Source organism: Maylandia zebra, linkage group LG2 (genome assembly GCF_041146795.1).
Source record: "Maylandia zebra isolate NMK-2024a linkage group LG2, Mzebra_GT3a, whole genome shotgun sequence".
Lineage (NCBI taxonomy): Eukaryota > Metazoa > Chordata > Actinopteri > Cichliformes > Cichlidae > Maylandia > Maylandia zebra.
The window spans coordinates 27,871,365-28,014,571 of NC_135168.1; the positions used below are offsets into that span (position 1 = coordinate 27,871,365).

The window sequence follows — 143,207 nt, forward strand, 5'->3', positions numbered from 1 at the left end:
TTTTGTCCTCCAGATGATCCTTTGTCTCCAGATGTGAGCTCGTGTTCGTTAATCTCTGGGTTCAGGCTGGAAGGTGCAGCTCGGACATCTGGAAGGTCGGAGCATCAGCAGCAGGCCAATATCTGGTGTTTGCATCCCGGAGCCTTGCGCTGGTTGGAGCCCGGATGGTAGCTCGGAGATCGGGGCAGAATAGCTCGTTTTCAGCGGACTGCAGCCGCCTGCGGTTCCGTTAACAGTGACTGAGCCTCCGCCGTCTGCCGCCAGGTGCAAGCAGACACACCGGCGGGCTCCCGCTCGCCGCGCTCCCCCAGAGGTTCGATGAAATGCTCGTGAGAGGATTTGGCTCGTGCTCGGTGTTTTTTCCGGTTTGTCGCCGGTGAAAGCTGCGCGCTGCGGAGGATCGAGCCCCGTCTCCGTCTCTCCGATCAGCGAGAACTGCGCAGGCGCACACTGAGGGGCCCGGGCTTCATGTTTTGTAGCTGAGATTTGGATCAGCTGTCGCGATAGCTGCAGAGAGGCGGAGCTAATAGTAACAACGACGACGATATCGATCGCTTATTGATCACCGACAGGTTGTGGATGTCAGCTGTAGGGTCATTCCTACTATTCGGTGCCATTTCAGTGTGATCACTCTTCATCAAAAAATACAAAATTTTGAATTATTTTAACATTTCATCTAAAAGAGGGATTTTCAACCTATAAGAAAAATGTATTGGTCCAGCTAAGGATATTATATTATAATATTTTTTAAAATCAAAGTCTTTACCCATGACGTGCCAAATGTCCACCCTGTTACAGGACATTCAATTTTCTATTAATAACTGTTTTGAATACACAGTTATAGTAATATTTACATTTTCTAAAAGCTACAATGTCCCTTTTTAAAATCTGCAAGGAAATTTCAAGGAAGTATTTTAAACAAGCATTATATTGAAAGAAGACAGGTTCAGTTTTAAGACACAGTGTAATTTCAAAAGATTGTTTTTATATTCAAAGGGAATATAAAAAAAAAATTGGCTCCATTTTTAAGTAACTTAATTTTGCTGATTCATTCCCTCCCAATAACCAAAGAGACATGCATTATGTTTGTTGATTTGATTTAATTAACAAAAGAAACACACAGGTAACAGGGTGGACAGGAGGTAACAGGGTGGACATAACATCAGTGACAAAAAATACCACCTTAAAGAAACTTTGAACACCTTCACCATGCCCGTCCAACCAACACAGGTAGATACATGTCCACATTAAACAAGCAAATTTTCACTGTACACCCAACATAATGAACATTTTTCTCACACATTTTACCTATGCAACAGACCAGCAACTCCAGTTTTTTTCAAGGAAATCCCACACTTTCCTCTCCAGCTGAACTGACCTCTTATTCAAAGGTGTTGGTTCTTTCATCAGACACACAACCTGGTCATCCCTATACCAGGTTATGTCCTCACGTGGACTTGGCCAGTGGAACTTGTTGGTCCCGTTCTTGTGCATGCATTTCACTTTAACATCCTCTTCAACCTCCAGAATGATTCCTGGGTAGGGTTCACCATCGTAGTTGATAATGCACCACTGACCAATATGATCTTTTGTGATGTTCTCAGACCGGGTTGGTCCCTCAGTGCAATGTGGACTTGCCTCTTGACTAAGGCTTATCTCCTTCAGGCCATAGCATTCACAGTCTTTGTGCCAATCACAAAGACAGGAGGTAACAGGGTGCTTTCTTTTCCTTTCTCGCCACTGCTTTCTCTGTGCTCTCTTCTGTCGTTCACTGAGATCTGCCACTTTCTTTTTTTTCCCTTCCTCTCTGTCCTTTCTCCACTTCTCTTTCTCTTTATTGAGATATATCTGTCTTCTCTCAGGGTCAGCATCACGACGTGCTCGGTAGCGCCGCTGCTTCTCCGCAGCAGACATTGGTGCCATTCCCTGAAAAATGTATACTATTCAAAATCTTCTAAAAGTGTATATATATACAGGTTAATAATAATTACCAATACACACTTGTATAAATAACCCTAAACACTAAACTTCTATCATCTTACGTCACCCCTGTTACCATGTGTCCCCCCCTGTTACAGTACATAGCAATAACAGGGGTGACGGTAACAGGGGGGAGATTTTATGCTAAACTTAGCCATTACTACTAGTATGATGAACAACAAGCTAGTACATGGTGACCACTAAGAACCATTTTTAACATGTTTATTAGCCATATTATAAAAATTACAAAAAAAAAATTGTTTCCACTATTAATAAGCGTAACAGGTTGGACGTGTTATGCTTTGCCACATTACAAAATCTTGCTAAAACATTGAAAAAAGGGTTGATTAAAGAGTGGTACTTACTCGTCTTCTTCTTGAAAGTTTTCCCTCCAAAATATGTTACATCTGGGAGTGTCATGTGACTAAAAGAATAATCAGGTGATGTGTTCTATGGAATTCTTATCAGAGTAACAGGGGTGACAGTTGATTCAGGGACACAACATTTTTTAAAGATTTTAAGTATTAAACATGCATTAATAATAAAAAAGAACATTTGATGAGGAACATTAGAAATAAGCCAATCCAGAAATGATGAAAAATCTAGATTTTATTTTTTTTTTTTAAGTTATATTTGTAACTGAAGTCGAGCAAGCATGACTGGGGACATAGGACTTTAGTGACTTGTGCTAAAATAAAAGTAATTTACTTTTAATGTATTTATCCTGTGTATATATCAATGTGTTCTATGGTAGAGGGGGGTTAAACATACGAGAAAATGGTTTAGAAATAAGCATTAGACAAGTTTTACACTAAATATACCATATTATGTCATTAGGACTCAAATGGCACCGAATAGTAAGAATGACCCTGTAACAGTGCAACGTGAATGAGCAGCAGCAGGCGGTCAGACTGAGCCCCCTGCTGGACACCGTCAGTACATGCAGGTGGGCTCAGTCTGACCGACAGCAGCTCACAGGTGTGTGTGTGGCTTCAGGTAAATCAGACAGGTGGCGCTGCTGGTGCCCTGCTTTGGAGCAGACCTGCTGAAGCGTCATGAGTGTTTGTGATGAGATCAGTCGTCCTGAAATATCTCACTCCTGTATAAACTCTTACCTGTGCATGTAAATGCAGTACATGAGGTTGTTTTAGTGACCTGAGAGCCACTGATTCCTTTCAGAGCAGCTAAAGTCCAGTTTGCTCTTTTGCAGGTGACCTTTGACCCTTCTCAGGTTTTATTTTGTGCAGTGTTGTCGTCTTTTCTTCTTGCTCTGAATTTTTAATTTTCTTCAAGCTCCTGCTTTATGATTCCTTCCAGATGTTCCTGCTGTGCTCTGCAGGGCACACAGAGGCCATCTGAGCCTGAGCTCGTGTGGAGCATCAGACATGAACAACGCCCTAAACTTCTGCATCAGCCACAGACGGGAAGTCTGCTTATCAGCTGCTAACCGCTCGGGAAGATGGAGATAGTTTCTCACTAGTTAGTTTCTGAGGACTGAAGCAGAGCTGCACGTCTGAGTGTGACGTCAGTGTGAGGCCAGGTGAGAGCAGTGCAGGTAAGCCTCATCATGTTTTACAGGTTTTGTTGTTTATTCAGTTTTGTTTTTGATTTTCAGTTTTCAGAGTTTCTTGTTTCAGTTTTTTAATGTATTTTTTCTTTTCGCAGTAAAAGTGGAAAATGCTTCAGAGTAGAAACGCAGCTTGCCCCGCTGAGCTCTGATTGGGTGTGGGTTGTGGAGAGGATGGCGGGGAGGTAGTAGGAAGCAGGTACGTCAGGACTTCTATACTTCTGAGGACATAACAGTTTTTAAAAGTCTACAAACAAAACCAGCTAGCCTGAAGTGAGAAGAGGAAGACACGCACGGGTCCTCACAGAGGCACACATACCAGACACAGACACACACTTGGATTGCATCACCAGGGGAGGGGACAGCACAGCAGCTCTGAGATCAGACAGAACGCCTCAGACCACAGACGGGACTACTGCTGACAGCATTACTACCAATACTACCAGTACCGCTGATACTGGGAGAGAGTACTGTCAGTACTAGTCTGAGGTGAGCTGAAAAACATCTGCTGCAGCTGTGACTCAGTGAAGAAGAAGAAGAAAAACAATGAGGGGGCTCACTGGGACTCTCCTGCTCTTCGTCTGCCTGCTGGCGTTCGTCTGTAGCGTCTCTCCTCTTCTTCCTCACCCCACAGATGAATGTCCTTTTATGGCCATCCATGAGTCTTCTTCTCTTCTTCCCGTGAACGCGTAGGCAGGCTGACAGTTTTTACTGGCAGCTTTCTGAACCTGAGGGCATTTAAACAGAGTGAGGATGCACAGTGTTTACAGAGGGAAGCAGTGCCTCCTCCTCAGGGTCGATCATTTACTGACACTTTAGACAGCAGAGAAAAAACATGTACAAACTTAAAAGTCTGAAAATACTTTGTGTGCATTTGAAGACACTTTTATAAAATTCACATGTTTAATCAAACCTCTCAAATTAAACTGAATTAGAATACTTTATTGATCCCCAGGGGAGGTCATCAGACATGGAGAGACACCTGCTGTGTTTATTAAATGACCTTCAGTTAGGACCGGCTGTATATGTGTGTAATACCAATACCAATCAATGTCTGTGAAGGTTCTCAGTCATCCAGGTCATCGTAGTCAAAGGAGCTTGCAAAGAAAAGCGTCTGGACTTCTTTAAGTTACTTGAAGACGTTTCACCTCTCATCCGAGAAGCTTCTTCAGTTCTAAGGTCAAATGGTGGGGAGTCCCAGATTTAAACCTAGTGGGAGTAACCTCCCACAGAGGGACAAAAGGACCTCCTGATGATCCTCTAATCGCCTGAGCCAAGGTGTGAAACTGGGTGTGGGTCCCAATCAGCCAGAGTTTCGGGTGTGTTCATTGTGAAACCTGGCCCCACCTTATCATGCGAATTCCTGAGGTCAGATGGCCCAGGATGTGAGTGGGCGTTAAGGCGTCTGGGGAGGGAACTCAAAACTGGATTATAGATGGCATAGTTGGTGTCGTAAACCACCGCCTCTGTTCAATCAATGTAAACTTTATTTAAATAATTACTTTTTACAGACACAAGCTGTGCCCCAATTCCGAGGCCACATCCTCCTGAGGACCCAGCCTTCACGGTCTACGTGGGCCGGGTCCTCCGAACATCGAGAGCGCCGAAAGTGAGCGGCTGTGAAATGGGACAGTCTAGGTTTACGGCACCACTGCCTCGGAGGAGTTTAATAAACTCAGCCGTCTGCTCCTTGCTAGCTAAGATATAACAGGACACTGGAGTAAGGTCTTCTGTGATATCAGTTTTCTGTTTGACGTTTATTCAGCTGTGTGAAAACTATAACTTTAATCTCAGCCAAACCGATTTACTCAGGAACAAATAAAACACTGAAAAAAGTCAAACAATAACATTTTTAAGTCATCTGAGTGACTTGTATATCATATCATGTTTAACCTGAGTAGCCAAAGACTGCAGGGGTCTGAAAACGATGTGCCCTATGGAGCGGGTGGGTAACAGACGTCTCAGAAAACATCGGAGCACTTTTACAAATATGTGATATCTTGATAAACCGAGCAGATATTTGAAGTTTACACAGCTACATTCTCGCCTGGAAATATGTTAAAAGTTTATTTTGTGACCCAGAAAGAGTAATAAGAGTAATATTAAAACTAAGCTGAAAAACAGGAAAACTGGAATTGGCTGGGCCGCGCTATCAATTCTGGGATACACTGGGCCACGAAGGATACATCCAACAATCATTAATCAATAATCATATTGTAAATGTCTCTGAAGTTACAGGCTTGTCCAAGATCAATTATAGTCTGTCTGAACCTGCATGTGATCATGTGCTGATGCAGAACACGGTTCTATTTTGGTGATGAGTCTCTGGAAACACAGAACACACCTGAACACCTGTTCAACCAATCACATTGACTTTACTCTGACCTGATCTCCAGGTCTCCTTCATCAGCCTGTGGGACAGGAAGCTTTAACGTTCCCATGGATCCAGTTTAAAGTCTTACAGCTCTAATGTGGAAATAAACATTAGAAATAAACAGCAGCACTGAGCGCGCTCAGACACAAAATCATCCATTCAAATCGTGGTTTAACATTAATTACTGTTAGAGTTTTATGGTTTTTATAGATTTCATCTGACAACATCTCTGATTGGTTTGAGTAGCTGGAAGCTGTCCTGAACTTTGTTTGTGGTCACACCCCTCTGGTTTCTCTGTGACGGTGGGTTGTCTGGACTGCTGATCACAAGGCATCAACAACCCCCCCTCACTAGCCCTCTCTGTGCAAACACATCCACTTCCCCTTGACTGAAGCTTTGTGGAAACCTTTATGGAAAATGAATGTGCATGTAAAGTACCAACACAGTTCACTCATAACTTTTTGTGTCTTTGTACACTGTAATAACAAAATCCCACAGCTCACCATTTGGGATGTAAAAGGTTAGCGTTCATCCAAAGTAAAGTGGGTCTTTAACAGACAGGTGAGATACAGAGGTCTGCAGAGAGAAGGAAGTTCCTGCTGAACAGAAACACAGAGCACTCTGTTAGCTGTCCAGTTTTATCTCAAAGGAAGCAGGAAGTGCAGCTAACAGGACACGACAAGCTCCAAAAAGTCTTTTTAAAAGAGGTCTTGGCACTCGGCAGCCATCTTGGAATGAACTTGGGCAGTATGCCACCGTTCAGTGATGATGGTTCTCGCAGGAGCGACATGACCTTTCTGTGTAACATCGTTAAATCTTTGAGCACAAACAGAAAATCTGATACTGGTGCCCAGCCACGCTGGGCGAAGTTGCCGTAGATGATTCAGGCTGATCATGAAGTTTCCCAAAGTATGAACAACAACTCAGCAAGTCAGACAAACTCAGGGACCCAACACAGGAAGTTTAGCTTTTAGCCACAACTGACTCATACTCAAAGGAGCTTGGAAAGAAAAGCGTCTGGACTTCTTTAAGTTACTTGAAGACGTTTCACCTCTCATCCGAGAAGCTTCTTCAGTTCTAAGGTCAAATGGTGGAGAGTCCCAGATATAAACCTAGTGGGAGTATCCCCCCACAGGGGGACAAAAGGACCCCCTGATGATCCTCTAATCGCCTGAGCCAAGATGTGAAACTGGGTGTGGGTCCCAATCAGCCAGAGTTTCGGGTGAGTTCATTGTGAAACCTGGCCCCACCTTATCATGCATACCTTCGCATGATAGGTCCAGGGACACAAAGGCCAGACACCACATGGAGCCGTACATGTTGCCGTAAAAGATCGCCATGACAAAGCGGCAGAAGGGCTCGCCGAGCTCCCAGTTGTTCCCCCGGAAGTGGTAGACGATCCGAAATGGCAACGCCATGAGTAGCAGGCAGTCGGCCACCGTCAGATTGATGAGCAGCGTGGTGGACGGCAGCTGTTTGGTCCGGAACACCAGAACCCAGAGAGCCAGCAAGTTGGAGGGCAGACCGACCACAAAGGCGAACAGGTAGAGGATGGGCAGGTACAGGTTGGTGGCTGGAGCCTGGATCTCCTTCAGCTGCTTTTCCTTCAGAGTTGTCCCATTACAGGTAGGCCTGAGCCGGAAGGTCCGCAGACCTGCAGGGACACGACACACATCAGAGCGTAACAGGTCTCCCCTTAACCCGCTAAAACTGATGGGAGTGCGGGCACTCCCATTGGTTTTAGGTCAAACTTTAACCATTTAACCACTGGCTCAATTGCAAAATTCCAACTGTTCCTGAAAGCAGCAACTCTGCGCTTGCATTGCAAGTCGCAACATCCAAATCTTGGCAAATAACACAGAAAACAACAAAAACAAAACAATTTTAAAAAGATGGTAAAAAGAACTCAAGAACCCAGATGACTGATAAAATGTCTACAGCTCCATCACACTCACTCACTCTCTCTTCTCTCAGCCAACCTCTGTCTTTGCAGGGTTGCCTGAGGGTACCGTAATGACTCCAACTTTACTGAAAAAGCGAAGAGTCGCTGCTTTCAGGAACAGCTGGAATTCTTTCAATTGAGTTACAGATATTTAAAAAAAAAAAAACACCTGTCCGATGGCAGCGACAGGTTAGGCTTTGGAGCAGGAGTGGGGAAGCTTCTCGGATGAGAGGTGAAACATCTTCAAGTAACTTAAAGAAGTCCAGACGCTTTTCTTTGCAAGCTCCTTTGACTACGATGACCTGGATGACTGAGAAGCTTCACAGACAACTGACTCATAGCAGCGACTCTTCGCTTTTTCAGTAAAGTTGGAGTCATTACGGTACCCTCAGGCAACCCTGCAAAGACAGAGGTTGGCTGAGAGAAGAGAGAGTGAGTGAGTGTGATGGAGCTGTAGACATTTTATCAGTCATCTGGGTTCTTGAGTTCTTTTTACCATCTTTTTAAAATTGTTTTGTTTTTGTTGTTTTCTGTGTTATTTGCCAAGATTTGGATGTTGCGACTTGCAATGCAAGCGCAGAGTTGCTGCTTTCAGGAACAGTTGGAATTTTGCAATTGAGCCAGTGGCTAAATGGTTAAAGTTTGACCTAAAACCAATGGGAGTGCCCGCACTCCCATCAGTTTTAGCGGGTTAAGGGGAGACCTGTTACGCTCTGATGTGTGTCGTGTCCCCGCAGGTCTGCGGACCTTCCGGCTCAGGCCTACCTGTAATGGGACAACTCTGAAGGAAAAGCAGCTGAAGGAGATCCAGGCTCCAGCCACCAACCTGTACCTGCCCATCCTCTACCTGTTCGCCTTTGTGGTCGGTCTGCCCTCCAACTTGCTGGCTCTCTGGGTTCTGGTGTTCCGGACCAAACAGCTGCCGTCCACCACGCTGCTCATCAATCTGACGGTGGCCGACTGCCTGCTACTCATGGCGTTGCCATTTCGGATCGTCTACCACTTCCGGGGGAACAACTGGGAGCTCGGCGAGCCCTTCTGCCGCTTTGTCATGGCGATCTTTTACGGCAACATGTACGGCTCCATGTGGTGTCTGGCCTTTGTGTCCCTGGACCGATACATCGCTTTGGTCCACCCATTTCGCGCCAGGACTCTGCGCAGCCAGCAGGTGTCTCTGTGTATGTCACTGGTGGTGTGGACAGTGGTTCTGGTTGCCATGCTGCCACTGCTGCTGTCACGGCAGACCTACGAAGTCAGCACGCTGCAGATCACCACTTGCCACGATGCGCTTCCAGAGGATGAGCATGAGAACTACTTCTTGCCGTATTTCGCCACCCTGTTCGCCACCTGCTTCCTGCTACCCTTAGCCATCGTCCTGTACTGCCACAGCACTGTGTTGGCAACCTTGCTGGCCGGGGGAAAATTCTACGGTCACGCCATCCGGGTGACGGTACTGGTGCTGCTGGTCTTCATCGTGTTTCTGCTGCCGAGCAACATCCTCCTCCTCCTCACCTATGCTGACAGCTCACTGGACGGAGATGGAGAGGACCTCTACATGCCCTACAGTGGAGCAAAAAAGTATTTAGTCAGCCACCGATTGTGCAAGTTCCCCCACTTAAAATGATGACAGAGGTCAGTAATTTGCACCAGAGGTACACTTCAACTGTGAGAGACAGAATGTGAAAAAAAAAAATCCATGAATCCACATGGTAGGATTTGTAAAGAATTTATTCGTAAATTAGGGTGGAAAATAAGTATTTGGTCACCTCAAACAAGGAAAATCTCTGGCTCTCACAGACCTGTAACGAAGCTTTCGAAGGACACCAGGAAAAGTATTGTAGACCTGCACCAGACTGGGAAGAGTGAATCTACAATAGGCAAGCAGCTTGGTGTGAAAAAATCAACTGTGGGAGCAATCATCAGAAAATGGAAGACATACAAGACCACTGATAATCTCCCTCGATCTGGGGCTCCATGCAAGATCTCATCCCGTGGGGTCAAAATGATCATGAGAACGGTGAGCAAAGATCCCAGAACCACACGGGGGGACCTGGTGAATGACCTGCAGAGAGCTGGGACCAAAGTAACAAAGGTCACCATCAGTAACACACTACAACGGCAGGGAATCAAATCCCGCAGTGCCAGACGTGTTCCGCTGCTGAAGCCAGTGCATGTCCAGGCCCGTCTGAAGTTTGCCAGAGAGCACATGGATGATACAGCAGAGGATTGGGAGAATGTCATGTGGTCAGATGAAACCAAAGTAGAACTTTTTGGTATAAACTCAACTCGTCGTGTTTGGAGGACGAAGAATACTGAGTTGCATCCCAAGAACACCATACCTACTGTGAAGCATGGGGGTGGAAACATCATGCTATGGGGCTGTTTTTCTGCCAAGGGGACAGGACGACTGATCCGTGTTAAGGACAGAATGAATGGGGCCATGTATGGTGAGATTTTGAGCCAAAACCTCCTTCCATCAGTGAGAACTTTGAAGATGAAACGAGGCTGGGTCTTCCAACATGACAATGATCCAAAACACACCACCCGGGCAACAAAGGAGTGGCTCCGTAAGAAGCATTTGAAAGTCCTGGAGTGGCCTAGCCAGTCTCCAGACCTCAACCCCATAGAAAATCTGTGGCGGGAGTTGAAAGTCCGTGTTGCTCGGCGACAGCCCCAAAACATCACTGCTCTCGAGAAGATCTGCATGGAGGAATGGGCCAAAATACCAGCTACTGTGTGTGCAAACCTGGTAAAGACCTATAGTAAACGTTTGACCTCTGTTATTGCCAACAAAGGTTATGTTACAAAGTATTGAGTTGTATTTTTGTTATTGACCAAATACTTATTTTCCACCCTGATTTACGAATAAATTCTTTACAAATCCTACCATGTGGATTCATGGATTTTTTTTTTTCACATTCTGTCTCTCACAGTTGAAGTGTACCTCTGGTGCAAATTACTGACCTCTGTCATCATTTTAAGTGGGGGAACTTGCACAATCGGTGGCTGACTAAATACTTTTTTGCCCCACTGTACATGGTGAGCTTGGCGGTGAGCACCTTCAACAGCTGCATCGTCCCGTTCATTATCTACTACGTGTCCACGGAGTTCCGGCAAAAGGCCAACACAGCACTTTGTGCTGCCACTGCGATTCTGAGGATAAAACATACTCTCTGGTCAAGAATATGTCATCTTTATCATCAGGCCCAAGGTCAAAGGTCACCCTGCTGTCCATGTCCAGTCGACAGAGGCCACCTGAGATGCCATGCAGCTCCCAGGAGAACAGAGTAACGGACACCTGACTGCAGGCTGTCACGCAAATGTCTTCAAATTGTTGGACTGCTCATTTAAATGGGGAACTACGGTATATTGATCTCTTATTGGCTCTGATCATGTCAGATGATGTCACATGTTTAATGATTTTTTTTTTCACTAGGACCAATTCTGTTTACATTATACATGCTTCCCTTAGGCAGTATCATTAGAAGACATAGCATACATTTTCACTGCTATGCAGATGACACCCAGCTCTATCTGTCCATGAAGCCAGATAACACGCACCAATTAGTTAAACTGCAGGAATGCCTTAAAGACATAAAGACCTGGATGGCCGCTAACTTTCTGCTTCTTAATTTAGATCAAACTGAGGTTACTGTACTTGGCCCTGAAAATGTTAGAAATATGTTATCTAACCAGATTCTTACTCTGGATGGCATTACCTTGGCCTCCAGTAACACTGTGAGGAACCTTTGAGTCATTTTTGACCAGGACATGTCCTTCAATGCACATATTAAACAAATATGTAAGACTGCTTTCTTCAATTTGTGCAACATCTCTAAAATTAGAATTATCCTGTCTCAGAGTGATGCTGAAAAACTAGTTCATGCATTTATTACTTCCAGGCTGGATGACTGTAATTCATTATTATCAGGAAGTCCTAAAAACTCCCTGAAAATCCTTCAGTTAATCCAAAATGCTGCAGCAAGATAACCCTGATAACCCTCAGGTCAGTGGCTCCAAGTTTGAGATGAGATAGCCTTTATTTGTCAGTTGCAGGTCTTTTGCCCACAACCGAGATGACAGACCTTGCCGACCGTACATACAATACACAAACATCACATTGGGGAGACAGGTCAGGCTAGGTAGCAAGGGGGAAAAAAACATCGAAATGTGTAACACAAAAGAATAATACAGGAATGCACAGGTATCAACACACCATAACACAATAAACACGGACAAGCAACATGGGAAAGAGTTCCAGTGTGTACATCTGATCTGGGACTGCTGCAATCTTCGACTGCGCCTCCAGCTGACCCGATATCCACATCAGAGGGGAGGTAAGCGTTGGAGGTGGTGTTGGATCCGGGGTAGGGAGGGTGATGCGTCAGTGAGTGCTTATCAGTGTATATGTATGTGTGTGCGTGTCCATAGTTCAGCTGAGACAGTGTCCTTCACCCTGCCAGGCTAAGTAAACAGTCTTCCAGCCAACCCAGGTGGCCTTGCATGGAATGGGAAGGAACAGTCTAAACACAGTCATTATCAGGGAGTTTTTGTTCAGCTCCAGCCTTGAGCCCACGGCTGGCACCGAAGGGGTAGCTGGATTATGATAGTCATTTTTCTTTTGTGACAACTCATGAGAATTTCAAAGCTGTTCTTTAACACTCCGACACTGGTCTCTGAATCTTCCGTTGGAGAACTGCGAGCTTCCCCATGTTGGTATCAAACTTGCGCTCCGTGGTCTTGTCATTCTTTTGCTCAGAGACCCGATTCTGAGAACTCACGACCGCAGTCAGCTGTTCCACGATGTAATCAAACTTTCGCTCAAAGGTGTTATTCTGAGCAGGCCTCTCCTTGATGTAACCCAATATATGTTCAGAGGTGTTATTCTGAGTATTCACTGCAGCTGTAAGCGTCTCCAAGATCTTAATCATGCTGCCTTCAGTGAGCCTTTTCTGAGAAGTCGCGCCTTGTCCCATCGTTTCAATCCCAGCGGGCAGCCTTGTGGGGGTTTGAACAGCCGGTTCCGCTTTCTTAATTCTTCGATAAGCCAGGGCCAAGCCAGCTCCGATCAGCAAGAACCCTGTTAACATGGTTTTGAATAGGTGGATATCTTCAGCGTCCTCGATCGACAGTCCCGCCAGGCACACGATCCTCCATTTCTGCCACCCGTCCATCGTGTATCCGGCAGGGAAAGTCCCTGCAGGGCACTCTGGCTCTCCCGAGCCCAGACTTCTCGTTGAGAAAAGAGTGTCAATAGCATTCAGAGACCAGTTGATCAAATCCATAATTCTCTTTAGGTTTTAGAAACAGACAGTGTTCCAGGGAAAGTAATACAAAAAACACGAGACTAGACAAGGACATAAGAACTAAGCAGGGAAGATAAGGGAGAGGAGAGGAGAAAAAGTGCGTCCGCCTCCTCCGAGAACCAAAAGCAAAAATTTTATGGCCCGTATACATTTTTATTGGCTTGTGGAAAAAAAGCTTGTATTTTTTCATTTTTAAATGTTAATGCAATTTAATTACTACAATATTTTATATTATTTCACTTTCAATCTGGAAAATGTTATGAAGGCCGTGAAATAAACATGGTCTGGTACACCCCACGCCCCCCTTCAGAGTCACCTCTGTTTGTTGCAGATATGGCCTCCATGTAGAAAAGGACGTCAGAGTTTGTTGATCAGGTGTTTTGATGAAGGGCTCCTGCTCATACAAGTCAACCCTTCCAATTTTTCTGGGAGAATTTCAGTGCCCCTCCCGAAAATTTCCATTCTCCCGATTTTCCACCCGGACAACAAAATTGAAAAACCATATTGCAGAATTCATAGCGCGGCCCAGCCAATTTCGGTTTCCAACAATGGTGGCAGCTACTTAGTTTTAATATTACTCTTATTGCTCTTTCTGGGTCGCAAAATAAACTTTTAACATATTTTCAGGCAAGAATGTAACTGTGTAAACTTGCGAGAGGAACTGACCTGAAAAATAGGATCATGGCCAAGCTTGAAACCTGGATCCCCCGTAGCCGGTTACCAAGATTACGTGAAGTACCCTCAGAAGGTCTGCTCGATGATGTTAATGCAGCACTACGGGCAATACCTACAACCACGATTACTGACACTAACAAGCTGATCTACAATACGGCAGCACTGATCAGTGAGATGCTTGGCTACAAGTTGAACAGCCACAAGGGGCAGTACCCTCCATGGAGAAGGAGGCTAGAGGGCAAGATCAAAGTAGCACGGAGGGAGGTTAGCCAACTAACGGAGTTGCAGAAAGGTGCGACAAATAAGGTGCCTAAGAAATACAGCAAGTTGTCCATACCTGAGGCCTTGGAAACTGCCAAGCAAAGACTCACAGCCTTGGCCAGCCGCTTGAGGAGGTACACCAGAGAGATAGAAGGCAGGAGAATAAACCAGCTGTTCTCCACAGAACCAGCAAAGGTGTACTCTCAGTGGCAAGGGAACAATAAGAGAACAGCACCACCAAGGCTGGAGACGGAGCAATACTGGAAGAGCATATGGGAGAAGGATGCAACCCATAACGGCAATGCTCAGTGGCTAGAGGATCTGAGGGCAGACCACAGCGACCTCCCTGAACAGGGTCCAGTAACCATCACAGTAGCAGATATCCAAGAAAGGGTCTCCAGTATGAAGAGTTGGACAGCACCAGGGCCCGACATGGTTCACGCCTACTGGCTGAAGAAGCTGACTGCACTCCACGAGCGTCTGGCAGCACAAATCAACCAGCTGCTAGTTAACGAGAGACACCCGGAATGGCTAACTGAAGGCCGGACGGTCCTGATCCCCAAGGACCCCAAGAAGGGACCGGTCCCCTCCAACTACCGACCAATAACCTGCCTCAGTACTACATGGAAGCTCCTGTCAGGCATCATATCGGCTAAGATGAACAGGCACATGGGTCAATACATGAGCGGGACACAGAAAGGAATTGGCAAGAATACCAGAGGTGCAAAACACCAGCTACTGGTAGACAGAACAATCAGCCGAGACTGCAAGACCAGACTGACCAACCTGTGCACTGCCTGGATTGATTACAAGAAGGCCTATGACTCAATGCCCCACAGCTGGATACTGGAATGCCTAGAATTGTACAAGATCAATGGGACCCTAAGAGCCTTCATCAGGAACTCAATGGGGATGTGGCGTACAACACTAGAGGCCAACTCCAAGCCCATAGCACAAGTTACCATCAAGTGCGGGATCTACCAAGGAGATGCTCTGTCCCCACTGCTGTTCTGCATAGGCCTGAACCCCCTCAGTGAGATCATTAACAAGACTGGCTACGGATACCGACTACGGAACGGAGCAGTTGTCAGCCACCTCCTGTACATGGATGACATCAAGCTGTATGCCAAGAGTGAACGAGACATCGATTCACTGATCCACACTACCAGGCTATACAGCAATGACATTGGAATGTCGTTCGGACTGGAGAAGTGTAGTCGGATGGTAACAAAGAGAGGGAAGGTAGTCAGAACTGAGGGGATTGAACTACCAGAAGGCAACATTGCAGACATAGAGGACAGTTACAAGTACCTGGGGATCCCGCAGGCAAATGGGAACCATGAAGAGGCCGCTAGAAAGGCTGCAACCACCAAGTACCTGCAGAGGGTCAGGCAAGTCCTGAGGAGTCAGCTGAATGGTAAGAACAAGATCCGGGCCATCAACACATACGCCCTGCCCGTGATCAGGTACCCTGCTGGGGTAATAAGCTGGCCAAAGGAGGAGATAGAAGCCACTGACATAAAGACAAGAAAGCTCCTGACCATGCATGGAGGGTTTCACCCCAAGTCCAGCACCCTGAGGCTGTACGCTAAGCGGAAGGAAGGGGGCCGGGGACTGGTGAGTGTCAGCACCACAGTCCAGGATGAGACAAGGAACATCCAAGAATACATTGGGAAGATGGCCCCAACTGACCGAGTGCTCAGTGAATACCTCAGGCAGCAGAAACCCAAGAAAGAGGAGGGAGACGAGGAACCATCATGGAAGGACAGGCCCCTGCACGGTATGTACCACCGGCAGATAGAGGAGGTGGCTGATATCCAGAAATCCTACCAGTGGCTGGACAAAGCTGGACTGAAAGACAGCACAGAGGCACTAATCATGGCAGCACAAGAACAAGCTCTGAGTACAAGATCCATAGAGGCTGGGGTCTATCACACCAGGCAAGACCCCAGGTGCAGGCTGTGTAAAGATGCCCAAGAGACAATCCAGCACATAACAGCAGGGTGCAAGATGCTAGCAGGCAAGGCATACATGGAACGCCATAACCAAGTGGCCGGCATAGTGTACAGGAACATCTGTGCCGAGTATAACCTAGAAGTCCCGAGGTCAAAATGGGAGATGCCCCCAAGGGTGGTGGAGAATGACCGAGCTAAGATCCTGTGGGACTTCCAGATACAGACGGACAAAATGGTGGTGGCTAACCAACCGGACATAGTGGTGGTAGACAAACAGAAGAAGACGGCCGTAGTGATCGATGTAGCGGTTCCCAATGACAGCAATATCAGGAAGAAGGAACACGAGAAGCTGGAGAAATACCAAGGGCTCAGAGAAGAGCTCGAGAGGATGTGGAGGGTGAAGGTAACGGTGGTCCCCGTGGTAATCGGAGCACTAGGTGCGGTGACTCCCAAGCTAGGCGAGTGGCTCCAGCAGATCCCGGGAAAAACATCGGAGATCTCTGTCCAGAAGAGCGCAGTCCTGGGAACAGCTAAGATACTGCGCAGGACCCTCAAGCTCCCAGGCCTCTGGTAGAGGACCCGAGCTTGAAGGATAAACCGCCCGCAGGGGCGTGCTGGGTGTTTTTTTTTTTTTTTTATATGTATATATACCACCCCCCTGAGGTGTCCCCAGAGAGGTGGCGTCTGATACCCAGCCTGACATATAGACACAGACATACAGGCACACACAGACACAAACATCCATTCCCACCCTCATGCTCTCATATGCACTCACTCCACACTCAACCAACGTGGAGACAGACATAAAGAGACGCTGTACACACAATCACACTCCCCAAGCGTACTCTACAAACCGGGTCTAGGTACCCTTGCCCCTGGAGGGGGGAATTGCACCCAGACCCAGGTGGTGTTACCCTTTTCCCTGCGGTGGGGAGAGGCAGACCACCCCGACTCCGCAGCAGCAGGGAGGCCCCACACCCCAGACCGCAGTCGGACGGCCAACTCCTCCTACTAGCCCTCCCGCTCCAGCAGGCCGCAGAGAATGGGGGTGGGAGAAGACTCCAAACCTCCCTCCACCCGCTCATTGTAGTGTTGATGCATATGTGTTCTAAGGTGCAATTAAAACCCAGGAGGGCATGGAGCTACCTGCCAAGGAGCAGCAGGTAAGCGCATAGTCCCTCCTGCTAACCCTCAATGACTAAGTGTATTTAAAATTGAGAGGTGGGCAACGACGTCAGGGGTGAGGTATACACCCTGATGGTGATTTGGACTCCGTGATTGTGCCCACCCCCAAGATCCTATATGTATGTGTAATGAGAGTGTGAATAATGTGAATGTCTAAGTTGTGGGATAAAATTGAGGCAGAGGCAGCCAGAAGGGGACGGGGGGGGGGGGGGGGGGTAGCCTCCTCTGCACCCTGGTGACATACCCCCACTCCAAGGCCCTGCATGTGTGGGTGGTTGTGGAGGAGCGGGAAGAGGGAGGCAGCTGGAGATGGGGAGGGAAGGAAGGGAGGGGCAGGTAACCCCTCCCTGGGGCCAGCTCCCCCGCTGACCCCAGTAGGCACTCCCACCCTCCGCGACCCGCCAGGGAAGGGGGGCCCAGGCCCATCAGACCGGGGCCCAGTGCAGTAGCGCCCCCCGGCTCCACAGAGCCCTGGACAGTCCACCCAACCCCACCACAGAGAAAACTGCACCCACCCCACCAACCACACATCTTCCAGACTACATAAGACGGTAAACGCCCAGGCTGAGATCTTCCTCCACCTCTCCTGTATCTCCCCCTCCTGCAGAGAGTTCCTGAGAGAAGAAAGCTCCTGCAAGATGTGACCATCCCCCCCACCAGTTGAAGAGCCCCCCAGGCGGCTCGATGCACCGGCGGCACCCTGCTCCAGGGCCGGGCCCCCATGCACCCACCCGCCCACAACCCCGGCAACACACCAACCAGGACCCGAGCCCCCGAGGCCCGGCCCGGGCCCCAGCCCAGAGACGGAGCGCCCCCAAAACCTCACGCCCATCCCGGACCCACCCAGGGGCAGCCAGGTTGCCAGGTCAGTAACCCACGTCCGTCAGCACAGACCCTCCCCTAGCCCCGCTGCACGCAGCCGCGAGGAAACAGTCACCTGAGAGCCAACAGAGCCCTCAACCGGACGTGACCGCTACCCCGGGTTGAGCCCCCCAAGGAAGATGCCTCCGGGGAACCCCCCGACGCCCTAAGCCTGTCCCTACCCCCTCACCAATCACAACAGTGAAGGCGGGACCAAACTATGACCCCCCACCCCCACTAGGTGATGGAGCTGATAAAAGGGGCCCAGAGCAATTGATCTAATGTGGTAGCAGAGGCTGTATCAAGACTAATGTAATCTAATAGATAATTTCTATATTGGTTAGAATTAAGATTATTTTTATTTTTCCAGTTCATGAGGACTGTTTTCTTGGCTATGCATAGGGCAGTGAAGATCATATGGGCTATATTCTTTTCTGAAGTGACATTATCTAAGCTGCCCAACAAACACACTAAGGGGGAAGTTGGAATGTTACATTTCAGACATTTTGATAAGTCTTCACATATCTCGCGCCAAAACTTTTGCACTGGTGGACAGAACCAAAGAGCGTGGATGTAATTGTCTGGTGTATTGCCTTGACAGTGTGAGCAGTTGTTGGAAGATGTAAAGCCCATCTTGAACATCCGATGACCTGTATAGTGCACTCTATGAAGTATTTTGTATTGTATTAATTGCAGACTGGGATTTTTAATTAATTTAAAAGTTTTTAAGCAAATCTGAGACCAGAAGTTTTGGTCTAGGTTGACTGATAAATCTGCTTCCCACTTTGCAGTAGGAAGGGATATTGATTCATCTAATTTAGAAAGTGTTCTGTATATTTTAGATAATAATTTGGGGGATTTAAGAGTAAGAAAATGTGCCGCACTTAGTGGTGTTTGTAATTCAACTTGACTGAGGTTAAATTTCTTTTTTACTATGGATTTAATTTGTTGATATTCTAAAAACCTTGTCTTGTTGATCCCATATTGTTCAACTAGTCTGTCAAATGGAATAAATTCTGTTCCCTCTAATATATGTTCTAAGTATTTAATTCCTTTACAACTCCATTCTGGGAAATTAATCATATTATTGTTTTGTAATATGTCAGGGTTATTCCAGATAGGTGTACGTTTGCATGGGATTAATGAAGACTCCGTTATTTTTAGAAACTCCCACCATGCTGTTAGAGAAAAGCTGATGTTGATACTTTTAAAGCATTCATGTCTTTTGATGTTTGAGCTAATAAATGGTAGGTCTGAAATCTCTAGATCCTTGCATAGTGCCTGTTCAACATCTAGCCAGGGCTCAACTAAGAAGGTATGTTCTAACCATTCTGAGATGAACTGAAGCCTGTTGGCTAAGAAGTATTGGTGAAAATTAGGCAGATCTAATCCTCCTCTATCCTTGGTTCTTTGTAGCGTTTTTAAGCTGATACGCGGGGGTTTATCTTTCCAAAGGAATTTGGAAATATATGAATCCAGAGATCTGAACCAATCTTGTGATGGTTTGTTAGGGATCATCAAAAATAAGTAATTTATTTTTGGCAAGATCATCATTTTTATAGTGGCGACCCTTCCCATGAGTGATATGGGTAAAGATTTCCATCTAGTCAGATCGCCTTCTACTTTCTTTAGAAGTGGGATGTGGTTTAGTTTAGTTAAGTCTGAAAGCTTAGGAGAGATATTAATACCTAAATATTTAATATTTCCGGATTGCAGTGGGGCAGAGGAAGAATTATGGAAGGAGCAGTTAATGGGGAGAACTGTAGATTTTGGCCAGTTAATTGAATAATCTGAAACTCTTGAAAACCAGTTTATTAAAGTAATTACCTCAGAGAGGTTGGTTTGTGTGTTTTGCAGAAAAAGCAACACATCATCCGCATAGAGACTGATTTTATGTTCTATGTTCTTACATTTTATGCCCTTAATTGTTGTAGCCTGTCTAAATGCTGCTGCTAGAGGTTCGATAAAAATTGCAAAAAGTGAGGGGGAGAGTGGGCATCCCTGTCTGGTGCCCCTCAGGAGACAGAAGCTGGGGGATGTCTGGTCATTTGTTCATCTCTGGGGACACCTCAGGCCCTCCAAGGTTTGGAGGCCTATCTCCACCCACCACCACTTCCCCTGCCGGTGGCGGACTCCCTCAGGTGTCGGTGTGTTGGTGGTTCTTTGTGTCTGGGGGTGGGTGTCCGGGTGCACACCGGCTCACTCCTTGGCGGCCGCTTGTCGGGGCCTGGGGCCTGGGGCTCGCTCGGGCCCCTTTGGAGGTGGGGTGCCCCCGGCCTCTCGGCCTAGGGCTCGGTCACTCAGGCGCGGCTGGGGGCCGGCGGAGCTCGCGGGCGCGTCACTGCGGCTCCCCCTGACTTCTGCTCCGCGGCTGCTGGGCGGGCCCTCATCTGGGACTCTCCTCGGCTCTTGCTGGGACAGTGGTGCGGCTGCCCCTCTGTTGGTCTTCCGTGGTCTCTTGTGTTCTGGGGGCCTCTGGATGTCTGGAGTTTTGATCTCCTCCGTGCCCGCTTCACGCCCTGGAGGACGGGGCTGTGGCCCCCCCACGCTCCCTAGCAGATCATTACATGGAGAAACCTTTGGAATGCAGGCATGCTGATCCACACAGGTGTGCACACATGGGTATTCACAGACGCGGACTGGGGCTTTCTTGGCTGCTGCCTCAAAGCACACTGTGCGCTGTCTATCTTGCGTGCTGCACAATATCGTTTATTACTTGGTAAATACTGATATCTATGACTAGCTAGTTTATTGTGATGGTGCTTTGTTTTCTCTATTATTATGTTGCTCTTTGTTGTTTGCTGTCTCCTCTGTTTGTTTTTGTTTGTTTGTTTTTTTTTTTTTTCTCCATACAGGTGACCCAGGAGTTTTTTTTTTTTTCTCTCTCTTCCCCCCCTTCTCACCGTCTCTTCTCCCCTTTGGGTTTTCTTTCTTTCTCTCCCCCTCTCTCTCTCTCATTCATTCCCCCTGTCCTATTTATTAAAAAAAAAAAAAAAAAAAAAAAAAAAAATGACAAAGGATGAACTGAAGCTCTGCCATCACGTAATGTCGCATACTGCTGTTTCTGATGTCATTTAGGAAAAAAAAAATATATATATATATATATATATATATACCACCCCCCAGCAGCCCTTTTGAATGTCTCCCTAATTCTGAGGTCTCAAGGTTGGCAAGAATGCTCCTGCTTGCCTTTCCAGTAAAGGTTTTATTGGCGGTTAAAGGAACAGTGCACGAGTTCAAAGTCTCACTCATGGCTCCACCTCCTTCATGGTGTGTAAACAGACTGTTCATATACTGTGCGTAGCTTGTAGTTATAGCATATTCATAACATACCTTCATACCCTGTACACTGTAACATAGATCCATATTCTGTAATATATCTGTATTATTGCTGAAGCACTTTCTGGATGGATGCAAACTGCATTTGGTTGCCTTACTTGGACATGTGCAATGACAATAAAGCTGAATTCTATTCTGTTCTATTCAGACTTCGACTCCACGTTAACCTGTGCCAGTGTTTCAGGTTAAGGGTGTCTGTGTCTGTCTGCCAGAGTGTCAGGCGGTTTCACAAGACTGAAGACCTCAGCAAACAAAGTCTCCATCTGCAGCTCGCACAAATGCATGCACGTATTGACATTATCCTCACGAAACCACCGATCAGCTCGACGGACCCTCCGGTTTACCTGCATACATCCTGTTCACCTGTGAGCTGTTACTGATTCAGGAAACACGCACACCCTCCTCACAGCTGCTGGAGCTTGTGTTTCTCTACAGAGTGACGGACCAGGAGAGACGATGGACACTGAGATAACTACAGAGCTCTTTAAAAGCCAGCGGGTGGGATCATGGTCTTTGCTTCATGTACACATTAATAACTTGTCAGTTTAGAAGTGATAAAGTCTAAAAATTGGACGTAGCTTCCTGATCTTAAGAGTGAAGCCAACATGGAAGCGTGTTCCTTCTAAAATCCAGCAGGTGCCGAACCTTCTGATTGTGAAACAGAGGTCCGTGTGAAAACCGACCATCACTGACCCCTCCCTGTGATCAGTCAGCTGGTATTTTAGCTGACAAACCGATGCTATGGGTTCTCTGCGAGCTTCTGGATGGATCGCTAACAGTGCCGGCACAGTTATGACGTTCCTTTGGGAAATTTGTGTCTTTGTTAGGAAAGTCTGAATAAATAAAGTTGGATGTGATCTTTGTGTTCGAGTTTGCTCTCAGATCTGATTAATTCGGCTTCTTTGAGAGGCTGTCCACACTCTGACACGAGGACCCTTCCCTCGGAGGAAGCAGTTTCTCTGTAAGAAGACTTCCCTGCAGAATGTTTGAATACCTGCTGCTCGCTCTCTGCATCACATCCTGCCAAACCATCAAGAGGAAGCTTTTCAGAATAAGAGGAAATATTGGATAAGGCATGACAGCTCTGAACCAATCAATTTGCAGCAAACCAGCATTTTAATAACACATCCCAAATCTGTACAGGAACATGAGCACACAGAGGTTTCAGCAACACAAACCAGTGAGGCCAGTCTGGCCTCACCAGCAGCTTTACTGGAACACTGTGGCTACTGGGAAACACTCCCATAAATACACACGTGTGTGTTACTGCAGATATGTTTACAAGTGTCTTTATATGAATAACATGTCTATAAAAATGTTCATACAGCTTCCAAACGAATACAAAGTGATAACTGATGGAAGTACTGCAGTACTATGAACTCCAGCTGGATCATCACATGACTTTTATTATGAAATCCTCACAGGAAATGCAGCATTAGCACTGACAGAGCGACAGGAAGAACACGTTACACTGTCCCAGCAGGAGGCGCCAAACCAACGCATGACTTCCAGACAGCCAATTTAAGACTGAGGCAGGCGCCTCATTGGTCACTTTACACACAGACGTGTAGAACTGACCAATGAGGCGCCTGCGTTTAGATGTGACCAACTGTGTTCACAGTTTGATTTGTTCCACACGTTGCAGCTCGTTTACTTCAATTTAATCTTCACAGCTCCGCGTTTCCATGATGTCATCGTTTGTGTAATCTGATGTGTAATCCCAGAGTCGTCACTGAAGCTGGCTCTCTGTCACTTAGTCTCTTCTAACTTTATTTAAACACATCCGCAGGAACAGCGCTGTGGGTTACCTGTGACACCTTCCTCCTTTACCTGTGTGAGCTTCATCGAGTATTTGAACTGACAGGTTAGAGAAGGTTACTGATGTGAGATATCAGATTAGACTCGTTGGAAACATTAAAATATCATAAAAACATTTTTCACCGTTTGTGAGTCATTCACAATTAAACACGTGTGATCAAACTTCCTGTTACATAAAGAGAACACTCAGCTCTCAGTCTGTTAAGTACAAACTGATACAGCGCCCTCTCCTGGCTGCAGAGGACGCTGCACACACACAGGCTGAAAAAGTCAGAGAGCCGCTGATGTTAGTACAGCCCCGAACTGAGCTCCAATCACCTACAGGCGGCCGAATCACATGGCCCTCCTCAGCCGCAGCTTTTACAGTAAAGTCTGCCTGACGGGTCCTGTATGAGGTCATGTGATCGTTGTCTCTGTAACCTGAATGGCTACCTTGAGTCGACTGCTGGCGTGCTGTGAATGGAGGGAGATCATGTGACTCCACTGTTCGGTCCTCAGACATCGTAGGGCCTCTCCTCTTCCTCCCGCTCCTCCTCCGTGGTATTCTTGATGAAGGCGGAGGACAGCTCTTGCAGGAGCAGTTCCTGCGATGGCGTGCAGACTCCCATCAGCGTCTGCCTGCTTCTCACTGCAGGCTGGCTGGCAGCATCTGAATCTGGAGAGCCTGCATCTCCATCGCCTCCGCCGGCTCCTCCGCTACTGCTGCTGCTCTGCTCCAGAGTCTCCACGGAGCCTCTCGCCATCCGGACTACTTCCGGGATGATCATGTGATCCAAATCTCTGGACTCCACGGGAACCAACCTGAGTGGGGGGTGGTCTGGCACTTCCTGGGTCTCTGCGATGCTGCTGGACAGGAAGCTGGTCTCCAGAGACTTCAGGACCTGCAGGCCGAAGTCGCCGACCTCCTCATAGAGCGGCTCAGGCAGGTCAGGAGACTCCGAGCGTTCCTCGAACGAGTCCTGCTGGACCTTCATGGGCTGGAGACACACACGAGACCCAAGGTTAAACCCCGCCCCCCCAGCGTTTACTACAGGCTCACGAGTGAGACGAGAGGAAGTACAGAGTACTTACAAAGTACATGGAGAGAGTTCTCCGGTCGTGTAGTTTCCTCTGCAGGGGGAAGACAAAGTACAGATGACGGGTTTGTGCATTTGACCTGTGAGAGTTTACTGAGCATGTCTGAGAAACAGCAGAGATTTGGACCCTAACCAGCGTCTGATTGGCCGACAGCATGCTGCTATTGCTCTCGTCTCCTCTGATGGGGACGAGCGGCATCGTTCCGAACTTCTGCTTGGAGATGTCAGAGGAGGAGTGGCGGCGCAGCACTGGAGGACCCGGGTCATCGTTCTGCAACAGAAGCACATCCATGATGGCCAGCACAGGAGCGACGGCTGATCCCAGACCAGTGTGCAGGTAAACGTACCTGAGCTCTGAGAAGGCTCGTGATCCAATCCCACAGCTCGGCCTCACTGCTGCAGCACAGGTACCTGGTGGAGGGGAGGGGCAGATACTTTTGACTTCATGCAAAACTCAAACCCTCAGAGCTTTTATTTTAATGCACAACGTCCATGTGTGACTGAGTCAAACATCAGCTACAGGTGAGTGTGACGCTGAGGAGGACAGGTGAGCCCTGATACTTACAGCTGGTGTTTGTCTGACATCACTGTGAAGCCCCACCTGCACAGGAAACACACAAGCCATCAGCCTCTGACGCTCAGTGCTCAGTTCAGACTGCAGGAGTGTGTGTGTGTGTGTATGTGTGTGTCTATGTGCATGTGGGTGTGTGTCTGTGTGTGTGTGTTTGTGTGTACGGGTTCTTACTATACTGGTGGGGACCAACAGCCCAGGGTTGAGGCCATTTTTCACACTCAAAATGTGGTTTATGTGTGAAGCTACATTTGAGTTCGGTTTAGGTGTAGGGTCAGTGTTAGTCATTCATTTTTGATGGTTAGGGTAAGCAGCTAGGAAAAGCATTATGTCAATGGGAGGTCCCCACGAGGATAGCAAACCAGACTTGTGTGTGTTACCTGGTTGGAGCCTTCAGCTTCTTGCGGATGCCGATGTAGATCTTTAAGGACTTCAGAGCCCACTCCTTCTCAGGTTTGATGCTCTGCAGACACAGATGTTGAGACTTTTGTTTTTTACTATTGTCTTACTGAGATTTGCTGGTTTTCTGTTCTTATTTTGGTTTTTAATGTTTTCCCAGGTGTTACTCGTCTTCTTGTTCTCCAGTATTTTGTACACATTTCTCCTGTTTGTTAAGTATTCGGCCACAGTTGGTGTGGAGCGCCTACAGTTTTGTTGTCCATGTACAATGATATCTATTCTATTCTATTCTTTTTTAACTGTTTGTTTTACTGCTGTCTACTGTTCCCGACTACCTTCTTGTCTTTGAGCAGCAGCAGTTTGTGGTGTCGAATCTGGAACGTTCTCTCCTGGAACCTGGTCCCCTGAAGGAGCTTCGGAGGCTCCTCGCGACACCTCAGCAGACCCACCTTCATGATCTCGCTCTTATAGGCTGACAGGCACACACAGGTGGACACGTTAGCCATTAATGCAACATCAGAAGCTTATTATTGCACAGTTGTGTCCACCTACAGGTGAGGAGAGTGATGCCTTCTCCTTTAGGGACCCTCTTCACCACCAGGTAGGCGGAGCTCGGGTCGGCCATCTTACACCACTGCAGAGCTTGCTCCAGGACCTTCTCTTTGGGGTGTAACGGACGCTCTAGAAACATGACAACAACCAACATGTGAGACAGGTGACCTCTGACCTCCTGAGAGAGACAGGAGTGTTTGCTCACCCAGCTGACCGTCCTCGATGGCCTCAAACGTCATCCAGACGTCTTTGTCCCCAGCTGGGACGTTCCTCATGTACAGAACCTGATTGGTCAGCTCCTCAGCACACATGGTGGGAGACACCTGCACGGGTCAGAGGTCACACAGCTTTAGTAATTGTCATTATTGCTATCAATAAAAGTTCTGATTAACGATGCCCAGCCTTACTTTGAGAGTTATGCAGCAGTCGGGTATCTTCATCTCCAGATAGATTTCAATGATCAGATCACCGGCCTGAGAGAGCTGTACAGAATCAACCAATCAGGCGGCGGTTTCAGACACAGAGGCAAAATCAGCTAAACTTTAAAAGGAACCGCCGAGGACCGGCTGAGGGAACGCATCGCACAAAGGATGATGAAGATGGAGCTGCCAGGCAGGAGGAGAGGAGGAAGGCCTCAGAGGAGGTTCATGGGTGTAGTGAAGGAGGACATGCAGAGGGTGGGGCAACAGGATGCTGGGATAGAGACGGATGATCACGTTGGTCCCAGAGACCAGGACGCTGAATGAAACACTTAACACATGTTCTACGTTCTATGGTTCACCTGTGTGTCTGTGCAAGAGTGAGTTTGTGTACCTGAGTGTCCTTCCAGGTGGTGATGAGGCTGATTTCCAGCTCAATCTGGGTCTGATGCTCCTCATCGATCTGAAACACAAAACAGAACGTCACACACGGGACAACGTCACACACAGGGGAACATGACAAAGAGAGGAGAACGTCACACACAGGAGAACGACACTCAGGAGAACGTCACACACAGGACAACGTCACACACAGGAGAACATGACAAAGAGGAGAACGTCACACACAGGAGAACGTCACACTCAGGAGAACTTCACTCAGGAGAACGACACTCAGGAGAACGTCACACACAGGAGAACGTCACACACAGGAGAACGTCACACACGGGGGTACATGACACAGAGAGGAGAACGTCAAACACAGGAGAACGACACTCAGGAGAACGTCACACACAGGACAACGTCACACACAGGAGAACGTCGCACACAGGAAAACGTCACACACGAGGGAACATGAGACAGAGGACAACGTCACACACAGGAAAACGTCACACTCAGGAGAACGTCACACACAGGAGAACGTCACACTCAGGAGAACCTCACACTCAGGAGAACCTCACACACAGGAGAACGTCGCACACAGGAAAACGTCACACACGAGGGAACATGAGACAGGGAGGACAACGTCACACACGAGGGAACATGACACAGAGGACAACGTCACACACAGGAAAACGTCACACTCAGGAGAACGTCACACACAGGAGAACGTCACACTCAGGAGAACCTCACACACAGGAGAACCTCACACACAGGAGAACCTCACACAAAGGAGAACGTCGCACACAGGAAAACGTCACACACAGGAGAACCTCACACACAGGAGAACCTCACACACAGGAGAACCTCACACACAGGAGAACCTCACACTCAGGAGAACTTCACTCAGGAGAACGACACACACAGGAGAACCTCACACTCAGGAGAACTTCACTCAGGAGAACGACACACACAGGAGAACGTCACACTCAGGAGAACTTCACTCAGGAGAACGACACACACAGGAGAACGTCACACACAGGAGAACGACACACACAGGAGAACGACACTCAGGAGAACGTCACACACAGGAGAACGTCACACACGGGGGTACATGACACAGAGAGGAGAACGTCAAACACAGGAGAACGACACTCAGGAGAACATCACACACAGGACAACGTCACACACAGGAGAACGTCGCACACAGGAAAACGTCACACACGAGGGAACATGAGACAGGGAGGACAACGTCACACACGAGGGAACATGACACAGAGGACAACGTCACACACAGGAAAACGTCACACTCAGGAGAACGTCACACACAGGAGAACGTCACACTCAGGAGAACGTCACACACAGGAAAACGTCACACACGAGGGAACATGACACAGAGGACAACGTCACACACAGGAAAACGTCACACTCAGGAAAACGTCACACTCAGGAGAACCTCACACACAGGAGAACGTCACACACAGGAGAACGTCACACACAGGAGAACGTCGCACACAGGACAACATCACACACGAGGGAACATGACACAGAGGACAACGTCACACACAGGAAAACGTCACACTCAGGAGAACCTCACACACAGGAGAACGTCACACACAGGAGAACGTCACACACAGGAGAACCTCGCACACAGGAGAACGTCGCACACAGGACAACATCACACACGAGGGAACATGACACAGAGGACAACGTCACACACAGGAAAACGTCACACTCAGGAGAACCTCACACTCAGGAGAACCTCACACACAGGAGAACGTCACACACAGGAGAACCTCACACACAGGAGAACCTCACACTCAGGAGAACCTCACACTCAGGAGAACCTCACACTCAGGAGAACGTCACACACAGGAGAACGTCACACACAGGAGAACCTCACACACAGGAGAACGTCGCACACAGGAAAACGTCACACACGACGGAACATGAGACAGGGAGGACAACATCACACACGAGGGAACATGAGACACAGAGGACAACGTCACACACAGGAAAACGTCACACTCAGGAGAACCTCACACTCAGGAGAACCTCACACACAGGAGAACCTCACACACAGGAGAACGTCACACTCAGGAGAACCTCACACACAGGAGAACGTCACACGGGACAACGTCACACACGGGACAACGTCACACACGGGGGAACATGACAAAGAGAGGAGAACGTCACACACGGGAGAACGTCACACAGGAGAACCTCACACTCAGGAGAACCTCACACTCAGGAGAACGTCACACACAGGAGAACGTCACACACGGGAGAACGTCACACACAGGAGAACCTCACACACAGGAGAACGTCACACGGGACAACGTCACACACGGGACAACGTCACACACGGGGGAACATGACAAAGAGAGGAGAACGTCACACACAGGAGAACGACACACACAGGAGAACGTCACTCAAGAGAACGTCACACCCAGGACAACGTCACACACGGGGGAACATGACACAGAGAGGAGAACGTCACACACGGGAGAACGTCACACAGGAGAACCTCACACTCAGGAGAACGTCACACACAGGAGAACGTCACACACAGGAGAACGTCACACACGGGGGAACGTGTTGGTGTGCCCCTACGGCTTACTCACTTCAAAGACGTACAGGTAGTTGTCTATCAGGTCCTCCACGATCTTCACCTCATGCTCACCTTTCCCATCCGTCTGGAACAGACTTGGAGCGAAGAGCAGCGATAGGTTCTTGGTGCACATCTGGTTCAGATCTGCGCACTTCTGGACCCTAAAGAACCGCAGGTAACCTCTTTAGACTCATCGTTTGGCTCAGTGTCCTACACTCACCTGCTGTTTTCTACAAAAAGGCAAGTTCCTAAGCCCCACCCCCACCAGGTGTAACCAGTGCAGCTTCTTAGGGAGCTCACCTGTACAGGTGACTGATGAGAGCAGCCAGGGTGGTCCGGTTGACTCGGGGTAGAGTGCGGATGATGTCTTTGTAACGGTCCAGCCTCGCACGCCTCTGAGGGATTTCTGAGCATGAAGAACAAACTCGTTACAGACACCAATCACTCATTTAGACAAATTACAATCAGCTGAAGGTGTACCGCCGACCGTCCCTGAAATATAAGTAAAATCAGGTGATGTTCGGGTTGTGGTCTGGACCTGAACCCTGACAGCAGAAGCACCGCTCAGAAGAAAGGTGGACTCACTGGCAGCTTCCTGCCACAGTGGGTGGAGGTCGACCATGAAGATTGGGTCATCGATCTCTCTGAAGAACCTCTTCAGTACGTCGGTCACGTCCTCGATGAAGTGGTCCCCGATCCGCAGCTTGACGTTTCGAGCGTCTCTGCGGAACTCCTCCATCAGCAGCTTGATCCTGGATTTGGCTCCGTTCTTCCTGTAGATGCCTTCGTGACCCAGACCTGCACAGACCCAGAGCGGCTTCGGTCACACGGCTCTGTTATCCTGACATGAGAAACCAGGGGAACAGAGCTGCGTGCCTCTTTCATCACATCTGAGCACATCATTTATCAGCAGAAACAGTAAAATCACACATAAGCTGGTCTGCAGGGTTTTTCTTCTGGCTCTAAAACATCCTGCAGGGAAAAACACGCCAAGTTCAACCCGGCAGCAAGTCGTCCTGATGACAACGGCAGAAGAACCATGCAGTGAGGTTCAGTCTTCACAATGCATCTAACACACTGCTCCTCCTCCTCCTAAACTCAAGCAGCTCATCGGGGAGGAGCGCAGGTTTGCTTGGGTTAATCACCTGCTAGAAGCACCTTTTCTACCCAGCAGACGAGTATGGTAGAAAATTATAAAGGTATGTTATTTACCTTAAATATACTGACTAAAGTTTTACGGGTTTAATAATAGGGAAGCCCCAAAACATGTGCCAACGGCCCACCTAACCTCCAACAGTGTACCTGTGTCCAGATGAAAAAACACATCAGACATTTCCAGCTGGACATATACTGGAATTTGTACATTTCCACAAGGAGGAACATTCGTCCAACGATTCTTCATTTAATATTGAAATGTTTCCTTCATTTTCTTTATCACAGCCCGTAGAGTGAGGCTTCTTTGTCAAAACCCTCGCAGCCTTACCTGTTTCCACGAAGAAGGATCAGTATTGGATCATATAGATCAGTTCTGGTGACAATGTTCTGCTGGAAGTAGGTCCTCAATTGGAGATATCTAAAATAGTCTGAATTATTAAGATGATAATCAGTCTTTAAATGATCGTTTTCTCATGTGTGAGCGAATAAAAGGTCTTCACATCCTTTGAAATCCAGTGTTTACATGGTTAGGCCCCAGGGTCAAAAGGAAGTACGTGAACTGTATCGTCTAACTCAAACTCCAGTCCTCGAGGGCCGCTGTCCTGAAACTTTTCCATGTGTCCCTGCTGCAACACACCTGAATACAACTAGCAGGTCATTAGCAAGACTCTATAGAAGCTGCCTGCATGCTGAGGTGGCAATTCAGCCATTTGATTCATGTTGCAGCAGCTCACGAGTGAGTGAGCACGGTGCCATAAAAGTACTTCAGAAGTGCATTTTTCCAAATATTTTCATTTATTTAAAATGACCTGAGGAGGGTTAGAGGCTCTGTTCATCTCACTGTCCTGTCACCATTGAGACCTGAAGCTTCCTCCACCTCTTCAGTTCAGTTTAATCAGACGATCCTCCATCAGCAGCAGAGCCCACAGTGGCGTAGCTACAGTCTCCTAACCCCAACCCTTACCAACAAGGAAAGTCTGTCTGTCAGTCTTCCTCACCGTACTGTGTGATGAAGGCGATGCAGCTGTCCACGATGATGGGGATGTCGTTCCTGCTCATCTGCTGGTCTCTCAGAGCATTTCCTTTACCGCCGGCTGCTCGCTGAATGTCGGAGTACCACAGAGAGAAGTCTGCGCGACCGACGCCCTGCAGGTGGAGCGTTCTGACGGGAACACCGAACGCATGTGCGTCAAAATGTGAAGCAGACAACAAACTGAAGCCTAGACCAGACAAACACTCACCTTCCTTTTTCCACCAGGACCAGGATGTCTTTCTTCTCCTGGTTCTCCATCTCGGAGGTGATACCTGAACACAGAGCGCTCCGTCAATAACAATCAGACTCCATCAGAACTATTCACCAGGACCCGGACCGGGACCAGCACACATACTCAGCTCCTGCAGGCGGTTGAGGTTGATGATGTCCTCGGCGGCGCCGTCGTTGCGGGGACAGATGAACAGGTTGGACTTCTGCAGGACAAAGTAAGCCTCCTTCCACTGCTGAGGGTCCAGCATCGCCCGGTACCGTAGAAGCCCGACCCGTTCAAACTCTCGGGTCAGCAGGCAGTGACAGCTGAGCGGCGTGGCAGCCTGGTGACGGTCGCAGCACAAACATGGATCAGTTTTTTGTTCAAGGAAGTTTTTAGGGAAAATATTTTGTGTTAGAACAATTTTGTAACATTATTTATTTGATTGTTTGTAACATGAACAGCAGAACAAACGTGTTCAGCTGCTCTGTGAGGAGGATGCAGACGAAATGCGGCGCAGACCTTTCCGATGGCTTTGGTCCAGCTGTGCAGCTCGTCGGACGCTTCCAAGCCAAACTGAAAGAGTTTCTCCGACGTCAGATACAACTCGAAGGTGTAACGAAACCTGAGGGAGAAAAGTTTGAGTTTGACCAGGCTGACCATCTGAGCTTTCTGTTTAACCGTGGAGCTTGGCGAATAAAAACCTGTCAATGAATCCGTTGTTGTTGGAGGAGTCGGGTCGACTGACGCCCAAACACACGATGTCTTTAGCGCTGATCTGCAGGCTGGGATCAGCTGATCGATCTGACTCGTAGAAGACCAGAGACTGATCCACCGAGCACCAGAACTTCTGGAAGTCTGATGATGAGAACAGAGAATTTTACACGAGACTCAGCTATGAATGTTCGTTCCCCTCCTCTTCATCTGCAACATTAGTGCTGCTCACAGGCGGGCGGTGAAGCAAACTGTCAGTGCCATAAATGATTCTGCATACGTCGACAGCTACGTCACGATGCTACAGAGTGGCTGTAGTCTGCTCTGATTGTTATCGTATCAGCGTAGCCTCAAATTCCACAAGAATTCCCAGAATTCCTTTGTGTTTGCTGCCAGTGCGCACACGGCTCAGAGAATCTGATGGAGTTTGGAAGCTGCGCTTCAGCCGTCGGGACGAAACAAAACCACAATCTGAATAAACGTCTAAGGAGCAACTTTTACTTTGTCAGCACTGCTCAGAAATCAGATAATCCTTATGTTGTGGGAAACGAGATGTTTGAAAAGAGATGACGTTAAAAAACACCACATTTCAAGCTCGTGCTACAACGTCCTGGTCTGTGGTACCAAGCCAGCAGCCTTTGTGAGCTAACACAGCTAACATCCCGCCCTGTGCTCTGAGCCTGAACACTGAAGCAGAAACCTGCTGAAGACCTGAAAACGTCTCTGACAGTTTTTGGTTTGGGTGAATTTTGGCAGGTGTTGGAGGCGTTTACCGCCTCTTTGTTCTGATCTGAGGACTGTTTAAACCTTAAACCCTCTGACCCCGCCTCTTCCTACCTTCTCTGTTTTTTCTGGACATTGTTCCTCTGTTGGCAGAGCTCGACTTGTAGAGGTACCCAGAGTGAAGAATCGGCTGCATGATTTCATCGTAGACGCTGGGATCTGACCGATAAAAGCACAACATTATCAGATAAACACCGTCAGCCAATCACATCAACGAAAGAGAAATATTGCACAGCTGCGTCTGGAGCAAACTGACACTGACGCAGGTGTTCTTCTGCTGAGCCAACACTCGGAAAACTGCTCAGTGAAGCCGAGCGTGACAGTGAGAAAGCCTCCCTGCAGGACAGCACTGATAACGGAGCGGCTGACCTTCAGCGCCAACGCTGCTCCGCACCGAGCTCAGTCACCGACTTCACACGTTGAATTTAATCGGATCAAATACAACGCCCTGCTTCCTCGCAGCTCAACACTGCAGAGTGCATTAGAGTACAGCAGAGCACAGTAGAGTCCAACCTGATGTGCTGCAGTGATCCGCTAGGTGGGGGTGGCGGCCGTTGGAGTCGTTGGCGAGGTGAGCTGACTCCGCCTCTGAGAAAATCTGAGTCACCGTTTTCAGGAGAGTCTGCTCAGAGACGGCTGAACACAGAACCTGTTGGAGACACGAAGTATCATCGTCAACACCAGAACCATCTCTGCACACTATCACATCATCATCGTTGTTATTGCTGTTTGCTGCCATGGAAACCTCAGGCCCTGCGAACCCGGACACACAAACGCAGGAGCCATCTTCTGATGATGTCACAGATGTACTATAGACTGACAGTAACTCAGTGTGTGCGTGTCTGAGACAGACTCATGGCTGTGCTGCTGTGATTCTGTTTCGCGATTGTTTATTAAGGCTTTAAATGTTTGGATCAGCATGTCAGCTGATCAGGGTAACCTTTGACCTTTTGATGCAGAAGTTTCTTAGACGAAAGGTGTGAGTGAGTCGAAGCCTCCTGTTTTTATCTACCAGCTGCTTTTATCTTCGTCTCTGATGCTTTAAACATTTGGTCACTGAGCCCCAGTGCACTCAGGAAAAAGGCTCCCCCCACACAAAGAGCAGCTGCTTATGATTTGCTGCGGTCTGAGTCTGACCTCATCTACAACATTACGATCTATGAGGCTGACGTGCTCTCCCAGCACCACACCGCACACACCACATGTGTGCATTACAGCGTCCTAACTAGCTTCAGTTAGTTAAAGCTGCATGAAGCTATTTCACGCATGAACCTTTATGACCCGTCTTGTTGTGGCCCTTCTCACCCCAGCATGCCAACATTAAGTGTATTTATTTCATGAAAGCAGTCGGGCAAACCTTGAGCAGCTCCTCCTGGCTGCTGAACGCCGGGTGGGCAAGGCGGTATCGACCCTCGCGATACTTCTGGGCGATGAACTCTCTCCTCTGCTCAGCCGACGCATCGCAGTCCAACTCCTCAGAGACGGACAGACGGGCCGCCCAGAAGTCGTTGGCCCGGTCGTTCCCCAGCATGATGAAGAGCTGGCCCACAAACATACACACAGTATAAGCAAACAAACAAACACAACAGCACGGCTCTGCTTTCAGGCGTCTGTGAATGCTGGTTCTGAACCGGCTGCTCCGAGCTGGTACTTTAGAGCTTCTCTGTCACATTCTCAGTAGCTTCAGTGTCCTTTAATAAGCTTTTCCACCTTTACAGGTGAATACTTCATAAAAACAGGTGGATGTTAGACTACACCTGCCACTAACCCCCCCTACAGCTGAAAGCCTGTAACAGCAGAGAGCCGCACTGACACCAACCTCAGATCGAGAGGCCACCTGAAGCCGCTCTCACCTGAACGATCTCGTTGCTCCACACGCTTGTGTCCAGTTTCAGACTCTGAACCTTGGAGACCATCGTGCCCAGCCCTCTGTGCTGGCCTACACACACACACACACACACACACACACACACACACACACACACACACACACACACACACACACACACACACACACACACACACACACACACACAGTGGGAAACACAGCTGTGACACACACTGGTGTGTTTCATCACTGACTTCTCCAAACACTAGCACAATACCAATGTATCACCTGGTGACGATCTTGCAGTCTTAACAGACTTGTCTCCTAAGTGGCAGTTTCACCTGCAGTGATTCGTGTCTGCACAGGTAAACAGGCTCCTGTTTACCTGTGCAGGTGTGTTTATTGGCCTGATATTTTCAGTGAGCCACAGAAACAACCTCACCTTCAACATGTGGTGTTTTTCTTTCTGCTGCAGGTCTCCATGCTGACCTCCTGACTTCAGAGCAGCTTCCCTGGTGATCTGTGGGGAACCTGTGTGTGCGTGCGTGTGTGCGTGTTGTTAGGTTCTTACAGTTGTTGTTGGTTACATTTCTGCTTTGTTAGTTGCTGCTTGTTGGGAATGTTACTGGGCCACTGTTACCTGTTGTGACAGGTAAGAGATAACATCTGGCCTGCCTAACCAGATGTCCCAGATAACGTGAGTCAGTGTGCTTCTCTCTCTGTGATGACACAGACTGTAAATAAGAGATCGATGGGCGGATGAGATGAAATGTAGGCTTTTGCTGCAGGTTGTAAATGTGTTTCTGTCACGCTAGCTCATGTTAGCTGACAGCTGACCGCCGCCGTCATTAGATCAGAGCTAAACTGACAGCAGAGAAAGAGGACTCTGATTCTGGTATCAGTGAAGATGTCGAGCCTCGAGAGCAGGTCGTACCTGCGCAGTTCTTGCAGATGACCACACACAGGTTGATGGAGGCCCAATCGGGGTTCAGGGCCTTGCAGTCCGCGCACATCCTGTTGGAGCGGTTGGACCAGATTTTCTCGGCCACCTCGTAATCTGACAGAGTTTCTGCGATCGCCTCCTGCAGTGCCTCCATCCAGTCCCGTTTGTCCCGGTCTGAGTCTGCGGTGAAGCTGAGGAGGCGCAGCAAAGGTCATTTAACGACATCTACATTGTTTGTCTCAGCGTTCTCATTAAAACAGAATTACTCAGAACTCCAACTGTGTGGGACAATAAGAGATTTTTCTCATTCAGCGACCCGCTGCTGAGGGCAGGACTCAGTTTGATCTGCAGAGCAGGAAAGCCCAGAGACTCAAACCTGAGTCTTTCTCAAGAGTTTGATTGATGCAGCGTCAGCGAGGCTGGTAACTGCAGACAGTACTGACAAAATCAAGCAGCAGCTGAGCTGAGTTTCAACTCACCCACCTGAAAGTTTTATACGGCGTGATGAGGTCGAAGCTCTTGTGTTTTCCATCTCGGATCGTTGCTCCGCGAGCTTCGATCACCGTGATGCCGATGCCGTTACGGAAACACTGGAGAAACATGGGAAGTGAAATAGTCACAGGACCCTGAGAAAGTCACAGGAAGTCAACTGGTGGTGCCCTCACCTGCTCGCTCTTGTAGAGCCAGATCTGGTCCGTGTTGATGGCAGCGTACACTTTGGATTTTGTTCCTTTGAGTTCCAGGCCCCCATGTTTCTGGCAGTGAGCTCCAGGACCAAAACGCCGCCGTCCAAACACCAGCTGATCTCTGACGTGTTCCTGCAGCGTGGACACCCAGCACCGCCGCAGCACTGATGCACAGGAAACACATCAACTGCTTTGCCATCATCAAAAGCATCATCATCATCATTATGGTCAATACCACCATCATCATCGTCATGACCATCATCATCACCACAATCATCATCATCCTCATCATCATAACCATCATCATCTTCACGACCATCAGCATCATCACGACCAACATCATCATCACGACCATCATCATCATCATCGTCACGACCATCATCATCATCATCACAGCCATCATCAGCCTCATCATCATAACCATCATCATCTTCACGACCATCATCATCATCACGACCAACATCATCATCACGACCATCATCATCATCATCATCATCATCACTATCATCATCATCACAACCATCATCCTCATTATCCTCACAACCATCATCATCATCATCATCACGACCATCATCATCATCGTCATCACGACCATCAGCACGACCATCATCATCATCACTATCATGGTCGTGATGACGATGATGGTGGTCGTGATGACGATGATGATCATCATCATCTTTATCATCATCATCATCACTATCATACAGCATGAGATCAAAACAGTCGCCTTAAGGCGCTTTAATCATCATCATCTTCACATCACAACCATGTCATCACATATCATTACCACCATCATCGTCATCGCCATCATCACCATCACCCCCATCATCTACACCATTAAGATCATCATCACCAGCATCATCGTCATCGCCACCACCATCAGCATCATCCCCCCATCATCATCACCCCCACCATCATCACCCCCATCATCATCACCCCCACCATCATCACCCCCATCATCATCACCCCCACCATCATCATCAACACCATCATTATCATCAACCTTGAATTTTGTTGCATTTTGTGTTTTTATTGGGAAAACGTTTACAACAAGAAGAGAAAAATCAGAGAATCTGATGTCGTGTGTTTACCTTCGTTATCCGTCCTGAACACAAAGATCCGGTGACTCGTCACAATTTCAAATTTATTGTCTTTGGCTGGACGGGCCATCTGGATGGCAGCCAATGGGATGACTCCTTTTGGGTAGGCGTCCTGAAACAGAGAACAGGTCAGAGGAGATGAGTCCAAACTGTGCGGTCAGCAGGGCGACAAGCTCTGGTGATAGCAGTGTTTCCTCTTTTTTGTCTTTCCGCTGCTGGGATCAATAAAGCTCTGAAATGTTCAGGAGCTTAATGAGAGGATGCTAACAAGGGCCCACCCTCCTGAACCTGTCGGGGTGACTGTTACGTTAGGAACACGAAGCCTGACAGGCTGAACGCAGGGCGCAGAGTGACCCACGCCTCTGACCTGCAGGATGAGAAATTCTAAGCTCGTCCCACGAGGACGGCGGCAACATCATAAAGATCTGAGTACCTTCTCACTGCCAAAGTACATCAAGTTTTTGCCGTCAAACTTCACGAAGCGTTTCTGGAAAACATAGTTCCTGAAAAACACAAACACACACCAGGGTCACATTACCACTTACACAAGAGAGGAGACACATTTAGGTTTCATCCAATTCCACCACACTGAGTGACTTTCAGTAAGGGAAGGAAGGAAGCAGAGGAGAAAGGAAGGAAACACACCGAGTGTAGGAAGAGGAGGAAAGGACAGTGACGAGGCAGAGGCATGTCCTCAGGAGGAAGGAGACACAGGGAGGAGCAGACAGAAGGACACACAGCAGAACGGGCAGAGATGACCTCTCACCCCTGCCAACCACAAAGACAGAGAGAACAGGGTCAGACTTAGAGTCTCCTCCCACATCCAGGCCCCATCAGCTGTGTGAAACAAACGCACCCCTGCGGAGACAGCTTGTCCAGCCAGCCGCTAATGATGGGCGGGGCTCTCTCGGTCAGGGAGGTGTAACTGGCGTAGGGGGAGATGGTAAGGTCCTCGTCGGCCTCGCAGGGGAGGGCGTGGTGGGGCAGCGAAAGGCAGCGGAGGGAGGGTGGAGCTTCTCCCACAGTGCTGTAACCTGGCGAGTCCCCGGGGTGAAACGGCTGCGAAAAACGCTTCGTCCACGAGAACCTGTGACCCCTGAAAACACAAAAAACTTTATCAACGCACGTGAAGCAGACAGCGTGGGCATGACATCATCACGTCCATTAAAGTAATTCGTGCAAATGTTTCTGCATTTTGAATCGGTTCCAAGGCCATGTTTACGTCTCGTTTCATGAGGATGAGTAGCCGCCTTACCCATGATCCTCTGCGTGCTTCTCTTCTTTCCTCGCCTCCCTTCCTTCATGTCTGCTTCTCTCGCTCTGCACATAAATGATCAAAGCAGCACATTTTATCAGACCTGTGAAAGTCAGAAGAGCGTCTCTGTCAGTGAGGGGGAGGAGCGGTGGCGGTCTGACCTCAGCGGCAGGAGGATGTCTCCGGGTCTGGAAAACAGTCTCACAGTACGGGCTGATCTCGTCCTCGGGGTCGTCCGTGGAGGCTGCCAAACAGAAATGACCGGAGTTAGGATTCACCTGCGCCCCGTCCCTGTCCGTTCTGATTTGATAACGTCAAAGTTAAAATAAACTGTGACCAGTATGACAAAGCCGATCTGTGTAGCATGTTAACACTATTGGAAGTAAAAATAACTTGAACTCCAATTTTGAAAACACAACTTTCTTTTTTTCTTTCTTTTTTTAAATAAAGCTCTGACTTGTATTATGAGTCTGTGGTCTGGGAGAGAGTCTGTAACTCTGTCTGAATACAGTAAATAATGACCAATGCTGGGCAATTAATTATATAGTTACTTCTTCAAAAAAGTAACTGAGTTTTGCAAACAACAAAGTTTTTTGCAGCTGTTTACCTAAAAATGCAGCAAAGGCGTTTTTTAAATAAACATTTCAAACTATTTACAGAACAATCAGCTGTTCTGCATCAAATCTAATGCCACACAAATTATTTGTGCCGCTCCAAAAAATAATTTCTGTCCACTATAAGATAAAGGAGAACAACAGCCTGATACCTGCAGGCCTGACAGCAGCAGATGTATCACTGCTGTAACACCTGTAACATTCAGCAGTCGCCTCTTTGTTCTGACACACACAACAAAACTATTGACTACACTACACGCTAACTACACAAGATTTGTGCTAAACGCAAATCTCTCACATCTCAAACACCGCCGTCACTCCTAAAACTTCCCCCTTCCTAAACAACTAAATGCCATGTTGCCATATCATTTTTTGATTGGTCAACATGGTGCATTTTTCCACCAATAGGAAAGGGTGGGGGGTTTTTTTGGTGTTGTTTTTGCTCACAGGCAGAGAGCGCTTTCGAGCGTTTTCCTTATAAAACGCAGTTTTTATATAAAATATAAACAACGACAGTATTCAGGAAGAAAACCAAACATTGCAGATATTTTTATCATGACTCTGGTTTTACGTGGCCGATCAACACAATTTAAAAACTGGCATAAAGTCCACACTTTTTCTGTCAGTTGTTCCTTCTGTCCTGCTCACATCTCCAATGGTTGTACACGTTGTCATTAACGTGGCTTCACTCCACATCAGCCGCTTTGCTCGCTAAAACACCGGTGTCGGCACATAAGGACGCTGTCAGAGCCTGTCAACGTTGATTAGCTGCGTATATACGAATGTGAATCGCATTATTGGCTGGAGCGGCCAGTTGCCGGTCACTTACAAACTCACACTGTAAAACAGAATCAATTGTTAACGTATTTATTTTCATTGCAATTCAGGTTAGATTTTTTTTTGTGTGCAATGCAGATTTCCTGTGTGCGGACACCGTGACAGCAGTGCGCAATTGCGCGCGCGTGCAGCTTAGAGGGAACATTGTTCTCAAGTGTGCGTGCACTGTCTGGGAACTAGGAGTCTCACACACCAGTCACTAAATAGTTTTATGTTTCGATCAGGCTGACAGGAAACGAGTAATGACGTCTTCCTGTAGGCAGAGCTTACAGACAAGGCTCGACCTGCCTGGGTTTTAGGCTGTTCTGTGCGACTCAGAGCTCTGAACTCACCTCTGGCTGATCCTGAAGAGTTGTTACTTAAAGTGCTGCCACTGAAACAAACACAGTGAAAATGATGAATCATGTCAGGCCTGGGCCTTCACATAAAAACTGATTTTTAACAAACATATCATGGATCCTGGGGTACGCTTGAACACGCAAAAACTCCTTTTCCTAACCCATCCTCCTTGACCTCGATACAGGTGAAGGAAAGATGCTTTAATGCAAAAACATCCAGATGATCGCTTTTAGGAATGATCAGATGGTCTGTAGCTATGAATTGTGGGATGCTTTCATGAAGAACGTGTCTCCTCCGCTAAAGGAGGTGCAGACTTCAGACCGCTCGGACCGAGTCGCAAACCTTGCTAAATGAAACTGAGTATTGGAACGTACCCCGGTCCAAATACTGGTGCATCACGGTGACTAACCTGTTCCTCTCGCAGTTCCTCTCAGGTGTCTGTCTGGGTGGAGTGGGAGGAGCCGACTGCTGGCTGCAATAATTCCTCTTCCCACCGGGGGCAGCAGAGCTGTGTAACGTGCCCCAATATATCTCATTGGAGACCATCTCTAGGCCTCCTCCTCGGGGAGAAGCGGAGGGGGAGGATCCAGAGAACCTGCTGTTGTCATGACTACCCGTGCAGGAAATGAAGGACGGCGCCTGCAAATGCTCTGTGGGAACAGGGGAAGAAGAAGAAGCGCGAGGATTCCCCTGCATCGAGGCGGGGGGGACGATGCGGTTCAGCCTCGGGGGAACCGGCGGTAACCCTCCAGTGTCTGACAGAGACCTGCAGCGGCCATTCCCAGTTCTCTCCCCATGGCTCGACCTTCGGCTTGGTGACGGCGCCTTGTCACTGAGGTCAGAGGTCAAAGCACTGTCTGCTGTGGGCATGTCCGCTGAGCTCAGACTTTCCAGCACAGTGAGGCAGATGGACTCCTGGGAAAGCCTCCTGGGTAGGGGTGGAGCAGGGTCGGGTGTTGGGGTGAACTGGATGGGCGCGGTCCTGCGGCGATTGAAGACAGTTCTCGGTTTGGGGACCGGCTTCACTGTTGGCCTGCCGCCATCGGAGTTTGCCAGCATGGCGGCGAGATCGGGAGCAGAGCTGTTCCTGATCACCTCCTGACGGGGCGACTCGGTGCGACCGCGCTTCGAAGAACAAACTGACTGACAGCGGTCACGAGGGAGATCTGCGTTCTGATTGGCTCTTTGGCCTTCTGTCCTCTCGATGTAACCGACCAATCGTAGGATTCTCTTCCTGTGTCCTGTGGCAGTTATGCCCAGACTGACCAATGCATCGCTGTCGAGGTGTGTGAAGTCTCTAGCCAATAGGAGACCGGCTCGATGGAAGGTGTCCAGGTACCTGCAGGAAGACAGAAGCCTAAAGTAATTCTGATTGGCTAGATGGGAGCTGCCCTTTGATTGGTTGTCAGTTTCTGTGATAACGTGTTAAAAATCACATTTATTGACATGGACAGAAGTTCATTTTTAACTGTTACACGTGCACCCAGTTCTGTAGGCAGCTGAGCCCACTCAGTCACACTGAGGACCACGTGTTTTCATCTGTCTGCATTTCTGAAGTAGAAAAGCAGTCTGTGAGAATGACTGCAGTCAGCCTGAGGCTGTTCGCAGACAGGTTGTCTCCTGTGCGATCGCAGAACGGTGAGTGTGCAGCAGCAACAAGCGGCGAGCTAACCATGCATGGCAATCATAGACAACCTCACACTGTTTTTGTAGCTGTGAGGAGGATGCTGCCCTGATTTTCCTCGTGTGGCCGAGCCATCGGGTAGCTTTGGCGAGCTCAGTACGTATACATTATCTCTGGATGGCAGTGCAGGTAACGAGCCCTCCAGTATGTTCATTTCCATCCATCCAGCCGGAGCCTATCCCAGCTGTCTTAGGGCCAGAGGCAGGGTACAACCTGGACAGGCCACCAGTCTGTCACAGGGATGACACATAGGCACAGACAACCATTTGCACCTGTGGGCAATTTAGAGTTTCCAGTGAACCTAACCCCATTAACTGCATGTCTTTGGACTTTGGGAGGAAGCCAGAGTAGCCAGAGAGAACTCACGCACACACGGGGAGAACATGCAAACTCCACACAGAGAGGCCCCGGCTGTATTTTAACTTATTTAATAGAATATCAATATTTGGAGTCCCTGTATCGATACAACATTGCCACACAAACTATCTGATGATTGTGCCGTTTCGGTTTCCCCCCATTTCATGCTGCACTCCTCAATCCTGACCTCTCCAGATGAATCGCAGAAAGCAGCCTCTCAACCGGCGTGCTTCCATCCAGGGAGCCCATGATGACCAACACAGAGTCCGGACTGGGCTTCATCTCCTCCACCAGCAGGAAACACCTGGGCCATCGCTGACCTACAGCAGTGGCGGATGGCGGTCGTCCATCTGGTGGAGAAAGAGGTGAAAGATTGATCTGCTTTAGATATCATCAGAAACTGGTTTAAGTTCTGCTGCTTCACTAACCCCACACTGAAACCAGAAAACCAGAAACACTGGCTCACACACACACACACAACAGGAGCCAGCCTCTGTAACCATTCATTCCTCCAGCAGGGGGCGTTAAATGTTTCTTTGAACCGCATCCTCTAATTAAGATCAATTAACAAACTGCCTCCACACACCGTGTAGATTGCACCACTGTCACCTTTGACCTCTGGAGCTCACGAGCCCCTCTTTCTGAGAACTAAAACCACAAAAGAAGAAGAAAGTATGATGTCAGCAGGCAGACACAGCTGCACGATTGTCTCTCTGCGTCTGCAGCAGGCTGACCTTTGACCTCTGCACAGCAGCAGAGAATCAGACAGAGGGTCACTGTGGGGATAAAGGCTGAGGGTTCCTGCCATGAAACCCTGACACCCCTGCTGCTACAAGGAAAAACTCGGGGAACAAACTGTGGGCCCAAAACAGACCCACATCTGGATCATCTGCTGGATCAACAGCTGGAAGTCACACACAGCCAATGAGACAAGGAGAACTCTCCAGCTCGGAGCAGCACGCTTCACTTCAGCGGCTCCCTGCATCCTGCCAGTGTGTGTGTGTCTGTGTGTGTGTGGGTGGGTGTGTGTCTGTGTGTGTGAGTGTGTGTGTGTGGGTCTGTGTGTGTGTGTGTGAGTGTGTGTCACCTCTCTGTGATGTGTTCAGGAGATGTCAACTAAGAAGCAGATGCAGCTTCCTGTTGGACCTTTAACAATAAGAGCCTGTGAACACAGCAGATATACTGAAGTCCAGGTGTGACAGTAAAACTGCAGGTGTGATGGAGCTGGGGAGAGCTCTCTGTCAGCATCAGGACGTCACTCAGAGAAAGACAGAAGAGCATGTGTCTAACACCAAAGTAAAAATAACTCACTCACACACACACTCACACACACACGGCTGCAGCGTCTTGCAGGAAGACAAAGGCCGAGGAGGAAGTGAGTCACAGCAGCTTCCTCCAGCCGACCTTTTTCCTCCTCCTCCACTCTTCAGACAAAAGCTGCGTCTGTTCTGAGATCAGCCGCCACACAGCCAGGAAACACGTTACACAACAGCTGTGACACACAACATGATCAATGCTGTGTCAATGATGTGATCGTATCATAAATAACACAGTAATGCATGCTTCCGTGCAGTCACGTGACCACAGAGAGCCGCCGAGTGTCGTCAGCGCCAGCATCTCTCTGTCAGGACTTTGACGTCTCCTCAGACTGAAGCCGGCGACCAACAGGAGGAAAGAAAACGCAGGACAGCTGCAGCACCTCGTCTCAGAGCTGAAATCTGCAGCGTCCGTGGACTCGTCACAGCGCATGCTCACAGACTGAAGCTGGTTTTATTTTGAGAGACTCGATGCCTCGTGCTGACATGTGTGCTGGATCGTGCTCTATCTTTAAACCTTCCCTTTCACTGTCGCTGCCATCCTCGTGTCACAAATCCGCCCCGATACCCTCCTCCACAAACTCCACCCTACCTGGACTCTCCCGTCTCTGTGGATGGCTGACCCCAGGTATTTAGGCTCATCACCTTGACCCTCTGTACTCCTTACACATCCACCCTCTCATTCACACATGTATTCTGTCTTGCATCTCTTCAGAGCATGCCTCCACCTCTCCAGGCTCTCCTCCACCTGCTGCTTACTCTCACTACAGATCACAGTGTCGTCTGCAAACATCAGCGTCCACAGAGACTCCTCTCTGACCTCATCTGTCAGCCTGTCCATCAGCACTGCAAACAAGAAGGGGCTCGGAGCAGATCCCTGATGTATCCCACTCCCATCTTTAACCCATCTGTCACTCCACCTGCACACCACTGTCTCTGTCCCCACACACGTCCTGCACCACCCTCACAAACTTCCTCATGTTACTTTTTTCCAGGATAATAAAGGTAGAAACAGAGGAGAGTCATTTTAGGCACTTTGTAAAAGGGGAACAGGAGGTCGGTCGCTGCAGTCTAGTTTACTCACCGTTCACTCAGAGATGTTCACAGATGGTGGTGAATCAACACCAATCCACAGGAAACCACACTGAGTAATAATATCAACATGACTCCCGGCTGCAAACATTTCCACATGAGACCTTTTCATGTCTTGATACAAGCACATGCATCTGCTCGGTGGAAGAAACGTTTCATCATCATCATCATCATCAGGTGACTTCTTCAGTCTCAGCTGACTGCAGGTTTCCAGCCAGGACATTTACTCATGACTGAAAATGGGCTGCGAGGTCACATCTTTGTTAATGTGCAAACTGTCACGATCAGTGATCAGCGCTCTTTGATTAGTGGTTGTTGATCATTGATCATGACAATTTGCATATTAACAATGATGAAACTGATCTCATAGCTCATTGTCAGTCATTGTGTAAATGTCCTGTTTAAAGGTTGGGGAGACCTGCAGTCAGCTGAGACTGAAGAAGTCACCTGATGATGACGAAACGTTTCTCTGAAAACGTCCAGATGAACAGAATCAACTTTGTGGGAGACATTTTAATGTAAAACTGGAGAGTTTCTCAAATCCAGCAGGAGTAAAAAGCAGGAGCCTGAGAAAAACTGCAGTGACAGAAAACAGAAAGTCCGGTGTGAGAGGAAAAAGAGCGGCCGAGGAGGAAAAACGTTAAAGAACCAGGCAGGAAGTCAGTGAAGGCCACAGATAAAGACCGAGCCAAGGAAAAGCAGCCAGAGGATACAGACCCTCCCATCCGACTTCCACTTTTAAACACTGCAGCTGAGACAAGAGAGAGGAGGGCCGAGCGCAGGCTGACTGAAGCTACAGCTGGAGCTCATGTCTGAGGTTTGGGTGTAAAACCCAGTCAGAGTCAGGACATCGAAGGACGTTCATATTCTGACCACTGGATCCAACACATCTGTCCCTGTATTGATTTAATGTGTACTTAAAAATCTTTCACTGGCCCGGCCCACTAAACATCACAGTGGGTTATACGTGGCCCACGGTGTAAAATCAGTGAAACCATCAGCTCTGTCGGTGTCTCCAGCTGATGGTGCTGGTCCTCATGAGCGAGGGGTAGAAGGCACCAAAATCACATTTGTGGTGTGATCTACTCGAACCAGTTTCCCTCCACACACCAGCTGATTCAGGGTGCACAGTGCGGGGTCTGCAGGGGACTGACCCTCCATGTGATTGTGAAGAAGAATCCAATAAATGACAAGAGTCAAACCTGAGGTCAGAGAGTGGGCTTGGAAATGCATGCTGGGAGTCTAATTTATGATAGCTGCTTTAGTTCCGATGATATTGATCCAAAGTGGGGGTCTTTGACACGACTGGATGTTGATTACTGATTAGAACTAGGTCATCATTGACGCCGCGTGGCCCAAATAAAGTCACGCTGAACACAATGGGCCACAAACAGCAGACACCAGGTGTCAAACTCCTCGAACAGATTTTCACAGGAAACTTTACGAGTTCTTCATGGCGGCTGTTAAAAAGAGCCGATTCTGTCTGCTGGCTAAGTGTCAGCCGACCAAACTGCAAAGACACACAAGCTCACAGCTCCAACACACAAACAGGCAGTAACGCAGACGCACAGCTCTGTGCGGTCAGCACGACACCATCGCTAACAGCACGTGAGCAGCCGGCCCGGGTTTGAGTCTGACCCGCAGCCCCCCCGGCTGCTTTCCTGTCATTTCTTTACTGTACCTGTCAATAAAGGCCAAAAAAGTAAAATAATCTTACTTTATTATTGTTATGCAGGTTTGTGTGAGGCAGCATGGATTACTACAGCATGTCCATGTTCTGTTCAGATGTGACTACATCATGTGACTCTGATAACCCCTGAATGATGTGCGCAGGTCACCCTGTGTTTGTTCCTGAGGACACCCCGTGACACGCTGCAAGGATGGACGCGGGGATTTTCAGCAGCTGGTCGTACTACACACGTATCTGCACCAGTTTCCTTGTCACAGCTCAAACTTTGGCACTGACTATTTAAAAGAGTCCCTACAAACATCACTGTCTTCGCTGTTACTGAACCAAGAAAAACAGCAAAGACGTACAAAGGTGTTAAAGTGCTACAACATCAAGCTTGCATAACAACCCTGTTTACACTGTGCCAAATGTTAGGCTGTCTGAGACTTCCTCAGGAGGACTGAAGGCTCGCAGCCTGCAGCCTGAGAGACAAATCTGGTAAAAACGGTGAAAGTCTGTCCGGTGAAGTGCAGCTCTCATGGAGACCTGGTTGGCCTGGCTGAAGCGGTCCTGCTCTGACAGCTGAAATCAGACGCAGAAAAACGTCTTGGTTCAGACGCACCCGCGCTACCTCTGCCGTTCCCATTTCTCCCCAAACACCAAACACACCCTGTCCTCGTCCCATCCCTCCCTCTTCACCTCCCTGACATTGCTCCCATGCCGCCCGCCTCATCACTGGTGTTTCTGTATGTTAGCTGATTTTTCACATGATAAAGACCTGGGAGAGCGAAGCTGGAAGACAAAAAGCTGTCATCTAGGGCTGGGCGATATGGCCTAAAGTCCATATCGCGGTATAATTTGAAGCACGTGCGGTAACGATATATATCACGATATATTCTTTTCTTCTGTATAATGTATTTTCAACACTATAAGGCACACTTAAAATCCTTTAATTTTCTCAAAAATCGAGAGAGTGCCTTATGTATGAATTCTGGTTGTGCTTACTGACCTTGAACCGATTTGGGCGTGCAGAAATCTGTTAAAAAATGTTTTAGTACAACTTTGGTAAGCCGCACTGCTTAATGGATTGTCAGAGCATTACGGCTGCCGTAGTGAGGAGCTTCGCGGAGTAATCTGGGTCCAAAACTCCATCCACTTCAGGTCCCAAAGTCAAACGAACACTGAGAGTTAAAAACAGTCTAAATTCTTTCATCTTTAATAAAATCATCAGCGTTGCTGCTTTACCAGGTGTAACTATGAAGTTTAACATCCATGCATCCATGAAAACAGAATTTATTAAATTTAACGGAGTTAGAAGTTAACAGGAAGTTAGCTCGCTAGTTTCCACCTAAACATTTCATACCATGTTCTGACAGAGATTTTTGAAACTAATTCAAACGTACAGCTCTGCTATTACTTCCAACATAAATGAAGACAGAAAACTAAACAGCAGTGACGTTTGCAGGGTTACTGAAGTTGGACTACCTGGTATATAATGTTGTGCTACATGATTGCTAGCGACACAGCTATGTTAGCATAACATTAGCACAGTGAAGCTGGAGGATGAACGCCAACGTGTTTTCCACTCGATAAAAGTTAACGTGAGGGATTCTGGTGGTCAGGGACAAATGCAATCACATATCAGGATACTATACACGGGCCAAACTTCAGTCAGGAGAACAACTAAGATTAGTTACAAGGTTAGTTATTAATATACTGCAACAACATGGGAATAGAGCAGCTGCGAGAGAATTCAACATTAAGGAATCAATGTTACGAAAGTGGAGGAAGCGCAATTTTTGGCTTTCCCCATATTTCAAAAGTACTTCATCTCTTTGCTATGACTGCCGCCTGGCATAATTTGCAGACGATAATGGTTGTAGCCGCTGCGATGCTTTCTCTCTGGGTCTACAGGTTCTCTCTGGCCCTGCAGGTTCTCTCTCAGTCTACAGGTTCTCTGTGAGTCCACAGGTTCTCTCTGCAGGTTCTCTCTGCCTCTAGAGGTTCTCTCTGATTCTACAGGTTCTCTGTGAGTCCACAGGTTCTCTCTGCGGGTTGTCTCTGGCCCTGCAGGTTCTCTCTGCAGGTTCTCTCTGCCCCTACAGGTTCTCTCTGGCCCTGCAGGTTCTCTCTCAGTCTACAGGTTCTCTGTGAGTCCACAGGTTATCCCTGCAGGTTCTCTGTGAGTCTACAGGTTCTCTCTGCAGGTTCTCTCTGCCCCTACAGGTTCTCTCTGATTCTACAGGTTCTCTCTGCGGGTTGTCTCTGGCCCTGCAGGTTCTCTCTGCAGGTTCTCTCTGAGTCTACAGGTTCTCTCTGGCCCTGCAGGTTCTCTCTGCAGGTTCTCTCTGCAGGTTCTCTCTGGGTCTACAGGTTCTCTCTGGTCCTGCAGGTTCTCTCTGCAGGTTCTCTCTGGGTCTACAGGTTCTCTGTGAGCCTGCAGGTTTGTGCTTGCTGCAGATATGTCGGACCGAGGCGTTGCTCTGTAATGAGGAGGAGCAGCAGAGAGGAAGGCTGGGAGAGTGAGGGTGGGCGAATGAGGCAGTATAATAACAGTGAGCCTCTATTGTGTGAAACAGAGGGCTGATTGTTCCTGAGCTGTGACAGGAACCACACACTGACGCGCACTGGGAACACTGGGAACACTGGGTTATTATTGATTCTACACCTCTATAGATTTCCTCTGAGCTCTAAAGTCTGATTAATTCTTTATTTAAATAAAAGAAAACTGGTCAGCTGAGCAGTGAATGTCGTGATGCATTCAGTTTTACCTGCTGAGGTTTAAAAAGCCCTCTGCACACAGAGCGACCTCCTGTTTTACTGAGTGTGTGCAGAAACACACGCTTCTCTTACACTAAAAAACTATTTTACAGCTTCCCTGGAAATCAAAGCGAGCCATCAGGAGGTGATCAGATAAACAGGAGTTTCACAGTTCGAGCTTCTCAGGATAAATACATCACATGATCACAGAAAGGCAAAACTGAGCCAAACCTGAAATCCCCATTTAACCACAAACTCCACATGCAGGAGATCCCAAACATGCAGGATCACAGCAGAACTCAGTGAGCGAGTCTATGAAGACAGATGTCTGACTTTAAGAACTCAACCAGGAGCAGCCCTTCAGACCAACCGGCGGAGCAACATGTTCTCAGGGCAGAGCGGCGTGTTCAGGTGGAGCACAGGATTTATTCAGGTGTGTTTTACAGACAGGCTGATGTGAACCTGAACTCTGACCTGGAGCATCATCACTGACTGGACTGGATTAACAGTTAAAGTTTGTGGTGTACATTGTGTGAGGCTGCAGGTAACTATTAAAGCCCAAGGAACGCACATGACTACCTGTGGGCACCAGGTGGGACATTCACAGATGGCTCTAAAATCAGGAAACCTGCTTTCCTCTGTTGAAAACAAAGATTATTCTCTGACACTGATGGCTGTGGGGGGAACTGGGCTCCACCGACCTCTGACCCTGTTGTGTGTCACGTTCAGCATCATTCTGCCCCTGAACCTGTCTCAGGGCCCTGAAACAGTGAGACGAACGAGGAGACGCTTCACTCTGATCAGAGACCTGAGGTACGAATCAGCACAGAGCCAAAGATAACGGTCCAGGCTGAGGTCAGAGGTCAGATATAATCCCACAGGGTGATGATTTTACAAATATTCACACACAGAATTACGAAGCAGAGACATGCTGAGCAATAACCGGACAATAAAACACAAAAACATCCAATCAGAGGCCATGACACGTTGATAAACAGGATGTTACATCACAGGGAGTTTTCCCTTCCTGTTCTGTTCTTCTCAACACAAACACACACACACGGTGCTGCTCTGTGTGTGTGTAACACCTCAAACACTCGGCTGTAGAAATCAATCCTTTCATTGATTATCAGCTGATCAACTGAAATCAAAAAACAGGAAAAGGAACTGATGAATGACCAGCTGATGATGTCATGATGAAGTTGCTCAGAGGACAAGATCAGCTGTGATCATGATGTCAGCAATCACGATGTTGTCCTGCAGCCAGTGAAGGCAGAGACGGACTCCAACAACCCAGCACACACCCTAAAACCAGAACTAGAACCCTGAAACCAGATCATGCACCAAATACACCAGCATCACCTTAAAACCAGAACCAGGACCCTGAAACCAGAGCCAGGACCATAAAACCAGGACCAGGATAGCAAACCTAGACCTTCAAAACCTCAGAGATCCACTAACATCAGAAGCTCGAGTCAAATCAAATCACTTTTATTGTCACATCACATGTGCAGGTACGCTGGTACGGTACATGCGAGTGAAATTCTTGTGTGCGAGCTTCACAGCAACAGAGGTGTGTAAAAATACAATAACATAAGAGAAGTCCTGCTGTCCCTCACACTAATTTACTCTGACTCCAGTCTGGATCCCCTCAGACCCCTTGTGTGAATCCAGACCCTCAGAGACTCGAACCTGTGGCGGGGTCGGACCCGCGGACTGTGCGCGGCTCCGCGGCAGGAGGAGCCGCTTCCTGCGGGACTCTGAGAGACTGTTTAAGTAAAGTCTGAAGGACTGGGAGCGCCTTACCTGCGACCCGGTTCTGCCTGCCTCCTGCTCCGTGTTCCGGTCTCTGTGCTCGGTTCAGTCCGGTAAGTAGTGCGCGCGGCTCTCAGTGCGCCGGGAGGAGAAACTCTGAGCAGCTACGGTAAGCTACACGCGACCACTGCGGGCACAACCTCTGCTCACTTTCACAATAAAAGTCCCAAGGAAGTACAGCTTCCGGTCAGACTGTGTCTCCAGATCCACTTGCTGGCATTGATCCGTAAGTTCTCCAGATCATCAGTAAAGGTTCATGTTCATGTCTTCGTTCTTTTTAAACGTGCTTTAAGGCGTTTGCATTAAAAACCTGAGCAAAGTACAGCTGTTCTCACCTGCTCTGTTTAAACCTGTTATTATTATTATCATTATTATTCTGATTGTTTCTTATTATTAATTTCTTTATTTCTTAAAAATCGTTTAAATGTTCACTAATACATATAAAAAAGACAACAAAAGTAGTCAGGAACAATGCACATATTCATATAGCTATGTATTGCAAGAAGGTCAACGCTCAGTTCTCTCCAGCGCAGCTTTGATTTATGATCATCAGGAAAATGATTAAACTGCACATGCTCAGTTCATTCCACTTCTGATCATACAGAATTAACATGTTCGTGCTTCTGTAATGTAAAAGAAAACTGTGATATCATCTTTATGCATTTGTGATTTAAGAAAAAGCTCCTAAAATATAAAGAAGATGTTAAAGCTGTAAAATGAAGTTAATCAGGAGTTTTATCACAGACCCCTTCATGCTGGCCTCGGGCTTCAGTCGCTCAACAGCCTTTCTGCTATTTAACTGTAAAACGTGAGATGAGCAGGTAAATCAACCACTTGCATTAATTAGGTTTCACAGTTGCTCTGTGGGTTTCATGGCTTCATGTACACTCGTCTGCAGGTAAGTCAGTCACTTCACAACATGAGGGAGTTGTCCCGTGGGCGCTCAGAGGTCCTCGTGGACACTGTGTCCTGTCCTCTCAGCACTAAGGAGCTGGACAGCAGTGGAGTTTCCTCCTTGCTGCCCAAACAACAATCTGAGCAGAGCAGACAGGAAACAGGAAGTGCCTGAGACAATACAGCGCTGAGAGGATCCGGAGCCCAGCTGCATTTTTCTGCCTCTAAAGGAGGATGCAGTCCTCATGAAGCTTTCCTCATCAAGGCAGGAAGAGCGCGCTCAGCAGCACTCAAACAAAACCACACAGGAGGTCACCGGGCTGCACACGCCCTCTGACAGCAGGAGACCACACATACATGCACAGACACAGTGTAAGGAAGAGGACTCCCTTACTACATTTATTTATATTATCTGTATAGCACTTCAGAGCACACCTTTCACTTCATTAAAAGCACATTTTCAAGCACTTTATTTAGCATTGCACTTTAAGCATGGATTTGCACAGTAAAACATTTGCACACAAGAAGTTTAAATATTTATTGACTATTTATTGGGAATTTTAAAATCAGTTGGTAGGCTTGTTTCAGATCCTGCACAGCTGCTCCTCATCAAGGAATGTGGTGGTTGTCTGTCAGGAGAGAAGAAAGGTGACTGAGATTGAGGTTTACCAGTAAGGAAAACTAATGCAAATGTGTGTGTGTGTGTGTGTGTGTGTGTGTGTGTGTGTGTGTGTGTGTGAGAGAGAAATCTAGGAATAAAAGTGGTGCAAATAGGTGTTTGTACGATAATGATTACTCCCCTTTCTTGCCTGTGTCCTCTTCAAGGTGTTTGGGCAAATGTTTCCCTGGGGGTCCAGACACCATTTAAAGATTCCGGGAGAGACCATGGGTTAAGCGAGTGTGGTGAATCTTTTTGTGCTTGGGTTTTTATAATATTGAGTTTGGTGTAAAATTAAAGTGTGAAATATTTATTAATATAAAAATGTGAAATGTATTTATGCATTTATTTATTCAAACTGGTATATTGTATACTGTGGTGGAAGGTTGGGATTTAAGAATTTACCTGAGAGTGGAAGAATGGTTTAGTCTGTGACAGCTGAACATATTTAAGGCTGCCGGTTGTCATTAGAGGGTTAATTGTGCTGTGAAGAAGCTCGATTAGTGAATTGTTGTAAGGAGAGCTGTATGGCAAATAAATACTTTCTGTTCCACTACACTTCCCTCACTGTGTTTCCAGCCACTAAGGGCCGCCCTGTTATATACACACACACACACACACACCCCTACCTCTCCTGGGTTACCTGCATCGCCCCCAGCAGGCTTCATGAATCAGAAGACGCTTCATCTTTGCCACGGCCACCAGGTTGGACTGATTCAGATCACAAAGGTCGAAGGTCACCGCTGAATCAGTACTGTACCGCTGTAAGCTGAACATGTGCCACCTCCTGCAGTAACTTTAACTGTGATATTTTTAAAATCCCCACCGTGATCAGCCTCAGGTCGTCTCACCTGTCTCCTAGTGTGTTCTGGAGGGTTACCTCTACACCCCATAAAAGGATTTAAACACACTGATTCTGAACAGGAAGTTGTTCAGGTGGAGGCACTGCTTCACCTGAGCAGGGTTCCAGGTGAGCTGAGTCTTCATAACGTACCTGTAAATGTGACGGCAGGAAAGAGGTGTGTCCCTCTGGGGTCACCTGGATGAAGTGTGGGAGTTGAGCCTAGACAGGAGGAGGATGAAGAGCTTCAGTTCTTCTCATCAGAGGAGCTGTCCAGCTTCATTCCACCTGTTTGCACCAAAGACGAGCTGCAGAGACACCTCAGGCAGTGACTGTCTGTGGATTTGTGTCTGTGCCTCACTCACACACCTTAATGGGAAGCAGCTGGGCCAGAGATTTGGGCACACACTCTGCAGCTCAGACTGAGTCCACTCGGGGGCGCTGCAGCCTCACGCAGACAGAAGAAAACTGACACGGTTTCTTCCGTCTGTGCTGAGATTACCGAAGGGAAGTGTGAGGTTCAGACTTGGTGTTTCCTGCTCTGAACACAATCTTTGGTTTTCTGGATGATCGGAGGTAAGCGGACACTTTCAGCTTCCTGCAGACTCACTAACAAAAACCCAAACATGAGGTCTGACACAGACAGAAAGAGGCAGCTTGTTGTTGTCCTCGTCCTCACATCTTTAATTAATGGAATAAACACAGGGATCAGATTATTTTTTTTACATTTATAGTATATTCCAGGATGTAGGCACCGGTTGCAGGTTCGAGCCCCGGCTTGGACAGTCGTTGTGTCCTTGGGCAAGACACTTCACCTACCGCCTACTGGTGTTGGCCAGAGGGGCCGATGGTGCGATATGGCAACCTCGCTTCTGTCAGTCTGCCCCAGCTGTGGCTACACCTGTAGCTGCCTCCACCAGTGTGTGAATGTGAGAGTGAATGAATAGTGGAATTGTAAAGCACTTTGAAGGTCTCGAAAAGCACTATATAAACGCAATCCATTATTATTATTATTATTATTATTGTTGCTGTGATAACAAAAACCAACAATAGCATGATTTGAAAGAGCACTGAGACAAAGAAAGCTTGAATCAGGCAGAAAGGTGAGAGGTGTGCTGGTGGCTCAGGGTGTCATGTTGAGGAGAGCCAGGATGAAGGTCAAGGTCAAAGTCAAATTTATTTATATAGCACATTTCAAACAGCTGATGCTGCACAAAGTGCTTAACAATATAAAAATGGTATTAAAAAGCAACAATATAATACAATAATAACAGTAAAAAAACAATAATAGGACAGTAAAAGAATTAAAACAATAACTAAACTAATTCAAATAAGGCCAAAATGCTTGGGTCATAGTGTGTTAAAAGCCAGGGCATAGAAATGTGTCTTTAGTAATGATTTAAATTGCTCAAGTGTTTGTGCAGATCTGATATTTAAGGGGAGACTATTCCAAAGTCTGGAACCTGCCACAGAGAAGGATCTATCACCACAGGATTTGAGGTTAGTCCGTGGGATGGACAGCATTAGTTTTGAGCTAGACCTCGTGGTTTTTCCTGGAGCATAGGCAGAGAGGAGCTCAAACAGGTAAGGAGGGGCTCGGGCATTAAGTGACTTAAAAACAAAAAGTAGAAGTTTAAATTGGATCCTGTAGGAGACAGGAAGCCAGTGTAAAGAAGCTAAAACTGGGGTTATATGCTCTCTCCGTTTGGTACCAGTTAGCAGGTGACCAGCTGCATTTTGAACCATCTGAAGACGATGGATGATGGCCTGATCTAGACCATAATACAATGAATTGCAGTAGTCTAATCTGCAAGTAAGAAAAAGGTGAATAACACGCTCAAAGACGTTAGCCAGAAGGTATGGCTTTACCTTGGCTAGCTGTCTTAACTGAAAAAAACAGGACTGAACTACTGCACTCACCTGCTTAGTCAATTTAAAAGAACCATCAATGTAGACACCGAGGTTTTTTACATGTGTTTTACAATACGAGGAAAGGGTGCCCAGAGTGCACTGGTCAACGCCCTGTAGAGGTTTTCTGGCCTCTGTGAGGAGAAACCTAACTAACTGATGAGGTAATTTATGTTATGTGGGAATGCCTCGGGATCAGCAGAGATTTCTGGAACTGCCTCTGCGACCCGACACTAGAAAAAAAAAAAAAAAAAAAAAAAAAAGAGGCTGGTTGCAACTTTTCCATCAGCTGCCATTGTAAGAACATAGAAATTTGTAAAGATGGACTTGCAGTGAGCTGAAACATGTTCGCTCATCATCTGTTGACGTAGATCATGTGATCACACTGACTCACACACTGCAGAGCTGATTTAATGTGGTTTTATTGCTCAGGTTAAACATCCAGGAAAACAAATCTGAGAACCTGCAGAAGATTCATGTGGCTTCTGTCCCACACAGATTACAGACTTTAAATATTCAGCACAGAGCCCTGACAAAATCAACACATCATTACTATTATTATTTACACTCTGAACATCTACCAGGACACAGCGACCCTCTCAGAACCGTGGTTATAGTTTGGTTACTTTTTTACCCACATGATGAAAACAGAGCTTTCACCTTTCTGATCAACTCTTACAGACATCGCACAGTTGTTCGGTTAGAAACTCTCTATGAGTGGGGTAAATATTTAGAAATCCACACCCACCTGAACCAAACCCCTACCCGACCAGGAAGTGGATGTTGTTAGGAGGCTAACACTGATTGTCATTAGCTTCTAAACAGACTGCAGGAAGTAGATTCACAGACGAGTTTCTGCTGCACGCTCTTTGTCTCACTGCAACACAAATACAATTCAAGGAAAGATTAGATGAAACTCCAGCCACCTTCAATGTGAGCAGAGGCCATCGCGGAACACCTGGAAACAGCTGTGAGGGCGGTCTCATGTTTGTAGCTGCCATGAAACAGATTCCGTCCGATTACTGTGAGCTGACAGAAGGTTTTCAGAAAGTTGTGAAAAGGTTTGTGAGATCCAGCAAAGCGAGCGCAGCTGCATTCAGAAAGGTGTCCAGCATGAGTTTACCTGATCAAACAAACCAACAAACAGTAAACCAGACAGAGTCCGCCATCTTTACGGCTCCTCGTCGTCACTCTGCTGCGTCTTCTCCTCGCTCAAGCAGCTCTCATCGATGTTCTCCAGAGAGTCAGCTCGCTGCACCGTCAGCTCTGACACGCTGATGCACGGCAGCGTGTTCTGCTCTGGGAACATCCATGGCTTCAGGCCCGGGTTGTGTTTCCTCTTCCACTCCGGGTACTTTACAGAAGCCTTGTAGATCTTCCTCATAGCCTAAGATGACCAAAATGAGATGGGACAGAAACACATTCAGATGGGTCAGAGACACGTTCAGGACACGTTCAGATGGGACAGAGACACAGCCTGATGGGACAGAGACACAGCCTGATGGGAATAGAGGTCGTTTACCTTTGGAGCTACAAACTGGGACACCCTGTTCACCACCCACTTTGGTAAAGAACCTGCAGACAGAGACAATGGTGCCGAGGGTCAGGCTGAGTCAGTTCAGTTTAAACATGAAGCACAGATCGAGTTTACAGAGAGAACATTTGTACATAACACACACACACACACACACACACACACACACACACACACACACACACACACACACACACACACTGTATTTGGCCAGTAGAAGAGGTACTGTATTTAGTACTTCTTCCACTAGCCACAGGTCTCACCTCTGGGGTCCACCTGAGTCAGGTAGTAGAGGGTGGAGCTGGTGGCTCCGTTGGACTGGATCAGGTACCCCGTGAGCAGAGAGACGGCTCGGACGTAGTCCTTCTTTGGAGGATATTTCTGAGGTGGACAAAGGAGCAGTGAGTGATTGACTGCACTGTCCACTTGGCAGATATAACCTCACACATCACACCTCAGTGTGCATCTGTATACTGATGATACTGTGCTCTATTCTCTGGAGTGGTATTTACAATTAAAACTTTCACCTACTGATCTGAAGTCTGTGATTGATTGTGCAACCATGAATCTGCTGGGGTCTGACTGGGTCCTAGTGATAAAGCTCCCCTATGGAGTCTGCTCTTCTAATAAAATGTTTTTGTGTCTTTATGCTCCATATGTCACTAAATGAGTATAAAACCCACCAAGTCACAGTCAGAGCAGTGAAATACTGACCGGGTGTTTGACCGAGTAGTTGATGATCATGTAGTCGTTGCCGAGTGGAAGCCAAGATCTCATCGTCACAAAGTCTCTGTTTTTCAGCGGGCTCGGGCATTTCCCTTCAAACAGAACACAAACACATCCACAAAGGTTCAGACAGAATCAGATATTTGGCAACTAAAAACCAGCTAACCCTTTTGGACCAGCACAGACTCCGGCTCAACCTAACCTCAGTTTGATCTGAATTAAGAAGCAGAAAGTTAGAGGCCGCCCAGGTCCTTTAGACCTGAGTCTATTAGATAGATATGATACAAACCACTGCAGCGCAGTACCTGTAATACCTACAGCATGTTCTAATCGCTCTAATAGGATATTATGGTCGACAGTATCGAACGCTGCACTGAGGTCTAGCACTGCTATGCAGATGATACCGAGCTCTATCTGTCCATGAAGCCAGATAACACACGGCAATTAGTTAAACTGCAGGAATGTCTTAACCTCCTAAGACCCAAACTCTTCCACAGCATGCATTTTTAATTTCTCTTTGATATTTGGGCATATTGGGACCTGATGAATGTAAAAACAAAGTATTGCCTGATTTTTTTTTTTTTTTAAACCTGATTTTTGGGGTGGTTGGCCCGGAAAAGGCCCAACCACAAAAATGAGATCCACATGAGGATATTCATTTAAAATTTCAATAGAACAGTGGCAGTATGTCCTCATAAGTGGATATCAGGCCCATGTAGAGCAAAATTTTGTATTTCGGTCTAGACAACCCAAAATGTGATGTCCACATATGTGGACGCCAGGTCCTAGGGGGTTAAAGACATAAAGACCTGGATGGCCACTAACTTTCTGCTTCTTAATTCAGATCAAACTGAGGTTATTGTACTCGACCCCGAAAAGCCTAGAAATATGGTATCTAACCAGATTCTTACTCTGGATGGCATTACCTTGGCCTCCAGTAACACTGTGAGCAACCTTGGAGTCATTTTTGACCAGGACATGTCCTTCAATGCACATATTAAACAAATATGTAAGACTGCTTTCTCTCATTTGTGCAACATCTCTAAAGTTAGAAATATCCTGTCTCAGAGTGACGCTGAAAAACTAGTTCATGCATTTATTACTTCCAGGCTGGATGACTGTAATTCATTATTATCAGGAAGTCCTAAAAACTCCCTGAAAAGCCTGACAGACACAGTCTCTACTTTTAAGATTAGGCTTCAAACTTTCCTTAGTTATGCTGCAACAGGTGTAGGCTGCTGGGGGAGTCCCACGATGCACTGCGTTTCTTCTTCACTCACTATGTGTTAACAGTCCTCTCTGCGCTGAATCATACCTGTTATTAACCTCTGTCTCTCTTCCACAACATGTCTTTATCCTGTCTTCCTTCTCTCACCCCAACCAATCACAGCAGATGGCCCCGCCCCTCCCTGAGCCTGGTTCTGCCGGAGGTTTCTTCCTGTTAAAAGGGAGTTTTAACAGGAAGTGCTTGCTCATAGGGGTCATATGATTGTTGGGTTTTTCTCTGTATGTATTACTGTAGGGTCTACCTTACAATATAAAGCAACTTGAGGCGACTGTTCTTGTGATTTGGTGCTATATAAATAAAATTTAATTGAAATTGAATCAAATCTTTATTATTATTTATGTATTTATTTATCAGCAGCCACGGCGTAGCCACAGCGGGCTGGGGTGATGTGCCCACAGGCTCTGCCGGGAGCCAGCTGCGCCATAGCGGGCCGAGCCCAGGCCCAGAGGCCCAAGATCCCCCCCGTCCCCCCGGAAAAGGCCCAACCGGTTAGAGTATCTTTTATACCTGTCATTTGAGTGTCATGTTAAACCACATCACTGGGTCTCCCTACTTCCACAACATCGATTGCTACTTCCTCTTGTTCCCTTAGGTCTTTGTCCACCATTCACCTTATTGTTCCCTCTGCCTGTCTCACCATTCTGGTGCTGTGCTGAGGTGTTTTATGGCATGTATTACATCACCGCTCAGTAAAGGAACTAACAGGAGTAATATCCCACGTCTGCGTTGACCGTCAGCCTGCCGATGTCATACGTATCGATCATGTTGGTGTCCCACTTCTTCCGGTAGCTGGTGTCATGGAGGACGTCGTACAATGTCTCTGCTGTCACGTCCTTACAGACTATCCTCATCTGAGGCACAGAAAGAGAGAGGGAGAGAGTCAGGCAGAGGTTAGGACCAATCACTTCAAACTCTAACCACCAGTTTCCATGATGGTGTACTGTGACATTTAGATGTGCCATGGGATTTTATTACTTGAACTCTGCAACTGCATGAAATGTTAGAAACATACATATGTTGGGATTGTAGGAGGAAGACGGGGAACTCAGAGGGAACCCACAGTGATGACTCCTAAGAAAAAAAGTTCATGAATTTGAGTCACCTGGTGTCCAGGTTTTCCCTGGTAGTGCTAGGGTAAATAGATGCAACAGTGCAATAGACTCAATACTTGAAATGTGCAATTCACTTGTATTTTTATTTTTTATTCCTATTTATTCTATTTATCCCCTTTGTATATGTTATTTATATTTGTCTCTGTATTTATATATATGTGTGTGTGTGTGTGTGTGTGTGTGTGTGTGTGTGTGTGTGTACACACACACACACACACACACACACACACACACACACACACACATATATATATATATATATATATATATATATATATATAAAACAATTCTGTAACTGTAACTTCGGTCGTTGCTGTGCTTTTTGGAAGTCGAATTTCCCAGAGGAACCCACCCGAGGGATTAATAAAGTTCTATCTTATCTTATCTTATCTATCTTTAAGGGGAGGGTGTGATGACCCAGGAAACAGCAGGTGTGCTGTGTTCTACAGGAGCTGATTGGAGTGCTGCATGAGCTACATCCACACTGAGTTTCTTCAGTGGAACAGCCTGTCTTGGAGATTCTTTACACCCTTCAGTGCTTCCCAGCACAGGATTATCCCATACTCACAGGAGCACGCTGCTCATGATGAAGAAGGGAGGTCTAGCTCAGCTATTGAGGAAGCAAATATAATACAATCTTATTCCCTTGCCACCAATATTCATGGCTAATGTGCAGTCTGAGGAGTAAATGAACTGCATTTGAATGTCACACATTTATGTGACTTCAGGGATACATGTCTAATTGCATTCACAGATCTTTTAGCTGATAAACTTCTTAAACTGTTTAAACTTGATTTTAAACCTGTGGGTTAAATTTTAGACTCTTTAACTAACAGGTCTCCGTGTGTGAGAGTCAGCATCTGTTTTTCTAATCAGCTGAATTCTTCTATTGGGTCACCACAGGGATGTTGTCTCTCTCCGCTACCATATATTTTACACTAATGATTGTCGTAGTACACAGGCTAACAGGCATTGTAAGCCTCCTCCATGGTGAAGAGTACAGGGAGTGCAGAATTGTTAGGCAAGTTGTATTTTTGAGGAATAATTTTATTATTGAACAACAACCATGTTCTCAATGAACCCAAAAAACTCATTAATATCAAAGCTGAATGTTTTTGGAAGTAGTTTTTAGTTTTAGCTATTTTAGAGGGATATCTGTGTGTGCAGGTGACTATTACTGTGCATAATTATTAGGCAACTTAACAAAAAACAAATATATACCCATTTCAATTATTTATTTTTACCAGTGAAACCAATATAACATCTCCACATTCACAAATATACATTTCTGACATTCAAAAACAAATCAGCGACCAATATAGCCACCTTTCTTTGCAAGGACACTCAAAAGCCTGCCATCCATGGATTCTGTCAGTGTTTTGATCTGTTCACCATCAACATTGCGTGCAGCAGCCTCCCAGACACTGTTCAGAGAGGTGTACTGTTTTCCCTCCTTGTAAATCTCACATTTGATGATGGACCACAGGTTCTCAATGGGGTTCAGATCAGGTGAACAAGGAGGCCATGTCATTAGTTTTTCTTCTTTTATACCCTTTCTTGCCAGCCACGCTGTGGGGTACTGCTGTTTTATTTATCTGTATAATGGTCTATGTTCTGATTCTTTAGTTATCCTATTTTGAATATTATATTCTATGTTTCAGTTTATTCTGGTTTAGGGTTTTGTTCTCAGGTTTTGCATTCTTGTGTTTAATGTAGGTTTAGTTCAGTGTCAGTGTCTTCCAGAAACTGGCAGTAGGACTGGGAGTTGAGCTTGACTCCATCCTCAACCCGAAAAGGCCCCACAAGCTCATCTTTGATGATACCAGCCCAAACCAGTACTCCACCTCCACCTTGCTGGCGTCTGAGTCGGACTGGAGCTCTCTGCCCTTTACTAATCCAGCCACGGGCCCATCCATCTGGCCCATCAAGACTCACTCTCATTTCATCAGTCCATAAAACCTTAGAAAAACCAGTCTTGAGATATTTCTTGGCCCAGTCTTGACGTTTCAGCTTGTGTGTCTTGTTCAGTGGTGGTCGTCTTTCAGCCTTTCTTACCTTGGCCATGTCTCTGAGTATTGCACACCTTGTGCTTTTGGGCACTCCAGTGATGTTGCAGCTCTGAAATATGGCCAAACTGGTGGCAAGTGGCATCTTGGCAGCTGCACGCTTGACTTTTCTCAGTTCATGGGCAGTTATTTTGCGCCTTGGTTTTTCCACACGCTTCTTGCGACCCTGTTGACTATTTTGAATGAAACGCTTGATTGTTCGATGATCACGCTTCAGAAGCTTTGCAATTTTGAGACTGCTGCATCCCTCTGCAAGATATCTCACTATTTGTGACTTTTCTGAGCCTGTCAAGTCCTTTTGACCCATTTTGCCAAAGGAAAGGACGTTGCCTAATAATTATGCACACCTGATATAGGGTGTTGATGTCATTAGACCACACCCCTTCTCATTACAGAGATGCACATCACCTAATATGCTTAATTGGTAGTAGGCTTTCGAGCCTATACAGCTTGGAGTAGGACAACATGCATGAAGAGGATGATGTGGACAAAATACTCATTTGCCTAATAATTCTGCACTCCCTGTATTCCCATGGGCCGCCTCACCATCTTGCCCTGACAGTAGTAAAGGGTGCAGCCATTGATGGTGGTGGATATTCTGTATTTGGGGGGGGGGGGTGTTCTTGATAAGCCTCTGTCCTTTGAATCAACTTGTGCTGTTACAACAAAAAAGTTCCAACAATAATTGGACTTTTTCCTGAGGTTGAGAGTTTTTAACATTTCATTTGAAATGACCATTTATTAAAAAAAAAAAAGAAAAAAAAAAGAGGGGTTTTTTTAGTACCATTGCTTGGCTACAGTAATCTGTCCTTGACCAACCAGACTTGGTAACCTGGTTAGTAAGATTTCAGGGAGGTCTCAGGTCCAGTTTCTGGACAGGTGCTGAGGAAGGAAACATCTGTCATGTCTGAGAGGATGGTCTGAACATCCTCTCTTCAGGTCGTTGGTATAAAGTGCCTGCAGTGACGAGACCACAGTGTGTCTTTTATACCTGCTGCTGATATGATGGTTATTAAAGCTAACCTATAAGTGTTGTTGCCATCACTATTGCACTTTGTTACTGATAAAACTTGGGCTGTTCTTTAATTTTTTAAATGTTTGTGTTGTTTGATGTGTGGACATGTTTCCCATTGGGGACAATAAAGTTACCAATTAGTAGTCTGACAAACTGTCTTAAGACAATTGGCAAACGATTTTCTGCAGCTTAATGCAGACGAAACTGTTTCATTAAGCCCCAAATTAGACAACATCCTGGTTCTTTCTCATTGATGGTGAAAGATGCTGCTCAAAATCTTGATTTTTGATCTTTGACTTTTGATGCTCACATGAAGTCTGTGACCCACTCTTGCTTTTCCACTTAAGAAATATCAATCAGAGCTCCCTGACCTGCTGTCCATCTACACCAAGCAGTGCAAGTCCAAAGCTAGGAAGATTATGATGGACCTCTCCCATCCCAACAATGGACTCTTCTCACTGTTGAGGTCTGGGAAGCGCTTCCGCTCCCTTAAGGCCAAAACAGAGAGAATGAGGAGGAGCTTCTTCCCCCAGGCTATTCGGGCCCTGAACCAGGTGTAGGACACATCACCACACGCACCACCACACATTTCCTATAATCCCATAATTCCTAGAATTTATAATCTTTATAATCTCTTCTGCTATTTGCACAGTCTTTACTGTAAATTCCTAAGTTAATTTGTAAATTTTGTAGTAAACTGTAAATATTGTAAAACTTTTCTTCTGTCATTTAATGGTCGGGCATTGTACAGCTACAAGCATTTCACACCCATGTCATACTGTGTATGGTTGTGTGTGTGTGACAAATAAAATTTGAATTTGAATTTGAAATATCACTAAACTCAGAACTGCTGTCTCCATAAATGAATTAGAGAGGCTTGTTCATGCCTTCATCTCCTCCCGCTTAAAATATTTTGATGCTCCTTTCTCCCGTCTGTCAAAGACTTCTATAAATTACCTACAAGCTGTTGAAAATGCTGCAGTAACACTTTTAAATCACTCAGAAATTCTCACTTCATTGTTAAAATCTTTGCACTGGTTTCCAGTTTGGTTCGGATACCAGTTTAAACTCTTACTTTGACTGCCTTACAAGGAGAGAGCCCAACTTATATCATCCTTATAAGATCCTTAGATCTACAGATCGTGGTCTTCTGGTAATTCCACAGAGCTGTTTGAAAACTAGAGGGGATCATGCTGTCTAAATCTCAGCTCCAAAACTGTGGAACAGTTCATCTCCCCCTCTGTGCACCAGTGGCTCTGTGGCTGAAAACATCTATTCAGGCACACATTTGGATAATAATCTTGTGTAATATGTTGTTATTTTTAATATCCCTGAAAAACACTTTGTAATAGATTCTTGTCTTAAAAAGTGCTCACACACACACACACACACGCACGCACGCACGCACACACATGGAATACTTGACATACATTTAAATAACTAAGATTTTATATTTTATGATTTCAGTTTCACAGTGTCACAACTGCAGTGTTGGGGCGGTGCAAGAGAAACCCTTCAGTTTCTTTTGCGGTTTATGTGACGTCACAGTTTTCTGGTTCTGGCTGATAATAGTTTGATTCCTGTGTTTTCTGAATAAAAGAACCAGCGGCTTCCATTTAGTTTTATTCAAATGGCGCCAAATCCCAACAGTGCTGTGTGCTGTAAGGCCAACATCTTAGAATAATCCGCCTCATTCAGAGCTCTCGTGTGGTTTCCTGTTGGGTCTTTTCGGGATAAACCAAAGTGACCTGTTAGCAGAGGAGACACCTGATCAAGTGTTGCTCAGAGGCATCTCAGCAGCTAACCTGAGCAGCTTCACTTTCTCTGCTCTGACCTTATCAGGTGTTCTCAGGTTTCAGTGCTTTAGCATCCGGTTTTATCTCTTTGAACTCTTTCAGGCTCAGACCATCTTCAAACTCGGACATCAGTCATCCTAAAGGGAGCTCCACAAGGATCCATCTCAGGTCCTCTGCTCTTTTATAGTTAGACATTTAACATCTGCTCCATTTCTACTGTGATGACACAAAAGATCATCTTCAGCTTCCTTATTTCAGCAGCTTCACCAACTCAGACCGAGGTTTCTAACAAAGCTCAGCTCAGGTTAGAAGATTTCATCGTTCCCACAAAATCTCCAAAAAAACTAATCACGTGTTCTTATCTAACACAGTCGACCAATATTATCAGCCCAAGACTTTATTCCTTGCACAGGGACAGAAACTTGATCTGTTAGTGAGGATAATCCCTGATAATCTGAAGGCTGTGATTGGCTCTGATTCTCTGTAATAACCAGACTGCAGTCGTCTCCATTCTCCTCCATGAGGTTACCTGCTGTATTGAGTTTTTAAGTCCATCAGGGTCGTATTTGCAGTTCTGGTGTTTTGTTGGACCTGATGAGTTTCTGCATCACGTGTGAGGCAAACAGAGCTACAGTGGGGCAAAAAAGTATTTAGTCAGCCACCGATTGTGCAAGTTCCCCCACCTAAAATGATGACAGAGGTCAGTAATTTGCACCAGAGGTACACTTCAACTGTGAGAGACAGAATGTGAAAAAAAAATAAAATCCATGAATCCACATGGTAGGATTTGTAAAGAATTTATTCGTAAATCAGGGTGGAAAATAAGTATTTGGTCAATAACAAAAATACAACTCAATACTTTGTAACATAACCTTTGTTGGCAATAACAGAGGTCAAACGTTTACTATAGGTCTTTACCAGGTTTTCACACATAGTAGCTGGTATTTTGGCCCATTCCTCCATGCAGATCTTCTCGAGAGCAGTGATGTTTTGGGGCTGTCGCCGAGCAACACGGACTTTCAACTCCCGCCACAGATTTTCTATGGGGTTGAGGTCTGGAGACTGGCTAGGCCACTCCAGGACTTTCAAATGCTTCTTACGGAGCCACTCCTTTGTTGCCCGGGCGGTGTGTTTTGGATCATTGTCATGTTGGAAGACCCAGCCTCGTTTCATCTTCAAAGTTCTCACTGATGGAAGGAGGTTTTGGCTCAAAATCTCACGATACATGGCCCCATTCATTCTGTCCTTAACACGGATCAGTCGTCCTGTCCCCTTGGCAGAAAAACAGCCCCATAGCATGATGTTTCCACCCCCATGCTTCACAGTAGGTATGGTGTTCTTGGGATGCAACTCAGTATTCTTCGTCCTCCAAACACGACGAGTTGAGTTTATACCAAAAAGTTCTACTTTGGTTTCATCTGACCACATGACATTCTCCCAATCCTCTGCTGTATCATCCATGTGCTCTGTGGCAAACTTCAGACGGGCCTGGACATGCACTGGCTTCAGCAGCGGAACACGTCTGGCACTGCGGGATTTGATTCCCTGCCGTTGTAGTGTGTTACTGATGGTGACCTTTGTTACTTTGGTCCCAGCTCTCTGCAGGTCATTCACCAGGTCCCCCCGTGTGGTTCTGGGATCTTTGCTCACCGTTCTCATGATCATTTTGACCCCACGGGATGAGATCTTGCGTGGAGCCCCAGATCGAGATTATCAGTGGTCTTGTATGTCTTCCATTTTCTGATGATCGCTCCCACAGTTGATTTTTTCACACCAAGCTGCTTGCCTATTGTAGATTCACTCTTCCCAGTCTGGTGCAGGTCTACAATACTTTTCCTGGTGTCCTTCGAAAGCTCTTTGGTCTTGGCCATGGCGGAGTTTGGAGTCTGACTGTTTGAGGCTGTGGACAGGTGTCTTTTATACAGATGATGAGTTCAAACAGGTGCCATTCATACAGGTAACGAGTGGGGGACAGAAAAGCTTCTTACAGAAGACGTTACAGGTCTGTGAGAGCCAGAGATTTTCCTTGTTTGAGGTGACCAAATACTTATTTTCCACCCTAATTTACGAATAAATTCTTTACAAATCCTACCATGTGGATTCATGGATTTTTTTTTCACATTCTGTCTCTCACAGTTGAAGTGTACCTCTGGTGCAAATTACTGACCTCTGTCATCATTTTAAGTGGGGGAACTTGCACAATCGGTGGCTGACTAAATACTTTTTTGCCCCACTGTACAAGAGATCACCAGCTAATCCAGATCAGCTCCTCTGTCTGCCTGAAACAAACTGAACCATCTGAACATTAATCAGACAGACAACTGCCGCCTCCCCCTGTGAATGATTATGTGGAGCAGGTTATTATTAACGTGGAGCTGACCGTTCATGTGGACCACAGGAAGTTTCTCTGTACCATTTCCAGCTCTGCTGCTTTGGTCACTGTTTGCATCGTTGTTGCAGCGCAGCCTGAACGATGACAAACCAAAGTGTTCATGTAAAATATTCTCAGCCAGGAAACACCAGACTGTAATTTCCCCCTGTAGGCATGGAGAGATCTGAGCTCCAGATTTCCACCTGTCAGAGTTTCACAGTGGTCATGTGAGATGGTTTGTTACTGTAGGACGTCACTTTTTTCCACTGCTGTAATCGTGCTGGAGCCGCGGTCATTGATATGGTGATGGCAAGCGCTGTAAACTCTCCGTGTAACTCAATCAGCGAGACTCCGCTCGCCGTTAATCATTCATAAAGTCCCGAGCGCCGAGGCATTGTGTCTGTCACTCAGTCCGTCTCTCCTGCAGGAAACCTTTCAGCTCACTCAGGAGCTGAGCCAGGGTCTGTAGTTCTACTCACTGCCTTGCTTCACAGCACGTTGGAGACGACGAGCAGAGGTTCATTTACTTCAGATAAAATAAAGACACCACGATTACAAAGACCTACAAGTTCCCCCTGAGGTCGTGCACACGTCCCCTCCCCCTTGAGGTCATCCACACGTCCCCCTCCACCCATCATCTCCAGCTTTCATCAGCAGGGCGAGGTCATTTATGGTGCTGGAGAGTTTCATTTACTCTTTACAGCCTTCAGCAGCAAGAGATGTGACTCGCAAACGGCAGAGACTCCACAGCCAGTCACATAAGATGACAGAAATCAGCTGAACAGGTAAAACAGCTCTGTCAGTGCCCAGAATTACCACAGCGCCCTTCAGCTGGTGATAACAGGAGTATCACCCCCCCCAACCCCCACATAGATGGGCTTCTGCAGGTCAGACGTGAGGAAGCAGCCCGTGTTTTTGACTGGGCCATGCAGAAAGCTTACATGGAACCATTAACCAGTAAGCATGTCCGTGTTTGAATCCACGTGTGCTAGGAAGACAAATCAGACTGCAGGACAATGTTTTTAATCTCGGTTTTGTGGTTTTCACATGACGGGAAGCTGTGACTTAGGTAAATCAGCAGGTGATCATGTGACCTGTTTGGTCGCTGGCTCCATCAGCAGCTCTGAATTAGTCATGAGGCAGAAGAAGAAGAAATGCCTCGCTGCTTTCCAAAGAGTTTATAAATTATTTACACACAGGAATCATCATCATCACCTCACCATCACCTCTGTGTACTTAGAACAGAGACACTCCTCCTCGCACTCACACTTCCTCCCGTCTGCTCAGAGACTTTCTGTAATTGGGCCTGGGTCACCAGAGAAAAGACGTGAGAGAGAATCACCCAAAGAAGTCCCTTGAATTCACCAAATACCAGCTAAGCGTGTCATCTTGCTGATGTCTTGACTCAGATGCCAGAGGACACCTTTGGTGTAAACAAGACACCAGCAGCGCTAACAAAACACACCAATTACCTGGTCAGGTAACTGGCAAGACTCAGAACTGGAGTTACAGCCAACGACCAATGACTGTGTCACATTTTAACCACAAGCAAACTTTAAAATGTCTTCAGCTCAGTGAGGTCCATTAACAAGAACTTTCCAATCTTCTTATCCAGGTCATGGCCAGGCTGGAGCCTATCACAGAGGTGGGAAACACCTGGATGGGCTGGCAGCTCATCACAGGGCTAACCCAGAGAGAAAGACAACGGTCACACTCACATTCACTAGTAGGTCTACTTAACTAACTTAGAGTCACCAGGTAACTTCACATGAAGGTATTTGGAGTGAGCCTTAATGCTGAATGCTCACTTCACTTCTCTTCCTTAGGTGTGGAAATGCTGGTGTGCACATCCACCTGCACAACACCTGGCTCATTTATCACCATCCATAAGTGTCCTGCAGATTCGCTACAACACTTCCAGCAGCTGAACACGAAACAAGACTGTATGCATATTCATCAGATTTACTCTCATTTTTAAGTTACAAGAACATTTTTTATTAATTAACCTTTGTATGTTTTGTGTTCTAATGTACAGCCACATGTGTTGTTTAACCACAGCCAGTCACAGTGCAATGGTAGGGATGGACAAGAGGAGTGAGATGACTGTAAGTACTACAGGAAGGAATGATGGCGGATTCAGGAAACTGAAACAATGAAAGAGGTTATAAATAGATGCAATATGGTGCAAATCTAAAAAGCTTTTGATCAAGAAATACACTTAACTGTTACAGATATTAATTTGATCGAGTCTAGATGGCCCGACCAAGTGATATACGCAGCCTTTAACACCTATTGTGGCAGAGTACTTAATCACAGGACAATACCGGCTCAGGTTATTGAGATCATTCAGGACTTCTGGGGGGTATGTTATAACACTTCAAAGGAGAACTTGATAAGTGCGCACAGCCCAAAATAATCAGTGTCCCCATTGGGTGCTGGCGTATGTATAACTGGGGGTGATTTCAGATTAGATCACAAGATGGACTGCTCAACAGGTAAAGAGTAGCAGGTGACCAAGTGCCACATGACTGGGAGCGGCCGGCCCAGGTTCCAGTGTGATGCACGGCCCTTTGCTGCTGTCAGCTCTGTTCAAGGAGTTACCCACATTCAGTTTCGGTAATACTTTTCTCAAGTGGACCAAAATCATATCCAGTGACCCACCCGTCAGGGGTGCCCTCTTTCACCTGTTTGCCCTTGTTCTCAGGAAGAATCTCCTTCTCCAGCAAGCTATCCGACTTTCCCTCTGCAGAAATCCTCAAATTTAGAGTCGCTCTGACTGAAGCCGAGAGCTTTGGTTTCACTCGTCACTGTCCCCATGCTGCATTAGCTGCTCTAGCCTGAGGTAGGGATTCAAACCTTCAGTGGGTTGCTGTAACATCAGAGTTCTGTACCACCCACCCTCACAGAAGTGACTGAGCAAAGCTTTAACCTCCTTCACACTTTTCGCCTTTAACTTCATGGAAAATGTTCTTTGTGTATTTGAAAATGAACCTTCAGGTGTGACTGCATCCATCAGAGTGATCCAGCTGCACACCATGGATCTGGATTCAAAACCGATTCAGTCGTCCTTTATTCATATAGCACCAAATCACAGCAACAGTTGCCCAGAGAAGCTTCATGTTGTAAAAAAACAGACCCTACAAAGGAGCTTCTTGCTGAGGAACCTCTGACTTTCCTCAGCACCAGTTTGCGGCTGCGAGTGGGTTAACAGGCTGAAAGATGAAGCTTACTCCGAGGATCGAAAGAGCCTGTTAGAAACTGTAAAAATACTTAAACATGAACAAACGCTCAAGTTTGTTTCAAGTCTTAAAGCACCAAACAAAACTGCACACACTCCATAAAGTGAATGTAGGCAGTCTGGGGGCCCACTGCAGCGTCCAGGACCCAGAGTACTGTGATCCGCCCCTGTTCTCACATCAAACAGTGGCTCCCAAGATCTGATTGGTCGTCAATAAGCTGAAACTGGCTGAGCAGGTTCGGGAGGAGAGCTGGTTAAATGTTTGCAGAGCTGCTGAGGTACCTGCCTCCAGGTACAGGTGACACCTGTCAGGTGGGCAGCATCACACATGAACCGTAACAGGAGTTCTGATGAAGCAGGCCTGTTAACCCTTCTGTTACCCACAATGCACCTGGACCTCTGACAGCTGGCACTTTAATGAGGCTGACGCCCTGTGACAGGTGTAGATTTCACCTGTTTGTACCAAAGTAACACAGATTCACAGGTTGCACCACTTCCAGGAACTTTCAGGTGTTTACACTGAGCAACTTCCTGTTTCCACCTTAAAGATAAATCAGTAAAAGTCATCAATCGATTGATCAGTGATCAGATTTCACCGATCATTCGATTGATTGATGGATGTGTTTCTGTGTTTACAGTCCAAGTACCTCATTTACTCCAGTAGCTTCAGCATCAAATCTTTGTGAATCACCATGGTGACCTCAAACTCCAAAATAAAACAACCAATCAAACTTTCTGAAGAGATGATGACACATGATCAAACCCTGTAGTTAGTGACTAACGGACTAACCAACCCACCGACTAACTGACCGTCTGCGCTAGCCCGTGCAGTTCTCAGAGGAAACTTTCACCATAATGTTTCCAGAGTAACTCTGGGATGAAGTAATGGAGTAAATGTACTCAGTTACTTTGAGTATTGCTTTTATTATGAAGGAGCGCGGTCTTTTCGCAGTAAAAGCGTCAGCGGTGACGCGGCTCACCTTGAGCTTCTGCACGGTGCTGCTGTCCTCCTCGCGCCCCCACACCGTCACCCCTCCCTTGCTGTAGCGGCTGGTCCAGCCCTCCGTGCTCAGGCACTGCTCTCTGAACGAACAGAAGTCCGAGTCGTCCGGGATTTGCACCGGCATCTCCGATCAGCTGCCCACCGACCTTTGCACCTCACTGCGCCTGCGCGCTGCCCTCACACCACTAACAGGTAGCTGCTGTCCCGGCGGGGGGATGTGAGCGGCAGCGGCTGATGATGCCGCTTTTATCTGCTCCAGCACACAGATAGGACGGAGAGAAAGAGGTCCCACTCTGCTGCTCATACACTACAATACCCACAAGGCTCGGCGAGGGCGGGGCCTATTGAGCACCTGCTGGACAGGTGAAGGCACAGTTGAAGTAGTCCAGGTGGAAGGTTCACCAATGAGATGGAGGACAGAAACACCAACAGGAGATGCACAAATACGACTTTTACACGGACACAAAGACACAGAGAAGCTATAAACCAACAAAAAGAGGTAAACACACAAACACACACACATTTGGAGATTTCACCCCGCCATCCGATGGGTGTGGCGGGGTGAAATCTCAATGGTAACTAAGATGTGATTGTCTGTGTGTCTTCCTCCTCCTGCCTGCGAGGAGCTGCAGGAATCAGAGCGGAGGGAGTCATCTGTCTTCGCGCATCACCTTTGAGGCCCTGCAGCGTGCTGCCTTCACGTTCCTTTGGAAATGTGAGCTTCCCCGGCCGCAGAGAGCTACCTGAATCTCTCTAATCTGAGCTCTAGATTAGCTTTAGATTAAAAACACAAGTCAGCGTTTCCGCCTGTCACCTGGTACAGCAGATAGACAGTGAGACGGTGTAGAAAATAGTTCCTACATAAAACTGTTTGCCCTGACCCCCTGATGGAGCTGCTGAGGTTTCAGTATTTATTTTTGGGAGTCAGCTCCATCACGCTGAAGTAAAGGCAGGCATCTCCCGAAAGGTGGAGAGACAGAGGGCTGAAATATGTCTGAGCGCTTCCTTTAATGCTGACTGTTTGATTTCCAGAGGCTCTTGAAGGCATCGATAACTGATACCTGTTCTCCAGGTGAAGCAGTGGGCGGAGCAAAGTGTGTGCGTGTGAGTCAGATCAGGTGTTATTTTCCATCATGTAACTGAGTCTATAATGAAGGTCAGAGAGGAGGAGGAAGAGGAGGAGTAAAGTGTGATGAAGGTCAGAGTGTCATGTTCAGGTACTGCCTGATCTGTCAGTGAAACAGATTACCTGGATAAGTGAGTGTGATGTGAGTGTGCCCCCTGCTGACAGTGCACTGAAACCTGCAGGACTCGGCTCCAACCTTTAACTTCTGCACTTTGATTTTCCAGTTCAGGGGTCATTTCCACTGTAACGAACTCAGTGCTGGACTGTCTCTGAAAATGCTTCTTTTGGGTTTGCTGTGGTTTCTCCAGCTGTTTCCAGCTGCTGTGCTTTGTGCTGTACAAACTAAAGCTGCGTGTGATCTCATGTGGTGCTGTCTGTTCAGAGCAGCGTGCTGCATACGTGCACAAGCTTGGCAGATGATGCAAGTTTATTTTAAAACGATGAGACCCAAATTTCATCCATCCATCTTCTTCCGCTTATCTGGGTCACGGGGACGCTGCCAGATCGCCACCTCCTCCAGCTTCTCTGGGGCAACGCCAAGGCATTCCCAGGCTAGCCGACAGATACAATCTCTCCAGCGTGTCCTGGTCTGCCCCGGGGCCTCGCTGGGGACCACCCAAATTTCATTAGCAATTAAAACCATTCATGTACTTTCAACAGCATCAGGTCTCCTTCTTAACACCAATAAATGTGAATTAATGCAAATTAAATATTGTTCAGATATTGTTCCTGTTAAGAATGAGATTTCATGCTTTGGTACAAGCAGTATGGTGGCACGGTGGTTGGCACTGTTGCCACAAAGCAAGAAGGTCCTGAGTTCAATTCCACCATCAGGCCGGGGTCTTTCTGTGTGGAGTTTGCATGTTTTCCCCGTGTTTGGTGTTTGCATGGGTTCCCTCTGGGTACTCCGGCTTCCTCCCACTGTTCATTTCACATTTAAGGTTGGCTGGATTCAACAATTATTGAGCTTCCTACAAGTATGTGTGATGTCATCCTCTTCGTATCCTTTCTAAAATCGCAGGTTTAAATTAATTTCTTGTCTGTAATTATGATGTTGACAAAATGTATTTTAAGCTTTCAGGTTTTCATCATCAGGTCTTCTTATTCTGGTCGCTCATGTAAATCATAACTCCTCCCATCATCACGATTTCTTCTGGAACAACAAGAAAAAAAATCACAATTCTGTGACTCCTGGTTCTGAAACACTCCTTGTGATAGACTGTTATAGACTGTTATGTGTTTAATTATTGAAAATTAAAGAACACCTCGTCACCTTCCTGTAACTCATGGTGTGTCTCATCTAAAATCAGTGTTTCATCACGGGCCCAGACTGGATGAGCACCACCCTCCTGCTCTGCTGTAGGTGAAGCGGTCAGAGCTCTGTTTCTGGACCATCCTGTTCCTAACCATATACAGTCTTCTGTTGGAATCACCTCATCTCTGCTATTTGTCACGGCGAGTGAGATGAGCCGTGTGGAAAATAAAGGAGGATCCAAACGCAGGCACTTGTATGGGTGTGAAGGTGGTTTATTAACACTAGCATCCCCAGGCTTCTACCTTTCTACCTATAAAACCCGAGAGCAGTCAAATGGTGGAAGTGGAAGCTAAATTGGCTAGTCATTCATATGTATATTAGGTCGTTACCTAGGAATTCTGGAGGGAGGGGAGTGGGGGTGAGTGATTGAGGGGGTGGGGGAGTGGAGTGTTTCAGTTTGCCATCTTAGGGAGAAATCAACACATGTCCTTTGTATGTCCTTTGTTGCTGACATTTATTGATGAAAACAGTACAAAAAACCAACCATTTGTACACATATTTACAAATAATGATAAAAAGTGAGTGAGTACATTTCAACATTTTCAGCAATCACTCACAATCCTGGCACTGCCACGGTATCTGTCGTCTGCATTTACCACATGTGTACCTGTAGCAGTGAACACATCGCACAGTGGCCTGATTTTTTTTGCATCTGTGTACTTTGATTTTAGGTCGCAAGCCACCCAAAACTTGCTCCATGCACCACTCAGCAGGCCATTTGTAAATATGTGTACAAATGGTTGGTTTTTTGTACTGTTTTCATCAATAAATGTCAGCAACAAAGGACATACACCCATGTGTGTTGATTTCTCCCTAAGATGGCAAACTGAAACACTCCAAGTTGGTGACTTTTGGAGATTTGTTTCCCTGGATGATTGAGAATGCATCAAGCTGGACGGGCTCCTCAGGCCCTCCAGTGAAAGCAGTCTCTGAAGCAGCAGGTACGGAGACCTCTGCCAGTGTGGACACTGGCTGGGACTGAGCAGCACCGTGGCTAGACTCAGGCAGCAACAGTGGGATACAGTCCTCAGAGGGCTGGAAGTGTTCCCCAATACACTCAGAGGACTGAGGCGGACGGGTGAACTCACTTGAGCTCTCAGGGGGTGCTGAGAGCCGAGACTGTTCAGGTGAGTTCTCCGGTGAGGCTGCTGGTGCTGGTGTCTTGACCTCTAGGGGTCCAGAGTTGGCTGGTGACTGACACCCAGCCTCTGGGGAGGCCCTAGAGGGAGCAACTGTCTCTGAGATGGCCAGCTTAAATGAACCAGCAAAAGTTTGTGTGGAGTGTGTTCCCTGCTTGTAATGAGGCTGTGAGGATAAAGGCTGGGTAAATGAGTGGGCAGGCTGCTGAACTGGTGGTAACTGAGCTACAGGTAGCGAAGTAGTAACAGGTGGTGGAGTGGCTGGCTGAACTGATAGCGGCGTTACAGGCCTGGCATTTGACTGGGATGGAATTGAGGAAGGGACAATGGAACGGACACGGTCATAAACATGGAACGCGGGTTCAGAACAGGCAGTCTTAGATGCTATGGGCATGGATGAAAAATCATTGTTATCCTCAGTCGAAACACGAAAAAATGCCCCAGAAACAACAGTCACAGAAGCAACAGAGTCAACAAAAGTGTCCCTTTCACTCACCACAGCCGGCCGATTTGACATCCTGAAGTCCGGCTGCGGGGCGCCGCGCCGGTGACGCGAACGTCGCTTCCTCCCTGCCGACTGCTCCGGCGGGCCGGGCAAAACCTCCGGCGGGCCGGGCAAAACCTCCGGCGGGCCGGGCAAAACCTTCACCGGTGGGCTGGGTTGGGAAGCGGTAGCGGCAGCGCCTGAAGGGTGGAGGTGAAGTTCGTGGAGAATGAAGTTTTGTACCAGAGGGTGCAGTGAGTCCAATAGCCAGGGATAATCCGTGATAAGCTGTTGCAGCCTGACTTCCAGAACGTAGAGAAACGCTTCTCCCTCATGCTTGAGCCACAGGTTGATTAGTTTTGACACAGAGTCCGTTATGAGCTTTCGAAGCTCTGTGGGTGGGGTGAATGCCGCTGGATCCATATCTGGCTGGTCCGTACTGTCACGGCGAGTGAGATGAGCCGTGTGGAAAATAAAGGAGGATCCAAACGCAGGCACTTGTATGGGTGTGAGGGTGGTTTATTAAACACAAAAAGGAAATGGACAAACGGCGAACGGAGCAATGACTAAACTAAACTGGGAACAAACTAACTATAGAACACGAACCTGGACATGAATGAGAGTGGGCGGAAACAGATGATGGTAGATTGCAGGGAAACACACAGATGAAGCAGGGTGGAAACACGGACGGACTAGCAACTACAATGACGGCAGACATGACTTAAATACACAGAGAATCACAGGGGAATTACACACAGGTGGTGGACACAGCTGGGAATAATCAACAAGACGAGACAAAGGTAAAACTGAACACACTCACATGAGACGCAGACCATCACAATAAAACAGGAACAAGCAACCATCACACTAAGACACAAACTCGACATAGAGAGACAGACAGAAAATGGCACATGGAGCTAGACAAATACTAAGCAGACACAACTGAAGAACAAATCCTAAACACCACAGAAACATGAAACTCAAATAATAAACATCATCATAATCAACACTACAAGAGAACAAGAAAACAATCCCTGATGCAAACTAAAACCAAAACATAATAAAACTCAAACTACTGGGTCCGACGGACCCAGAACCGTGACACTATTAACTGGAAGAAGGACGTGTCCTTTAAACGTGTCCACAGTTGTGTCCTACCAAAGGTGTCCTTAAAACTGCTATAAAACGTGACTCTCAGGGGTTTTGGAACGACGTCTTATCTGGACCACATCAGGACAGCAGCATAAACTCGTCTCTATCTTCCATGTCCTCACTGTCATGATGGAAATGCACAACTATACTGACACTATCAAACTTTCTGCTCTTGTCCTTTTGTCAAATAAAGCTTTTTTTTAAGTGTGCTGTGTCTGGGTAAAGGTTAAAAGTTAGTATGTGAGTGTGTCACGTGCTTCAGAGCTGCAGACTTCACACTGATTCAGCTTCAGAGCTGTGAGCCTGTGCTGCCCCCTGCTGCCTGCTGCCTGCTATTGCTGAGTGTGGCTTTACTTTGTTTCTATTAGATCTAAGAGAGTTCTGTTGCAGTGCTTCCAGTTTAGTGACTTATTGATTAAAATTATATTTTATTTTATTTCATGTATTCAGTAAAGGAAATACCAACTTTTAGAATAAATAAACTCTAAGATTATCTTATGTTATTGTGTGTGTGTGTGTGTGTGTGTGTGTGTGTGTGTGTGTGTGTGTGTGTGTGTGTGTGTGTGTGTGTGTGTGTTTTAAGGTCAGGTCTGAGCTGAACGGTTTGAACTTTATAACACAATCATACATTTTTATGTTTGTTTACACACGTTGATAAGAGGATGAGGTGTGGTGTAATAACACATGTGTCTGTGCAGATTCTTAGTTTATAACAGACTCGTTTTCCTTAATGATTGGTTATTGGAAAACATAAACATTTGAAATTTATGTTTCAGCTGTGTTGTACTCAGAATTATTGCTTCAATCAATCACCCAGTGCATCATGGGAATCCCCAGCAGCCTACACCTACTGCAGCATAACTAAGGGAGGATTCAGGGTCACCTGGTCCAGCCCTAACTATATGCTTTAGCAAAAAGGAAAGTTTGAAGCCTAATCTTGAAAGTAGAGATAGTGTCTGTCTCCTGAATCCAAACTGAAGCTGGTTCCACAGAAGAGGGGCCTGAAAACTGAAGGCTCTGCCTCCCATTCTACTTTTAGATACTCTAGGAACAACAAGTAGGCCTGCAGAGCGAGAGCGAAGTGCTCTAATAGGGTGATATGGTACTACAAGGTCATTAAGATAAGATGGGGCCTGATTATTTAAGACCTTGTATGTGAGAAGCAGGATTTTGAATTCTGGATTTAACAGGAAGCCAATGAAGGGAAGCCAAAACAGGAGAAATATGCTCTCTCTTTCTAGTCCCTGTCAGTACTCTTGCTGCAGCATTTTGGATTAACTGAAGGCTTTTCAGGGAGTTTTTAGGATGCCTGGGTCGTTGACCCAGAGTTTTGAGTTTATTATATTATTTATCATTTGTAGTCTTTGGTTTCTTAGAGTTCTATCTTATGGTTTATGTCTCTGTGTCTCCCTGGTCCCACGTCTCTGTTCCCTCTGTTGTAGTGCCTGCCTGTGAGTCTGTGTCTGTAAGTTCAGTCTGTGTTATGTTTCCTGTTTTACTTTGAAAGTCCTTGTCTCATGTAAATGCGTCTGGTTGTGCTTCCTGTGTCTCGTTAGGCCTGATTTGCCCCAGCTGTGTTTCCCTCCTGTTACCAATTCCCTGATTGCTCCCTCTGTGTATTTAAGCCCTGTGTTTCAGTTTGTCCGTGTCGTGATCTACCCTTATTTTGCTGTATGTTCTGTCTGTGTAAAGTTTACCTTGTAGTCTCAGTTTTGTTACTTTTTTGGAGTTCAGCATTAAAGCTGTATTTAAGTTCACCTTTGATTTCTGTGAGTCTACATTTTGGGTCCTTCATGTAGTGATGGGCAGATGAAGCCCCATGAAGCACTGAAGCTTTTCATCCAATTGGTTCACCCCAACGCGAAGCTTCATGAAGCTTCATTTGCTCTAGCAGGACACCTACTGGACATAAAAATAATAGCTGGCATGAATTTGAAGAGTGTGGCATTTTGCACACAGCCTGTAAATGTCAACAACAAAAGGAGTGTGTAAAACATGTATATTGTAGTGATGGCAGTATACTGTGTATATTTATAGTGGCAGTATGGGAAATGATTATTTGGAAATGCTTGAAATGGAAATGATCATTTACTGTGAGGTGAGGTGTGGTTGGGGTGTGGACAGTGGTTGTGCTTTTGTAACGTTGAGGTATGGACAGCTACACACTGAGGCTTTGAGCCTCAGTCCTGCCTGTTCACATTTTATTCTGTAAAAACAAAATTTTCACTGCTTTTATGACCTTTTTAGTGGGGAGAACATAGCTAGGATTTAATGATTTAACAAATCTTTTGAATCCTTTGTCCTCCACAATGCTAAATGGCTGGGAGTCCTCAATCACCATGCTAACCAGGTCTTCATCTATTTGAGATTGTTCTCCTGAGGAAAGACAATAAAGATAAAGCACAAATATAAATATCACACACGTAACTTATAACAGTTGTATAATATTGTTATATCATTTAGTAACATTACTGCATCCTATATTATCATTGCATTTGATGGCTCACCTGGTCTTGCTCCACAATCGGTGTCCCCCTTATTCTCATGCAAAGCTCTGTAGTGCCTAAGCATGGATGAGGTGTTGTTGTTGTTATATCCCAGCTCCCTGGCACATAGCAAACACTTCACCTTGTACAAAAGTCAAGACAGCTCAACATAAATTGTATTGCACCATCAGTATCATGAAAATACATCTTCTGTAGAAATTTACATACCTTGTTGGGAGGAATAAGATCAAAATGTTCCCACACAGGGGAGGACATCCTCCTCTTCTTAGCTAGCTCCATTCTCTCCTGACTTTCCTCACTCTCATAAACCTCCAAACGGTCTCCAAACTCTCACTAACCGCAACTCTCCATCAAACACCCACATTTTTGAATGAAGTCTGAGGGGTTTATATCGCTGTCATATCTCGTGGCAAAGTTCGAACCACTTCATGAACCAGTCACGTGGTACAGCCGGGCAGCGAGGCTTCGGACGTCATCATTTTCAGCTCCTCTCATAAATGAAGCAAGCCTCGATACGCGCTTCGCGGAAACGCCCCCTCCATTACTCGACACACGCTCCGAAGCCTCGATACAGAACGTCCCATCACTACCTTCATGTCACCACTCCTGCCTGCACACAGCCTTCCCATAACACAGTCGTCCAGCCTGGAAGTAATAAATGCATGAACTAGTTTTTCAGCGTCACTCTGAGACAGGATATTTCTAATTTTAGAGATGTTGCGCAAATGGAAGAACGCAGTCTTACATATTTGTTTAATATGTGCGTTGAAGGACATGTCCTGGTCAAAAATGACTCCAAGGTTCCTCACAGCGTTACTGGAGGCCAAGGTAATGCCATCCAGAGTAAGAATCTGGTTAGACACCATATTTCTAAGATTTTTACTGTGAATATTAGAGATAGTCTCATGGTCCTCACGTCTTCTCTGGTGTTCTCTTTGTGGTTCTTGCTCCCTCTTCACTCCTCCCCCAGCAGGGTGGCGCTCCTCCCCAGCAGACCTTCCTGGACCCCTGCCTGTTTCCTGTGGGCCCTGTTTGGATGAGCATGAGTGAGTTTCTGCGTGGGACTGGACTGAGAGTGTGTCAGTCACAGACTGTGTGTAGAGGAGTGTGAACGAGTTAGCCTTGCCCTGTACTTTTACCCTGGAGTCCCAGTCCCTTCGTCACAGTACATATGTATATATGTCACCTGGTGTTGTAAATAAACCTCCCTTTAATGGCACAATTCTGAGTCCTGCCTGAGACAGATTAATCATATTTAAGACTGAAGCATTAATTAATGGCAGGACTTCTTTGAGCAGTTTTGTAGGAATGGGGTCTAAAAGACACGTTGATGGTTTGGAGGAAGTAATTATGGAAGTTAACTCAGAAAGATCAATTGGAGAAAAAGAGTCTAACTTAACATCAATGGTACTAAGAGTAGCTGTAGATAATATTACATCTGTGGGATGATTACTGGTATTTTTTTCTCTAATGATAAAAATTTTATTTGTAAAGAAGTTCATGAAGTCATTACTAGTTAACGTTAAAAGGATGGTTGGCTTAACGGAGCTCTGACTGTTTGTCAGCCTGGCTACAGTGCTGAAGAGAAACCTGGGGTTGTTCTTATTTACTTCAATCAGTGACGAATAGTAAGATGTTCTGGCATTGTGGAGGGCTTTCTTATAAAGCAACAAAATATTTCTCCAGGCTAAATGATGATCCTCTAAATATGTGACACGCCATTTCCTCTCCAGATTACGAGTCATCTGCTTTAGGGTACATGTTTGAGAATTATACCATGGAGTCAGGTACTTCTGATTTGAGACCTTAGTTTTCACTGGAGCTACAGTATCCAGAGTCGTACGTAGTGAGGAAGTGAAATTATTAACAAGATAATCGACCTCTGTTGGGATAGTGTTCAGATAGCTGCTCTGCTCTATGTTGGTACAGGGCATTGAAGATGATAACAGTGGGTGGATTATGTTAATGGATTATGTTATCTTAAACTTAGTTACAGCGCTTTCAGAAAGACATCTACTTTGATAAAGTCTACTCTCCACTGCTGTGTAATCAATTATTGTAAATGTAAATGTTATCAGGAAATGATCAGACAGGAGAGGGTTTTCAGGAAACACTGTTAGATGTTCAGTTTCTATGTCATATGTTAAAACAAGATCTAGAGTGTGATTAAAGTGGTGGGTGGGTTCTTTTACATTTTGAGAGAAGCCAATTGAGTCTAATAACAGATTAAATGCCATGTTGAGGCTGTCATTTTTAGCATCTACATGGATGTTAAAATCACCCACAATAATTATTTTATCTGAGCTCAGAACTAAATCAGATAAAAAGTCTGAGAAATCAGACGGATTTTTGATTCATTTAAACAACATAATCATCCTGCTGTAACCAGGTTTCAGTAAATCAATTTGTTGATCAATTATTAAGTCATGCACTAACAGAGACTTGGAAGAGAGAGACCTAATATTTAATAATCCACATTTCCTGATTTATTTAAAAGCAGCTTGTCATCACTGTGCCACCATGAGAGGAGAGCAGAGACAGGAGCCTGCTTATCTTTTTTTGGTCTCCAGTTTGAGCCTAAAACTCATTTCATGTTTATTTATAATAAGCCCTCTTCTCCTGTCTTCTTCCAATAATAATTATCTGAGTAATAAAATCAAAGACTAACAGGAGGAGCGTGTAAGTCTGTGCTTTTACCGATAATAAACCTTTGTCTCTGATGAAAACACTGAGCGCGATCCGCAGCCTTCACATTGAAACCTTCTCTGTGTTACATAGCAAACATGGACAGAAACATGTAGACTACTTCCTGTGAGGCCAAACTGAGCCTGTGTGTTAATTAAAGCCTTCATCAGCCTCCTCCTCCTCACGTTTTGAGGACAGACAGAAAGACATGCTGTGATCTGAAACTGGTTTGAAGCACATGAGAACATGTGGAGGTACCTTTGGAGGTCAGATGACAGATACACTGGATAATATTTCCCCAGAAATCCAACCAAAGGTATCAGTTTAAAACTTATTTCATATATTTATTGTCTTTAAAGTGTTTTCATGTCTTTTAATTCTTATTTGAATGAATGCTTTACTTCACGGAGGTGTTTCTAACAGACAGGAAGCAGTGAAGCCGATCTATGGTGAACGTCATCACTCAGGTGTTTGCAGGTGTTTGGTGGTCCTCTGTGTGAGTCCTCGTTGATGCCTTGATGCGCTCAGTGACAGCACGCTGAAAGTCAGACCGGTGAGTCGCTTTTATTCTGAAAAACCGGAATGCTTTTATTTTGTAGAGCAGAAAGCGGATGTCCTGTGTGTGTGTCGATCGAGTTCGTGAGCTGCAGTACATCAACAGGTGAGAGAGACGGCGCGCGCTCAAAGGAAACGGAGAGGTGCGAAGGCGAGAGGATGGAAGGTGAGGAGGTGTCAGGGGGGGAGGTGTCAGGGGGTTCCGCTCCTCTCTGAGCGGAGGACGGCAGAGGGTAGCAGACCTGCGGAGGAGGAGGTCCGCTACTTTCCGGAAAAACAGTCCGTGATTTGTTTCCGCCTGCTCGCGTTAATGATCGACCAGGCTTCGGTTAATCGACGCGCCGAGCAGAGTCATAGGAGTTGAATCAAACGCCGCGCTCAGATCTAACGACGCTGTCATCTTCAGTATCCAGTCATCAGTTACATCGCTGTTCATTGTTATTATTAAACACACAGGTCAGGTCATACACTGTTCTTCCACCATCCTCTCAGAGTAACACACTGATGGTTTCAACACATTTATAGTTTCATTCAATCTCTGTCAAACCTTGTATGACTTATTTATTGTGTTATTTCAATCACTTTCATGTTGTAGATCTCTTTCCTTAGAGTCCAAACTTTCTCCTTAAAATAAACACTTTGGTAATATCAGCAGGTTTAGTCTACAAATGATGGGGTTGATTTAGCCCTCTGCCCATGGACTTCAGTTCTGTTACCATTTTGCCACATGAATCTTATTTTCGTAATAACTTAATTTTGTGCATCTCCTGCCTGATGTGCTTCGGCAGACGTGTGTGTTTCAGGTGTTTGCTGAGTCCCGTGCTGCGGAGTCCTCTGCTGTCCCCGCGGTCCTCGATGAAGATCCATGAAGGTAATTTGTGTTTCTTCTTTGTAGCGTCGCTTTAAGCAGCTGGACACGGTCACGGCTCAGCGATTAGGGGTGGGTTTTTATAATCGATTCATCGATTAAAATCGATTCTGGCTTGGATAACGTAAAATCGATTCATTAAAATCCTGAATCGATTTTTTTAATATAAATTTATTTTGCCCGAAATGCCAGAATCTCTGGTGACATCTCACAAAATTTCAAGAACCACCAAACAGTTAAGACAGTAAATGAGAGCAGGAACACGGATTCTGCACATAGACTTAAACACACAGCGCGACCCGCGGATCAGAATCAGTTAGATGTCGCCTTTCTCACGGTCGGGGCTGAAAGCCGACAGCTCGCTGATCCTGATGTTTCGGCGGGTTCACGCTTTGTGTTTACGCCCTTTTTGCGCCGATTCTAAAGCTGTTAGTTTGATCTCTCTCCAAACAATATTGACCGAACCAGCAGCAAAAAAAGATCCAAACGCTTCACATAAACATCATCATGAATTCACTCTGACTTTTACTGTTTTGCTTCCACCGCGATGCACAGCTCTCTCTCTCCCTCTCTCTCTCTCTGTACTTCAAGAACAGTTTCCCTTTCTTCATTATTCGCTTGCTTGTTACGCACCAGTCTACTGTTGTTTACAGCGCTGTCGGCCGCTGTTTTTTTCCCTTTTACATTCTTCCGAAAAGACAACCTCATTTCTGCTGTTCAATACTGAACAAATGTAAACTTTTTAAAATTATATAAAATGCAAAATGCTCAGCTGTGTCTGTAAAAAAACCCGCTGTAATTTCAGAGGTAATGTTCATAAGGTGATCAATGTTTTTCATTCGTTTTTGATGTACTGCATAATATTTTTATAAATCCCAGGCCAGGAAAATCACCTTCATGTTTTTCTGTGTTTTATCTTCAGCTACTTTGACACAAAGGCATCTGCTGTGACGCTCACACCTGTGATAAAGTCTTGCATGTGTCAGCTTCCTTTTTATTGATACAAAAATATGTAAATGTACTGATCTGAATTATAATATTTCTCACTGTCAAAATTTCCCAGATTTAAATCAAATCGAATCGAATTAAATCGAATCGTGGATCGAATCGATTCGGGACCTTGTGAATCGGAATTGAATCGATTCTAGAAATCAGTGACGATACCCAGCCCTATCAGCGACATCAGCAGTGACACATCTGTGACCCTGTCACAGACACTCACAGCAGTTTCCTGAGTGATTCACTTGTTCCGCTTGAACTCTGCTCTCTGATTGGACGGTTTCTGTCAGTGGTGACGTGACTCTGTGGCCGGTCGTGGTCACTGTGGACCCAAAGAGGCGACTGGACGTGCCTGACAGGAGAGTGTGACCGCAGACTCCGAGGTCAGGCTGAGACACGATCCACCCACGCTGAGTCAGAGTCGAGCTGACATCACCTGAGCTGCTGGAACAACAATAGCAACCAGACTGAGATGTCTGTAGCTTTACTCTGTCCAGTCAGGCTGTGATGGGTCTAGATTTAGACCTCAGAGAGCTCAGGTGTGTCAGGTGACACTTTGTACAGCTGTGAGTCAGATTCCTGTCGACAGCACGTATTATAATATTTACTGAAACTAAACAGTAAAATAAACGTTTCCAAATTGACACTGCCTGTAGGGGGCGCCACAGCGGATCATCTGCCTCCATCTTTTCATCCACTCTGATGCGAATCCCTCTGTCGTCTCTGCAGCTCCGCCCATCATCAGTGCATCCTCCCCTCCTCCCCCATCCTCCCCCATCCTCCCCTCTCCCTGAGGTCACCTCGCAGCCTGAGAGCGTTCACACCAAACCTAAAACTTTGTTAGAGTCAGTCATTGGACATTGAAGTTTACTGAGCACGAAGCATCGGATCAGTTTTCCTCACTGTGTGAAGGAAGTGTGGCAGAAGAGACAGGAACCCTGGATCTGCTGCTGATGTAGAGGTCCGTCCCAGGAAGCTCACAGGTAGATGTTGTCAGCTGAGTGAAACCTCTCGCTGAACGATCGGATCGGTGAGGAGCGACAAGGCCTGTCTGTGTCATGTTTCACTCTCAGGTTTGTCATAGTTGCTGTGATTTAATATGAAGGCGTGGTCTAATCCCGGCTTGGAATGTGCACGGCTCTGAAAGCTTTCCAGGTATGAAGCGTACGAGCTCTGGACTCTGAGCAGCGTGTTTGCTCTGCAGGTGGTGAATGCCTGAAGTGTCACGTCATTTTTAAGCCTTTCTTTTCCTGCAGCACACCTGAATCCGTCAGCCGATCAGCTGACCGAATCCGGCCCCGCAGCATTCCTCGCCCACATTTCCGAGGATGTTATGAGCAGGATAAGCCGCTCCCGTCCTGCACACTCACCCAAACACGCCGCTGTGAATCCCGTCAGCCTGCCGGGCTGCGGCACGAAAACGTCTTCCTGTTTATTCCCACTGACACGCTGGTCATCAGGCTGAAGCTCGGGCTGAGAAGGTGTGAACCTGCGCCGCACACCAACTCTGTGGAATAATAAACTGAAGTGAAAGCTTCGAGTGAGAGGCGCTTTCTGTCAGCTGTTCCTGCCCTTGGACCTGGATGATGTCACTGAGGAAGGACGATGGGATGGTGTGCGCTACGAGGTGAGTCCACCGTTCCTTCTCGGTTCCCCGGGTATCCTGACGTCAGAGATCAGGGCGGTCGGTTACCAGCCCGCTGACTGAACATGGCTTTCTTGATCCAGGCACGAGGGCGCTCACCTGAAAGTTGGCGGAATCTGACCAATCACAGTTATGTTAGGAGAAGAATAAAGTATAAAACCAAGACGACTCAGAGGTCAGTGTCAGCAGCTCTGCATCAGTGTGTGTGTTAATAAAGTTTGAAGCCTGGACAGGAAACCATCCATCATTCAGGCATTTTATCAAATAAATGTCTGTAAACTCAGTAACCGTTAGAAACGCGGCACGTGTGCGTGTGAGGGCCGAATCGCATGTTAAAGGTTATGAAACAGAAACTGAACCCAAAACGAATCGCATCAAAGTTGTGACTGAGAATGAACATTTGTCACTCGGAGTCACACAGACTTCAGACCTGCTGCTGTCGACGCTCTGAGGGATCCTTAGGAACGGGGACGTTGTTTTCCTGAGATCTGATTGGGTGGGGATTTCATACCTGCTGATCGCTAATCTGGAGCAGGTTCGGTTCACAGCATCAGTTTATTTTTTTTAACCCCCTTCACAGAAACCTGAAGTTACCGGGGTTACCTGGATCAGGTGAAGTCCTGCTATGTGCTGCAGACCTCAGATCTGACTCTGTTTCTAAACGTATCCCCCTTACTGTCAGCCTGCTGCTCCTTGTCACCCCACCCGGCCTGCCGTGTTTGCACTGCCCTCTAGTGACGTCTGGAAGGGGGCGGGGTTAAAGCAGCTTCTTTCACACACAGGATGAAGCAGTATCAGATACAGAAGGATTATTCTGAACTGCGAGTCAGGCAAAGCTGCTCTGTTAGAGTCTGGATGTGCAGTTCACTCACAATACAGGATAAAGTCTTTATGTTTGGGGTGGTGTTCACTTCCTGTCAGGGTCAGAGGTCAGAGAGAACCTAAATGTAAACCCTGTTTGTTCTCAGAGAATCTGAGTGATCCCTGTGAGGAGGAGGAGGAGGAGGAGCAGGAGGAGGAGGACCCACAGCACTTTGTCTCCTGTGAGAGGGAAACTTCAGCCTCTGCTGCCTGAAGCTCTGCTGCATGGACCCCACCGTGTTTCATCAACATGTCCTCTGATTGGTCCTTCCCTTCAGTCTGAAGATCTGTCAGCCAATCAGTTTCTGTCTGGGTGAGCGCCACTTCCTCTCCCCACCAGCTGCTGCAGTCACTCAGCTTACTCAGCAGCACGAGTGTGTGTGTTGTCCTGTGTGAGCCCTCCCACCTTCTTTTCCACTCCCATCCCCCTTCCTCACACACGGCCTGTGTGTGTGAGTCAGTGGAGAAAGTTACACTCTGTGTGTGTGTGTGTCTGTCTGTGTGTTGTCCTTGCAGCAGACTTTGCTTCAGTGCGGCGGGGGAGAGGAGTGAGCGAGGACGCTGCAGCTGGGTGAGGATCGGAGCTGAGGGGATCGCAGCGTTTCGGGGTTAAAGGTGAGCGTGTGCTTCCTTCAGTTTGTCCCCACCTGTATAAAAATGGCTCTGACCCGGTTCAGACCCGGTCTGAGGGTTTTAGGTGATCAGGATTATTTGTGAATCATCGGTTTTCTACAGAGGGTGAAGGAGTTTACCATCAGAGGCAGTGCTTTGGGGCTGTTTAGACTGAGGATTTTAAATCTCAGTTATCCCCTCTGTGGGTCACCGTGCCCCCCCAGATGTTCCAGCCGTGGTGGTGGGGAGGGGGGGGTGGACACTTCCTGAGTATTTGTGAAGGCTCTCAGTCATCCAGGTCATTGCAGTCTAAGGAGCTCTGGGAGAAAAGTGTCTGGACTTCTTAAGTTTGCTTAAAGACGTTTCACCTCTCAAGGAAACTGAAAGACGTGCAGACACACTTCCTCAGTCATTTATTCAGTGTGTGTGTGTGCTGGAAAATCTTTTTCTTTAGTTTCTGTCGTCTGTAGTTCAGAGTTATCTTTTTTAGTTATTATTAGTTATTGATGATCTATATTGATTAACAGTGGTGTAGTACACTAGTTTAAATGACGTGTAGGTGCCCTGTGTTTGCAACCGTCTCTGTGCTTTTCTTCCTGCGAATGATGATGCTGTGTGTGAGCAGAGTGCTGATTGGTTGAAAACTCTCCTTCCAGCTGAAGTTGTTCTTTGGCGACCTGGTTGTTTGTGTCAGGCTGAGGACGTCTGTGTGAGTCTTTGTCATTTGCTGTTATTTCCCATGGAGACAGCGCGCCGTCCTCTCAGTCATCAGGGAATGTAAAGTCTGCAAGCTCCAGAGCAGACTGATGACAGCAAAATGCTCAGACATGTAATGAAATACCTGACAGTCTGTTTCTTTCACAGCCGTCTCCATCATGGAGGTGCCCAGGAGGCTGTCCTTCCCACTGGTTCTCCCTAAACCAGCCTCGTCTGCTCGGTCTCCTCTGGGAGCTGCAGGTCAGACAGCTGGAAGCAGCAAAGATCAAACTGGAGGGGAAAAGTTCATCTCAGAGGAGAAGACGCCTGAGTCAGGGGTGATTGTAGTGGTGGAGGCGCCACCTGAAGATGGAAAAGCTGCTCGGCGATTCTCCTCTCAGGACAGTTTCTCAGAGGAGAGCTCGTTATCAGAGGAGAGGCTGGAAGAGGAGGCCAGAGAGACCCAGAGGAGGGCCGAGGAGGAGGAGGCAGCAGCCAAGGAGAGGGCGGCCCAGAGGCAACAACTGGCCATCCAAGAGCTTGTGGAGTCTGAGAGGAGCTACCTGCGCCTGCTGCAGCTCAGCACCGTGACCATCAGGAGCAACCTGCAGCAGCAGCTACAGGTAGGACCTAGGAACACACCTGCCCATCGAAGCAGGAAGCAGGGGGAGGGGCCAAACTGCTCGTTTCAGACGGAGGGCGACCCTAGGGCCTGCACTGAGCCCTGGGATCAGACACAGAAGGATTATTATCGACTGTGAATCATGCAGAGCTGCTTCAGCTTTATTTATATAGCACCAAATCACAACAGCAGTGGCCTCAATTTGCTTTATATTGTAAGCTAAATAATGATAATATATAATAATACAGAGAACACCCCAACAAGGACGTCTGAGAACAAGCACTTGTTCATAGAGCTCATCCAGCTGGGGAGGAAGAAGGGCTGAGGGAGGGGACAGAGATTAATAATAAGCAGTGAATAAATGCAGGGGGGTGTATACAGTCACAGTGACAAACTCTGATAGTGACAATACAAAGAAGCAAAAAGAAAGTGGCTGAACGTAAAGCTGCTGCTCACCTGTGCAGCAGGTGAAGGTTTTAGCATCCTGCGCCCTCTCAGTGGCTTCTTATCACCTGCTTTTCATTATGCCTGTTCTGTTGCTTAGTACTGCTAAATGACAGCTTATTATCACTGTGCTAATGAAATGAGGCCTCATAAAACATAATGAAATCAGGCTTTATGGGCAAGGAGAGCTGAGCTGTGGAAACACAGCAAGGGAGCAGGGTGAAGGCGTGAGTGAATGGCGGCTCTGTGAGACAGATGAGCCGCTGGTTTGTGCATTGTTCAGCCTCCCACCGCCCAGCGCCCCCGTCTTTCCAGAATGAGCACAGATCCACCTTTATTATCAGAGGTCAAAGGTCAGCCAAGCTCTGACGCTGCTGCAGCACATCCCCATCACTTTTTCAGCGTTCCTCAGATGTTTTTATATACTCAAAATACATGAACACAATATGTTATAATGGGTAATTTGGGTTATAATGGGAGCGTATGGGTTGTAATGGGGAACCTTCAGACTTTGGGGTTAAAGAAGTGTCTGATATCAGGTAAAAACCCTTATTTTCTGTCTCCCCTCCACCTGCTCTGACCGAAGCCGCCTCCAGCTGGACTGGACAGCATGTTTCTGCACATCGAGGAGGTGATCGATGTATCGAGCCGTCTCCTGAGCCTGCTGGACCAGAAGCAGCTTCAGTCTGGAGAGCCTGACTTCCTGCAGAGTCTCTGTAAGCGACCTGACACCAGACCTTTACTTTGACGTGTCACCCTCACAGCTTCAGTCTTTCTGTCGTTGTAAACAGGAAGTCAAACAGGAAGTGGTTGTTCTTTGTTGTTTTTCTGACTCTTATCCTTTTTCTTTATTGACACAAATTTAAAGATGGAGTATTGTGATTCAGCTCAGGTGAGTTCCTGAATCACACAGGTGTCACCTCTTTGTTTTTGTTCCGGGGAAGACTCTTCTTCACAGACCAGCTCAGCATGTAAAGTCCACCTTAAAGTCAGACGTTGTGGCGCTCTGACGTCTGATAAGCTGATGTTTCTCTAACTTCTCACAGTTTTTGTTGGATGAACACAAGATGATCATCATCGAGAAACCCGGGAGGTAGACAGTGAAAATGATGATTGTCTTCGCTCTTTACTCGGCACAGCTGTTTCCCGTGATGAACGTTAAAACTTCCATTCTGCTGCTTCTTGTAAAGGAGTAAAGGTGTCTTTTCCTTCGCTGACAGGTGACTCGTTTCTCAGCCTGTCATCAGAGATGGAAGCCGCCTATAAGGAGTACCTGGCACACTACAATCATGTGACGGAGGTGGAGAAGAGCTACAAACAGAAGGAGGCTCTGTGGAACGAGGTTGTCAGAGTCATCAAGGCTGCGGCGTAAGTTTACGGCGCCTTGTCTCGCCTTCGACAGGAAGTGCTCAGAGCCGAGGAGCTGACTGATGAGTCTTGTGTCTCTCTTGACCTTCAGGCCTGACGTCAACGCCACGTCGCTGAGCTTCTTTTTGGTGATGCCCGTGCAGCGGATTGCCCGCTACCCCCTGCTGCTGCAGACCATCCAGAAGCACACCGACGCCTCCCACCCGGCCTACGCCCTGCTGGAGCAGACCGCTCACACCTCTGTCGCCTTAAACTGTCGTATCAACGAATACAAGCGCTTCCGGGAAGTCGGTGAGGAGCGTGACTAATGGGGCCGGATGTTGGCGTGAGAAAGCAGAAGGTTTTAACTGTCACTCGTGTTTTCTAGCTGACAAATACAGGAAGACGGAAATGCTGACCATCAAGGACAAGATCGTCCGCCTCAACACCCACAGCATTGCCAAGAAGACCGCCAGGCTCGGTCAGCAGATCAAACACGAGGCCGGACTCAAACCTAAGGTAGGCCGAACCCTGAGCCTCATCCACAGGAAGCTCCGCCCACATGTTTGTGAGGAGCAGCCAATCAGCAGAATGCTGTCTTAAAGGAGGAGGAGCTAAAACAGCTTGTGTCAAACAGCACCAGGATGACGCACAGAAGGATTACTGTGAACTGTGGATCATGCAAAGCTGCTCTGGTGGAGTCCAGGAGTGAGAACAGCAGGTTACAGCTCATACAAAGCCTCCGTCAATCATACACTGTAATCATACGTGTGGAAGGATCAGCAGGGGGAGCAGGCTGCAGACAGGAAGTGTCTGATCAGACCTCCCACTCTCCCCAGGCCACTGCTGTGTTCACAGTGGGTGTGAACGTCCGAGCCAGAGTGACTGTACAGCACACGTCCTCCATGAGTATAAAAATTACAATTGATGTCTCGCAGTAAGTTACTGTCAAGTTTGTTGGCGCTGGACTCTGAACTGTGGAATCAGACAAGTGGGTTTATTTACAACACCGGTGATGTGTACATGTATAGAGTGAGGCAGGGAGAAGGGGGCTGGGAAAAAGGGGAACGCACGCTCAGTCCAAATCCAGAGTCCACACCCTGCTCACTCTCACTCACACTCATCTGGGAAGGGTCCAGAGACGGATTGTACAAGGGAGATGGAGATAGACGTCAGAGCTAGGCTCAGGGAGATCAGCATCAGTCTGAGCCGGGCTACACTAACATGCATTTGTGTTGGTGTGAAGCTCAGGTGACCACTGGCAGGTCTGATTGACCAAATGCTGTTAGGTGGAAGCACAGCTGTGGACTAGGGAGAGTGGAAGGTCTGATCAGACACTTCCTGTCTGCAGCCTGCTCCCCCTGCTGATCTTTCCACATGTATCATTACAGTGTATGACTGACTGAGGCTTTGCATGAGCTGTAACCTGCTGTTTTCACTCCTGGACTCCACCAGAGCAGCTTTGCATGATCCACAGTTCACAGTAATCCTTCTGTGCGTCATCCCGGTGCTCCTCCTATAAGACAAATGTCTTCTGATTGGCTGCGCCTCACAAACAGCAGGTCTTCTCTGAACCTCTGGCTCCTATTGACACTGACCCCATTACTACACGTTTTAAACCAGTGTGTCACACAGCTAGTTTATGTAGCGCAGCAGTGTGTGAGCTCAGAGCATCTCTTTAGACCGGTGTGTTGGATGTCTTGCAGCTGGTGGACGAGGAATTTGATGCCCTGGAAGGATTCTTCTATGTTTTGGAAAACGGCATCCTGGAGCTGCTGGAGAACGTGGAGATGTACCTGCAGCACCTCCAGGTAAACTCACGCTCACACTTTGTCTTGGCTCTCGACTTCAAAGCTTTAGTGGACTTTATTGACTAAAACTTCAAACCTGAATAAACTCATTTGTAAAACATAAATTTGCAGCAGTCACTGTTTCAGGCTGTGACTCACGGTCAGACGCTATAATTACAGACGTGCAGTCATGAGTTTGTGAGTTTCTGTCAGGAGGCCACACACACACGTACCTTTCTGTTTTCCTCATTCTGTCCTTCACACCAACACTCAGCTCTTTGTATCTCTCTGCTGTTTAGCTTGTTTAGACGTTAGCGAGGATGACCCGCCCACATCTCCTGCTCTCCGTCTGCAACACAAACACCGACTTTAAGAAATGCTCAGAAACGTTTCTTTGCTTCAGCTTCACTCTGATGTGTTTGATTGTACATGTTTGGTTTGTAAAATAACGTGCTGAGGGCGGCGAGTCGTGTTTGGACAGCCAAGCGCTCAGCTGTGTGTGGTTGCTCTGCAGGGCTTCCTGTCCTGCCGCACGGAGGACTTTGACTTGGACATGGATGGAGAAAAGGCACCGATCTGCTACAAAGAGATCACGACGGCGCTCCGACAGTGGATCCTCCCGATGTTTGTGAGTGATTAAATCTGAGAACGGTGCTGCGGTCTTCACAGGTGCAGGAAATGTCGCAGCACTGCATCCTGTCGGCTCGTGTCCAGTTAAGAGGACAGGATGAGCTGCGATTACAGACACAGCACCAAACTTTACAGATTACATCACAGACTTCTCTCTGTGTAAACAGCTTCTGATTGGTGGATGGTCTGCATCCCACCTCCGATCTCCTCTGCACACGCTCAGAACATGATCAGAGGTCAGACACAGGCCGCTGTGTCTCTGAGCGCCTGCAGAGGTGGACATGCATATTTTGCCCCCTGTGAAAGGATGATGCAGTGAACGACGGTCTGCTGATGTCGATCTGTTCTTTGTTCCTTCTTCCAGGAGAAGAGGATGAGGAAGCTGATCCACCAGCCGCTCTGCGCTCTCCGGGACCTCCTGGTGGGCCCGAGGAACCTAATCAGGAAGAGACTCGACAAGCTGCTCGACTACGAGGTGATCGAAGGAAAACCCAACTTGAGCTACGAGGAGCAGGCTGTGGCCAACACGTACAGGTGGGAACTGGTTTCTGATGGTTCCTGATGGTTGGAGCTGTGAGTGACCTCGGATGATCTGATATCCTCGTGTTGGTGTTGTTCCCAGACCATCATGAAAATGTTGTTCCAGGTTCAACATTGCAAGTGACCAATCACATTGTTGTGACGTTATTCTTTTGCGCGCCAAGCCATTCGTGCATTTATGAAATTCCAATGTTGCAAGGACAATATCAATTCTGCTCACTGTTTATTAAAGGGTTACGGTTAGGGTTAGGGTCAGGGTCCGTTGATCGGCGGACAGAGGCGGTTTCATGCAGCTTAAGTACAGTTTTTTGTTTTACGCCAGTTTTTCCCGAAGTCGCAAAAGTATGATGTCACAACATTCTGATTGGTCACTTGCGATGTTGATCCTGGAACAACATTTAGTATGATGATCTGGGAACAACACCAACACGAGGATATCAGATCGTGCGAGTGACCTCCTCTACTCCCCTCTCCTCCTGACAGGACGTTGAACACACTGCTCCTGACGGAGCTCCCTCAGTTTAACGGGCTGGCTCTGCAGATGATGTGGAGCACGTTGGGGACGTTCAGCTGTCTGCACAGAGATCTCGCAGCAGACATGGAGCAGCTGTTTCACAGCTTCGCTCAGCAGGTGACGTCCTTACAGACAGGCTGATGCACAAAAACACGTTGGATATCTGTGCTCATCCTTCACGTGTCTCCCTGCAGCTCCCTCACAGCAGCCTTTCTCCTGGTGCATTCTGGGAGTGGGCAGAGTCTTCGGTGCTGGAAGGAGCGAGGAGGCTGCAGCATTTATGTCGAATGGTGGAGGACAAGCTCAACGCGCCAGATGCCCAGGTTAGCGTTCAGATCGGCTTTCATTCATTTATACAGCAGCAAACCACCTCAGGGCGCTTTACACTGTAAGCTACAGAGCACTATGGGCAACAGTGGACCACTCAGCTGACCTCAGACATGTTTGACATGTTTCAGCTGATTGGTTACTGCTGAAAGGTCAGAATAAAAAATATAACAGTGATTTTAATCATCCAGCAAACATCCTTCTCCGAATATTTAACCACACAGATGGTGTCACACCGACGCGATGGTGTCACACCGACGCGATGGTGTCACACCGACGCTCCCAGTCTGAGCTTCAGTTTCCTGAGATTGTTGGTGTTCGGTGGGGGCGGTGGAGTTTGCTGTGTGAGCGTCGAGCATCGTTCCTGAAGTAATCTGTCTAAAAAAACGCCACCTGTATTTCCTGTTCTGCCGCGTGTTTTGTGTGAACTGGTTCAGCTACTGGTCCCAGTAAAGATCTGAAGTTCCAGTCACGTCACACTTAGCTGGAGGGTATAATACAAGGTTCTGGCTGAAGAATGTGGCGAATCACCATCATACGTCATTCGCAGGCGATAACGAGTCAGAGACGAGGAAGCGGTGAATGTGCCACTTCTGGTTCTTCAACTTTGCAGCTGCAGAACCAGAAGTGTCTCTTTCTGAGCCATTGTTTTAATTTCTGAACACCTTCCAGGTAAATTTGAGCACGTGTGAGTAATTCAGCAGTTCTGCCCTCTCTGAGATCTGACGTCTGCTCGTGTCTTTCAGCCTCTCAGCCCGTCCTCTCAGCGCCGTCTGAAGCAGCTAACGGATAAGCACGGCTCTGGAAAGATCTTCCAGGTGATGAGCACGGTCGTGGGCACCCGGGACCTGGACCTGAACTTGACTAAGGGCGAGCTGGTGGCAGTGATCAGCGAGGCCGACAGCCGTGGAGACAGAAGGAGGTGGCTGGTCGATGTAGGAGGTGAGACTTTTTATGACGTTTGCACTAAAACCTGAGAGGAAGAACTGTGGCGCCATCTGCTGGCGAGCCGCTGTTATTGCAACTGAAACAGACGAGCAGCCAATGGGATCGCTCTGTGAGGGCACACCGGGTTGGTCTGACACTGTCAACAAATAAATGTTAAACTATATTTACGTCTTCACGCAGGGAAGCGAGGCTACGCTGCTGCCTCGAAACTCATTCGCTATCACCAGCCAACAGACGACCCGCCCCCTTCACCACACCCGAACCTGACAGAAGACGTGACCGCACGCAGAAGACACTCCTACAGCCTGGCGGGCAATGCCCCACTGCCCATGAGTCAGCCCTGCTTCCAGGTAATTGAATTCCTCTGCATTAGACTGTCCAGGAGACGGAGGCCACGTGCTGTCCACCAGCGCAGGGCTGCAGGTTGATCATCCAGCTGCAGTCAGAATACTTTAATAATCCCGACAGTCGCCCCGAGATAATAAGAACAGACTGAACTAATTAAGTAATACAACATGTTACAAAGTTCGCTCTGATATATACAAACGGGCAGGAAGGACGTCCTGTGTCATTCAGTGGTGCATTATAGGTAATGTCAGTCTCTGACTGCGTGTGCTCCTGTGACTGGCCAGCACGTTGTGGCGTGGGTGGGTTGTGTTGTCCTTATCTTGGACAACACCCTCCTCTCCACCTTGACAGCGTCCAGCTCTGCCTGTTACTGGCCGTCCCAGCATGCAGCAGCACAGAGGACGGCTCTGGTCACGACAGTAAGACTGAATTTGTTGTTGTGCACAGCAAATGCGATGCTGTCACATCCTTGTACGCGTTGATACGCTGCTAGATGGAGCGCCGGACTCTCAGCGGTCTGCTCCTGAACAGTAATGTGACACAGAGCGGCTCTACCTGAGCAGGTGATTTAAAGACCGGTAGCTTGTTGTTGATGCTGGATCCTGTCTAAGCTGTCAGTGTTTACAGTGTTTGGCCCACCCAGTAACAGCCTTCACGTGGATCTGACTCGGTCACACGCTCTGGGCTCCTACGACACGCTGCTGATCCTCCAACACAGCATCCAAGGAAGCTTCACGTTTTCATTCAGTGTTTGCACAAGTTTGTAGGGATCAGTAAGAATGTCAGATACAATCCTGTTCCACCCACAGCCCGTGGGTATTCTGTGAGGCGTTCATGGAAAGATCTGCTTTGTGCCAGTGCATGCACACGTCTCCAGTAGCAGCAGCAGGCCTGTGTCCACCTGTCCTCACACGCTGTCTTTCTGTACCTCAGAGGCGCAGTCCACACCGGTCTCTCAAACCTACGGTTTTTATACCATCATCTGCTGATTGTTTCTTAAACGGTAGAAGAAGATATATTCTGTGCTGCCCTCGTCTTACACGTGACGACGTGTGCTCGGAGTACTTCTTCTTGTCTTCGTGTTGATGCGTTGCACTTCTCTGAGCATAATTCAGTGCAAAATAAGCGCTGCTGCTGTTGAGCACGGTTCATTAGAAAGAGCCGGGTCAGGTGGTAGTAACGACCCCACGCTGGTGTTTACAGCCGAGTGTGTGTGTGTGTGATGTGTGATGACACACTGATGTGTGTAATGCTGCTGTATCAGCCTCTGCAGCTGGAAACATCTGCGACTCGCAGTGTTGTTCTGACCTTTATTTAAACGCCGTCAGGGAAGACGCTGTCACTTCCTGCCTCTGTTTCCTGTGTGCGGTCTGCAGGTATGAAAGGAGCGACTGAGTGGAGCTTAATCACAGATGGGCTCTGTAACGCTGATGATGTGTGTTCCTCCTGACAGCCAGGAGGTGCATGTACGTGATGGAGGAAGGATGTGTGGATACAAGTGACGGTGTGGAGGCGGAGACTGTTAAATGCTGCTTTTTTTTCATGTTTCCAGGTTGTGGGCGCCTACGACTTCACGGCTAGATCCAAACACGAAGTATCCTTCCGGGCCGGAGAACCCGTTCGTATCCTGGAGCCTCACGACAAACGAGGGAGCCCCGAGTGGAGCCTGGTGGAGGTCAGAGGAGGTCAGAGAGGCTACGTGCCCTCCAACTACCTGGCAATCATGCCCGTGGGAGCGGGGCTGCCCCCGAACCCCGGCTTCTTCCTTTAGGGGGGGAAACTGCAGCTGGTGCAGATGAGAGGATGGATGGAAGAGCCTCCCGGGATCAGCTGTTTACAGTCTCAGTGTTAATCCTGCCACTTTATCCAGTTTACGAATGGAAGTGTAAAGTTTCTCCTGTGGCGTTTCCTGCTTCCACTTCCTGTGCAGCGTGCACAGGATCGAAGCTTCAGGAGCAGCAAATGAAGTTTACTGACTTTAGCTTTAATAATGAAGGTTTACTGGTCTGCAGTGATCTCTGCACTAACATGCACAATCATCCAAGAACGCTCTTCAAACATGGCGTCTGTAACGCCATGAAGCTCTGACGGCGTGTCACCTCAAACAGCCTGAACATTTGGACGATGTTCGGTGCGGCGAGGACACAAAGCTGTTTTTAAGATGAAGGACGATTTTCATGGCTGCTGTACGGTGAAGCGCTCATTTCCCATGAACCTCAGAGTGATGCTGCATACATGCAGGGTGTGAGCTCTCTCAAGCTAACTGTAACGTGTGTGTGTGTGTGTGTGTGTGTGTGTGTGTGTGTGTGTGTGTGTGTGTGTGAGAACCCTCTTCACCTGCAGCAGCGCTGACAGGTACACGGCGCTCTCATCATCTCAGACTGAGTAATGTGATGTAAATGTGAAACGTCTCCGAGGCCGAGGAAGAACAAGACTCAGCAGGAGGAGCAGCTGGGAGAGGGGCGAAGGACAGCGGCAGTTTCTGCTTTGCCTATGAGCGGATTTAAATTTCGTTGTACTTTGATTCCAGAGTTTTACGTAGGAGTGAAATGGGTCAGGACAGAATAACCTCCTCCTGCATTCACATTCACCTGACGATGCTTGTTGCTATGGATACGGCTCAGTCAGTGCAGGTCACGTCTGTGGCATTTGCTCGGCCGGACTAAAGCTGCAGCAGCATTTCTTGATTCCCGCACTTTTGGGTCAGAATCATTTGAAAGCATCTCTGAGCCTCCTGATTGGCTCTTAGGTCATAAACAGGAAGCTGAGCTCCAGTAGTTTTGCAGCTAACAACAGCTTGAATGTTTGAGCACCACAGACTCTCTCCTGGCCTCCTCCTGTGGGGCTGAGCAGCCTCAGCTGCTGTGAGCGTGGAGCAGAGGGAGGGAGGCCGAGAGTCAGAGCTGCTCAGCTGTTCCCATCAGGCTGAATGTCAGGAGGAGGATGCTTCTCTCCTAAAATACCAGATGTCCTCAGGGTTAGTCAGATTGACTGAAACCTCAGCCTGAGAACATTTACCTGATTTCCCCTCCTCAGAGCCCGGTTTAGGATGAGGGGAGCGGTTCATTCCTCAGTTATTTTGGGAAGTTTTAATTCCACAGACGTGCAGATGAAGCTGCAGCGTTCCTTATTTGGAGGAAGTAGATATTTGAACCCATACGCACACGGAAACCACAGAGGGAACATTTCTGGTCAGCATCTTCCTCACATGCTGTTCTCATTTTCACCACCAGAGGGAGGCAGAGACTCGGAGCGTGTGTGCATGATCAGACTAACTGTGTGTGTGTGTATGCATGTTTGGTAATCGTGGCCACAGTGTGTACTTCCTGTTTTGTTTCTGTGTGGTTTCACGAACCTGCTGCTCAGTCGGTCCTGCTGAGTCATTCTGTTTCCTCGATGCTGCAGAGCTGCGTGACCTCTGCTGAGCTGCCACAGTTGTGATATTGAACTCAGTCACACAGCAGGTGGGAGGCTGAGCAGCAGCAGAGAGTGTGGCTTCAATAAAACTAAACTCAAAACTTTTTTGTGGCATTGCATCATTTCATAATCAGATGTTAGTTGTGAGAAGAAGCACCTGAATATTTGTGATGATTTACGACGCTGTGGGGTCCACACCCACTCAGCCCCTTTTACAGTTAAACATCTGGAGACACAGCTGTTCTTGTTCATGCATCATCATCATCAGTGTGCACATTTGCACACAGCCTACAAGTTTTCGCCATCTACTGAATAACAAGCTGAAAGAGGAACCTGCAGTTCCTCTGGTGTCCAGCAGAGGCAGCAGTCCCCATACACGCCAGTGTTTTGTTTTTTTTTTTTTTTTTTTGCCTGTCCCGTTTGGCTCTTTTGCCATCAGAATTGTTGTCTAAAGGCAAAGAAAGATGCCCAATGGATTTACTTTACCAAATTGACCATCCCAGCCTTGCCGTAATGGTCCATTTGATTCACCTTTTAAGATAAGATAAGATAAGATAAGATAAGATAACCTTTATTAGTCCCACACGTGGGAAATTTATTGTTTATTTTATTTTCACTTACTGAATACGGGACAGACTTGACTGGGGGAAAGAAGGGGAGAAAGAAAGAGGGAAAGAGAAACAGCTGAGAAGAGGGACGGGGGAGAAGGGCAAAAGACAAAAACCAACAGAACGGGCAGAGAAAAAAAAATGCATATATCAATCACCTGGATCACCTGCTGAGAAAGAAAAAAGAAAACAAGCAGAAGAAAACAAGAGTAATAGAATAAACAACATCACAATGATATATGGGAATATGACAGTAAATACTAAATATTAAACATTATTGTGCAGCACATAAGATCAACAGAACACAGTGTGCTTTGAGGTAGGAGCCAAAAAGGGTGTAGTTTGTCTGAGTTTGTGGGTGTGATCACCCGTGTGTACACCTGTGAGCATGGACGCGCTTGTTTTTTGTTTTTTTAAAAGGTTCCTTCATGTAATGATCTGCTAGAGGGTGTGGGGGGGGGGGGGGCACAGCCCCGTCCTCCAGGGCATGAAGCAGGTATGGAGGAGATCAAAACTCCAGACATCCAGAGGCCCCCAGAACACAAGAGACCAAGGAAGACCAACAGAGGGGCAGCCGCGCCACTGTCCCAGAAAGAGCTGAGGAGAGTCCCAGATGAGGGCTCACTCAGCAGCCGCGGAGCAGAAGCTAGGGGGAGTTGCAGTGACGCGCCCGTGAGCTCCGCCGGCAGCCAGCCGTGCCTGAGTGACCGAGCCCCAGGGTGAGAGGCCGGGGGCACCCCACCTCCGAAGTGGCCTGAGCGAGCCCCAGGCTCCAGGCCCCGATAAGCGGCCGCCAAGGAGTGAGCCGGTGTGTACCTGGACGCCCATCCCCGGACACAAAGAACCACCAACGCACCGATGTCTGAGGGAGTCCGCCACTGGCAGGGGAAGTGGTGGGGGGAGATAGGCCTCCAAACCTTGGAGGGCCTGAGATGTCCCCAGAGAGGTGGCGCCTGACACCCAACCTGACATATAGACACAGACATACAGGCACACACATATACAAACATCCATTCCCACCCATATGCACTTACTCCACACTCAACCAACGTGGAGACAGACATAAAGAGACGCTGTACACACGATTACACTCCCCAAGCGTACTCTACAAACCGGGTCTAGGTACCCTTGCCCCTGGAGGGGGGAACTGCACCCAGACCCAGGTGGTGTTACCCTTTTCCCTGCGGTGGGGAGAGGCAGACCGCCCCGACTCCGCAGCAGCAGGGAGGCCCCACACTCCAGACCGCAGTCGGACGGCCAACTCCTCCTCCTAGCCCCCCCACTCCAGCAGGCCGCAGAGAATGGGGGTGAGAGAAGACTCCAAACGCCAGTGTTAAATAAACAGCCTGATACAGGAACAGCATTGGTCTCCATAGATAATTTACTCGTTCATAACAGCTGTCTTAACCCTGTGTTGTACAGAATAAAGATAAGAGGAAAAAGAAAAGTCATTATATGCAGATGACACATTTTTATTTTACTGGACTTTGTTTGAATTCAGAGACAAAAATAACAGCTGTCCAGGTGAGGATGTTTCTGTACCTCACCTGTTTAAATTATATTAAGGCTTAAGGTTTGCATTACTAGGGGCGTGGTCTCTTCGACTGACAGGTGGATGGTGACACAGGTGGGTGTAGCTGCTAGCTTCACCCGAACAGCACCTCAGCACCATGTTTGTGCTGCTTGAGAGTTTTGAAGCATTTTAATGACATCATGTGACCAATAACATTGCTGCGGTGAGGTCACTGTACTAACAGATTGTGCAGGAAGGCGGAGCTCCAGATTTAGTGCAGGGGAAATTTCTAGGATTTTGATTGGCTGTTACTGATTAGGTGGTGTAGCTGATACCTTAGCACACCCTCACGGTCACTTCAGTCTCCAGAAAACACGACTGGACTCTGAAGCTTGGATATGTTGAGTTCAAAACTAGCTGGTGCCTTGACCTCCACCTTTTTTAAATCTTTGTCAACACAGTGGTGAAGAGAGAGAGGAGTATCCTTTATTGTCCATCCTTCTGCATGCACGATGACAGTCATATGGAGTCACACAGAAGTAAGGAATAAGAGACTACAGGAAATGGAGAAACTGTGCAAATACCAGCAGGATGTTGGTATTTATTGACTTCATAACCAGTGATGGTTATGAAGTCTAACGGGGAGGAAGGACCTGTGACAGAACTGGACCTCTCCAGCTGTGTGTGTGTGTGTGTGTGTGTGGGGGGGGGCTTCCTGATGAGCTTATCCAACTGATAGTCGATAACACTAACACACAGCATGGCTGACGCCACCCTCAGAAGCGCGTCCTCCGTCTCCTCAGCAGGTGGAGTCTGCTCTCAGTCTTCCTGTAAAGAGCATCAGTGAACACCCAGGTACTTCATTACTGTACCTGTGTAGAACTTTCAGGTATCTGTACTTTACTATTTATTTTTCCCTGAAACGTTTTACCCCAAACATTTGTACACAAACATCTGTTCTTGCTCCTCCTTACATTGTCAAAACAGGCTTGTTGCTTTAGGTTTAACGTCTAAACGTCTTGATCCTAAACCCTGTTGGTTTATTGATCACTGAGGGATGTCCCACAGAGGTGAAACCTTTAATTTATGTATCTTTAAAGCGCATTTCTCAGAGGTTAATGGTGTTCACGGTGCAGATGTTAATAAAGTTGCAGTACTTCAGCGCTACAGAAGAGGAGCGGGCATAAAGGGAGGAGCTCAGCAAACATCAGCAAACACACAAACTGCTGGTGTGTGTGTTTGTCTCAGTATGTGTGTGATCTGAAGGTCCAGCTGCTGGATCACAGCATGAGATGGAGAGAGGGGGAAGAAAGAGCACAGGGAGGAAGAAGACCGTTGGATTTAAACAAAAGGACTGTTCTGTAACTCTGTGTTGTTGAACAGGTCAGCTGATCACAGCCTCACAATGTGCTGCTACAGCCACGGAGAGCTCCTCCACCTTCTTACACCATGTTGTAACAGCTGATTTCTGTTTATGGTGGCGGTGTAACCCCACTCAGTCTCTATGTCCGGTGCTGTATGAGTAAAACTCTCTGGACTCAAGATGGGTAGAGCTCAGGCGTGGTTTATTCCCCTTTTGTGGGTCTCTGCAATAACATGGGACATGAATAACCATGGGTTTCTAACGGGATAAGCTTAGGGAAAACCAGCTTACCAGTAGCAGACTTCGATTGCAGATTTTCAAAATAAAAGTTTCAAAATCAAATCTTTCAAAATAAACCCATGGTTGCGATCCCAAGTTTAACAGGAATTTAACCACAACAAAACCATGTTCATTCTTTTACATTGTTACAAAGGCAAATTACAAACTTCCTGCCCTGACGCAGAGTGTGAGCTGATAGGGATCACACCAAAGAGTTCAAATGAACTGAATAAAAACAGCAGAGTGTTGTGTTGGGTTCTTGAATGAAGACTCCTGCTCATGCAATAACATGAAGCAGTATATTTTTAATAACCATCTTCGAGGCTGTTTCCATGCCAAACCATTTCCCATTTTGTGGGTAAGTGGCGCATGCATATCCAATCTATATAGTACCGCCCTATACAATTAGGGCGGTACACTCTCTCACTCGTAGCTGCATAATATTTTTTTTCAATACAGACATACCCAAACATAAACTTTGCTATTTTCATAAACACCCTTTCATCACTCTCTTAACCCAAGTTAAAAATAGTACGGGCTCAAATTGTGGTCATAAATATTTTGTACTTGCAAATCAGGATTTGTAAAAAGAATTTGTGTGTGCGTAAAAAAGATTTGTGTGTAGCCAAAAAATACGTGTGAAACTCTGCACTCAAGTTACAAGTATAAATTTTGACCTTATTTTTCTTCCTTTCATCTGATTGGCCAATGTCATGTCAATCATAAATTTAACTATCCAATCAGATGAACAGATGGGTTTGGCTATTGGAGGAGGCAGGAGGATTAGAGCTCCTCTGCATGTTGTGTTTGCTTTAGTGATGGTAAATTTGATTCTTTTTACTGAATCGAGTTTTAATGAGTCACTCACCAAAGTGAATCGAGTTTTTTGAGTCATTTCATTCACTGAGTCAGTTGACCAGAGAGTGCAAAAAATTTACATTTTCACTCAAACTTAATTAGTTTCTCTTTTCATGTAAATCCCACTGCTAAGATGAATGATTCTAAAAAAACCCCAACTATTTTATAGAGCAAAAAAAAGAGCAAAAACATTTCTAAAATTAAGCAATTTCCTATCAAAATTGCTTAATAAACATTTATTTTGTTTATTTGTATTTTATTAGTATTTTTCTTAAATGTGTCAAATATATATTTTCTCATCTAAATGTCCACTGAGCTGTGAGCCAGGGGGCGGTAATGCGCCTTAACATTGGTTGCCAACCAAGAAGAAGAAGAAGCTGTGAGCCAGGAGGGAGGGGGTGAGTGAGTGAGTGGCTGTATCCCAATTCAGGGTCTGCAGCCTTAAAGTGCGCAGCCTCAACGGTCCACAAGGGCCGAGTACTCAAAGACCACTAAGGCCGGAAGTGCGAGGCTTGTGAAATGGGCTCCGTTGCGCTGCCCAGGTTGCCTAGCAACCATGATACTAACAGCTGGAAACGTTTCATACAGCTTTATTTGACAGAAATGAAAGAGAAAATCTTTTGTTAATTTGTTTGTTTGTTTCTACATGAGCTTTGATCATTCTCTGTAAGATTAAGGTCAGCTATTGAACAGCGTATATTTTAAAGTAAAGGCTTTAAGTTAGTACAAATGTCACTAATGTCACATAACTTTGCCGACATGTGGCCAACAGTAATGTTTTAATGTTCTTCGTTATTAAACATTTGCAAATAAATAAGTGACATAATATTCAGTACATACTTAAAGTTTACTCTTCGGGCGCCCCTCATCCGCCGTTTTTCTCGGCAAAATTATCCACACCCATTGCCGCGCTATGCATTCTGGGATATGTTGGGCCACGAAGTCTACACCACCACATCCTTAAAATTCAGGGAAATGAAGGACGCATTTGAGGGCCGCATTTCAAGCAGCCTTTGAATTGGGACAGCCTTCGTCGCGTTGCTGTGACGTAATCGGCCTTAAAATGCGGCCTTTAAGGCTGCAGACCCTGAATTGGGAGACAGCCAATGATTCGTTCGCTCTATGATTCAGCACAGGAGGGAGGGGGTGAGCGAGTCCTGAGTTATTCGCTTACGATTCAGCACAGGAGGCAGGGGGGGTTAGTGAGTCCTGAGTGATTTGTTCGCTCTATGATTCAGCACAGGAGGGAGGGGGTTAGTGAGTCCTGAGTGATTTGTTCGCTCTATGATTCAGCACAGGAGGGAGGGGGTTAGTGAGTCCTGAGTGATTCATTCGCTCTATGATTCAGCACAGGAGGCAGGGGGTGAGCGAGTACTAATGGAATTAGTTTGCTAACAGCAACAGGGATGAGTCAGTGAGTCAGTTGGGCTTGTGAATCATGATTCACGAGTCAGTAAAGTGATTCTCGAGTATTGAACGATTCGTTCATGAATCGAACATCACTAGTTCACTTAGTTTTTGGGTCCAGGCAGGAGAGGACCCAGATGCAGACTCATATGCGGAGAAAAAAAGAGGGAACTCAAAACTCTGCTTTATTGCAGGCGTGCAAGATATGCAAAGAATAAACTACACTGGGAAATGCTAAACTAAGACATGCGGAGACCCACAGGGAGACACAGCCATGATGGACGATGCGACACCGAACTAACGAGGAACGTAGGAGCACACAGGGATATAATGATAATAGTGAGACAGGGCAAGAGCAACACAACATGAGGGACACAGACGGAGACTATCCTTCTGCTCTTGCTCTTGACGAAGGCGGTCGCACTTTTCTCCTTTCCTCCTCCTCTCTCTTAGCTTCCCTGCTTAGCCTCTTATGTCCTTGTCTAGTCTCTCTCACAGTCTGAAGAAAAAGAGGAATTATGGATTGGATCAACTGGTCCCTAAATGCAATTGACACCCCTTTCTCAACGAGTGCTGAAGATATCTACCTATTCCAGGGGTCGGCAACCGGCTCCGGGTGGTTTGGGAAATTAAATTAGAAGTATTTAGCTGAAGTATATTTTATTTGTGTTTAGTTCTTCTTTTAACTTGTAGTTCTAAATTGGAAGATTATTGTGATATTGAAATATAAAAATAAAATTATATCTTATTATTTTTTCCTCAAAATAAGCGTCACACTCGCGGAAGCTGGTATACCCGCCGAAACGCCTGCATTTATTGTGACTTTCAACCCCAGGTAGGCCAATTATGGATCTTTGGATCCATATTATGTTGGCAGCTGTTCTCCACCATGAACTACTGTATGTTAAAAACAAACACAGCTCACGCCTCACAGATGACAGCTTACAGTCCTGCCCCGATTTGCAGGTGCTGTGTGCAGAGGTTCAGGACCAGAAGTCCCATTGTAAACATATCACGGCAGACCCGACGATGTTTGCATGAACACGCTTTTCAGCATGTCTTTATCGATCGCTTTTCACACATGGTTGTTGTACGCATACAGCCGGCTGTAGCTTTTCAGCTCACAACCCTACACAGACCAACACAACAGCAGAGAGAGCACAGACTTTAAGGCGGTGAGGCGTGATTGCGGGTGCCGCTCAGGTGCGTCCGACTCCATACAGCGGCACTGCAGACCACGCCCCGCCACACACATTAACCAAGTAAAATACATATTTAGATTTTAGAATTCAGAATTTTTGCAAATATCTATTTTTTTTAGCAGCATAGTGCTTTTTTTCCAATTATTTTTTAAAAGTCAGGTCAAGGCTCTGTTGTGATATTTTGATACCATGGTAGCATTTACAGGATATTGTTTTATAGTGATATTAAACAGGAAAACTGTTACTCAATAAGGCCCATTTACTAGTTGTTTTTCTCTTTCTCTGTGACCCAAGAATTAATGTGTAAGAATCACAGGATGGTACCTCAAGGTTGAAAACACCACAGAGATCACTTCCTTACTCCCATCCTCCCTTCTTTATCTCTTAGAAAAAGGCTTGTTAAAGGCCAGGTGGTTTGTTTCAGAATTCACTAATGAAAGAACTCTGTATTCTATGTCTAGGAGTGTATTTCGCTGGGATAATCATAAATTGTAGCTGAACTGATAAACTATACAAAGGATACTTCTTTGCTCAGAGGGCAGGAAGACGCTTCCTTATTTGGTCTGTACCGGTTTGAACTTAGAATCTGCTGACACACGAACCTTTTTCCTCTATATAAACTGTTGTATTATGAATAAACCTTTGAGTTGATTTTGGGAAAGCAACCTGAAGCAGTCTGTGTTTCCTTGTTCTCCCAAGCTACTCCCGACGTCGTAACTAACGGCATACCTGAGTGTTACTTTGAATAATTTTGAATCTTATAGGGTAAAGACAAAACTCTGCTTATAGGTGCCCACGCCTCGGAGGAAACCCGATCCACGGATGACCCGGGACGGAGATTTCTTTCAGGCTCCAAAAGCCCAAAGGCGATATAAGGCTGGCGGCTCACAACAGTTTTTTTATGCTACATGGATCATTTTAGTTCAGCTGGGTGTCTTTCCTTTTGTTATATTTCTTTAAGAGTTCAAAATGTGTTCATTACATAAATAAGATGTAATTTTCTCTGTAGCACTTCATGGATTTCATAAGCAACACACCTTAGTTGCTCTGTGGATTCTTAAAAAGCAGTTAAAAACTTTTCTGTTCAAACAAGCCTTTTGTTGATCTACGTATTTTATATTCTTTACATTATGTCAGTGCGCCCCAGGGCAGCTGTGGCTACAATGTAGCTTGCCATCACCAGTGTGTGAATGTGTGTGTGAATGGGTGAATGACTGAATGTAGTGTAAAGTGCTTTGGGGTCCTATGGACTAGAAAAGTGCTATACAAATGCAGGCCATTTAAAGTTTCTCTCAAATCTGAAATAAAGCTGATCCCTCTCTGTCCTCACACACTTGGTATCTGAACTTCTACCCTTACATTTGTTCAGTTTTCTTTTCCCTTCTTTTCCTCCCCATCCCTGGCTGCCTCCTTCGCTCCAACACACCCACCCACACAAGTAGGGCCTGGGGTGCGGGTGTGTCACAGGGGTGCAGGGGAGGCATTCCCCCCCCCCCCCCCCACCCCGTCCCCTTCTGGCCACCTGTGCCTCAATTTTATTCCATAACTTAGACATCCACATTACTCACACTCTCATAACACATACATATAGGGCCTTGAGGGTGGGCACGTTAACGGCGTCCAGTGGACGATCTGTGTATTCAACCCCACCTCTGGCTCCGGTGCCCACCTCTTAATTTTAAATCCATGTAGACATTGAGGGTTCTCGAGAGGGGCCGTGCTAACACCTGCTGCTCTCTGGCAGCAGCACCATGCTCTCCCGTGTTTTAAATGCACCTTAGAACAACACGCAGCAACACTACACATGAGCGAGAGGAAGGAGGTTTGGGGTCTTCACACACCCCTGTTCTCTGCTGGCCATCGGGACGGGGGGGCTGGGAGGAGGTGTTGGCATCTGGGATGCGGGGCCTCCCTGCTGCTGCGGAGCCTGGGGCGGTCTGCTTGCCTCCAGCCCGGGGGAAAGGGTAACATTTTCTGGGTCTAGGTGCCGTTTCCCCCTCCACTGGACCTGGGGTATAGAGTTTGTTTGGGGAGTGTGATTGTGTGTACAGTGTCCATGTATGTCTATCCCTACTTTGGTTGAGTGCTGAGTATTTGTATATGTGTGCATGAGGGTGGGAATGCATGTTTGTGTCTGTGTTTATATGTCAGGTCGGGTCTTACACTCCACCTCTCTGGGAACTCCCAGGCCCTCCAAAAGCCTATCTCCCCTCACCACACTCCCTGTCGGTAACTGATGCCCTCAGGGGTCGGTGCGTTGGTGGTTCTTGGTGTCCGGGGCTGGGTACTCAGGTATGTACCAGCTCACTCCCGGTGACTACTTGGTGGGGCCTGGTGCCTGTTGTTTGGTCAGGCCTCTTCCGGGGCAAAGAGGCCTCTGGGCCTGCAGTTTGGTTCACTCTGGCACAGCTGGAACGCCACTGCAGCCCCCTCTGGCTTCTGCGTCGTGGCTACTGGGTGACCCCTCATCTGGGGCTCTCCTCAGCTCTTCCCAGGAGGGTGGCACGATGCCCCTCCGGTGGTCCTCCTTGGGCTCTCGCACTCTGGGGCCTCTGGAAGTCTGGAGCCTGGATCTCCTCCATGCTTGCTCTCTACATCCTCTAGCAGACTATTACATGGGGAAACCTTTTGAATACAAGCGCGCTGATCCACACAGGTGTGCACACGGGTGTTCACTGTTCATAGACATAAACTACACCTTTATTGGCTGCTATTTCCAAGCACATTGTGCACTGTCGGTCCTGCTTGCTACACAACAACATTCAATATTTAGTATTTACTGCTGTTTACACTTAGCTAGATTAACGTGATGGTGTTGTGTTTAGTATGTTGCTCTGTTTTTTTTGCTTGTTTTCTCTTCTTTTTCTCTCAACAGGTGATCTCCCTTTCCCATGCCTCAGTCATGTCTGTCCCATCTGTAACAACTGGAGAAAAAAACAACAACAAAAAAAAGAACGACTTAAAGTTTAAAGATAAAGTTTCTCTCAAAACTGAAAATAAAGCTGATCCTTCTCTGTCCTCACACACTCGGCATCTGAACGTCTACCCTTACATTTGTTCAGTTTTGTTCATGTAGTGAAAGATATTTTGGGGAGGATTTTACGTGATGTCCTCGAACACAGCGCGAACATCCACACCTTTCCAGCTGATAATTAGAGGAATTATAAGAAACATTGGGGGAAATGAGAAGTACAGGAAGAAACAGGAGAGAGGAGATGGTTATATCTCTACTTAGATTCAGACACACTGGTTTGAATAGCACATTATTTTTAATAAAAAAAAACACTGTACAAAGGAGTGTGACTGCAGTAAGGAACAGGAAACAACACATTTTATTGCATTGTCAGAAGTATGATATTGAAAGAAGACAACTGATCAAAAAAGCTGGACGATATGAGAGTGAAGCTGGACTTGATTGATTTATTTCGTACAAACTATATAAGTGAAAAGTATCAGGCTGTATTTTGGTTTTTAAGGCAGACCCATTTGTGCGGGAGGATTTGAATTTTGTTTTTGTCATTTTGGTCCACACTCCACACCAGTTGGTGGCTGTAATGCACCATTTTGCTGTGAAGAAGGAGGAGAAGAAGACGACGACGACGACATCATTTGGCATTCCTTTCTCATCCAAGGTGGCCCAGAGTGTGAAGTGGCTAAGCACTGCAGAGCGATTTGATGTCTTCAGGAAAGCTGCTCATTTTACTATTGCCCTTCAGAGAGTGGATCATGCCACGCTGCTTCTGTGTTGTAGTAGCCTTGTTGTCATTTTGCAAACGTTTATGGACTGACTCCTCGTTTTATGGTCTTTTACTCTGAATTGTTTGACATATTCTGATCATGCTTTTATAAATAACTTAACCGTAGGGTGTATTTGTTCCATTTGTCTTTTAGGGATTTGTTTAATGTTTGGTTGTTTTGTTGCTTTAATGGAGGTGCGGCCGCTTTTTGAGGGGCTAGGCTTAGCGGATGGCTGAACTTTTGGCCACATGTCGGCAAAATTGTGACATTAGTGATGCTTGTGCTTTCAGAGAGAGAGAGAGAGAGAGAGAGAGAGAGAGAGAGAGAGAGAGAGAGACTAATTATAATAACAATCGAATATTACTTCAAATGTATTTTGTGGAAAATATTTATTTTTTTTGGCTAAAAAACAGTGGGCTCATGTAAAGAAACTGGGATTTGATAAGATAAGATACCTTTATTAGTCCTGCAAGGGGAACTTTCATGTTAAGGCTGCCGACCTAACTCCCCCCAGACTGAGCTCCAACAGGGAGATCAGTTTGAGAACAGAAAAAAACACCTCTGCACATAGCACATGAAAAAACTCTTAATACACCAAAGAAACACATGACAAGCAACAGGGGTGGGTAAAGGGTGAGAGACAGCCAGTGTAGACAGTACATCCAGCCCTGCAGCATAAGCGCTGGTCTCCTTGAGCCACCGTCTGCATCGGAGGGGGATAAGCGCCAAAGGCATTTGGAAAGGGAGGGGGGATGAGTGTGTGTGTGTGTGTGTCCAGAGTTCAGCTGAGACAGTGTCCTTCGCCCTGCCAGGCTAAGTAAACAGTCTTCCAGCCAACACAGGTGGCCTTGCATAGAATGGGAAGAACAGTCTAAACACAGTCGTTATCAGGGTGTTGTTGTTCAGCTCCAGCCTTGAGACCGCAGCTGGCGCCAAAGGGGTATCGGCATGAAGTGATGGTGGTTTTTACTTTAGTGCAAACAACTCATGAGAATTTCACAGCTGTTCTAGCAGTCTGACACTGGTCTCTCAATCTCCCGTTGGAGAGCTGTGTCAGCCGGTGATCGGCTGTGATCAGCTGATCACGGGGCCGGGGTTAAAAGAGAGACGCCACCCACCTGTTCGCCGCTCAGACGTCAGTATCCTCGTGTCAGGAGCTCCGAAACTCTGCCGACGTCAGTCTCCGCCTGATTCAGCAACTGTGAGTTACAATCCCTTTCAATCCTTTTTCTCTTCCCGGCTCCGCTCGCTCTCTGTCTGTAACGACCGTTCCGAAGCCACGCTTCGTGCTCAGGTCATTACTAGAATAACTGCGTGTCTGCTCCAAACCCACCGCTAGCCTTCGCCGCGCTTGGGTCTAGCCAGCACGCCACACGGGCACGCCGAATTACTGTGTGCGATCCGCCCGGCCGTGACAGGCTGTGAGCTTCTCCATGATGTTATCAAACTTACGCTCTGTGATGTTGTTCAGGGTTAAAAACCCCGAAATATAATTAAAACTTTATATGAATATTTCAGGGGGAAGTAGTTTTAAAAGACTGACTCATTTAAAGTGGAAAAAAATATTAATACATAATATTTTTATAGCACTTTTTGGGGCGTGGCCGTTTTGTGGCCTTAGGAACACTTAAGGATTGCTTTTTAAGGATTTTAAGGGTTAAATATGACTTTTTCTGGGTCACAAAATAAACTTTTAAGATATTTTCAGGTGAGAATGTAGCTGTGTAAAGTTCAAATATCTGCTCGATTTATCAAGATATCACATATTTGCAAAAATGCTCAGATGTTTTCGGAGACGTCCATTTTTTTAATGCTCTGTGGCAGATTTTGAACATCTGTGGCATCTATTAATGTCAAATCTAGCCTTTCTTTAACAACATAAGCAAACTGCTTTTATATTTAACCACTTTCCTGTTTAATTACATTTTACATAATAATAATAATAATAACAATAGTATTTGTTTTGTTAAAAATGTGTTTAAAGACAAGTTTTGTTGTGAAAGCTACAGGGAGTGCAGAATTATTAGGCAAGTTGTATTTTTGAGGAATAATTTTATTATTGAACAACAACCATATTCTCAATGAACCCAAAAAACTCATTAATATCAAAGCTGAATGTTTTTGGAAGTAGTTTTTAGTTTGTCTTTAGTTTTAGCTATTTTAGGGGGATATCTGTGTGTGCAGGTGACTATTACTGTGCATAATTATTAGGCAACTTAACAAAAAACAAATATATACCCATTTCAATTATTTATTTTTACCAGTGAAACCAATATAACACCTCCACATTCACAAATATACATTTCTGACATTCAAAAACAAAACAAAAACAAATCAGCGACCAATATAGCCACCTTTCTTTGCAAGGACACTCAAAAGCCTGCCATCCATGGATTCTGTCAGTGTTTTGATCTGTTCACCATCAACATTGCGTGCAGCAGCAACCACAGCCTCCCAGACACTGTTCAAAGAGGTGTACTGTTTTCCCTCCTTGTAAATCTCACATTTGATGATGGACCACAGGTTCTCAATGGGGTTCAGATCAGGTGAACAAGGAGGCCATGTCATTAGTTTTTCTTCTTTTATACCCTTTCTTGCCAGCCACGCTGTGGAGTACTTGGACGCGTGTGATGGAGCATTGTCCTGCATGAAAATCATGTTTTTCTTGAAGGATGCAGACTTCTTCCTGTACCACTGCTTGAAGAAGGTGTCTTCCAGAAACTGGCAGTAGGACTGGGAGTTGAGCTTGACTCCATCCTCAACCCGAAAAGGCCCCACAAGCTCATCTTTGATGATACCAGCCCAAACCAGTACTCCACCTCCACCTTGCTGACGTCTGAGTCGGACTGGAGCTCTCTGCCCTTTACCAATCCAGCCACAGGCCCATCCATCTGGCCCATCAAGACTCACTCTCATTTCATCAGTCCATAAAACCTTAGAAAAATCAGTCTTGAGATATTTCTTGGCCCAGTCTTGACGTTTCAGCTTGTGTGTCTTGTTCAGTGGTGGTCGTCTTTCAGCCTTTCTTACCTTGGCCATGTCTCTGAGTATTGCACACCTTGTGCTTTTGGGCACTCCAGTGATGTTGCAGCTCTGAAATATGGCCAAACTGGTGGCAAGTAGCATCTTGGCAGCTGCACGCTTGACTTTTCTCAGTTCATGGGCAGTTATTTTGCGCCTTGGTTTTTCCACACGCTTCTTGCGACCCTGTTGACTATTTTGAATGAAACGCTTGATTGTTCGATGATCACGCTTCAGAAGCTTTGCAATTTTGAGACTGCTGCATCCCTCTGCAAGATATCTCACTATTTCTGACTTTTCTGCGCCTGTCAAGTCCTTCTTTTGACCCATTTTGCCAAAGGAAAGGACGTTGCCTAATAATTATGCACACCTGATATAGGGTGTTGATGTTATTAGACCACACCCCTTCTCATTACAGAGATGCACATCACCTAATATGCTTAATTGGTAGTAGGCTTTCGAGCCTATACAGCTTGGAGTAAGACAACATGCATGAAGAGGATGATGTGGACAAAATACTCATTTGCCTAATAATTCTGCACTCCCTGTATAATCCAGATTAGTGGCCTGTTAAATGGTTAAAGTCTAGGTTGGCTTTATACTTGAGAAGTAAGTAATACAGCTTTTCCTTCTAAAGAATTAAGTTAAATTCCACAGTTGAATCATAAGAAACATTATGTTACATATAAACCCTGCCATATGTTAGATCTGGTCATTTTGCTTATTAGAAACTTTATATATTGGAAGTTAACTTTTAACAAGCTTGTAATGATTATATTTAAATTAGGTGGTCTTTTTTTAAATGCATATCTCTTTAGGCCTAAACTGACAGTGCCAATACCACACATTCAGACACAGTAGTAGATGGTGTTACTATGTTAGTCTAATTTGGTTGTATGGGGTCTACAGTGACCTTCTGTGTTGTAAGTTACAATGATTGCACAGCTATTAAGGATCAAATCGGTTTCTGAAAAATGTTTAGTTTTTTCTCCCTCTGCTTGCTTCTTACTGTCTTTGAGGCTCGGGACCAGCACTCCTGTTGTTGGACAGAAAGACATCAACTCAGTAGTAAGTATTTTGGTTTTCCAATATATTAGCAACTGTCAGTGACATTTATATTAATCAGGCTGAACTTTAATCATTCTTTAGATCAGCCTGTTTTACTTGTTGTTTTATTTGTGCTTTGGTTTGGGGAAGTTGTTTCTTTACTGATCTTTTCCTGTCTTCTGTTATTAGACTTGAGATATGACTGCACTATGCTGTTGCTGGTGACTCCAGTTAATTCTACAAGACATGCTGGGTAAGTAAACAAACAACAACAGTTTGGTCTGCATTTATTCAAAGATCACATCCCCCAAACTTAGTTTAGAGGGTCTACACTGTAAAAAGTGAAGTCGCAAGTTTTCTAACAGCAAAATTTGTTTTGTGCCCAAATCATTTTGCACATCATTGATGAAAGTTATTGGCCATGTTTGCATAGCCCTTTTTAAAATGATGCTTTCATGACATTATTGTGTGTTGGGTGGTGGTCAGGGCTATCCAGACTGACAATTGGGACATTGAATGTCACCTCTCCGGTGGGAAGCGAGCCTGAGATTGCAGAAAAAATGTTTTAAGCAATTAAGTTCATGTTCCGAAAAATATGATTGTTTTCTTGCAGGACAACAGGAGAGATGAGTCCTCTGTCACAGATGATGTGGTCAGTGAAGATGGTCGCCTGCAGGTTCAAGCTCATTGCATCTCCAACCCACATCCACTGCCACTGTACTTAAGGGAAGTTAAAGACTTTCTTCTGCACCTACATTTGGATCACCTCGATCCATGAAAATAAGATTTAGAGATAAGATAAGATAAGATAGAACTTTATTAATCCCTCGGGTGGGTTCCTCTGGGAAATTCGATTTCCAAAAAAGCACAGCACCGACAGAAGTTACAGAGTTATACACACACACATATATATATAAATACAGAGACAATATAAATAAAATATACGAAGGGGATAAATAGAATAAATAGGAATAAAAATACAAGTGAATTGCACATTTCAAGTATTGAGTCTATTGCACCGTTGACTATTTACAAAAGTATTGCACAAAAGGTATTGCACAGTGAGGTGAAGAGGCACTACAGCTTAGTTGTTCCCTCCTTTGTCCTCCTGTTTCCCCTCCCTCTCCCCTCCAGAGAGGAGTTAAACAGTCTGATGGCGTGTGGGACAAAGGAGTTTTTAAGTCTGTTAGTTCTTGTCTTTGGGAGAAGCAACCTGTCACTGAACAGACTCTTCTGGTTGTTAATGGCCGTGTGCAGAGGATGCCTGGCATTGTCCATAATGTCCATCAGTTTCTTTAATGTCCTTTTCTCTGCCACTGTCACCAGAGTGTCCAGCTTCATGCCGACCACAGAGCTAGCCCTCCTGATCAGTTTCTCCAGCCTGGATGAGTCCTTCTTTGCTGTGCTGCTCCCCCAGCACACCACAGCATAGAAAAGTACTCCAGCAACCACCGACTGGTAAAACATCCTCAGGAGCTTCCTGCAGATGTTAAAAGACCTCAGCCTCCTGAGGAAGTACAGTCGGCTTTGGGCTTTTTTATACAGGTACTCTGTGTTGCATGACCAGTCCAGTTTATTGTCCACCCACAGCCCGAGGTACTTGTACTTGTTGACCACCTCCACCTCCTCCCCCTCTATCTGAACCGGCAGTGGACCTGCTCTAGACCTCCCGAAGTCCACAACCAGTTCCTTAGTCTTTGAGGTGTTGAGTTGCAGGTGGTTTGTGTGACTCCATGCGACAAAGTTCCTCACCAGACTTCTGTACTTCTCTTCCTGATCATCCCAGATACACCCCATGATGGCTGTGTCGTCTGCAAACTTCTGAATGTGGCATAATTCAGAGTTGTAGCAGAAGTCAGAGGTGTACAGGGTGAAGAGAAGAGGGGACAGCACAGTTCCCTGTGGTGCTCCTGTGCTGCTGACCACTGTGTCAGACGTGATGTCCTTCAGCCTGACGTACTGTGGTCTGTCGGTGAGGTAGTCGGAGATCCAAGCCACCAGGCAGGGGTCCACCTCCATCCTGTTCAGTTTTTCTTGAAGCATACAGGGCCGGATGGAGGACAGATAAAGAAAAAACTGAATTATAAGATATGAGAGGAGAAAGAAAGAAATTAAAAATCCAGCCCAGGGAATATCGTGGGGAGTGAGAGTTTTTTAAAGAGAATGAAAGAAGAGAAGGAATGATAGAAGGAAGGGAACATAGATTAAGAAAGTTAAAAGAGTCGGAAGGTGAAAAAGAAAGCTCAGAGAGAGCACCTGTAAATCAATCTTTTTGAAGGTGTGATTCACTAACCTGGTTTCCAACTGCAGTGATTTCTTCTGATGCCTTTGACAGTATAACAAAATGTCAGTCAGGATTAAGAACTGGGGACATAGAAGAACATGTGAATCTTTGGGATTCTCTTCACTCATGTAGGAAAAGAACTAGAAATTAATTAGTTCAGCCGCCATTTGTCAGCTGTAACAGCTCTGACGTAGCAGAGAGAGTCACTCAGGGTGATGAAGACTTTTTAAAAAACCCTGTTTGATCCAGTTGTACTGACTGTTTTTTTTTTTTTTTTTTTTTTTTTTTTTTTAACGTGTGGCTCATGTTTTCCATGTTAGCCTAAGCCTTCCTAGATGAGCCTAAAGATGAAAAACTGTCAAAAATATGTTTTAATTTTCCTTTACCCTGCTAAACTCTCACTATATAATATATTTTTACATACATGTTTATGGTAGTGTACAACAAATGCTAGCACTCCTCACCTTGATTAAAGCTTTTGAGAATGACCTCTGTCCAGTGAGCAATATAAATGCACTCAAGGATGCAGGGGATTAATGGAAGAAAAAGAAAAATGGAAAGCCAGAGGCAGGGTGATAGGTTTGTAGCTTGAACCTATCCGCTGGAACGTTGAGGACAATATAATTACACAGCGAAGCAAGACACGAGTAGGCAAAGTTCTTCATGTTACTCGTGCACGGGAGAGACCGGACAAACGCCGTTCCTTCGCCTGACCCCAGTTGCTCTCGTCCGTTCTCCTGTACCACTGTTCTTTTATTGAGGTTACATGAATATGCATAGGTTCATTAACATATGACGTCTACATACACACAAAGAGTACCGTGTGTGTGTGTGTGTGTGTGTGTGATCCAGATGTGACCCTGTGAAGACTCCCCAAAGCTGGTGCCAGGAGTCTAGCGGTCCATCTGAACAAAAGGCTCTTATACTTAAACAGATATACGTGTGCTTGCTATACCATAAATCAATAAGAAAAGATACGACCTCTCCTAGGAGGTGTGATCTACGCCGGAACACTCTGTAGAGGGAGTGAACGCACTCCCCCTTCATGCTACACAGAGCTGTTACAGACCTCCTAGGATGAGACATTCTTTCAATCTACAAATAATTATACACCTCTAAGCATATATGGTTAAATATTTCTAAGCATAAATGACAATCAAATCAAAATCAAATCAAATCACTTTTTATTGTCACATCACATGTGCAGGCACACTGGCACAGCACATGCGAGTGAAATTCTTGTGTGCGAGCCCCACAAGTAACAGAGATGTGCAAACACAACAACACAAACGAGCAAAATACAAGAATGGCCAACCTGAAACTAATAAATATATGTACAATATATAATAGTGTATGCATTTCTGGATGTGTATACTAAATATTTTCCTGTGTGTGTGTGTGTGTGTGTGTGTATACACATTTTTACAAATTAAATAGTAAAAAAATAAAATAAAATAATAATAATAAAATATATAAAATATACAGAGTTGAATATGTGCAAAACAAGTGGCATTTATATACAGTGTGGAGTGCATAATGTTGAAGTTCCAGTAGTGAAGCTGAGGTGTCTATGACGTGTTCAGCAGTCTGATGGCCTGATGGAAAAAGCTGTCTCTCAGTCTGCTGGTACGGGACCGGATGCTGCAGAACCTCCTTCCTGATGGAAGCAGTCTGAACAGTTTATGGCTGGGGTGACTGGAGTCCTTGATGATCCTCCCCGCTTTCCTCAGGCACCGCTTCCTGTAGATGTCTTGGAGGGAGGGAAGCTCACCTCCAATTATCCGTTCAGAGCACCGCACTACTCGCTGGAGAGCTTTGCAGTTGTAGGCGGTGCTGTTGCCATACCAGGTGGTGATGCATCCAGTGAGGATGCTCTCAATGGCACAGTGATAGAAGGTCCTGAGGATGCGGGGGCTCATGCCGAATCTTTTCAGTCTCCTGAGAAAGAAGAGGCGCTGCTGCGCCTTCTTCACTGTTTTGTTTGTGTGTACTGACCACGTAAGATCCTCAGCCAGGTGTACTCCAAGGAACCGGAAGCTGCTCACTCTCTCCACAGCAGCGCCGTTGATGGTGATGGGGGTGTGTACTTCTCTGCACCTCCGGAAGTCCACTATCAACTCCTTTGTCTTTGCGACGTTGAGGGTGAGATGGTTGTCTTGACACCAGTGGGTCAGGGCGCTGACCTCCTCCCTGTAAGCCGTCTCATCACCGTTGGTGATAAGACCCACCACTGTAGTGTCGTCCGCAAACTTCACAATGATGTTGGAGCTGTTAGTGGCTGTGCAGTCGTAGGTGTAGAGTGAGTACAGGAGAGGGCTCAGTACACACCCCTGTGGAGCACCAGTGTTCAGTGTGATGGGGGATGAGGTGATGCTGCCCAGTCTGACCACCTGGCGTCTGTCAGACAGGAAGCTAAGGATCCAGCTGCAGAGGGAGCTGCTCAGTCCTAGATCCTGCAGTTTCCTGTCCAGCTTCGAGGGAACGATGGTATTGAATGCTGAGCTGTAATCTACAAACAGCATCCTCACATACGTGTCTCTCTTCTCCAGGTGTGACAGGGCAGTGTGTAGTGTCAGGGCTATGGCATCATCAGTGGACCTGTTGTGGCGGTATGCAAACTGTAGAGGGTCCAGTGAGTCGGGTAGTGCAGAGCAGATGAAGTCCCTGACCAGCTTCTCGAAGCATTTGCTTACGATGGGGGTCAGGGCTACAGGTCGCCAGTCGTTCAATGAGGAGATGGTGGAGGATTTGGGTACAGGGACGATGGTGGCCATTTTGAAGCAGGCTGAGACTACAGACAGAGAGAGGGAAAGGTTGAAGATGTGCGTGAACACTCCAGCCAGCTGAGCCGCGCATGACCTGAGGACGCGGCCGGGAATCCCGTCCGGACCAGTAGCTTTGCGTGCGTTCACCTTCCTGAAGCACTTCCGCACATCCTCCTCAGACACAGTGTGCGCACTGACGTCATCCGCGGTGCGCACACTGTCCGGTCTCATGGTGTTCGCTGTGTCGAATCTAGCGTAGAATACGTTTAGATCCTCACACAGAGAGGCCGTGGTCTGCGGTGTGCTGGTTTTCCCTCTAAAGTCTGTGATCGTGTTTAGTCCCTGCCACATACTCCGAGGGTTGTCAAACTGTTGTTCCACCCTGTCCCTGTACTCACGTTTGGCTGCTTTGATCGTCTTCCGGAGTTGGTAATGTGCGTGTTTGTAGTCCGATGTGTTCGCGGAGGCAAAGGCGGTGTTCCGTGCCGCCAGTGCCGCGCGAACATCTCCGTTAATCCGTTAATCAACAATACAAATCTAACATTTCCCCCTTTTTGACCTTTATGCTAGAAAAGTTCCCAGTTATGAATACTTCATGTCTGACAGTTTCAATGCAAACATTTTTATACTCAGCATATGTCAAATCACCATAAATTACTGAAAAAATACACAGTTTAACAAATGTATTAGCAGTTATCCCATTACTCATTGATCTCATCCAATGGCAAACTGCATCCTACAAGCAAACAAAGAAATTATTAATTTAATAGTGAAAATAAGAAAGTAACATTTTCAAAAACAGCTCAGCTTGGTGGTGCTTCCTCCGGGTGTGCAAATCACATGTCTCTCTGCAGAGTGGTTTGAGTTCTGCAGGGCGTCATGAATGTCTCTTCCAGTTGTTTCCATCATTGTCCATAGGACCAGAGTCCAAATGTATGTAGAATAGACACCAGTTGGTTTTGTTGTTTGTCAACATGGGTCTCAGCTATTTCCAAAGCTGCAGACCTCATAGGAAACTGCTGTTATCACCACCATAGCTTCTGGTTCCTGTGCTTTTCACAGAATCATGATGTCATCCTTAGACTCTCTCTGCGCTGTCGATGGAGCTTGGCACGCTCCCCTCATCCCTCGAGTTTTCATGTCCCAACGCTGCTGAAGATTTAAGGCAGAGCACGTCGTACACCTTAGTTGTCTTCCTCAGCGTCAATATTGAATCTTTCATTTTATTTAAATCTTGCTGTGGGACGTCTCCTCTTGATCTCCTGGAAGCTCAGTAGCACAGCTCTCCGTGTGATGTCTGCTGTGCTGAAGATGATCTCTGATCCTCCTGAAGCCTCTCTCCTGGCCTCAGCTCCCATCTTGTGGACGATCCTCTCAGGCACTCCTTCTCGTCATGCATAGTCCTGATTTTGGGCCTGCTGGATCTGTCTCTCTTAGGTGAGAGTTGTCATGTGTCCATCTCCTCTGCCTTCCTCCTGGTTCAGCTGTTTCCGGCACCAGCTTGGGTCCTATAAGGATGAGCGTCGTAGTCAAGGTAACCAAGAGGGTCCTGGTCGCACACAGATCCGTCACGCCTCGCACTTGGTTGCCCTAGAATTGATCAGAGGCTGGAGGTTGAAGTGCGAGCTTACCCTACGGGGGCTCAATCAGCACTTCCCCCTCACCCCTGAAACAACCAAGTGTGAGATTTCTCTATTGTGCTGTCTTGAGGGTGCCGGGGTTTCCTGGGACCTCGACCTCTTTGCAGTGGCTCTGATAAGTTTGCAGGCAGTTGAAATGGTCCTTGCTGTGGCTCCAAGGTCTGATCTCATGATGGGCCCCAACCAGCTTGACCTTTGACCTCAACCACTGCCTGGGCTCAGCTATGCCTGGAATGTTTCTTGCTTCTCACTGCTGCACCTGTATTTCAGAAAGACTTCTATTTGGAGAGCATGTCAACAATCATCAAACCACATTCTTTAGTTCAGTGAACTTCACTTATAGGCCATCAAAGCCTCATCTGAACATGGATGCACCACTTGCATAGGTTTAATACCTGTAAATAAACTGTTAATCACACAAATCACTGCAACAATAATAGAAAACATTGTTTAATGTTAATCCTGGACCCCGCCTCTTGACTCATGGACACTCCCACGAGTCAACTCATCAAACCTGGATCCCTGTCTTAAAGAAAAAATGTCAGCTAGACCATATCCCAGGCAACATCAGGGCATCTCTGCTGGAGTAGCTCCGTAACCCTGCAATAAAAGATGTTAGTGTGTCTTGCATATTAAGTTTGCTTAACACCTGGCTCTCCCAGGAGCCTGCATACACACCATCATGGCCTGGAAAGCAAAATCTGGAAGTAAAATCAAACTTCACACTTATATACACTTGTATCATAAGAACAATAAGCATTCAACATCAGCAAGACAAGTGTCATGTGCAGGTTTTCTCAAATCAGTAAACTACAATTATTTTCATAAGTCGCCTCAGACATGGATCATCCCATGTACTCAGTCAACATTAATGTAATCAGTGACTGCTCTTAAGCAAAGTCACTCCACTCATATATTACTATGAGCTCAATAGCCCATCGTCAACTATTCCATAAACAATCCCTTATATATTTTTCTCATGTCACTTGTCCGCTTCAGCTGAATCTTCTACACGCAGTCATAGAAAAACAAACATTAGCAACACACATTGATTATCCTGGTGGGCAGGCGTCGCCCATCCACATTCCAGAGGTGCCATAAAAACACCATAAAGTTAGCCAACCCTAGCCGTGGAAAGAATGTCATTCACATATAAACCCAGAAATCCTGTAGTAGGAAAACATTAACTAATCCTCTTATAAATCACATGATCAAACACATGATTAACCATCTGCTGTAAAAAGAAATGTAAATGTTAGCGCTGCGCAGGTGTGTACACTTTCTCACAGTAATGTCTGTGAGCAACACAAGGTAGTGAATGACACACACATAGTAAATTCACAGACAGAGAATTTAAACTAAAAAGGTTAAATTTTCAGAGTTCACAAACATAAAAATGGCATTTAAAAGGTTAAATGATCACGCAACCTCGGATGTTGCTGTCATCTTTCTGCTCCTGTAAAAGGAAACACACATAGATTCATCTGCACCTTTGTCAGGTGGGGGTTAACTTCGCACAGTCGTGTTACGTCAGTAAAGTCTTGTCAGCTTTTGTCAGCATTTACCAGTCAGTCAGTTTTTTTTTTCTTTCACTCATTCATTCATTCAGTCATTCTTTCTTTCTTTGCTGATAGTGGAACCTGTCGTCGCATTTAGTTTCCACTTCCAGCAAAATGACGTTATTTCAAAAAGAAAAAGAACTTTAGATCGGATTACATCGCTGCTGAATCCCTTTTAGGCCGGGACTTTCATTTAATATTGTCCCAAATAAGTAGCTTTCTCCTGAGCCCATTTCAATGTGGAGAAAACTCACTTGTAACAGCTTTCTCGACAGGTCGTAAAGCACTTTCAATTTCTGACGTGCAGATCTGCTTAAAGAAAAGAAATAGACAAACAAAATCAGTGCCTGTTCAAAAATGAAAAATGAAAAATAACAGAGATTATCAAACCAAACTCTCAGTGCACTGTGAAAGTATCAAAATAAAAAGGCCTTGTTAAGTCATGACACAAGCTCCTCATCAACTTCACAACAGGAGAAGAATCATCAGCTAGATTCACTCCAAACCAACCATCAGCTGCACAACTCACAACATAAGCCTAATGTCTTCTTTAACTTGTGAATTTAATCACCAGGTCTGTGCTCTTCACTCATTTAGGCCACAGATCTATTTTATTCAATTTTCCTTTTTTCCCTTCATCATAAAACATGTGACATGCTGTCATGCACTTCACAAAAGAAGTTTGTTCTGACGTATTCAGAGTTGTGTATCTAAATACAGGATTCACTCGCACATCAAAGCAGGAAACTCAGTGTTTTAGAGTCTCCACTCAACACACAACAACTCCAACACATCCCATTCACTCGTGCTAGAATTCAGTCACCTTTCATTAATCTAAGAACGATCAACTAATTTGAATCAGCTATTAACCCACTAAGTTGACAGGACGACAGAAATGCATGTTCAAAATGTTATCACTAAAAGAGAATTTCCCTCATACAGTAAATTTAGTAGTAAACTTGTGCTGCATCAATCAAGCAGGAAGCTTCTCCCAATTTACTATATTAACAACTAAATTTATTATCTGATCACTGGTTGGTCAAACCAGAATCTTTTTTCCCACAAAAGTTTAAATTGTTGTCCTGCAACCTAGAGAGTCAATTTTTGCATTGGATAAATTCAGTATTTGATAACAAGTGTCTGCTAAATTGACACTATTTTAACACTGATGAAAGATAACAAGCTAATTTTCATTGCATGTGTGTTTGTGTTATTATGCAGGTTTAATGCATGTCTGTGGAGCTGCATATCCAGCAGAGCATGTTCTCTGCCTTTCCTACACATTTCTCTGCTATTATTTGATCACTTCTTAACTAATGTGCTATGAGTCCACTGGTCTTTGCATCACACGAGGTGACTTGGATAAGATGATAAACAGACTCACACGCTTAAGATGTTGTCTAATCTTCATAAGCTCTCTTGTGTTTGGAAGTGTTAGTAGGGTTAATGCATGTTCTGCTTGTGTGTGTGATTTTGTATATGTTTCTTTTTCGCAGTGTTTCAGACCCCTTCACAATTTTCCAACTTAAGCAGTCAGTTTTCTTTTCCCCAGGTTTGCTAACCCAAATTTTGATTTCCCACATTAAATAATTCCTATGTGTTCTCACCTAGTCTTCTCACTCTGTTGTCCTCTCACTCTTTTTTCCTCTCCCACTTCAACAGTCCCGGCAGTTCTCCTTCAGCTTTGTCCTGTGTTCCACTGTCTCTTCTTGCCATTTTACTCCACAGGTGGCAAATGTCAAACTCCAACTGTTCAGTTCTCCTCAAAAGTTTTCTTCACATGCACAGTGAAGTTTCAGCTTGTTGTAGACACAGTGCCATTCATCCGATCAGTCAGGATGATGGGTTTGCTCTTCTCTGATGCTGTTTGTCCACATTGCTGCTGCTTTGCTGGGACTCTTTGCTTAGGACTTGCTGCTGTCTTTATCTGCCATGTTATTGCTCTTTGGAGCTGCATTCTTCAGGGAGGAGTGAGCACTTGCTTGTGAGGTTGAGAGACACATACACATTGCGCTGTAAATAAGTCAGCCAGAAACTTGGCCTGCATGTTTCCAATGATGTTAAACTATAACTTTCTTCCGACTGCTGCATGTGGAAAATTGATTCAGGTCTGCTTTTCACCTGAAAGTGACAAACTAAGACATTTTCATTATTATCATCGCTGCTTAATCAACACACATCTCTCTCTCTCTCTCTCTCTCTCTCTCTCTCTCTCTCGCTCTCTCTCTCTCTCTCTCTCTCTCTCTCTCTCTCTCTCTCTCTCTCTCTCTCTCTCTCTCTCTCTCTCTCTCTCTCTCTCTCTCTCTCTCTCTCTCTCTCTCTCTCTCTGTGTCCTTTCTTAAAAGCAGAAAATGAAATTGTGGTTGTTTTTGGCTGATCAACACAAAACCTTTTCCCTATGATTATTTTTCATCTACAATATAAATTCTTTCTCATTTTCATCTGCATAAATAAATCACATGGTTGATGATACCATGGTGATCACCAGTTTATTTAATTATTTTTAACCCAAAAAAACAAATAAACAAAAAACATGATGCTGATGCTACACACACATGAGTCAAGGTGCAGGAAAACTGCTCACGGAAACGCTGCACACTCCAGTTGTCACAGTTATCAGAGCTCTGTTTCCCTCTCTTTGAGTAGTTCTCAGACAGCTCTTGATCTGATAATGTGTAGCTTGCTCATCAGCTCAGAAGAAAAAAACCGCAACGCAACATCACACAGTAGTTGCATGCTCTGCCCACAGTGGCAAAGTCTTACACTTTCATATTCAATTCAGCTTCTCCATCATGTACTTTTAGATGTTTCATACAGGGTTCAGCATATTAGTTGTTTTCACAGGTGTGCTCTATATCTCAACAATAGCTCATAATAAGACGACAGTCTTTCACACAGGTCAAGTGCCCCTATGCACTTCATTAGTTTAAATATTTATCTATATCACTTTACCTCATATGTCATTGTACTAAATTTGAGCAACCCTAAGCTTAATGTAGATTACTTTTAACAACTATCCACCTCAATTAAATCTATGGTCTGGCACACAGGCTGCTGTCGATCAGGGCAAGCTAAAGAATAAACATTTTGTGTCAGCAAGGGGGTGGGGGAAAGCCATTCACCAGAGCATATCTTAAGAGCTGCTGATGTGGGCTGGCCCTCTCCACACACTCTTCAAGACTGGTGTGTTTTCTGAAAACTTCTCTCTCATCTTTATTTAAATACTTTGTGCTGCCAGGAGCAAAGTCCAGCACAAACGTCTGTCACGTGTTCTGCTCCGCACACACTCACACAACAACAACAACAAAAACGACGATGACAACAATGACAACAACACAAAATAGGCCTATTGTCCAGCACAATCTGGACCCCGCGGAACTTCTCAACACCCCACTGAGCGGTGGAGAACTCAGTACAGTACCCCACACAGCGGTCTGTATTTCGCCCCACTAAGACGGCGAACAAAAAAAAGTTCGAACTGCGCAACTCTGCGACTTAATGCTTCTGTACAAAAAACCCCACTGAGCGGCTTTGTACATCGCCCCACTTAGACAGCGAATTTTAGCCCCACTGAGCGGCGAAGACGTAATTTTAGCCCCACTGAGCGGCCACGGACAACGCCCCACTGAGCGGCGAAGACGTACAGTTATAGAGTTGGACTCTAAACTTACTCGGCGTTGCTTAGCGTGTAATACAGCCTCGAATCCCGCCGATCGTCATTCATCGAGGAGAAAAGATAGACAGTTAATCCACAGGAACTTCCTGGCTGACGTCAGTCTTTCAGCGTGCCCCTTCTCCCCTCGGTGAATGCCGACTCCAGGGATCCAACATCGAAGGACCAATTAATGATAGGTTTGTAGCTTGAACCTATCCGCTGGAACGTTGAGGACAATATAATTACACAGCGAAGCAAGACACGAGTAGGCAAAGTTCTTCATGTTACTCGTGCACGGGAGAGACCGGACAAATGCCGTTCCTTCGCCTGACCCCAGTTGCTCTCGTCCGTTCGCCCCGTACCACTGTTCTTTTATTGAGGTTACATGAATATGCATAGGTTCATTAACATATGACGTCTACATACACACAAAGAGTACCTTGCCTGTGTGTGTGTGTGTGTGTGTGTGTGTGTGTGTGAGATCCAGATGTGACCCTGTGAAGACTCCCCAAAGCTGGTGCCAGGAGTCTAGCGGTCCATCTGAACAAAAGGCTCTTATACTTAAACAGATATACGTGTGCTTGCTATACCATAAATCAATAAGAAAAGATACGACCTCTCCTAGGAGGTGTGATCTACGCCGGAACACTCTGTAGAGGGAGTGAACGCACTCCCCCTTCATGCTACACAGAGCTGTTACAGACCTCCTAGGATGAGACATTCTTTCAATCTACAAATAATTATACACCTCTAAGCATATATGGTTAAATATTTCTAAGCATAAATGACAATCAACAATACAAATCTAACACAGGGATAAATAGAGTCAGGCTGGGCTGGGGAGATGCACAGATACATTGAGGAGAGGCCAGCAGGAGGGACAAGTATAGATACCTAAATAGAAGGCTTGGAGATTGAACTACAGACAAGCTGAAAGAGATGAATGGGCAGATGGAGGGATAAATACACACAAAGAATTGAAGGCTGGATAGTGTCTGGCACAGCAGCATTCCAATTTGATATCTGTTGCTGTGATCTAATGTAATGTTTCCATGTTTCTATTATTCTGTCTGTTCTGTCGTGGAGTAGAGTACTTGCTATTTTCTTTACACACACACACACACACACACACACACACACACACACACACAACAACAAAGACACTTAAACTACTTATTGTTGAGGTGCCTGGGTCGACCCAGTGTTTTGTGTTTTATTATATTTCTTTATTATTATTATTCATGTTTTTTTGAGGTTATATTTCGTTTTTCTGGTTTCAGTCAGTGTGCCTTCCTCTGTTTAGTGGCAAGTCTGTACCTTTTGTGTGTTTCCTTTTTATTTTGATAGTCTGTGTTTGTTTGTCTGTGTCGTGATCTCCATCTTCCCATGCTGTGTGTTCTGCCTGTCAGCCTGTTTTTGCTTGGTTTATGTGTCACAGTTCTGAGTCATTTGACGCAGCATTTTCGGTTGTATTGTGGTATTTATCTGTATAATGGTCTATGTTCTGATTCTTTAGTTATCCTATTTTGAATATTATATTCTATGTTTCAGTTTATTCTGATTTAGGGTTTTGTTCTCAGGTTTTGCATTCTTGTGTTTAATGTAGGTTTAGTTCAGTGTCAAGTCTGCGTCCTTGTGAATTGTTTCCTGTTTTATTGTGAAGGTCTGTGTCTCATGTGAGTGTATTCAGTTTTGCTTCCCCTGTCTCGTCTTGTCAATTACTTCCAGCTGTGTTCCCCACCTGTGTATAATCTCCCTGTGTTCTTCGGTGTGTATTTAAGTCGTGTCTACTTGTGTAGTAGTTGCTGGTCTGTCTGGGAATCTTCTGTAAATCTCCCCTGAAGTCTCCATGTGTTTTCGCTGCCGTCCACCTTCTTATGCCTCTGCTCATCCTCCATGTTCGTGTCCATGTTTGCTGTTTAGTTTTTCCCAGTATAGATTAGTTTTAGATTAGTTTATTTGCCATTTTTCACCTTGTGCTTTATTCTACAATAAACCACCTTCACATCTCAGCGAGTGCTTGTGCTTGGATCCTCATTTATTTTCTCCACACGGCTCATCCCCTTAGCTGTGACAGTACAGACCAGCCAGATTATGGATCCAGCAGCAATCGCCCCACCCGAGAAGCTTCAGGATGTCCTAATCGACGCTGCTTCGAGGTTGGTTAGCCTGTGGCTGGAACATGAGTGAGAAGGATTTCTCTGCGCTGTGGAAGCCAGGCTGCAGCAACTTATTTCCGGTCACCCCTGGCTATTGGACTCACTGCACCTGCTCGTAAAGGATTTCATCCTCCATGAACTTCACCTTTAACCCCCGCCGCTACCGCTCGCCTGCTCGCTTCGGCGGAGGATGTGCTGACCGACCCGCCGGGCGTGGAGTTACCCGGCCCTTCGGAGTGATGTCCTAGGAGGAAGCGGCGTTTGCGCCGCCGGCGCATCACCCCACAGCTGGATGCTGAGACTTCAGAACTGCTGGATGTGGTGAGTGAAAAGAACTCTGACACTAAGACATTTCTTGTAGCAAGTGAGAGAAATTGTGTTTTTCCCGGCTCACCTACAACTGCTGTAAATAAGACTGGTTTTCCCGAGACTGCAGCTGCCCTCAGTTCAGTCTGCAGCCCTCCTCCAACGCCTGCAACTAGTCCAAAATGCCGCACCACGTCTTTCAAGCGGCACCGGATGACATGATCATTTTATACCTGTCTTAGCCAACCTTCACTGGCTCACCATGAAATACTACTTCATTTTTTAAATCCTTTTGTACACTTTCAAAATTTTAAAAAATTTGGCACCCAGCTACTTAATCGACCTCCTTGACTTATATACCCCCAATAGAGCACTTAGATCCTCTAATCAATGGCTCTTGTGTTAAAAATCACAAAGTGCTTCACAATAAAACCAGAAATACAAATAAAATAAAACTATGAAAAAATTATTAAAAGTTTGTTTGTATAAAAAGGTCTTCAGCTGCTTTTAAAGGAGTCCATGGAGTCTAGACAGCGTAAAGACTGCAGGGAGATCCACAGCCTTGGTGCCTGAAAAGTCCCCATGTGTTTTAAACCTAGTACGTGGGAGCAACCGTAACCTCTGACCTGAAGACCTAAGTGCTCAGGATTAAAATGAACCCTAAAATTTACGGGCAACCAATGAAGAGAAGCTAAAACTCGAGTAATGTTTAACCTCTTGTGCCAGTTAAGTCTTGATGCAGCATTCTGTACAGACTGAAGGCGATCCACAGCTGATTTGTTGAGACACGTAAAAAGACCGTTACAATAATCCAAACGAGAAGAGAGGAAAATCATGAAGAATCATCTCAAGTTCTGCCTCTGACACCAGTAGTCTCAGTTTAAAACGTTTCTTAGATGATAAAAACAGTTCCGGGCTAGTTGTTTAGTGTTTCTCAAGAGACATTGAACCGTCAAATATAACACCCAAGTTTCTGAGACTCTACTGAAATGAAGGGTCTAAAAACTGATATGCTGCTTTATTTCTGAGAGCATGTGATCGGGTGCAATAATCAAGGTTTCTGTTTGATCTGCATTTAACTGGAGGAAACTGTCATTTAACCATTGTTTGATTTCTGACAGACAGTCATTGAAACAAGACAATTTATAAAACTCAGAAGTTTTGAAAGAACAGTAACTGAATATCATCAGCATAAAGATAAGAAATATTATTGTAACGTTTGATAATTTGGCCTAGAGGGAGGATATACAGCAAAAAGAGAATAGGACCTAAAACAGATCCTTGAGGTGCCCCAGAGGGCAGAACTGTTTCAGACAACACATGATTCATACAGACGGCAAAGGATCTCTCAGAGATACGACATAAACCATTTAAAACAACATCAGTTATCCTAAACAAGTCCTTCAGCCTATTTATCATGATGCTGTAATCAACAGTATCAAAAGCAGAGCTGAGATCCAACAGAACCAGAACTGTGTACTCTCCAGAGTCTGCTGCCATCAGTGTCACCATACACTTTAAGGCTACGTTCACACTGCAGGTCTTAATGCTCAGTTCCTTTTTTTTTTTTTTTTGTTTTTGTCTGCTTGTTCACACGACAAATAAAACACACTCAAGTGTGAACGCTCAAAGCGGCTGCATGCACAAAAGAAGACGTCACACACAGTGCGCTCTGTTTAGACCCAGAGCAAACGGTATTGTTTGACTGATGGCCTTAATATAAAGACTTGTTTCAGACTTTACGTTTCCCAATTTCTGCTTTAAGTTATTTTGGTATTTACATAATAATGTAAATAACCTAATAATTATCCTTATTGCTGTTTTAGAGAGGAGCGGTGCTTCAAAGGATAGTTGCAGATTTCTGTCAGAATCTGCAGATTATACAGTACAAATAAAATGTTCACGTTTCTCCAACGTTGTCTTCCCAACAGTTTCACTGGATGTCCAGGAAGCGTTCACGATGTCTTCTCCGGCGCTGATACTTGGCGTCTGTCTCATGTCTGTGACGTAAAAGACGGATTTAATGCAACATGACCGTCAAACAGCAGTCGCTTTCTAACACATCAGATATGTATCTGATTCAGTACCACATACGAAAGTGACCCAGGTCCGATTTGAAAATATCGGATTTGTGCCGTTCACACTGTCATACCATGATCAGATATGGGTCACATTGGGTCAGAAAAGTCTGATTTGATGCACTTTCGCCTGCAGTGTGAACGTAGCCCAAGTCCAGACTGGAAAATGTCCAGAACATTGTTCTTCTCAAAGTTGTTCTGCAACAGTTTTTTCCAAGATCTTTGACACCAATGGTAATTTTGATATTGGCCTGTAACTGTGTATCACAAGTTAATCTGGCTCTGTAATAAACAGAAACAAATGATCCCTGTTGTCTTTGCTTAATGATTGGCTTGACAATCCACATTGCTGGCATTGCATCTTTCAATATGTTTGTGGGTCGATTTGAATGATCCAGGTGTAAGTGCTCAGCCTCTACTGCAGATGTGTCACAAGTTAATCTAGTGGCACTTGGCCACAGGTGGCAGCAGTGGACTGAACTCCATTTGAGACTGCTCCAGCTGCTATGTGATAGTCGTAGATCTGCTACAAATTGCAGATCATATGCAAGTTTTGGAAATAAATCAAGAATATTCCTTGCTTAGCATTAAAAGTAAACATGTCTAGCTCTCCCCCACACTCTAAAACAGATGACAAACCAACTGACACACCTGAGTTACTCACTTTCTTAAATCCACTCAATCACACCGGCTCTGATTACTAATCACTGTGTAACTGCTGTAAATCCAAAGTAACTGCCATCTCCTTACAAATGTTTATTAGATTAACCACACTTATACAGACTGCATATAACAATCAACTCTCTCCAGCTATGTTGATGTATTTCCTATATTGGCTGAAAATGTTCATTTCCAGAGAAAAGACACAGGCAGACTGTGTTTACAGGATGTGATGTTACAACACTAGCGAAATAGACCCTATGCACGAGAAAATGCTAACTTCCTGGTTTGAGACCGGATGTGGGGTTGCACATTTCCGGTAGCTTTGTGGTCAATCGCTACTGCGAAGAAATACTCCAAAATCATGTCCAAAACTCGAAAACGGAAAGATCGCGTTAAGTTACAAAAAGAACAGAAGGTGGGAACACTCACCACTGTTTTGTCATAAAAAATCTCATGATCAATTTTGACGTTTAAAGAGTTTAGATCGATCAGTTGTTTACATCACTCAACACAAGCAGAACTGCATTACTGCATGCAGAAGACACATCGTCCACATTCAGAAGCACATCTCTGTATAGTGACTGGTCTTATGATTTAAGACATTCAAACTACAGGTGAAGAATAGTCAAACCAGATGTTTCCCCCATTATGTCGAGATCAGCTAGTTAAGTACACACCTACACAGCATGTTAACAAACCGTGAAAAAAGCCACACAAAAATGAATGATTGCTGGTAAGGGTTTCTATACATTAGTATGTACGAAGGGTATGTTGTGACTTACCTTCAAAATTACAGTGGTCCCTCACTATAACGCGGTTCACCTTTCACCTCGCTGTTTCGCAGATTTTTTTTTTTTTTTTTTTTAGTGCAAGTTTGCAGGCTTTTTTTTTTTCTTTTTTTCTTACACATCACATTGTGTCATGTGTCCTGATCGCTGCAGACGATCTCCTCTGACGTCTCTCCTGTACAGTACAGAATTGCTGCATCGATCGCTAGCAGTGTGACTCTGCAGTGCAGTACTGTATGGCCACGAAACGTTTTGCACCGTCAAAAAATAAAATTGGCTACTTGATCTCACCTATCGCTGGTTATTTTTAGAACATAACACCCGCGATAAATGAGGGACAGCTGAGAAATATAACATTTGAATCCCTTTTCTCTTTTGCTCTGAGGCGTGGGGGAAAAATATCGACAAGTTGATGAACATCATTTACAGATATATTGGGTAAATGCCCAAGACATCTATAGAAATGTAATTCGCCGCTTGATTCATTCATTTGCTTAACTTGTTTTGGACCGTAAACAAGGCGCGAATAGGACACCGGAAACAAAGCTCCCCACAGGAGTTTCCGCGCCGGAAGTAGCATATGCTAACGTGCACATATTTGTTCAAGACGTATTTCGTTGTTATGGGAAGAAATATTATAATCATCATGAACAGCAGGAGTGGTGATTTCTATAACTTTGTGTATATAATTTTGCATTTCTTACTGATGTAGGCCAAAAATAAATGCATAATACCATTTAATTTATTTTAAAGGTTTATTTGCAAGACACAAAAACAGTCAAAATAGAAAGTTCCAAATGTATCGTGCATGAAACGAATTCTAACATGGCGATAGAGCCAGGTGCAGATGTGTCACAAATTAATCTGGCTGTAGGCTGTGGCACTTGGCCACAGGTTGAGCTAATTGACGCAACTCCATTTGAGTGCACAGCAAGTAAACTGCACGCTGTAGTTGTGAAGCGAAAACACTGAAATCGGAGTAATAACACGTACGAGGGAAACGATAACGACGACAAGATTCTCCCAATCGTTTACTCTTGCTGTCCTGTGAGCAGCATCGGCGTGGTGTTAATAGTTTGCTGTTTCCGCGATCGCCTCCTGCGTGAGAATATCACCAGGTAAACTCGCGGCATTTTTAAACATTTAGTTGTTCAACAGCAACAAGACTGACGGAGTGTGTTTGAGGGACCCTCACAAATATCACAGATGAAATATTTAGTGTTTATTTGCTGTTTTGTCGATAGCGGTTCCTGGAAAAGCAAGTCTACCACACGTCTGTTCGACCAACGCCAGTTAATCTGTGACGCCAGTTAATCTGGAACACCGGCCCTCGTTCCCCTTTTTCCTCTCTTGAGGGTGGAAGTCCTGCCGGTTGTGCACAGTAGCACGCACTCAGGTGAGGAACACACCAGAGGAGGAAAAGGTTTTCTGTAGCTGTCCCAGCTGTCACACTAGCTCTCCATTGAGTCCTTGATGTTTAACAGTGTATCCCGATCATAAATTAAAGCAGCAGAAGCAAAGTCAGAATACAAAAGAGCAAAAATTATATTGCAAATAGGGCTGGGTATCGTCACTGATTTCTAGAATTTATTCAATTCCGATTCACAAGGTCCCGAATCGATTCAATTCAATTCGATTTGATTCGATTCAATTTGATTTGAATCTGGGAAATTTTGACAGTCAGAAATATTATAATTCAGATCAGTACATTTACATATTTTTGTATCTATAAAAAGGAAGCTGACACTTTCCAGACTTTATCAAAGGTGTGAGCATCACAGCAGATGCCTTTGTGTCAAAGTAGCTGAAGACAAATCACAGAAAAACATGGTGGTTTTCCTGGCCTGGGATTTTATAAAAATATTCTGCAGTACATCAAAAACAAAAGAAAACCATTAATCAACATATAAACGTTACCTCTGACTTTACAGCGGTTTTATTAGAGACACAGCTAAGTGTTTTGCATTTTGCATAATTTTAGAAAGTTTACATTTGTTCAGTAGCCTGACCGAGAGCGCTGTAAACAACGGTAGACTGGTGCGTAACAAGCAAGACGGGAAACTGTTCTTGAAGTACACAGAGAGAGAGAGAGCTGTGCATGAAGTGTGGTTTTTTATTTTATTTTTTATTTTTATTGTGGTGGAAGCAAAACGGTAAAAGTCAGAGTGAATTCATGACGATGTTTATGTGAAGCGCAGTTTGGCTCTTCTTTTGCTGCTGGTTCGGTCAATATTGTTTGGAGAGAGATCAAACTAACAGCTTTAGAATCCGCGCAAAAAGGGCGTAAACACAAAGCGCGGACCCGCCGACAGATCAGAATCAGCGAGCTGTCGGCTTTCAGCCGACCGTGTCCGTGCAGTCAGGTGAGAAAGGCGACATCTCACTGATTCTGATCCGTGGGTCGCGCTGTGTGTTTACGTCTTTGTGCAGAATCCGTGTTCCTGCTCTCATTTACTGTTTTAAATGTTTGGTGGTTGTTGAAATTTTGAAGGTGGTGGTGGGGGAGAGGGAGGTCTGGGCTTCTCTGCTTAGGCTGCTGTCCCCATGACCCAGCCCCAGAAGAAGATGGACGGATGGATGACACTGTTTCTTCTTATTTATAACATTTGTAGTGGATTTCTGTTTGTTTTTGTACTGTAATACATTTGGGTGCTGTTAGAACCATGTTCTAAGACAAAATATGGCAGCTGCATATTTACCAAGTAAAATTCTGTTGACAGCTTCAGTATTTACAGATGAAAAATAGCTGCTTGACTCCTACAGCAGCCTTCTATGTCCCCACTGAACCCTTCCTGACTACAACACCAGTTATTACCGTAATTGTCGGGCTATAAGCCGCTACTTTTTGCACAAGCTTTGAACCCTGCGGATTTTAGTCAGGTGCGGCTTTTCTATGGATTTTCCATGATTTTTGTGATATCGTAAGACAATTTGTTTTGTTTGTTCCGCTGTTGTACGGCACTACGTTGCCTGGCGGAAGGATCGGGGTTCAAGAGTGGTATGTTAGTCACATGTCCGTCCGCCAGGCAACGTAGTGCCGTACGAAGTAGCGCGAAAAACAAACTTCAAAGTAGCGCTACGCATTCAGCGGGAGGCGTGGATGACGAGCGGCGATAAACTTGCGAAAAGCAAGTTATGCCCAACTCCACCGGTGGATTCTGACAGCGTGGAAAAGTGCGAAAACATTCACGATCACCAACGGATTTTGAAGGGCTGGACTGCTGCATGATGGAGAGGAGGACACCGCCACGGCCCTTCTGAGGGTGTTCGACTCTAACACTGACAACGAGGATTTCTTTGGTTTTGAAAGTGACAACGAAGGAGAGAAGCGGAGAGTGGATGACGAAGCCATCCTGAGCCTGTTCATTTCCGACATTGGAGAAGAGGACTTTGGTGGTTTTAGAGCGCAGGAAGAAGAGAAAGATGGTGAATGACTGACTTTTCTTCTTGTTAAAGCCGTGTCACTGCACCTGAGCCTAAAAGGTAGTCCGAATCTATTTTTCTGGTGTGCTGTAGGTTACTGTTATCAGTGTTGGGGAGTAACGGAATACATGTACCGCCGTTACGTATTTAGAATACAAAATGAATGCTACAAGCATAGCTCTAAAGAATGTAGCATCATGGGCAGTATAGTCCGTGTTGCAGGGAGAATGGACTGCCATACACGTTATGTGTCTGTGAGCGCGAGGAGGGAGAAAAAGGCGAGTGGAAAGGTACGAGTTGTCGTCGAGGAAAAACGAGAGCTGGAAGCATGTAAATATAATAATAACCACTGCAGCCAAGAAGAGTGCCTGACGAGCCCAGTTGTAAGTAAGCTATTAAGACTCGACTGTACACCGTGTTCGTGTTTTCCTCCGAAAACAATAAGTTCCGTTGGAGCAGTCTTTCAACGCCTCTCTCTGTCTCTGCTAGCAAAGTTGACCCACACAACAAAGTAAAGCTATTTTTCGGCTACGAGCCGACAGGGACCCCGCCGTATTAGTCAGAGGTCCCTTTACTACAGTTCGGAGTCGCGGACCTTCAGTAATAGTAATAAATCACACAGCAATAGTACATTCACGTTGTTGTAAAAAGCACGATAATATATTAAGTAATCCAAAGTATTCAGAATACGTTACTCTCATTGAGTAACGTAACGGAATACGTTACAGAATACATTTTGGGGCATGTATTCTGTAACGGAATACATTTTAAAAGTAACCTTCCCAACACTGACTGTTATGTACTACATGTGCAAATATGTACCCATAACTTGTTTTTCAAAATATTAATAAAAGGGGTGTGTCTCCAAACAGCCATCTCTTTCCTGACAATTCCCTTTGTGCATATTCTCTTACATATGATAAGTCAACATTGAAACACCTGCGGCTTTTAGTCAGGTGCGGCTAATGTATGTACAAAACAGGATTTTCCCCTGATTTTAGCTTGTGCGGCTAATATTCAGGTGCGCTTTGTAGTCCAGGAAATACGGTAATTATATGCAAAATAAACAAGACCTAAAACGGGCTGAGCCATAAAAGTGAAGCTGCTGCCTCCTGTCTTCTCCTCATTACTTATGTACAAAGTACGTGTGTGAGATTCATTAACCATCATTGCAGACAAAAAACACATCTGCACTGTAAACCAGCAAAACCTAATAAAATGCATGGACTTCATTCTTTAGCCCTTAAAATAGTTTGAAATATAATAAAATTCTATGAAGCATTTTGACATTTTGGTCGCTCTTAACTTGGTAACGGAGGTTTTGTACAAATGAGTTGCAGCTCTGTTTTATGTTTCCTCTTTCTTATATTCTAACACTCTTATTTTTGAAAAAACAAAAGAAAACAACCTAGATGAGTGTTCAAAGGTGGTTGGGATAAAAAAAAAAAAAAGAGAGAAGCAGATTAATTCCTAATTAGCCTTTGTTCATTAGACTTTAGTGATAATGGGGCAAATGGTAAGATGATAATTAGATTAAAATGCTAATTAAAAGTAAACTAATATTCTCTCCCAGCAAGCAGCTTTGTGAGCCCTGGAGGGAAATGTACAGCACAGGGTAATTTGTGACTCCTAACCTTGAATATATTGTATATGAAAAGTAAAAAGGTGATATAGTGCTGGTTTGAAAACAAGCTTTTGAACTATTCTAAATACTAGACACTGGAATTACAAAGAAAATATAATTGTGAATAATCAGTTCCAATATTGGTCAGAGTGCTATGGACCGATGCAGACCTGTGAAAATACATGCTGTGATTCAATAGAACCACATTTATCATACTGGTGTTGGCCAGAGGGGCCGATGGCGCGATATGGCAGCCTCGCTTCTGTCAGTCTGCCCCAGGGCAGCTGTGGCTGCAACTGTAGTTTGCCTCCACCAGTGTGTGAATGTGAGAGTGAATGAATAGTGGTATTGTAAAGCGCTTTGGGTGCCTTGAAAAGCGCTATATAAATCCAATCCATTATTATTATTATTATTATTATTATTATTATTATTATTATTATTACACTGAAATGTGTGTTTTCTGTCAATGCAGAGGAATCCTGGCTCGATACTAAGTGCAGCATTACCTCAGCATTCTGGACTTTAATCCCCAGCAAACTGTCGATACCAAAACTCAATGGTTTGTTTGGGGGTGGCATGATCCAATATAGGTCAGTTCTGCTCCTGGACTGAGGTGGAGGTGGAGAGCCATGATTTGGGCTGGACTGCAGTTGCTTACCTTATAGTGATGAGTAGAGGGAAAGACGTAAAAAAGACAAGAACAAGGAAGACGGTGAGCTATAAAAACAGAAAGGTTTGTATAATGGACATACAACTGTTCTGAAATCAAGATTGACTTTGCTGTTGCTAACTTTGTATGTCATTGTTGAAATTAATAAAACAAAGTTGGAATAAAACAGAAAGGTTTCATCGATCATACAGGGAGACTGAGGTTAGCAAGAAAGCAAGGCGATTGGTTATGAGTCAGGATAACGTCAGCAGCTCGGGAAACTTAGAAGAAATCAAGTGAGCTGTTGCAGAAAATTAGTTATGGGTGAAGATCAGAGGTAAAGACTCAGTTCTATTAACTTGACAAAGTAGAACAGCAAGCACTTTGCATTTTGGTAATTTGGGCAATTTGCCAGCTTATTTTACAGCGAGTGAATCGAAAGTCACAAGGTGATGACCGGGTCACAAATGAGTCTAATAAACACCATCCAGTATTAATTTCAGTGTTAGGTGGCAATGCAGCATTCAGTGTGTTATATTGTGTGCTTCAGTAGCTGGTGGCTTAGAACTGAGTTCAATTTGAGTAATAATATCACAATTAGAATGAAAAATAAACCTGATACCAGACGGAACATGAAATTGAAAATGAAAAGAGGTGAAGTGTGTGAAGAAAGGGCAGCACAGGGGGTACATGGAGGCACAAAAAAGGAGTCTAACAGAAGACAGAAAGGCTCTTAAGGAAAGAGGAGAGGAAGTAACAATATTAGAGAGGTCACAGGTCAAGTGTGTGATGCAGAAATGAAAAAGAGGAAGGGGTACAGACGCTTCAGAGGTCACAATCGACCACATTTGAGAAATCCTGTGATCAGTATCTTGCACTTAATCTGATCAATATGTAAAATCCATAAACAGACTCCTGATTGTCAGTAAGACCAATTAAACAGGTGTCCGTCTTAGCACCTGTGCACGTTTTCTTATTTTATGTAGCGCTCAGTTTTAAACGCACAGCACAAAGGGGTCTATGAGCCAATCCTCTAAAAGGAGGAAACCTAATTCCAATCTGTCACGTCAAAGTGTCAAAAACTGCAGTTCCTCAAGCAGACGCTCAAAGATGGGTCCAAAGCTGTGAAACTTTGTGCTCACTGTCAGAATGTGACTGACGCGAGTGATAACTTCAGTTTGATTTATGCAGCTCCAAATCACAACAATATCCTCGAGGTGCTTCGTACTTTGAGGTAGGAACCTCTGCAATAACACGGAGAAAATCTCACAAGTCCACAAACCACAACCACAAACGAAGCACTCGGCAATAGTGAGAAGGAAGACCTCCCGTTTACCAGGAAGTAACCTCTTACAGAACCAGGATCAGTGTGGTGAATGTCGAGATAGGACAGAGAGAGAGACATCATGCCAGTTAGTGTAGGTGTATAAACACACAGTGAGTGAAAAGGTTGTTTAACAAGAAATGGCCAGTGGATCATGGGAAGCCTCCAACAGCCTACTGCAGTAAGTAACGGAGGATTCATCAAACTGGGACCAAATTTCACAGGTCAGCGTGTGACATGACGTTAAAAATCATTTCATATCTCAATAACAATATACATCACAATATAGTGCAGTTTCTGTAAATTCGGGGAATAGTTTATATAATCGCCTCATATGTTTTACACTTAAATAATCAAGTGTATTTAAGTGTATTGTGTATTACACAGTGCATCATTCACACAGGAAATAATCGAGTATAACACGAAACAATAGGAATTTAAATGTTATTCAATATGCTATTCAACATGCAGCCCTAAAAGTGGTGCCTGAACGCTGAAGGCTCTGCCTCTGTTTCTGCTTTGAAATATTCTAGGATGTGTGCGTCTGTGTGCTGCACCCGTTTTATGGATGCATGTTGATAAGCTTGCTAGCATAAAGTGCTAATTTAGCAATCTTGTCCAAAAATAGTCGCATCAATTCCCGTTCATTTCCTATGGCCGATTGCAACAAACTGCAGACCTCTTAAAAATAATGAGAACACGTGCTTTACATAGCTGTGTGTGTGTGTGTGTGTGTGTGTGTGTGTGTGTGTGTGTGTGTGTGTGTGTGTGTGTGTGTGTGTGTGTACTCACCTATTAGTATATAGATTAAAAAAAAAAAAAAAGTTGTATTTCACATGAGAGAACTTGTGTTCAAAGATTGAAGAAAACTATTTAAATTGTCTTTGAATTTAAGCATTTGACATTCTTTGTGTTTATTCTGCATTTACTTCATTATATTGCAGAAATGTCTCTTACTAGAGTTGGATGTTTCAAGACCGGTATCAAGACCACTTTTACGTGGTCTTGGTCTTGTCTTGGTCTCGACGGACTTTTGTCTCGGTCTCGCTGTTTCGGTCTTGCGTTCTCAAATTGACATAGTGTTCGGGAGATTTGGAGTCAACAATCAGCGGAGCGGGGGGGGTGGCTTACTGGGCTTAAGCCCGGGTCATTTTTTCAGAAGCACGGGGTCTTTTGGAGTGTAATTTGTTAGTTAGATGCCTGACTGACAACTGTATAAAACAAAAACAACACACAAAGCACAGAGCGCACCGTCGTAAATTCCCCCTAATTTTGGTATGATCCGAGCTCAGGCACTAGGCGACTGAGCGCAGCACCCATGTGAGCGAGGGGGGAGAAGCTGCTGCCTGCGAGATTGCTGCAGACAGAGGAGAGCTTAAGTTTGACCAGGTACCAAAGCAAATCATTCGTACTGAACTAATAATGTAAATATGACGGTGTATCACAAAAGATTGATATCAAACTGAGGTATATAAGGTAAAACACAGAGCCTGTTTCTTTGACATGGGAAAATCAAGAGATGTCAACCAAAACACCAGGAAAAGAACTGTGGAGCTCCATAAGTGTGGCTCAATTTTGAATACAATTTGGTGCCATTTGCAATTACAGATAGTTTCTCTCTTTACTCTTAAAGTTAACATATGTTTTTTATATTTATCAATCTAAAAAAATAAACATTTAGTCTGATTTAATGTTACAATGAAAAAAGTGTTTTTATCTGAAGAGTACATAAATATCTGGTTTCAACTGTATATTTGATGATGTTGGTGTTTGGCTTGATTGTCAGCACAAAGAGGGAGAGAGAGGATGACGACAGAACAAAGATGGAACAAGAGCAGGTGAGAAACATATGTTAGTCAAATGATTGTTTGCCAAAACTCAACACACACACACACACACACTTCTATATACATATGCAGGACACCTTAAACTAGTGTTTTAATTAAACAGCAAGGCAGAACAAAGTCGGGCCTGTATCAAGACACGGGGACTAAACCCCAATTCAACCAGACCCAGAACTGATCAGGAATTAAAAGTCATTCTTTTTTGAACAAAACTCAAAACAGACCATAATAATCTTTCAGTCATTATACCCTCACTTAATTTCCTTTCGCTGCTCAGCTCTCACAAAGTGGCCCAGTTATGCTCCAATCACTCCATATTGTGGCCAATCACATGCGAGGATATAGGATAATATCATTATGTGAAAAACAGAGGGTGAGAGACGCGACAGTCAAGTGGAGCGTCCGTCTGTCCTCTCAGTAAGTGAGTGAGACAGACAGCGGTGAGGAGGGCTGTGCGAAAGCAAAAACACATAAATATGCCTGACACCCGTAAACGAGGCAGCATCTGGCTTCAGTTTAAAGACTTTTTTTGTCTTGGTCTTGGTCTCGTCTCAACTTGGTCTTGTCTTGGTCTCGATACCCTCTGTTCTTGGTCTTGTCTTGGTCTCGGATTAGGCGGTCTTGACTACAAGTCTCTCTTACAAGCTTAAATATAAAGTTGAAAAAATGTAATTGCAACCAGGCAACTGATCAAGTAATTGTGATGAATCACGATTAATTACAGAAGATTCTGCAATTAATCAGTTAACTGTTTTAAATCTATTGACAGCACTGCTAAAAAGACTTTGGGATTCAGAAATAAAAGAACTCATTAAAAAAAAGAATTTGCTTAACTGGCAACAGGTCAGTAACATGACTGAGCAAAAGATTTGCACTATTGATAGGTAGAAGTTTAAGACGTAAAGATGGTTCACCAGTCTGCAAAAAACAGCATCTACAACAATTTCAGCTTCACAATTTCAATTTCAGCAAACTTTACACAAACATAAAACTTTACATAAAAAGCAAAACCGGTTCTTTCATCCACTACTATTCCAACTTTACTGACGACAAGAAATATATTGAGTAACTGAATCACATCTTCCTTTTCAAACTTAGGTTATTTCTTCTTGGCCTTCAAAGCACTAATACAAGTCCAGCTATTGAAATCTATTGATCGTGTATCATCTATCGAGTCAGTTTCTCTTGTAGTGTAAATCAGTTTGGGAACAACACCAGGAAATGTCTGAATCATGTAACGGAGCGGAAAGGCTGATTTTATTTCCAAGATGTTTTGTGTTTTTAAAAGGAAGGAGACCTTCCTAAAAACGGGCAGAGCAGTGGAGCCGCCAAGGGAAACACACAATTTAAACTGTAAGATTAAAAATATAATTTATTATATTTAAATAGTTAAAAATGTAAGATAAATTAAAACAACCTTGGCCAAGGGATAACACAATAAAAATCAATAAAACACAACATTAAAAGTCCAGTGGAATCCACCACAGCATAAAAGTCCCAGGGAGTTAAGAAATCCAGCGAAGTAAAAGGGAAACCCAGCGGAGTCCTCTCCTTCCTTTCCGCATTCGCGTCTTGATATGCTAGAGAAAGGGAGGAGCGGCAGTCACTATTCTTCCGGCAGTTTTTATTCAATAAAAGGGGATAAGTCAAAGACTTACCCCGGGTGGGCAGAGCTCTCAACTCCGCCCGCCGCTTCTTAAAAACTGCAAAGCCACACAGCCGTCCCGTGCCTTCCGCTGGTGCTGTCTCCGCTCTCCCCGCTGGTACTGTCACTCTCTGCACTGGTGCCCTCTGCGCTGGTGCCCTGTGCGCTGGTACTGTCCGTTCTCCGTGGAACGCCAAGCTCCAACCCTCTTATGTGTCACTCAGCACTCTGTAAATTACACTCCCTTTCCTCTCAGGTGTGTCCAATTAGTAAAAATGGGGAAA

The 143,207-nt window shown here is 45.8% G+C and overlaps 5 protein-coding genes and 1 long non-coding RNA gene across 17 annotated transcripts in view; 3 read left to right on the plus strand and 3 right to left on the minus strand.

The window, feature by feature from the left end:
* Nucleotides 1-450, minus strand: part of rnf130 (ring finger protein 130) — a 14,935-nt gene extending 14,485 nt beyond the window's left edge. Inside the window, exon 1 of the mRNA XM_004563625.4 lies at nt 1-450. This exon is cut by the window's left edge and continues 104 nt beyond it. The gene's annotated coding sequence lies outside the window, so the exon portion shown is untranslated.
* Nucleotides 451-8,519: 8,069 nt separating this feature from the next.
* On the plus strand, nt 8,520-11,571 carry si:ch211-132p1.2 (F2R like thrombin or trypsin receptor 3). The gene is made up of 3 exons (XM_076877269.1): nt 8,520-8,553; nt 8,601-9,441; nt 10,896-11,571. Exons 1-3 carry the CDS (start codon nt 8,520-8,522, stop codon nt 11,152-11,154), a joined length of 1,134 nt encoding a protein of 377 aa, XP_076733384.1. The 3' UTR covers nt 11,155-11,571.
* Nucleotides 11,572-22,542: 10,971 nt separating this feature from the next.
* On the minus strand, nt 22,543-51,596 carry arap3 (ArfGAP with RhoGAP domain, ankyrin repeat and PH domain 3). The gene is made up of 35 exons (XM_014408593.4): nt 51,452-51,596; nt 42,996-43,158; nt 41,177-42,106; nt 40,761-40,801; nt 39,139-39,221; nt 38,978-39,042; nt 38,579-38,818; nt 38,156-38,225; nt 37,714-37,834; nt 36,602-36,786; nt 36,420-36,526; nt 35,928-36,127; nt 35,019-35,104; nt 34,523-34,705; nt 33,679-33,814; nt 33,220-33,324; nt 32,373-32,526; nt 32,191-32,293; nt 31,813-32,011; nt 31,666-31,729; nt 31,423-31,586; nt 29,855-30,067; nt 29,570-29,675; nt 29,283-29,430; nt 26,675-26,743; nt 26,269-26,343; nt 26,067-26,184; nt 25,862-25,990; nt 25,645-25,781; nt 25,291-25,373; nt 24,905-24,940; nt 24,687-24,750; nt 24,473-24,610; nt 24,335-24,373; nt 22,543-24,240 (listed from the first exon to the last, which is right to left on the minus strand). Exons 2-35 carry the CDS (start codon nt 43,088-43,090, stop codon nt 23,758-23,760), a joined length of 5,169 nt encoding a protein of 1,722 aa, XP_014264079.2. The 5' UTR covers nt 43,091-43,158; nt 51,452-51,596; the 3' UTR covers nt 22,543-23,757.
* Nucleotides 51,597-56,165: 4,569 nt separating this feature from the next.
* stard15 (StAR-related lipid transfer (START) domain containing 15) lies at nt 56,166-72,178 on the minus strand. 2 transcript variants are annotated; one of them, XM_004563623.6, is made up of 7 exons: nt 71,888-72,178; nt 60,013-60,160; nt 58,010-58,113; nt 57,559-57,676; nt 57,284-57,336; nt 56,885-57,148; nt 56,166-56,790 (listed from the first exon to the last, which is right to left on the minus strand). In XM_004563623.6, exons 1-6 carry the CDS (start codon nt 72,032-72,034, stop codon nt 56,933-56,935), a joined length of 786 nt encoding a protein of 261 aa, XP_004563680.2. In that variant the 5' UTR covers nt 72,035-72,178; the 3' UTR covers nt 56,166-56,790; nt 56,885-56,932. The 2 variants fall into 2 exon arrangements, with proteins under 2 accessions (XP_004563680.2, XP_014264072.2); XM_014408586.3 differs by having other exon boundaries at nt 56,166-57,148.
* A 103-nt stretch (nt 72,179-72,281) lies between these two features.
* LOC143421439 (uncharacterized) lies at nt 72,282-74,604 on the plus strand. The gene is made up of 3 exons (XR_013101084.1): nt 72,282-72,409; nt 72,537-72,625; nt 74,347-74,604. It is a non-coding gene; the product is annotated as an uncharacterized LOC143421439 (long non-coding RNA).
* A 6,930-nt stretch (nt 74,605-81,534) lies between these two features.
* Nucleotides 81,535-99,582, plus strand: arhgef37 (Rho guanine nucleotide exchange factor (GEF) 37). 11 transcript variants are annotated; one of them, XM_076890581.1, is made up of 18 exons: nt 81,535-82,634; nt 82,729-82,814; nt 82,918-83,039; nt 83,662-87,559; nt 87,763-87,861; nt 88,723-89,177; nt 90,207-90,336; nt 90,841-90,988; nt 91,080-91,279; nt 91,356-91,486; nt 92,674-92,778; nt 93,272-93,385; nt 93,752-93,921; nt 94,411-94,558; nt 94,636-94,764; nt 95,515-95,710; nt 95,897-96,066; nt 97,617-99,582. In XM_076890581.1, exons 6-18 carry the CDS (start codon nt 88,734-88,736, stop codon nt 97,833-97,835), a joined length of 2,304 nt encoding a protein of 767 aa, XP_076746696.1. In that variant the 5' UTR covers nt 81,535-82,634; nt 82,729-82,814; nt 82,918-83,039; nt 83,662-87,559; nt 87,763-87,861; nt 88,723-88,733; the 3' UTR covers nt 97,836-99,582. The 11 variants fall into 11 exon arrangements, with proteins under 11 accessions (XP_076746696.1, XP_076746701.1, XP_076746697.1 ...); XM_076890586.1 differs by lacking the exons at nt 81,535-82,634; nt 82,729-82,814 and having other exon boundaries at nt 82,906-83,039; nt 83,662-86,367; nt 86,469-87,559; XM_076890582.1 differs by lacking the exons at nt 81,535-82,634; nt 82,729-82,814 and having other exon boundaries at nt 82,906-83,039; nt 83,662-86,367; nt 87,354-87,559.
* Nucleotides 99,583-143,207: the final 43,625 nt, after the last annotated feature.

Excerpts from the sequence above, each read along its gene's own strand:
- stard15 (XM_004563623.6), bottom strand. The coding sequence starts at position 72,034 with ATGCCGGTGCAAATCCCGGACGACTCGGACTTCTGTTCGTTCAGAGAG. Across the intron at positions 60,161-71,887 it reads GCACCGTGCAGAAGCTCAAG|ATGAGGATAGTCTGTAAGGA; the intron begins GTGAGCCGCGTC and ends TCTGTGCCTCAG. Across the intron at positions 57,149-57,283 it reads CCCAGTTTGTAGCTCCAAAG|GCTATGAGGAAGATCTACAA; the intron begins GTAAACGACCTC and ends TGGTCATCTTAG.
- si:ch211-132p1.2 (XM_076877269.1), top strand. The coding sequence starts at position 8,520 with ATGGGAGTGCCCGCACTCCCATCAGTTTTAGCGG. Across the intron at positions 8,554-8,600 it reads ACTCCCATCAGTTTTAGCGG|GTCTGCGGACCTTCCGGCTC; the intron begins GTTAAGGGGAGA and ends GTGTCCCCGCAG. Across the intron at positions 9,442-10,895 it reads CCCTACAGTGGAGCAAAAAA|GTACATGGTGAGCTTGGCGG; the intron begins GTATTTAGTCAG and ends TTTTGCCCCACT.
- arhgef37 (XM_076890581.1), top strand. The coding sequence starts at position 88,734 with ATGGAGGTGCCCAGGAGGCTGTCCTTCCCACTGGTTCTCCCTAAACCA. Across the intron at positions 89,178-90,206 it reads ACCTGCAGCAGCAGCTACAG|CCGCCTCCAGCTGGACTGGA; the intron begins GTAGGACCTAGG and ends CTCTGACCGAAG. Across the intron at positions 91,487-92,673 it reads AGGCCGGACTCAAACCTAAG|CTGGTGGACGAGGAATTTGA; the intron begins GTAGGCCGAACC and ends GATGTCTTGCAG.
- arap3 (XM_014408593.4), bottom strand. The coding sequence starts at position 43,090 with ATGAAGCCCAGTCCGGACTCTGTGTTGGTCATCATGGGCTCCCTGGAT. Across the intron at positions 30,068-31,422 it reads CGCCTTCATCACACAGTACG|GTCTGGGTCACGAAGGCATC; the intron begins GTGAGGAAGACT and ends GGGTCTGTGCAG. Across the intron at positions 25,374-25,644 it reads TGCTGCTCAAAGACAAGAAG|AGCATCAAACCTGAGAAGGA; the intron begins GTAGTCGGGAAC and ends CTGTGTCTGCAG.